Raw genomic sequence first — 144,179 nt, 5'->3', positions numbered from 1 at the left:
TGCTGATTACATGGTCCTGGTCCTCCTCACCAGCCCCCAGGAAGGCTATGGCCTGGGATGCGGATCCACCCGACTTTAACGCCTCGGGGCTGGCTAGCTCAAAGCAAGGAAACTAGAGGAGGATTCTGAGGTGGATGGGTGCCATCTCCGGTTTGGGAGAGACCCAGTGTACTTCAAGCATTCCAAGGGAGGACTCTTTAGAAGAACACCATGCATGGGTTGGTTTTCTTAACAAGAGCCTGGAAGGGCTGAAGTTACTGAGAGAATCCGGTCTTGTGGATATCGCCAAGCAGGCTGAACGATCCAGGTAACCTACAAGTGTTGTACAGCTTAGTTTCCCTACATGTTCTGTAACAACGTCTGTGACAAAGACTTTGTTCCTGAGTAAGCACCTTGTTGGCTGCTAGGCCTTGTGAGAGAGGGACTGTCCAACCTGAGTGCTCATCCAGCTGCGAATGGCTATTCTCTGGATGCAGTCAAAGTAAGCAAGTTCTTTAATGTTTTTGGACATTGAGAGTACCTGAACTGCCTTATCCAACCCTCTGATCCCAAGTTAAAAGACTGTTCAATGGTCTATTGTCAGTCTCAAGTTGCTGAGTCATCTGCCACGGGACATCCCCTAGACGTGCAACAGGGAGGTAACGGTAAGCCCAAAAATAACCAGCAGCTCCTTCGAGGCTTAGGCTGGGTTCACACCACTGCGGGTGAGAGATCCGGATGTGATTCGCACCGCACTGCAGTGCAAATCACATCCGATCTGTCTGTGCGATGCGAGTTCAGCCATACAGATAGTATGGCTGAATTCGCATCGCACCCGCCGCAAACTCGCACAGGACCCTTTTTTTGGTCCGCAGCAGAATCGGATCGCATGGGTGTTCACACCATGCGATCCGATTCCTGTCCGAGTTTGCAGATCGCACTGCGATATGCGGACTGGTCTGGGGGTGTCATTAAGATTTCATTGACACTCCCAGCAGTCCGCATAGGGCAGTGTGAACTGCCGGCGGGAGGCATGCGATGCGGGAAAACGCCGCGGATTCGCGGCGTTCCCGCATCGCTATGGTGTGAACCCAGCCTTAGTGCTACACATATATAAAAAAAATGGGAGGAAGAACTGGGGATTGATATCCCCAAAGAAAAATGGGATAAATCATTTAAAGCAATACATAAACTATCGCTATCTAGTAGACACCAAGAGAGAAATTATAAAATATTATCTAGATGGTATAGATGTCTAGTAGATATGTATAAAATAAGTCCAGAGAACGAAGATATATGTTGGAGATGCCGGGGGCGAGGGGCACAATGTCGCACATTTGGTATTATTGTCCAAGGGTCCATAGTTTCTGGGAAAAAATAAATGCGGTAATGACAGGTATACAATTACAGGCCGACATATTGACGTCGGTCTTATCAATGATTCCAGGATCCGTAAAGAATATAAGTAAGGGTATCCTAAAATACTTTTTAACTGTGGCACGTACCATTATAGCCAGGAAGTGGAAAAGTAGGGTATATCCTAATCTAAAAGAATGGGAGATAGAAATGGGTGAGATGTGTGCCCTGGAGGAGAGGATGGAGATTGAAAAAGGAATAAAAAAACAGATAATGACAACATGGCGGATGTGGACAGAGTTTAGCACCTTACAGGCTGGCTGGAGGGAGTCTCCAGATGAAGAATGCAAAATCGGTATGAAAGAAGGAAGAGAAGGAAAGTTTTGCCCCCCCCCCCACTTTTTTTTTTTAATTAATGAATTGAATGAATGGATGAATGGATGGGTAAGAGGAGGAATGAAAATAATATATGGATTTATTATATAAATAGAGATATGGATCTAGATTCAGATAAACAGACAAATGAGGTATAGGAATTGAAATGATAAGGATAGTAGAAGTTGACCCATATTTAGTAATTGCTAATATGTGACTGTGTAAATGATGTATAAATAATTTGTAAAAAATGTTTTGTTATAAAAAAACAAAGGTGGAACTGAATAGATTTTCAACCTTATAAACTATGTAAGGGTGGATTCATAGGACCCTGCAAGGCAATGTAGCCACCCCAGAGAAATAAGCCTCCGACAGGAATCTTTGGACCGGGTCCAACTTTTGAAGAAAAAGAAGCAAAGAAGCAGCAGACAAGTAAGCTGTTATAATTGCTGTTAAAATTTTAGCGTGTAGCCATGGTGTTAGCACTACTGACAAACAATCGGCCAAATCACCCCACTGCTAGACTTCATGCATCCTTTCCAACGAACAGTCATTTGCGAGCTTTGTTTTTGTTGTTTTATTGGGGGGTTACAACTTGGATAGGGATTGGTATATGGGATGCCCATAGAATTAATCATTGCCATCATATTTACAGGTTTCAATATACTTTGATCATATTTAGAGCTTGAAGATAGAATGTGCACACTTGACTAAGCAGAAATCTTCTCCGGCAGCTCCCTGCAGACTGTTGCTCCTTCTGCATCTCCATGCAGACTATTGCTCCTTCTGCATCTCCATGCAGACTACTGTTACTAAGCCCTTGTACACACGGTTGGAGATTCCGACGGAATGTGTCCTATCGGACCATTTTGTCGGATATTCCTACTGTGTGTGGTCTCCATCGGACTGTTTCCGTCGGAATGTCCGACGGACCAACTTTTCCAACTTGCCGGTAAAATTTTTCGACAAAATGCTCCGATCGGACATACTCCGATCATGTGTAGCCTACTCCGATGGACAAAGTGCCACGCATGCTCAAATCAAATTCCTAGACCAAAGCTATTGGCTACTAGCCTGAACGTAGTCCCGTCGTAACGAAATAACGTCATCACGTTATGTACTAACGGATTTTCCGACAACTTTGTCCGACCGTGTGTATGCAACATCACTTCCGGACCTCTTCCGGAAATAATCCGTCGGAATTACTCCAACAGATTTGGTTGTCGAAATCTCCGACCGCGTGTACAAGGGCTAAGAGTTCTCCATCCATCACCGTGTGAGGGACAGGAACATCATCTTTGACAGTGTAAAAGTAATGGTATTAGTTATCTTCACCACCTGCCCAAATTTGCTTCTCCTTGCACACTTGGTTTCCTCCTGCACAACTTGTAATTACATTAGGGTATACCACATCCTCTTCTAATCGGTATGAAGAACTCAGTCTGAATAAGCCCCTCTACTGGCTCTGGTGACTTGCTTCTACTAGGCCTGAGTCCTGCAGAACCTCTCCCCGGAGGCCTAGTAGGTTGAAATCTATCTAGGAAATGGACTACTGTTCCCAGGCAGTCCAACTTGCAAACCATGTGCCAGCCAGCCACACTGATTTGACACACATCCCAACAGTCTCTTCTCTGATCCAGGACTTTTCTCCATCAACCGTGTGCATCATGAAGACTCTGCTAGTGACCGTGTAGAAGCAGAGTTCCCTTACAGATTCCCTGGCACCTCCAGCCATCCACTGTGGTAACACTCACCCACCTTCCAGCCTTCCAGCACTGAGTTCTTGATGAGGAACTTCACACGTTCTGACAGCTTCTCCTGCCCCTCTGCTTCAGGAGTTCCCTGCCACCAACCACGTGGTGACTAGACATGTGCGCCGTTAATCAATTTGTTTTGTTTCGTTCCGTATTAGCCGTTAATTTGTATTTCATAATTCGTGCCCGAAATTTAATTTGGATTCATATGAAATATGAATTTTTGTTAACTTCTCGTAACAATTACGAACGTTAGTTATGATGAATTAAAAAAGCAAAGCATACATCAATATGGCAGTTGTCGACTCATTATGCTAATTACGAGGGGCTCCCACCATCCCTGTGCTGTGCTGACTTCCTCCTGGGGCTGTACCCCTGCTGTGCCCATTATAAGGGGTTCCCACCATCCCTGTGCTGAGTTCTCGGGTCTGTACACCCGCTGTGCCCATTATGAGGGGTTCCCACAATCCCTGTGCTGTGCTGACTTCCTCCTGGGGCTGTACCCCTACTGTGCTCATTATGAGGGGCTCCCACCATCCCTGTGCCGACTTCCTCCTGGGGCTGTACCCCTGCTGTGCTCATTATGAGAGGTTTTCACCATCCCTGTGCTGAGTTTCCAGGTCTGTACACCCACTGTGCCCATTATGAGGGGTTTCCACCATTCCTGTGCTGAGTTCCTGGATCTGTACACCTGCTGTGTCCATTATGAGGAGTTCCCAATATCCCTGTGCTCATTATGAGGGGCTCCCATCACCCTGTGCTGAGTTCCTGGGTTTTTAACTTCATAATAACAAATAATCGTAATTATTATGACAATAATAAAACGATATTAACGAACATTAATATTTTGTCCAATTCTGAATCTCCCATCGAAGACCAGTACCAGTCTCCCACTCCCATATTAAAAAAGGTAATTTTCCCAACCCTCACTCAGCAGCAGGGGAAAACCCCTGATTGGTCAACAAAACACCAGTCACATTTCCGTTGTGACGGAATTTGGATCTGAAATTCGTCAACGAAATTTCGTATTTCGTATACAATTCGGAAGCATAGAAATTCGTATTTTGGATGCTTTCGAATGTATGAATTTTTTTCGGAAATTCGTACGAATTTTCGACTAGTACGAAATGAACCGCACATGTCTAGTGGTGACAAAGACATTGCCAGTGACCGTGTAGAGGCAATGTTCCCTCACAGTTCTCCCCGGAACTCCTCCTGCAATACCACCCCCCCCAGATGAGGATGTGCTCCTGCGGCTGTCTAGCACTCCATTCCTCACGTCACCCAGTCGACTACTCCTCCCCAGCAGCATATGACCTCAGCATATATAGGAGGCCTGCCCCCTGCCAATGCCAGTTAGGGATTGGTCAGAGCTCCCACATGTGCTGCCTGCCACTCCAGCTCTAGGCCCAACCTCCTTTTGCAGAACATTCTCCCTGGAAGCAGGGAAACACCTCAGAACTAGAGCACAGGTGGGTCATACCCACTGCTACTCTAACCTAAGGTGACCAGATTTTTAAAATGAAATGCAGGGACATTTTTTTTTTACTGGTAATGGTGCCAATCAGCGACTCTCTGCCCATCACCACCGCCGCCCGCCTCACAGCATGTCAAGTCTTACTCTCCAGGCCCCGGCGACTACTGGGTGGGGAGTAGAGGAAGATCACTCCACCAGGGAAGGCCAGGAGATAGACAGGCAGGCGGCTGGCCGGGACTTGAGCCAAGAACATGTGAGTGGAGCTGAATAGGCATGCGCCCGAAACTGAAGAAATATTCCCTCTGCTGTGACCAGCACATCATCATCAGAAAGAGGCACAGATAATGGAAAAAATAAATAAAATAAACACACCATGTATTATAAATATGCCGACATACATTGATTAGCTTACTGTAGCTGTGGTCTCCGACACTCACCTGTTGTGACAATTTGTCCAACTTCAGCAATCTCTCCTTCCTCCTCCTGCTCCTCTGCTTCTGGTGCTGGAATTTCACCTTCTTTGGGAGGTGTGGGGTCCCTGGTGTCCTCAGACGTCCCGAGTCTTCTCTCCCCTATGAGAATGTAAAAAAGGAATACTTAGCACACAGAGGGCAGAAATAGGAATATGAAACATTGCTTGGAAGTGTGGTACAATTGTGTTTTTTGGCCGAGTTCAAAGGTGAGAACATTATTTTGGGCACTTTCTAAAGCAGGAATACTTACCTGCAGTGTGAACAAATGTAGTGAAGAGTAATTTGGGAAAACATCGTTTTGGGAGTGGGCTAACGAACGATGTTTATTACGAACGATTGAACCCATGAACTTGAAAGTGGCCATTTTAAACTGTACAACATTAAATCAAAGCACATGGAGCAGTATGCAAGCAATAATAATAATATGAACACATGACAACTACTTATTTTTTGGAAGAACTCGCTTGATCCTTTTGTACTGATCACGCTCCCTCAGTTTCAGGTCTGACCAGCGTTTTCTCAGTTGATCCTTTGATCGTTGTACCCCAAAATTCTTCTGAAGACTCTTCACAACTTTAGTCATGATCTTGGCCTTTCTGATATTTGGGTTTGGGTAAGGTCCATACTTCCCATAATAGTCGGTCCTCTTCAATATGTCCAGCATCTCCAACATCTCTCCAAAAGACATATTTGAGGCCTTAAATCTTCTCTTCCAGGATCGGGAGGTTTCAGGCTCTGGGCTTTCCTCGCCCTCCTCCTCGTTAGTGGAACTCTGATTGCGCACCTGCATTCTCTCCCCCATGTGCTCTCCCCACTGCGCCGAAAGAGAAGGGGCAGGGAATAGTCTAGAAAGAACGTCAGGGGCGGGCGGAGTTTCACGCATGCGCACCGTAGATAAAACGCAACACGTTTGCGTCGTACGTACGATCTGTGAGCAGAGTGAGGAGCTGACGCACCGATCGTGCAAACGAAGGTACAATTTTTAACTTGGTACATCACTAGCCTATACTGCTTCTATATAGGCCTATGTTGGGACAAGATTAGGAGAGTTTAGCATGGCATTATTATTGTTAGGGTTTGTCTTGTGTTGTGTCTTGCAGACAAGATGGATCCCTTCAAGAACACCAATTTTATGGGGCTATTCATTAATCTGCTCAGGGAGGTGCCCTGCCTGTGGCAGAAGAACAGCCCCTTTTATAATGACCGAAGAAAGAGGAAGGCAGCGCTGGAGAAACTTCTTGCTTTGGTGAGGATCATGGTCCCCACGGCAGACATGACCTATGTGATGTTTAAAATTGGAGATCAGGAGATCCAGATGCCATTTATTACACCAGGATGGTGTACTATGAGAGGCTGCATTTTCTGATAGACCAGGGGGAACCCAGACCACCACTCTCCAGTCCTCCTTCAAGGCTTCCTTCACCCCCAGCTGAGGCTTCCAATGTCCAACCTGGGCCTTCCAGGCAACAACATGTGGAGAGGCAGGTATAGCATTGTTGAACATATTTCTTGTTGTACATTTAATGATGTTAACTAGATGTTATTATTGATTAGTAAGTTGTGATTTAAGAAAGTGGTTTACATATCAATAGACAGTAGTGACCAAAAATGATTGGGACAAGAATGAAAAATGCTGGGCTCAGAATGATAGTCTGTTCTATTTGGTAACATTCAATTTGCAACAGTTATGAGCACAAAATTGTGTGATTGATGACCAAAAAACTAAAACTAATGTCCCATATTCATACAAAGGAAGACCTCAGCCGGGAGGAGGCTGTGGAAAGTGGCAGCCAGGAGGTCGAACATCGCCCTCCTCCTCCTCCTCCTGCCACAACTACAGGACCTGAGCCACAGCCTGGAAGGAAGCCTGGAGGGAAGTGCCCAAGGAAGATCAGAGAGTGATGGACTGGGTTCAGTCTGGTCTGACAGAAGATGCAGCCTCTTGAAGAACCACATCCTGAGGACATAGATGGCATCTGCTCTTCCTGATCTCTAGGACTTCTGGACCAGACTTCTCTCCCTGAGATATGTACTCCTCAGGCCACCAATTTTTTTCAAAGGCTTCGCCAAATTGACCATTTTCTCCAGCATTGCCTTCCTGTTTATTTGTTTGACACCTAAATAAAGTTTTTTTTTTGGTTGAAGAAATACTTGCGTATGTGTTTTACTTCAAAAAGGACAGTTTATTTGTGAGTAGACAGGTACATTTCAAAAATACAAAGTCAAATGAATAACAAGGGGCACCAACACCAAACAACCTCCTGTAGATTAAAAAAGAAAACAATAAATTAAAAAGATAATAATGGTGTTGTGGTAAGTTGACACACAAAACACACCAAAAAAAATGCAAAGATGAGCAAACTGTCAAAAAAGGAGATGCTGATTAAAAAAAACAACCACAAAATAAAAAAAAAGATTGGGTAGATGTGACGATTTAAAATATTGTATTGCTGAAATGAGTAAAAAGAATAAAGAAATACGTTCGGGAGAAGTGTGTGTGACTATGAGCATCAAAACAAGTTGCAGCATTGTAAAGAACAAGAGAATGCGCTGCATGAAATAATTTTTAACATTGCAGCATGACGGATGTGCTATATCGATTACGAGCGGTAGTTTTACCTGAGCGAGCGCTTCCGTGTCCGAATTTGATTGTGAGCATGCGTGGCACCTTGTCCGTCGGCGTAGGCTACACATGATCGGACTATGTCCGATCGGAGCATGTTGTCGGAAAATGTTATTGCCAAGTTGGAAAACTTGGTCCGTCGGATACTCCGACAGAAACAGTCAGATGGAGCCCACACACGGTCTGATTATCGGACAACACGGTCCTATCGGACATTGTCCATCGGAATATCCGACCATGTGTGCAAGGGCTAAAAGCTCGTTCACACAGGAGGTTGAGGGATGGTAGAACCATGCAGTTGAGCTGTCTTTTTACCCCCCCCCCCGCTATCCCCCTTTAGCTGGGGTTGTACACATGGATGTCTGGCAGCAGCATAAACTATACCCCCTGTTGCATTTGGTGGGCATTACTGCCCCCAAATGTGGCCCATTCAGGTGAATGGGGCCATGCTGCAACTGCGTGCATTGTGTGCAGTTGCAGAATAGTGGTGCTGCATTTAAGGAGTTAAAACAGAAGGAGTCACCATATTGCCTTTTTGACCTCTGAAAAGCGATCTAAGCATGGATCACTTATCCGAGAATTGTCCGTGGCGCTAGTGTGAATGAGCCCTAAAATAAAATCAGTCCTGCTAGTTTAGAAAAGCAGTTCTGATTTTACAGGGTAGGGGTCAGGAATGGCTGCAAGTGTTGATCTGTGAAATCTGGCGGGGAAAGGGTGGGGGCAGAAGAGCCTCCCACTGTCAGTACACAAAAGAACAGTGGGGGAGATCGCTGAACCAACATCACTTGTGATGGTACGGTAAAATGTCTTTTTTTTTTTTGTATTCAACCTGTTGGGTTGGGAAAAAAAATAAATTTCAGTGTGTACCCAGTTTAACACACATACAGTATATACACATACATTTATACACACATGCATATATACACTATATTGGCAAAAGTATCGTGACACCTGCCTTTACAATAAATTGTCCCTTTGCTTATGCCGCGTACACACGATCGGAATTCTCGACGGAAAAAGCTCTGATGGTTTTCCCGATGGAATTCAGACGGAATTTGGCTCAAGCTGTCTTGCCTACACACGGTCACATCAAATTCCGATCGTTTATAACGCGGTGACGTACAACATGTATGACGTGACTAGAAAAAGGAAGTTCAATAGTCAGTAGCCAATAGCTTCTGTCTCGTAGTTGAATCTGAGCATGCGTGATTTTTGGCATGTCGGAATTTCATACACACGATCGGAATTACCAATAGAAAGTTTTTCCGTCGGGAAAATTGAGAACATGCTATCAATCTTTGGCTGGCGGAAATTCGGAGCAGCTAAATTTCGATGGAGCATACACACGGTCGCATTTTCCACTGAAAAGCTCTCATTGGTCTTTTTCTGCCCGGAATTCCGACTGTGTGTACGTGGCATTAGAACGTTTTAAGAACCCCCTGATAGTCAATATCTTCTGAACATCATGAATAGTTTGAGGGTGGCATACCAGCATTGATCACTGGGTGGCAGTCTTTCTACATATCTGAATCAGATTAGGGGGCCGATATCGCTAATCGCACAGTTTCTACTGTCAAAGTTTAGACTTACTTTGTGTCACTTGGTTTTACCATGATGAATAATACTGAGAGTTGTGTGTCTCTAGGCCATAGAAAGCATGAGAGTATTTAAAAGTGGTATTAAAGCGCTATAATATATTGCAGCTTACCAATCATTACATGTGGTGGCTGCATCAGTTTTCTTTTCTTTGACTTTTTTCCCCTCTGTTTTCACATGGTGATCTAGGCAGTAACACACCTTCTGTACAACTCTGGAGGAATGAGAGCAGGAGGCACAGCTGACAGCAGCATTGTCAGTCTGGAGGGAGGGGAATGTTAAATGTATTAGCAGATTTCGTACCACTAACAATTAAAACCAAACCCAGCTCATGCTTTATAAACAATTACAGCAGTTTTTTTTTTTCATTTTGGAATAACAGTTTGACATGAATAAATTAAAGCTGATCAATAAAAGTGCGCATGCCGGTGTTAAAAATGTTTTCTCATTCATGTAATCTGATTCATTTTTCTGGAGAGCTTCAGCTTTTGAAAAAAAAAACAGGAAATAAAATGAGTTCTGTTTGCTGATAACCCTTATGTTACTCTATGTCACCAATCCACATGTTTCTACGACTTCTATCCTATCTTAATTTCAGAGTTTTGGAGCCTCCGGTCTGACAAAGTTATCGGAAAATCCGATCGTTCGGAATGAGGTGACGTTCGTTGCATATGACGGGACTACGTAGAGCCTAGTAGCCAATAGCTTTGGTCTCGTAATTTAATCTGAGCATGTGTGGCACTTTTTCCACCGGAATTCTCTACAAAGGATCGGAAAAAGTCTGATCGGATTTTGTTATCGGAAAATTTTAGATCGTGATTTTCGATGGAAAGCATCTGATAGATCGGATTTCCCGACAACATAATCTGATTGGACTTTTTCCGTCGGAACCGTGTGTACAGGGCATTAATGTGTCAGGGCTCTGAGGACTCATTTTTCGTTTAAAATCTGCTCCTCTGCACTAAAATACCTAGGTATTAAAGTGGTTGTACGCCCTGTACAACCACTTTTACCTACAGGTAAGCCCAGGGCTCAAGTCCTGTGGCAACGCATGGGAACGGAGTTCCTGTACCTTTTCCACAACAGGAACTCAGTTCCCGTTAGCAGCCGTGTCCTGCAAGACTTTGAAGTATGCGAGCTGTGTAAGCTCCTCCACGCCGCCCCCCCCCCCCCCCCTGATTTTCTGTCTCCTCATCCACCCCCCTCCCACCCCCAGTCTCCTGCATACTTGCTCTGTGTGTCCCGCAGAATCTCCCCCTCCTCTATCTTCAGTGCCATATGATGAGAGAACCCAGAGGAGGAGCACAGCTATTCTGCTCACAGGACATGCAGGGAGAGAGGTGAGCTGAGGGAGGAACATCAGTTTGGGGTGGTAAGCTGAGCACAATACCTGGCAAAGTTTAATGCCAGGAGGGACGTTTATATGGAAATATGTGAAGGGTTGGAATAGCAGCGAGTGTGTGTTGGTGCCCTACAGAGTTTGCAGCCCCCCAAGCTAACATATATCTCCTAAGCAGGAACACATCACTATCTCCCCAAGCATTCTGTCCGGATAATGTGCAGTTCATTTATGACCTTTCCATTTAACCCTGTGTTATCCAAACTCTGTTCAATGAAAAGTGTAAACTCACCACATAAACACTCTATATACAAAGTTACAAAGTAACATTCCCCAATAAAGATCAGAACATGATGTTCACATTTGCATGGAAGCACAATTGAATGAATGCTGATTATTCAGAGAATTACCGTATTTATGCTTACTGAGCATTGTTTTTTTTTATGTACTAACAGTTAAGCTTCATACACACAATAAGAAAATTGGATGAAAAATACCACTTTTGAAACGCTCGTGCATATGACGGTGGGCGAGTGGATCTTGGGTGGGAGTTCCCACACTTTTTTCCGCAGGACTTGACCCCTGGGTAAGTCTATATTAAGGCTTACCTATAGGTGCTGGAAAAATCTCCTTAGCCTCCACGGTTTAGGAGATATTTACGAAAAAGACAAGTGCCAAAAACTACGGTGCATGCGCGATGCACTCTAGAAAGGGCACATCATGCCGTTTCTAATAGGGGTCATGCCATGACTGGCGGCTCCCGCGCCTATGACGTCACGCAACTCCAGCCAGTCACAGAGCCGGAGTTCGTGGCCCCGGAAGGAAGAGGGGCGAAGATGGACGCTCCCTGCTGGTGGGGACAATGGTGACATTGTGGGCTTCGGTTTCAGGTAAGTGACACATAATGGACTACTATGCGATGCATAGTAGCCCATTATGCTTTTCCTTTGCAGGAAAATAAAGAGGAAGAAAAAACCTATCAGGGTACTTTTGATCCAGTTCATCTATACTCAACAAATGATATCCCTTCTTATTCAACCTGCTCTACAGGATCTTAAAAAAATATGATTCTAATCTATATTCGTGGTTCAGGAGGATATTGAAAATGGACATCATTTTTTATCTCTTTTTCAAACTATCCCTGTTTTTGTCCCTAGATCTTTTTTTTTACCACTCTACAATCTGCTTTTACAAGGTTTATCTGGGGGCATTAGAGACCTAAACTACATAAGAAAATTCTATCATTACCAAAAATGAAAGGAGGAGCGGGTGCATCGGATTTATACTATTACTATCTTCCAGCAGTCCTGACCAGGTTAGTGAACTGGTTTTACCATTCTGATACTAAACAATGGGTATTAATAGAACAGTGATTGAATCAATTTGATCTTCAGGCACTCCCTTGGATAGATTTACCTTTCCGTGATACTCACCGAGACTCACCCTCAGCCCTACCCTTTCTTACGTCTCATCTATTGAATATCTGGGATAAAATGGTAGGACCTATGACACCACTATTCGGTAATCCTCAATTCCCACCAGCAGTGGACTAGACAAGTTTTCTTACATGGAATAAGGAGTCTCACCAAACAGTGAGTCAGATTCTCTATCAGGGAACACTTCCACTCTTACTTAATTTATTCTCTACGCAGCAGCCCTAATTCATCTGCTTGCCGACCAGCCGCCGTCATTATGCTGCAGCAGGTCAGTACGATCCCGCGAACCGTCGTAGCTGTACATCGATACCCTTAAGCGGGATAGCAGGCGCATGCGTCCACTGCATCATGGGAGGTGCCAATGCTCGCCACCGGTGGTCCCGATGACCGCCGGCCATGAGCGATCGCGGGCATGAGAGGCAAAACAGGGACGTGTGTGTGTGTGTGTGTGTGAACCAGGGATCTCAAACTGGTGGCCCTCCAGCTGTTGCAAAATTACAAGTCCCATGAGGCATTGCAAGGCTAACAGTTATAAGCATGACTACCGCAGGCAAAAGCATGATGGGACTTGTAGTTTTGCAACAGCTGGAGGGCCGCAAGTTTGAGACCCCTGGTGTAAACACACAAATCCCTGTTCTGTTCTGTGAGGCGTGACAGATTGTGAGTTCCTAATAGCTAGGAATCACGATCTGTCACTTCCTCCCCCTACAGTTAGAAACACACACAGGGAACACAATTAACCCCGTGATCGCCCCCTGGTGTTAACCCCTTTCCTGCCAGTGATTTTTTTTTTTTTACAGTAATCAGTGCATTTTTATAGCACCGATCGCTGTATAAATGCCAATGGTCCCAAAAATGTGTCAAAAGTGTCCGATTTGTCCGCCATAATGTCACAGTCCCGATAAAAATCACAGATAGCCGCCATTACTAGTAAAAAATAATAACAATAAAAATGCTATAAATCTATCCCCTATTTTGTAGACACTATAACTTTTGCACAAACCAATCAATATACGCTTATTGCGATTTTTATTACCAAAAATATGTAAAAGAATACATATTGGCCTAAACTGAGAAAAAATTTGCTTTTTTTTTTTATAGGTATGTGATCTCAATGTTCAGATTGAAGCCGAAGAGTGGGGGAAGTCATTTACCCTCACACATTGCTTGTCATTGGCAATTAAAGCCCAAGAGACGAGCTACAAGCTCCTCTCTTGTTGGTATCTGTGTATATACCCAGATGCATCCGACATATGTTAGCGGTGTCACTCTGCCAAGGGTTCACTGCTACACATTTGGTGGGAATGCCCTCAAATTCATAACTTTTGGGATAGGATTATGCAGCTGTATTCTACAGTTACAGGAGGGCTAGTTCACAATACGCCTCCAATTACCAAGCTCTCCATTTTACCAGGCCTATATAAAAATATTAAAAAGGGTCTTCTCAGACATTGGTCGACAGCGGACGAGATTGGTCATTCCGTGGAATTGGCGGTCAATACAATCCCCATTGGTGAACGAATGGGTTATAGAAATGGACTACGTTGAGAGGCAGGAGATCCTTTTAGCACACAATCTGGATACATATGAGAAATGCTGTCAGTTATGGGTCCCCTGGAGGACTTTCAGGGAATCAACAGGAAATTAGAAGGATTTAAGGGAAGTAGAGTAGGACTTAAAGGGGTTTTAAAGCTTCGTTTTTTATTTTCTAAATAGGTTCCTTTAAGCTAGTGCATTGTTGGTTCACTTCCCTTTTCCTTCGATTTCCCTTCTAAATGTTTTTTTCTTTGTCTGAATTTCTCACTTCCTGTTTCTCCTCAGAAAACTTATTGAGGAGGAACAGGAAGTGAGAAATTCAGACAAAGAAAAAAAACATTTAGAAGGGAAATCGAAGGAAAAGGTAAGTGAACCAACAATGCACTAGCTTAAAGGAACCTATTGAGAAATTCAGACAAAGAAAACAAAGAAAAAAAACATTTAGAAGGGAAATCGAAGGAAAAGGTAAGTGAACCAACAATGCATCTTAAAGGAACCTACTTAGAAAATAAACAATGAACCTTTACAACCCCTTTAAATGCGAGTAAGGTTTAAATACATGATGTCTATTTGTTGCCTTTTTTTATTTTTTTTTGGTTTGCGTAATGTTTTGTAATATGTTTAATGGTATGATTATGCCATCTATGTAGGAATTTGTGTTTGTTTGTACAATAATTTTCCAGTAAATTTAGATTGAAGTATAAAAAGAACAGATTTACTGGCTGGATCACCAGTTTAAAATAGAAGAAAGAAAGACAAAAAATAAATAAATAAATGAATGCAGACATTACATCTGCAATACAATAAATACAATACAATAAATGTTTGATTTTGGCTCTTAAAGCGGGATTCCACCCTAAAATGGAACCTCCGCTGATCGGATCCCTCCCCCCCTCCGGTGTCACAATTGACACCTTTCAGGGGGGAGGGGGGTGGAGATACCTGTCAAAGACAGGTATTTTCACCCACTTCCGGGCATAGACTCCCGTGGGAGTCTACGCCATTTCCTGCCCTGCCGCGCTGTCTGCTGGGACACACACGGGTCCCAGTGACAGCGCAGAGATTTCCTATTGCGCGGCGCGGCGCGGCTCGCGCATGCGCAGTAGGGAACCGGGAAGTGAAGCCGATTCACTTCACTTCCTGATTCCCTCACCTAGAATGGTGACTGCAGCAGCCGAGAGCCGAGCCATCGATCAGCCTCGGCTGCCGGCATCGCTGGAACCCGGGACAGGTGAGTGTCCATTTATTAAAAGTCAGCAGCTGTAGTATTTATAGCTGCTGGCTTTTAATATTTTTTTTTTTTGGTGGAATCCCTCTTTAATACTGCTTTAAAGAGGAGTTCCAAGATTTTTATGTTTATTAAAAGTAAGCAGCTACAAAAAGTGTAATTGCTGACTTTTAATAAACAGACACTTACCTGTTCCACGGTCCAGCGATGCGGACGAACGGAGCATCGCTCCTCTCCCACTCCTCCATTGCCACTCTGGGCACCCGGCCGTGACAGCTTTCAGCTTCACGGCCAGGCATGCACAGCGCATGCGCAAGTCACGCTGCGCTCCCGGAGTGGACAGGTGATCTCCTGTCACGTGTCCCAGGAGTTCGCCTAGAGGGAGGAGCCACCTAAGGCGAAAGGAGGAGTCACCTTGGCGGTCCCTGGGCGCAAGGAGGACGTAGGATAGTAAGACCCCCTCCTAACAAAGCCCCCACTCCCCCCCAAAAAAAATTACATGCCAAATGTGGCATGTAAGGGGGCGAAGAGTGCATAAAGCAGATGTTCCATTTTTGGGTGGAGTTCTAACCACTTGCCGACCAGTTACCGTCGTTATACAGGCGGGAGCGTGCCCGCAGGTCGGGCGAACTTGATTGTCCACTGGCGATTCACAATCGCCTAGTACAGAGGCAGAACAGGGATCTGCCATTGCAAACAAGCAGATTCCCATTCTGACAGGGGATATGACAGAGATCTACTGTTCCCAGTCATCGGAAACAGTGATCTCTGTCATAACCCTGGCAGCCCATCCCCCCTACATTTAGAACACACCAGGGAACACACTTAACCCATCAATTAACCCCTTCCCTGCCCGTGTCATTTTTACATTGATCAATGCATTTTTATAGCACCGATCAATGTAATGTCACTGGTCCCCAAAAAGTGTACTTTGGGGTCAGATTTGTCCCCCGCAATGTCGCAGTCCCACTAAAAAACGGAGATCGCCGTTATAAAGAATAAAAAAATTAATAAAAGTCCCTAAATCTATCCCATAGTTTGTAGACACTATATAACTTTTGCACAAACCAATCAATATACGCCAATTGTGATTTTTTTTTTACCAAAAATATCTAGAAGACTATATATCGCCTAAACTGATGAATAAATGTGTTTTTTAGATTTTATTGTTGGATGTGTAAGAAGTAAAAAAAATTTTTTTTTTTAAATTGTCGCTCTTTGTTTATAGCGCAAAAAATAAAAACAGCAGAGGTGATCAAATACCACCAAAAGAAAGCTCTATTTGTGGGTAAAAAAGGGATGTAAATTTTGTTTTGGTATAGCGTTGCATGACCGCGCAATTGTCAGTTAAAGCGATGCAGCGCTGTATAACAAAAAATTGGCTGGTCATTAAGGCCTGATTCACACCTATGCATTTTTAGTGCTTTTTGCATTTTGCAGATCTGCACTATAGAACGCGTTTCATAGGAAACCATGTTAGATGGACTGTAGTGCAAATCTGCAAAATGCAAAAAGCACTAAAAATTTATAGGTGTGAATCAGCCCTAAGGGGGCAAATCCTTCTGGAGCTGAAGTTGTTAAAGGATTGACCCCCCACCCCAACCCATATACCAGTTGTAAAAAAAAAATCTCATGAATCTGAAGCACCAACTGCCTATAAGATACTTCAGATGTAAGAAACACTACATTACCAAAAGTATTGGGACACCTGCCTTTACACGCACATGAACTTTAATGGCATCCCAGTCTTAGTCTGTAGGGTTCAAAATTGAGTTGTAAGATACAAAGGAAGAAAGGAGGGGGCGCCTCTGGGTGCAGATTTAAAAAAAAAGCAGTTTATTCACAATTCTTTTTAAAAGCAGAGAGATTTTGCACTCACATTTTCCATAGTTAAACAAGCATATAGGACAAGAAGGGTCATCTGATTCAATCCGTCAGTGTTATTCCGGTTCGCAGGTGTCCTGTTGCCCTCTCCTGGCATTACCACTGGTCAGTTGTTAGAAGAAAGCCGGCTCGGTGGACGCAGGGGATGTAATTCCAAAACGAGGTTTGGCTTGTTGTGACACGCGGGTCGCGGAGTTATGACGTCATGGCGGGCAACGCGTTTCCTGAGCGTTCGGGTCACGGTAGAAGGATGACTGCGCTCTTTCATCAGGCCAATCAGAATGGAGGAGAGAGGCAGGGATTTCAATAAAAGGGAAATAAGAAGGAGGGCGTGGCTGAGCGGAGAGTGGGGCGTGGCTTTTAAAAAAAATCTGCACCCAGAGGCGCCCCCTCCTTTCTTCCCTTGTATCTTTCTAATAATCCAGGAGCCTGGTTTCAGCTCCCTGTGGTGGCAGCCCTGCGTGTGGAATTCCCACTCTTAAAGAACTAAGACATTTCCTTGGGACTTGATTATTGAGATACCAAGATATCTCATATGCACCATCGCTCTATACAGACAGCCTGCCCTTTGGGCACATTATTATGTGATGTTTGCGCCTTAACTTGTCGTGTGTTCAATATTGAGTTGGCCCACCCTTTGTAGCTATAGCAGCTTCAACTGTTCTGGGAAGGTTGTCCACAAGGTTTAGGAGTGTGTCTATGGGAATGTTTGACCATGCTACCAGAGGCTCATTTGTGAGGTCAGGCACTGATGTTGGATGAGAAGGCAAGGATCACAGTCACTGCTCTAATTCATCCCAAAGGTGTTCTATCGGTTGGAGGTCAGGACTTTGTGCTGGTAGGTCAAGTTCCTCCACCCCAAACTTGCTTATCCATGTCTTTATGGACCATTCACGCCTTCACCATCTCATGAGTTTGCACCAAGACACAACTGCGGTCCCTGTTAGGTATGCTGAACTTTGCCATGAGGACTGTCCCTCAAGGGCATTCCTTCATTTCACGCCTCCTGGGATTCCTTTCTCAGGCACAGGACCCCAATCAAGTCCTCAGGCTAGACCAAGCAGCTACTGGGGATCTGGCAATGTGGGATGAGTTCTTCAAAAACTGGAATGGCGTGTCCATGTTCATCCCCGTGGCATCAGCCTCATGACCTCACATAGTGACAAACACAGGAGCCTCCATAGGCTTCGCTGCAATTTTTGGCCCTCATTAGTTTCGCAGATCCATGGCCACTAGAGATCCTCCTGGTCCCCGGGTTTAGCCAGAAGTCCTCCTTATTCAAGCTCTACCCCATTGTTGCAGCAGCTCAGGTCTGGGATTATCCATAGACAACCTGGCTGAAAATATCACCAAAGGCAGGTCGCTATCCCTGGCTATTATGTCCTTCCTCCACATTCAATGTGCACTGTACCTACATTCCTGGTAAGTGCAATCTCGCAGCGGACTCTCTGTTACACATATAGTTACATAGGTGAGGTTAAAAAAAGACACAAGTCCATCAAGTCCAACCTATGTATGTGATTATATGTCAGTATTACATTGTATATCTCTGTATGTTGTGGTCGTTCAGGTGCTTATCTAATAGTTTTTTGAAACTATTGATGCTCCCCGCTGAGACCACCGCCTGTGCCACTCTTACAGTAAAAAACCCTCTACGTAGTTTAACCACTTGCCTACAGGGCACTTACACCCCCTTCCTGCCCAGGCCATTTTTCAGCATTTGGCGCTGTCACACTTTGAATGACAATTGCGCGGTCATGCTACACTGTACCCAAACACATTTTTTATAATTTTCTTCACACAAATAGAGCTTTTTTTTTGGTGGTACATAATCACTGCTGGGTTTTTTATTTTTTACTAAAAATTTTTTTTAAAAAAAGACCAAAAATTTTGAAAAAATAATTTATTTTACTTAGTTTTTGTCAGTAAATTTTGTAACTAAGTAAATTTTCTCCTTCACTGATGTGCACTGATGAGGCGGCACTGATGGGCACTGATAGGCTGAACTGGTGGGCATTGATGAGGTGGCACTTATGGGCACTGATTAGGCGGCACTGATGAGAAGACACTAATATGCCGCACTGATGGGCACTGCTTGGTGGCAGTGTATGTGTTTGTGTGAATTTTTGCTGCATCAAAGTCCCATGGGAGATGCGTATGTTCTCATAGATACAGATACAGATTTTGATTCAGCTTCTGTGATGGTTGTATAGTTTGTATTCAGAAGACAATATATGAAGGGAGCAGGATGTGGTTGAGGTGTGCCAACAGCGCCTACTTTACAGCTCCGTCTTTTCTCTGGGTATGGAAAATACAGAGGTGTGACGGTTCATAGAATCATATTGTGTCTGTCCACAGCATGACCACCGCAGAACTTCCCCTACTGCCTCCTCCGCCCAGTGCCATACCACGGGAAACCATAGTGGACCTTAAGCTGGTGCAACCTTTATCTGCATGTTGTTTTCTTACAATATTTTCACATTTATCATTTTTTCTTTTATTTTTGTAGTTCATATTCAGATTTTTAGGGCTCATTCCCCTGGGCACTGTGGCCGCTACAGCTTGAATGAGTGCCTTGAGACACAGCCGCTCATCCAAATATAACAAGAATGTAAATTAAAGTGCCATACCACTCTGCTAAATGGTCCAGGTGACTTTTTTTTCCCAATAAAAGTCAGGAGGACAATCCAAAGAGACTCCAAACTGCATCCCTACATGGCTGCAAGGAAAACCACGTGTATAAGGCCACCTTTTTCTCCATAAAGGCACCCTATAAAAAATCATGAGGCACCCCAGTCTCCAACTCTATTTATTGGGTTGAAGGACACTGATATCACCCCTGGATGAAGATATCACCCTCTCCTTGGAGCCACATGGGGGCATCACCTCTTCACATCAGAGTCCCTTATTACACCAGAAACCTCCCTTCACATTAGAGTTTCCATCATACCAGAGTCCCTCTATTACATCAGAGTCCTTCGGGAAAATAAGAGTTCCTCCCTTCACATAAGAGTCCCCTCGTTACATCAGAGTTCCTCCCTTCACACACAAGTCCCCTCATTACATCAGTGTTCTTCCCTTCACATAAGCATTCCCCCATTACATCAGAGTTCCTCCCTTCACCTGCGAGTCCCCCCCATTACATCAGAGTTCCTCCCTTCACATGCAAGTCCCCCCCATTACATCAGGGTTCCTCCCTTCACATGCGAGTCCAGCCCCCATTACATCAGAGTTCCTCCCTGCACATGCGAGTCCCCCCCATTACATCAGGGTTCCTCCCTTCACATGCAAGTCCCCCCCCCCCACATTACATCAGAGTCCTCCCTTCACATGCGAGTCCCCCCCATTACATCAGGGTCTTCCCTTCACATGCGAGTCCCTCCCCCCCCCCCATTACATCAGAGTCCTCCCTTCACTTTAGAGTTTCCATCACGCTAGAGTCCCTCTATTACATCAGCGTTACTTAAGAGTTCCCATGGAGGAGTTGCCTCTTCACATTGGCTTCCCCCTTCACATTAAGTCTCCTCCATTCCCATTAGAGTCCTCTATCATGCCAGAGTCCCCCCTTCACATTAGATTTTCCATCACATAAGAGGACCCCCATTACATCAGATTCCCCCCTTGACTTTTGAGTTTCCATCACACTAGAGTCCCTCTATTATATCACAGTTCCCCTTCACTTCAGAGTTCTCCTTTCACATTAGAGTCCACCCATCACACCAGAGTCCCTCATTACAACAAGGTTCCCCCCTTCACATAGAAGTCCCCAAATTACATCAGAGGCCCTCCTTCATAGTTACATAGTTAGTCAGGTTGAAAAAAGACACAAGTCCATCCAGTTTAACCACAAAAAAATTATACAATCCCATATACCCAATTCTATACCCACAGTTGATCCAGAGGAAGGCGAAAAACCCCAGCAGAGCATGATCCAATTTGCTAAAGCAGGGGAAAAAATTTCTTCCTGATCCCCTGAAAGGCAATCGGATTTTCCCCGGTTCAACTTTACCTATAAATGTTAGTACCCAGTTATATTATGTACATTTAGAAAATAATCCAGGCCTTTTTAAAGCAATCTACTGAACTGGCCATAACCACCTCTGCAGGGAGTCTATTCCACATTTTCACAGCTCTTACTGTGAAGAAACCTTTCCGTATTTGGAGATGAAATCTCTTTTCCTCTAGACGTAAAGAGTGCCCCCTTGTCCTCTTTGTTCTCTGTAAAGTGAATAACTCAACACCAAGTTCACTATATGGACTATTTGTACATGGTGATCATATCCCCCTTTAGCACTAACCCCCAAAGGAGCTGCTTTGATTGGGCTTACCGTTACCTTCTTCACCTCGATTTGCGTCTAGGGGTTCCCATTGTAGATGGCCCAGAAGCTTTAGAGACCAACGATAGACCTGCTTAAAGGGATTTTTATTTGCAAAAACTTAGTTAACGAACAGTCTCTTAGTATAGAATCAGAGGGTTAGGAGAAAAGTCCAGGTACTCTTAGTGTCAAAGTCAATAATAAAGAACTTGCTTACTTCGACTTAACCCAGAGAATAGCCATTCACAGCTGGATGTTCACTCGAGTTGCATAGTCCTTTTTTCACAAGGCCTAGCAGCCAACAAGGTGCTTGAATCCGGAATAAGTCTCTGCCACAGACTTTGTTGTAGAACATGTAGGAAACTAGGACTTGTAGAACCAGGATCTTTCAGCCAATTTGGCGATACCGCACAAGATAGGATTCACTCAGGCCCTTCACCCTCACCAGGCTCTTGCTAAGAGGCCAGCCCTTGCGTGGCCTTCTTCCGAAGAGTCCTCCCCTGGATAGCTACGAAGTTGCTGGGCTTCTCCACAACTGGAGACAGCACCGGACCACCTCCGAATCCTTTCCTTTGTTTCCTTGCCTCGAGCTTGCCAGCCCAGAGACATAAAGTCAGGTGGATCTGCACCTGAGGCCATAGCCTTCCTGGGGGCTGGTCAGGAATACCAGGACCATGGAGTCAGAACATACTTCTGGACCGGAACCCCGAACCACGTGACATCCACATCTTAAGTACCCTCTCCCAGAAAACACAGCAAGAGTGACACTCCCACTGGGTGGGCTCCGAGAGAAAGTAACCTTAAAGCACCCAACCAAACTGTGTTTCCATGCCTGCCAGAAGAGACAGCACCCCTGGGCCAGGCCAAACACCCTATAGTCCAGTCAGACTGATGCTGAGGTCAAAATTTGGAATAATTCTACCCAAACCAAACTGCAGTTCAGGTGTAACATTAAATTTCAAAACATATCTTCAGGAGCCGGCGCTCCCCCCCTTAATCTCCTCTTATCAAGAGTGAATAAATTCAGTTCCTCTAATCTTTCCTCATAGCTGAGCTCCTCCGTGCCTCTTATCAGTTTGGTTGCCCTTCTCTGCACTTTCTCCAGTTCCCCAATATCCTTTTTAAGAACTGGTGCCCAAAACTGAACTGCATATTCCAGATGAGGTATCACTAATGATTTGAACAGGGGAAAAATGATATCTCTCTCTCTGGAGTCCATACCTCTCCTAATACAGGAAAGGACTTTGCTCGCCTTGAAAACCGCAGCTTGGCATTGCATGCTATTATTGAACTTATGATCTACCAAAACCCCCAGATCCTTCTCCACTATGGATTCCCTCCATTGTACTCCCCCTAAAATGTATGATGCATGCATATTCTTAGCCCCCAAGTGCATAACTTTACATTTATCAACATTAAACCTCATCTGCCGCATAGTCACCAAATTAGACAGAGCATTGAGGTCGGCTTGTAAATTGGAGACATCCTGTAAGGACGTTATCCCACTGCATAGCTTGGTGTCATCTACAAAGACAGAAATGTTACTTTTGATCCCAGATTCTATATCATTTATAAAGATATTAAAAAGTAAGGGTCCCAGCACTCAACCTTGGGGTACACCCAGGGCCGCTGATAGAAATCATGGGGCCCCGTACAGCCTACCTGACGGGGCCCCCCTACAGCTCCACCCTTGGTCCCTCCTTTAGCCCCACCCCTGGCCCTTCCCCAGATGCCATATTGTGCTGCAGACAGTGGCACCAATGCCATGCTGCCCATCAATGCCATATTGTGCTGCAGACAGTGCCACCCATGCCGCCGATGGCAAAGTGCCATTGGCAGCGTGGGTGGCACTGTCTGCAGCACAATATGGCATTGGCGGCATGGGTGACACTGTCTGCAGCACATTACGGCATTTGCGGCATGGGTGGCACTGTCTACAGCACAATATGGCATTGGCGGCATGGGTGGCACTGTCTGCAGCACAACATGGCATTGGCGGCATGGGTGACACTGTCTGCAGCACATTACGGCATTGGCGGCATGGGTGGCACGGTCTCTGCAGGCAGAACATGTGTTATGGCCCATAATGCATGTGCTGCCTGCAGAGACCGTGCCACCCATGACGCCAATGCCATATTCTGCTGTAACAGTGCCACCCATGCCGCATGCGTTATTGCCCATAATGCATGTGCTACTTGCAGACAGTGCCACCCATGCTGCCAATGGCATAATGTAAAGATGATGCTGCAGTAGTAGTAGATCTTGAATTCACCCCCCCAAGCAAGCACACACCTGTGTTCTGTGTTAACCGGGCCCCAGGAGTCACTTCCTCCTTGATCCTGTTGCTGGTGGTGTCTGGACTGGAGTGCGAGTGTCCACAAACTATTCCAGTCAGATGCCAGATCAAGCTGCTTCTTTTTTTTCTTCCGCCACCGCCGCTCGTCTCTCGGCTTTTTCTCTGGCCGAGTGAAGAACAGAGCAGAAGGGGAGGAATCACTCCGCGCCAGGGAAGGCAATATAGAGGATGCCCTGGCCGGAACTTGAGCCAGCATGAGGAGCGGGCGCGGAGAGGATATTCTTCCATGTCCGAAATAGAGAAAATAGTCCCTCCCCCTGCCTATTGAGCTATCGGCCTAAATTTTTTTTTTAAAAGAACGGCAAGGGGTGGGGGGGGGGGGAGGGAGTGTTCAGTTGGTTTGGTGTAGTTGATAGTGTTCAGTCAAGGTGGCTGGAGGATTTTTTTATTTTTTTTAACATTAATTAGGTCTCTGTTCAGGTTGCCCGGGCCCCCCTGCTGGCCGGGCCCAGTACAACAGGCCAGTTGTACTGGCCTATCAGCGGCCCAGGGTACACCACTGATAACCTTAGACCATTCAGAGTAAGAATCATTAACCACTACTCTGAATTCTGTCTTTTAGCCAGTTTTTATCCATTTACAAACTGATATTTCCAAACCTGTAGACTTTACCTTACACATGAGCCGTGTGTGCGGAACTTTATCGAACGCTTTTGCAAAATCCAAGTATACCACGTCCACCGCCACCCCTCTGTCCAAGGCTTTACTTACCTCCTCATAAAAAGAAATCAGGTTTGTCTGACAACTTCTGTCTTTCATGAATCCATGCTGTCTGTTGCTTAAAATATTTTTTTCCTGCAAGAACTTGTCTATGTGGTCTTTTATTAATCTGTCCAGTATCTTCCCAACTATAGAAGTTAAACTAACAGGTCTATAGTTACTTGGTAAAGACTTTGTTCCCTTTTTAAATATAGACACCACATTGGCCCTGCGACAATCCAGTGGTACTATTCCTGTCATTACCGAGTCCCTAAAAATTAGATACAATGGCCTCAAAAGGACAGATCTCAATTCTTTTAGGATCCATGGGTGGATGCCATCTGGTCCAGGTGCTTTATTCACCTTTATTCTGTCCAAATATTTCTGGACCATATCACTTTTGAGCCATTGTGGATTTGGGGCTGTGTCACTACCACCCCCATTATGGACATGAGCTCCCCCATGATCCTTTGTATACACAGAGCTGAAGAAAGTATTTAATAAATTAGCCTTCTCTTTGTCCCCAGTCACCCACTCCAGATTATTTAGTAAAGGGCCTACATGCTCAGACTTGACCCTTTTTACTATTAATATATATGAAGAATTTTTGGGGGTTTGTCCTACTATCTTTTGCAATCTGTCTTTCTTTTTGCATCCTTGATTTCCTTTTTACATATTCTGTTATATTCTTTGTAAAATTTAAATGACACTAGCGTTCCTTCATTTTTATATTTTTTAAAAGCTCTTTTTTTATAGTTTATAGCTTTTTTAACTTTGGCCATGAGCCATATAGGTTTTATTTTTAGCCTTTTAAACTTATTGCCCATGGCAATATACTTTGCAGTGAGTTCACAAACAGTCTTTTTGAAGCATTCCTATTTCTGTTCTGTGCCCATTGATGCCAATATTCTCTCCCAGTCTAAGTCCTGAAGAGAAGCCCTCATCCTTGGAAAATTTGCTCTCTTGAAATTAAATGTTTTTATATTTCCCATATGTGATTTTTGCTTACAGCTAACATCAAATGAAATCATGTTATGGTCACTGCTACCCAGGTGTTACTTTATCTGAACATTAGTTATATGCTCTGCATGGTTTGAGATTACCAGGTAATCATATTAGAGTCCCCCCAATACACCATAGTCCCTCGTTACATCATAGTTCCCCCCTTCAGATTAGAGACCCTCTTCATACCACAGTTCCCCTACACATCAGAGTATCTCCATTACATTAGAACCCCCACTTTCACATTGGTGTCCTCCCATCACACCAGAGTTCCCCCATTACATTAGAGTCCCTCCCTTCACATAAGAGTCTCTCTTTATGGAACACCTCCCCCCCTCCTCATCTCCATAATGTAGGGGGAGCTGTTCTGTTGGGGGGTGGCTTTGGGGTGGCTTTGGTGATATATCAGGGGTCTTAACAGACCCTCTTGAGACAGAGAAAGGGACTGAGGACACAGATTCCCATGTCCCTTTCTCTGCAACCTCAAATGCACTGGAGATGAATGGAGAGGAGACAGAGGCTCCTCTCCATTCATAAACTAAAGCATTGTACACACAGTTTATGATGATAAGTGACAGTTATGAATGAACAGAGTCAGTGCTTACCCACTCTGTTCATTCAGAAAAGGAAGGAGCCTATAAATTACATATTTACAGGCTCCTCGGAGGGGGACTGAGGAGCACAGATGGAGACCGAGGAGCACGGAGGGGGACTGGAGCACAGAGGGAGACTGGAGCACCGAGGGGGACTGAGGGGCATGGAGGGGGACTGAGGAGCACGGAGGGGGACTGGAGCATGGAGGAGGATCAGAGCATGGAGGGAAATCAGGGCACGGAGGGGAATCAGGGCAAGGAGGGGAATCAGGGCACAGAGGGGGATCAAAGCATGGAAGGTGACTGCAGCGGAGCATAGAGGGGGATCAGAGCACAGAGGGGGATCGGAGCACAGAGGGGGATCAGAGCACGGAGGGGGATCAGAGCATGGAGGGGGATCAGAGCATGGAGGGGGATCAGAGCACGGAGGGCGATCAAAGCATGGAAAGGGACCGGAGCGGAGCACGAAGGGGGACCGGAGCATGGAGGGGGATCAGAGCACAAAGGGAGATCGAAGCACGGAGGGGGATCAGAGCATGAAGGGGGACCAATGCAGAGCATGGAGGGGGACCGAGGAGCACGGAGGGGGACTGGAGCACGTATGGGGACTGGAGCATGGAGGGGGACCTGAGCACAGAGGGGGATTGGAGCCCAGAGGGGGATCTGAGCATGGAGGAGGACCGGAGTGGAGCATGGTGGGGGACCGAGGAGCAAAGAGGGGGATAGGAGCATGGAGGGGGACCGGTGTGGAGCATGGTGGGGGACCGAAGAGCAAAGAGGGGGATAGGAGCATGGAGGGGGACTGCACGGAGGGGGGCCGTGGAGCATGGAGGGGGACTGGAGCACAGAGGGGGACCAGAGCATGGAGGGGGACCAGAGCACAGAGGGGGACCAATGCGGAGCACGGAGGGGGACCGGAGTGGAGCATTGAGGGGAACCGAGGAGTACAGAAGGGGACCGGATTATGGACGGGGATCAGAGCATGGAGGGGGATCAGAGCACGGAGGGGGACCAATGCGGAGCACGGAGGGGGACCGGAGTGGAGGGGCCCGGAGTGGAGCATGGAAGGGGACAGAGGAGCACAGAGGGGGACCAGAGTATGGACGGGGATTGGAGCATGGAGGGGGATCAGAGCACGGAGGGGGACTGGAGGAGGATATAGGGGACAGTCAGGGACGATCGGTGCGTCGCTGGGGGGGGGAGTAAAAAGCACCAATCTCCCTGTGTAGATTTCAATAAAGCAGCCAAAAGCCACAGGTAGGAGAAAGGAGAAGCGGCTGTCAGCTGCTTTATTGAACGCCACACAGAGAGATCAGTGATTAAAACTTCCCCCGCCACAAGTACTCGGGCAAATGCTCGGTATTGGCACCATTACCGACACTAGTATACTAGTGTCGGTATCGGTGAAACCCTAACACAAATAATTTTTATATATTGTTTTTAAGATAATTTACTATATTTTCAAACACTGTACTCAAGTGGATTAAAAGACAAATTACCGAAGTTCGAAGTCATAACCTCAAACCAGTAATTTCACAGCTAATAGATAAATAATAAATTATTATGTTATAACATATAGAATAATATATTATTTAGATTGATGAAAATATCACTTTTTCAGCAGCAGCAGCAGATCCTCATTCTCCCTGTTAAAGAGGAAGTAAACCCTGATGAGTTTACTTCCTCTTTTTTTCCCTGCAAAGGTAAAGCATAATGGACTACTATGCATCGCATAGTAGCCCATTATGTGTCACTTACCTGACACAGGAGCCAGCGAGTTCGCCGCTGTCCCCTGTAGTCCGCCGCATCCATCTTGCTAGTGGCGTCTCGCAGCTCCGCCGCTGTCATTCGGCGAAGCCGGGAAGACGTCACTCCCGCGCATGCGCACGGGAGTCGACAAATGCGGCAGCTCCATTCTTGGAACTGCCGCGTTCAGTGCACCGTAGACAGCGGTGCCCGTTTTCGGGAAAATATCTCCTAAACCATATAGGTTTAGGAGATATTGCTTGGACCTACAGGTAAGCCTTAATCTAGGCTTACCTGTAGGTCAAAGTGGTTTGTAAGGGTTTACAACCACTTTAACTGTGTGAGAAAAACATGGGATTGTGGGTAAACCTGTGTTTTTTCCTTGTAGTTAAGAGGGCTGGCCTGGAATGGAGCATTTGTCTTTTAGACACAATTCTATGACACTGCAGTGAGAGGGCAGCCTACAGCATTTTTTTTTTGGCAGCTTGAGCAAATCATACTTTACCATTGGTCCAAGACTCCAAGCTATCCATTGAGCTCAGTGCCTCCGACAAGAATTGAGAGGCACTGTGAGCTCATCCTCTCAGTCTGCTGCCAACAGAGTGTTCCAGCTTGTATTTAAACTGGCTGCTCTGTATGTAGCTTCTGACAGGCTGTGCAAGGAGCCCCGTATCTCCGGAACCATAGATGACAGGAGCTCCAAATTTTGACCAGTGGTGGTGAAGGACTTTGGCTACATACCCCTCAAATTTAGGATCACCAAGCTATGACTCTCGAAGCTCAATTATTTTGTTATTTTTATTGGTTTTTGTGTTGTTGTTTTTTTGTTTGTTTTTTATGTTCATGCCTTCCCTGACTGCACATCCCTAGTACATATTGTGCCTGAGTAAATAACCTGTTTACTTCCAACGGTGGAACTCACTGGTTAATAAATCACACAAAATAATAATAGTAATATAACAACAACATCCTCCTAGTATAATAGCCTAATCTAGATACATTGTGCTGTAAACAGCAGCATGCAGTGGATATTATGTGGCATCCGCCATCATCATATCAATGCTGCCTTTGTTTCAGGATGAGCCATATGTAAAACCACTAACTACTGAATGTTCTTCACACCTCTAAATGTCACCGTTCCTACCATAAGAATGAGATGGAGACAACAACAAATATCCGTATAAGGGGTTCTCCCTGAAAAACGTTTGACTTTACAGCAATAATATGATCATAATTCTTATGTTTAACCCCTTTGCACCTAAGGGTAAAACAAATCTAAATGCCTACACATAATTTTGCAACTTTTACATGTGCCAGTAAAACTGTACATATCATCTCAACTACTTTGTGCATCTAGGTGGATTATACCGCTTTTTTTTTTTTAGGACAAATTGGGCTTTCCTTTCGTGGTTAATGGTAATAGATATCACCTTAATTTTATTATCTAAGGAAAACTGGCCCAAAATAGTAAAAATAAAATAAAAAAATAGCTGTATACCGTTATGCTAAAATATTTGCATACTCTGGCAGAAATTGTAAAATGTTGGCATTAATATTGAAAATATGACTGATCATGATCACATGAAGCCATTTATTATCACATTACTTTTTTTTGATCCTTTTTAAATCATAATGATAACAGCAATTACCCAAATGGCCCTGATCAAAAGTTTACATACCCTGGAATGTTTGGCCTTGGTACAGACACAGAAGGTGGCACACACAGGTTAAAATGGCAATTAAAGGTCAATTTCCTACATTTGTGGCTTTTTAAAACACAATTAGTATTTGTGTCAGTGCTGGGATAAGGTCATCTGGTGCCCAGGGCAAAAATGGCAAACTGCACCCCCCCTCCCCCCCAGTGGTAAAGAAGGAGTGACTTATAGTGGGACCCAGTGACACTAAAGTTCAGTTCACACCTAGGCGTTCTGGATTGTGGGCAGAATTGCTGTGATTCTGCCCGCAATTCCCAAATTGATACACAAACACGCTTGTGATCCCACAGTACGATTTTGTGGCAATTGTCCCCCAACAAATCGTGACAAAATTGCGTAACGCCTGTTGCCCAAAAGAAGCTCTGGAATGCCTAGGTTCTGAATGTAGCTTTATACACTGATCAGTGCTAATAATATGCACCGACACTGTACTAATGACAATGGCTGAGAAGGGGTTAATATCTAGGGGCATCCAAGAGGTTAATTGTGTGCAACCTAAGCCTAGGTTCACACTGTAGCAATGTGAGAACCAGTGCGATTCCAGCACCGGCTCTCGCATCGCATCTCCCCTGCAGGCAGTTCATGCTGCCCTCTGCGAACCACTGTGGGTGTCCATACAATGTTAATAACACTCCCAGATCGATTTGCAGATTGCAGTGTGAACTGTCGATTCGGACAGGAATCGGATCGCATGGGTGAGAACACAGTGTGACCCTAGGCTGAAACAGGCATTGATGGGTACGTTGCTTTGCTTGTAGCTGCTACCCCATCGCAGTATTTGTACTGCGACGGGTTGGCAAGTGGTTAATTACCAATGGTATTTGTGGTATGCAGCATGAAGGGGTTAAAGTGTATTGTCAGTGCTGTATTAGTTACAAGTGGCAGTTAATTAACCCCTTTGTGTTGACATCAGTGTTAATTAACTGCTGCAGCATGCAGTGCTTAATTAACACTGACACTTGTGACACTAATGCAACCCAAAGGGGTTAAATAACTGCCACTTGTCACTAATGCAGCAGTGATAATACACATTAACTACCCTTAATGCATATTAAAAAAAATACCATTGGTAATATATAAACTGCCCCCCAAAAAAGGAGTTAACAAATCCATCTGCAGATGGCTTACTATTGCTTGGTTCCTCCTCCTCTAGATCATACTCACTTTGGCAGCACTCTATGCTCCTTTACACTCCCACCTCCCAGCCAGCCTCTCAGTGATGTCACGCCGGGACAGGATTGGGAGATGGCAGTCGGGCAGAGATTGCTCCACCTGACAGGGAAGTGGAGGGCTCATCCTTGCTTGTGCCGGGTGCAGAAGCGCATACCACATCATAGCAGCTCTGACTGGCTGGTCAGTATTCTAGCGCAGCCTGTGTGTACAGTCCAGCCACTTCACCTGCGCCCCCCCTTCCTCTAGTAAATTGTCCCGCCCAGGGCATCCGCCCCTTTCCGCCCCTGCCTTGTACCGGCCCTGATTTGTGTATAAATAGTCAATGAGTTTGTTAGCTCTCACATGGATGCACTAAGCAGGCTAGACACTGAGCCATCAGGAGGTAGAAAAGAACAGTCAAAAGACCTGTGTAACAAGGTAATAAAACTGCATATGCCAGTCTGTACTGTTCAATCGTTTAATAAGAAGTGGAAAATTTGGGGATCTCTTGCTACCAAGCCAAGGTTAGGTAGATCAATACCCAAACATTACCCAATCACGTGCAAGAAAAAAAAAATGCATTTTTGCTTGCACATGATTGGATGATGGAAGTCAGCAAAGGCTCTCCATATTTACTAAGCACTGGAGCAACTGCTCTTGCAGAGTGCACCGTCTATTTGCCTTTAGTTAATCAACCCCTCTTTGTGGATTTCACTCCAGGGAGGAAATGTTCATCATTTGTCACCTGGTACACTGACTGTGAAGCTACAAGTCATATAACTGATTAAAATTTCTTCACCCAGCTGGATCAAAGCAAGACAGAAAGGAAAAGATTTACTAAAACTGGTGTATTCAGAATGTGGTGTTCAACTATGCGTTGGCAATAAAGTCTGAAAGCCGATTGGTTTCTGTGCAGAGTTGTATCAGATTTTGCACTCTCCAGTTTTAGTAAATAACCCACAAAGAGTTACAAAAGGGATAGGGGAATGTTACCTACATTGCCTTCTATCCCAAACAGTCATCAAAAAGATACCTATCAAAGATGTGTCCTACTTTTTAATGTAACTTTTGAATGTAACTGTTGCTAAGAAGACTAGATTGGCTCTCTGAGTAGCGATCGCGGGTGGGCGGCGGACATCGCGGCTGCTGGCCACTCGCATTGGCTCCGGCGTCGCCGCCGCGGGCACCATATCACTCTTAAAGTGGCCGATGTACAATGACAGTGATTCACGCCGCGGCGCCAACCTGCCGCCGTATAATGACAGCAGCTGGTCGGCAAGTGGTTAAACAATATCTTGCCATAGTAAGCAACAAATTTGGCATAGCTCCCAACTGTCCCTGATTTGGAGCAATGTCCCTCTGTCCCTCTTTCCCCCTCATTTGTCCCTCATTTTGGTCTGATCTATATAGTTGTATATAAAATGCACTTTTTATCTTTCAAAAAGTGTTTCCCAGTGCTAAACCTTTCATCCGATTTCTAAATTGATGCATTTGTAAATTTTAAAAGCCAATATAAAGGCTACAGTGAGTTTTAAAAAGATTACAGAATTCTACATCCAGATACCAATAAGGTAACAGTAGGCAGAGCATTAATAATTAACCACTTAAGGCCCGCCCCATGCAGATATAGCGCCGTTCAGCCCGAGAGGAAGATGTAGATCTTGTGTTTCTGCTAAGCAGAACCATGGATCTCTGTCTTTCTCCAGTTAAGCCAACCCCCCCCCACACACACACACACACATACACACCTAGAAAGCACTCCCAGGGAACACAGTTAACCGTTTGATCACCCCTGATGTTAACCCCTTGCATGCCAGTGTCATAAATACAGTGAGAGTGCATTTTTTTTTAGCATTGATCACTGTAAGAATGTCACGGGTCCCCAAAAATTGTCACTTCCGACTTGTCCACCGCAATGTTGCAGTCCCACTAAAAATCACTGATTGCCGCCAATCGGTTAGAACAACTCCTTAGGACACACTTAACCCCTTGATCGCCCCCTAGTGTTTAACCCCTTCCCTGCCATTGTCATTTTACACAGTAATCAGTGCATTTTTTTTAGCACCGATCGCTGTATAAATGACAATGGTCCTAAAATGGTGTCAAAAGTGTCTGATATGTCTGCCATAATGTCGTAGTCCTGATAAAAATCGCAGATCGCCGCCATTACTAGTAAAAAAAATAATAATAATAATAAAAATGCCAGAAATCTTTCCCATAGTTTGTAGATGCTATAACTTTTGCACAAACCAATCTATATACGCCTATTGCAATTTTTATTACCAAAAATATGTAGAAGAATATATATTGACCAAAACTGGTGAAAAAGTAACAAATATTGTTTATTTTTCAAAATCGTCACTTTTTTTGTTAATAGCGCAAAAAAAAAAAAAAAAACGCAGAGGTGATCAAATATCACCAAAAGAAAGCTCTATTTGTGGAGGAAAAAAAGGACATCAATTTTGTTTGGGTGCAACATCGCACGACTGCGCAATTGTCAGTTAAATCAACGCAGTGCTGTATCGCAAAAAATGGCCCGGTCAAGAAGGGGGTAAATTCTTCCGGGGCTGAAGTGGTTACATCTTCTGCCCTTGTAGTTTTAACTTTGGATAGTAAAACTATTTTTTTTTCTGACAGTAAATACCTTATGCAACCCTCTTCCTGTTTCTTGGCTGGTCATTAGCCTAGGCTTATGACATCACACACAGCTTTCTCGCTCTCACTCACGAGAGAAGTTTGCCAGGAAGGGAGGGGCGATGGGTCATAAGAGGACCAATGAGAACTGCAGGGCTGGAGGTGTGCCTCTGTGTAAGTTCGGGAAGTGAACAGGCAGCAGCTTAAGCTGCCCACAGTTAAAATGGCTGCAGCCAGACTCAGTGGAGGGAGATTTCTGCAGCATATTTGGCAAGTACAGAATCACAGTATATATAAAATAATATGCAAAGTGGTTGGAGGGAAGCTTCAGAATGGCAAAGATGTTTTCATTTCAAATGATGTGAGCAGACTGCAGTTCCTCTTTAAGCACAATTAAGATTTCTAAATGTTCCTTGTAAATCTACTTTTTTATTTTATTTTTTTAGTTCAGTTCCAATAAATAAACATAAAAACATAAATATAAAAACATAAACATAATATATATATATATATATATATATAAACATAGCATGATTTTTAAAATGTATAATTAATATAGACCCCTGACTTTGAGTAAAGTATAAAAAGCGAAGGAACAATTGGGCTTCAGCTGAATAAATAATAGAGTTGTGACATAAGCGGGATATCTCACATAGAGAACTTGAGTCCATGATGAATATTACTGAGAATGTGTACCTCTCACTTTTTGTCTGTGCATACTGATAAGCAAACTGCAAAAGCCACTAACTGTGAATATTTCCAGACACCTCTAAATGTCACCGTACCCACCACTACCCCGAACATGACACACACACAGCTTGTGAAAGTGTCGCTCCAGAATGATTGTATTTTTAGAAGCGTCCTATATATAGTCTGTATACATTTTAAAACTAGTTTCAGATTTTATTTTAGTATTAGAATTAGTATTCGGTATTAAGTTTGTGGAATTTCCTTTTCTGTTAAGTAGTTTTAGTGGTAATGTAATCATAGCTTTATTAGTCACAGACAGAAATGAAATAAATTGTCCTGCATAAGTTGTACCTGTTTATCTGCAGTCGTCCCTTCTTTCCAGCCGATAAAAGTCCAGAATTTATAAAACTTGACTGAGTGTTCTGAAAATGAGAGCTGAAGTCCCACTCTGCAGAGCTCAGTGAGGAGAGCTCTGAGAGCTGATTCGAGGAAAGAAACACACCCCCCCTCCCTTTTCACACAGGAACAAAGCTGAGGCTGTCAATCACAGGCTGTGTGCTGGAGCTCCCTCCCCTGTCACCTTTTTTTCTCTTGGTGTCAGGAAATCATGTCGGAGGTGACTCATGCAGATAGCAGAGGACTGAAGCAGCAGACAGAAATTACACTTAGTACTCTTAACGGCTTGCCGACCGCCGCAGACAGATGTAAACCAGCAGAATGGCAGAGTCAGGCAAATGGGCGTACCTGTACTTCGCATTAAATTTGCCGCCTATCGGGCGTGCGCGCCACACGCTACGGGAGCGTGCCCGTGGGTCCCGGAAACTTAATGTTTGCCAGTAGCCCGTGATTACAGTGTGGAGAGGTAGAACAGGGAGATTCCTATGTAAACAAGGCATTTCCCCGTTCTGCCTAGTGACATGACAGAGATCTACCGCTCCTTGTCATCGGGAGCAGTGATCGCTGTCATGTCAGTGGAAGCCCATCCCCACATAGTTAGGACACCTCCCTAGGACACACTTTAACCCCTTGATGGCCCTCTAGTGTTTAACCCTTTCCCTGCCAGTGTCATTTACATAGTAATCAGTGTGTTTTTATAGCACTGATTGCTGTATAAATGACAATATTCCCAAAATGGTGTCAAAAGTGTCCGATGTATCCACCTAAATGTCGCAGTCATGATAAAAATCGAAGATCACCGCCATTACTAAAAAAAAAATAAAAAAAAAAATTTTGTAAACACTATAACTTTTGTGTAAACCAATCAATAAACGCTTAATCGTTTTTTATATACTTTTTAGGGGGATATTTATTATAGCAAAAAAGTAAAAAATATTGCTTATTTTTCAAAATTGTCGCTCCTTTGTTTATAGTGCAAAAAACAAAAACCGCAAAGGCGATCAAATACCACCAAAAAAAAGCTCTATTTGTGGGGAAAAAAAGACGCCAATTTTGTTAGGGTACAACGTCACACGACCGCGTAATTGTAAGTTAAATCAACGCAGTGCCAAATCTCAAAAAGTGCTCTGGTCAGGAAGGGGGTAAATCCTTCCGGGCCAGAAGAGGTTAATTGAGAAAAATCCACACTAGAGGGATGTGCTCTGTTCATATTTCATGTCCGAAGTTTACAACCACTTTAATAGCACTCTACTTATTAATTGATCACACTATTCCGACAGTCTAGTTCAGGTGCTAACACACATTGTCAGACACTGTGGGGTTGGTTTACTAAAAGCAAATAGACTGCGCACTTTGCAAGTGCAGTTGTTGCAGAACTTAGTAAATTAGGTAAAGCTTCACTTTGCAAAGAATACCCAATCACATGCAAGGAGAACAAAAAACAGCAATTTTGCTGGCACATGATTGGATGATGGAAGTCAGCAGTGCTGCGCCTCATTTACTAAGCCCTGGAACAACTGCAGAGTGCACAGTAGACATGGGCACTGTCAAAAAATTTGTTTTGTTTCGTTCCGCTTCATTTCGTATGAAAAAAAATCGTATTTCGTAATTCGTGTACGAAATTCAATTCAGATTCGTACGAAATACGAATTTTCGTTAGATTCATAAACTTTTCATTAAAATAACGAAAGTTCGTTATGATGAATTTATTTATGATCTTCCCACCATCCCTGTGCTGAGTTCCTGGGTCTGAGTGTTCACCCGCTGTGTCCATTATGAGAGGTTCCCACCATCATTGTGCTGAGTTCCTGGGTCTGAGTGTACACCCGCTGTGCCCATTATGAGGGGTTCCCACCATCCCTGTGCTGAGTTCCCATGTCTGAGTGTACACCCGCTGTGCCCATTATGAGGGGTTCCCACCATCCCTGTGCTGAGTTCCCATGTCTGAGTGTACACCCGCTGTGCCCATTATGAGGGGTTCCCACCATCCCTGTGCTGAGTTCCCATGTCTGAGTGTACACCCGCTGTGCCCATTATGAGGGGTTCCCACCATCCCTGTGCTGAGTTCCCATGTCTGAGTGTACACCCGCTGTGCCCATTATGAGGGGTTCCCACCATCCCTGTGCTGATTGGTGAACAAAACACCAGTCATGTGGGGGCGTGGCCAGCGCATGAGCTGAATGGAAGCTCTGTGAGAGAGCTCCGTGACACGAACGGGCATATTAGCAACAATTCACAGCGAATATCGGTAAAAAAAGATACGAACAGACGACGGAAGAGTTCCTGAATCCGAAGGTGATGTCAAAAAAGCGGAAAGGCGAACGAAAAATGAAAAAAACTAACGACATTCTCCTCTCAGTCAGCGGGAGGGAGAAAAAAAGATGGCACAGATCCTCACACAGCTGCTGTACCAGCAACAGCCTCCTCAGGGAGAGCGCAATACACTGACAGGCCTGATGCTGCTCTAGAAGAATCACCTCAGAAAACACATCTGGAATCTCCTCATGAGGAAGATTACCTCAGCCCTACATGTCGCAGCCCGGCTAAAACTCGGATCAAACTGGATTTCACAGGCCAGGAGGTAAGCTATAAAATACCTCATATTAGTCAAGATAACACAGTCATAACTCCTATAGCTTCACCTATAGCCGCATTCCCCACTAATAACCAGCCTATTCTGGACACCCAATTAAAAGAAATGCTATTAACTTTACATACTTCGCTTCATATGGATATTTTACAACTCACAAATCAATTCTCCAAAGCAGTGAACTCCTTAGGTGAAAGAGTACACACTATTGAGAACTCTATGGGAGACATGACCAATACTATTAATGATTTAATAGATGCTCATGAAGAAAATAAAGCTGAAAAAGAGTGGCTTAAATTTAAAATCGCAGATTTAGAAGACCGCTCAAGGAAGAACAATCTCAAAATCAGGGGTATCCCTGAAAATATACAGCAGTCTGATCTTAAAAAATATGCCACTGACTTATTCTCCAACTTGCTGCCAGCTATACCAGCCTTAGAGCTCACAATTGATCGTATCCATCAGATTCCGAAACCGTCATTTCTCCCTCCACAGATACCACGTGATGTACTACTTAGAGTACACTTCTACCATGTTAAAGAACAAATCCTATATAAAGTGCGACATCTAGGACAACTTCCACAACCATATAATACAATCCAGATTTACCGTATATACTCGAGTATAGGTCGATCCGAATATAAGCCGAGGACCCTAATTTACCACAAAAAAATGGGAAAACTTATTGACTCGTGTATAAGCTGAGGGTGAGACATCCCTGTGTCCATCCCTGTGTCCCGTCCATCCCTGTGTCCCGTCCATCGCTGTGTCCCGTCCATCGCTGTGTCCCGTCCATCGCTGTGTCTCGTCCATCGCTGTGTCCCGTCCATCGCTGTGTCCCTCACTGTGTCCCGTCCATCGCTGTGTCCCTCACTGTGTCCCGTCCATCCATGTGTCCATCCCTGCCTACCTGTGCCAATCTGCAGCCTCTGTGTGCCATGCCGCACCTCTCCTCCTCGTCTGACAGACGGCGGCCATTCCACTGTTCAAAAGTCACGCCTCCCTGTCTGTGACATCCTCTCATCCTCGTCCGTAGTATGAGACTGAGCTGATGTCCGTGATAGGCGGAACACTGACTGCTGGGAAATTGAGTGTTCCGCCTATCACAGACAGGGAGGCGCGGCTTTTGAATAGTGGAATGGCCGCCGTCTGTTTACCTGATCTCCGTGACTCGAGTATAAGCTGAGGAGGGCACTTTCAGCCTAAAAAAAGGGGCTGAAAATCTCGGTTTATACTCGAGTATATACGGTATGCTGACTTGTCTAAACATACTCTAGATATGAGAAGACAACTTTCCACGATTACAAAAGCTCTGCGTAATCATAAAATTGAATACCGTTGGAAACAACCTAAATCTAAACTACTGATACAGAAGAACGACACCTACCATACAATCACTTCTGTGGAACAAGGCATTAAGTTACTTCACGCATGGGGTATTATCCCCGAACCAACTCCCCCTATCGGAGCTAAGAAGAATCCGGAGAAACTTACGCCACAATGGCATTAGCTTTCATTGACTAGATCCGGTCAAAATACAATCCTATCTATAGGAAACCTATCTATCAGCTTGCCCGCCGTGCCGTGCGATACTAAATCTTTGGAACAGCTGACCTTTGAACTAATTCCCCATTCTAATGTTGCAGTATACATTGAAATGTTTACCACTGCAAGTTAAGTTTAATGTTTGGTTATATTTTTGTTTGTGCTTTTACTTTTATTTTTTTCTTCACAGTATCCTATACACAACTCATAGCATTCAAAGGGACAGGTATGTTGTGAACCTACAAAATTTGAATCAAAACTTTTCAATCACTAAATTTTTGGACATTCATAGTCATTTCAGATTACAGATTGTTCACATGGAAGTAGAATTTAAAGCTATTATCAGGCTAGTATGTACTTACTTTTTCCATCTTATTAATATCCTTTTATGAGTATAAAGTTAATATCTTTAAATACTAATGGTCTTAACTATCCAGTAAAAAGAGCGTCGATGTGGCAAATGGCTAACACCCAGCGATGTCAAATATTGTGTATACAAGAAACCCATTTCAAAACAGGCGCTATTCCCACTTGCACCCATAAGAACTTTCCTCACGTATTTACAGCATCAGGCCAACAGAAAAAAAGAGGAGTACTTATTGCCATACATCATTCAGTTAATTTTCAATTGCATGAATCTATTGTAGATACCAATGGACGATACCTCATATTAATATGTACCATTGATAATACACTTACTACATTGGTAAATGTGTATGCGCCTAATAAAAGGCAATCCCATTTTCTGAATGGCCTGATGAGAAAAATAGGTAAATGCCGAAAAGGTGCCTTAATAATTTGTGGAGACTTCAACACAATACATGAACAAGAACTAGACACTTCTAATCCCAAAAACCAGAACCAACTGTGCACTTAAATTTTTTTTGAATAAAAGCGATCTCTATGATGTATGGAGATGCCATCATCCTGGAGATCGTGAATACACATATCATTCCCTGGTACATAATACCTATACTCGTATTGATTATATTTTTACGGATAAGTGGTTATTGCAGCGGGTGAGGGAGTCTGACATTTCACCCATCACTTGGACTGATCATGCCCCAATTAGTATGACTATTCTACCTAAACACTCTCAAACGACCCATTTTCTATGGAGAACAAATGCATATCTTATCAAAATGCCTACCTATGCTACAGCTATACAAAACCAGATAACTGAATTCTTTAAATATAATGTGGGATCGGTGTCAGACTCCGCCACCCTATGGGGTGCTCATAAAGCATTTAGTAGGGGAATCCTAATGCAACTGAATGCTCAATTCAGGAAAAATAAAACAAAACTCATTGAGAAACTTACTGCTGACATTAAAACATTAGATTCCCAAAACCAATCTCACCCATCACAACAACTGAAAACTAAACTACAAATATTACGACAGGAACTCAGAACGACTTTATTGGATACATTTGAAAAACATACTAGAAAACTTAAAGCTAAATATTACCATACTAGCAACAAAGCAGGAAAAAACATGGCACTTCGGATCAAAGGCAGATATTCCAAAACAAAGATTCCATATCTATACCACCCTATTACTAGAGAGAAATTGCAAGACCCCCAAGACATAGCGAATGCATTTAGCTGTTATTATAGCTCCCTTTACAATCTTAAAGATGGTTCTCAAACTCCCACACCTACCCCAAAGATAATAAGTGATTTCTTAGATACTATTAGTCTCCCATCATTAACTACTGATCAAATCTCTGATCTTAACGTCCCATTTTCAGTGGAAGAAATTGCTAGAACTATAGACTCCCTGCCCAACAATAAATCTCCGGGCCCAGACGGAATGATAGGAGAATACTATAAATTACTTCGAGATATACTGGCTCCCCACTTATGCTCACTTTTTAACGAAGCTGCATCCAAATCAGAATTTCCGGCTGAGATGCTTCAGGCCTTGATCATAACACTGCCGAAACCAGGCAAAGATCCCAATGCTCCCCAAAATTTCAGACCGATTTCATTATTGAACATTGACATCAAAATATACGCCAAAGCAATAGCGAATCGACTGATGAACTACATACCAGACCTCATTCACAAAGATCAGTCTGGCTTTACTAAAGGTCGACAATCTTCAGATGCAACAAGACGTCTGATTGATATTATACACTTCACTGAGAGACATCAAACGCCTTCTCTGCTCCTTTCTTTGGATGCAGAGAAGGCGTTTGATAGGGTCCATTGTGGCTATTTACAGTCAGTGCTTTTAAAATTCGGCTTTCATGGAAATATTTTATCGGCAATTTTTGCACTGTATAAGGGCCCCTCAGCGAGAGTATACACAAATGACATGATGTCTAGGCCCTTTTGCATCTCAAATGGAACACGACAAGGTTGCCCCTTATCTCCTTTAATATTTAATTTAGCCATCGAACCTCTAACAGAACGTATACGATCTGACACAAAACTATTTGGTATAAAAATTGGGCAAATAGATAATAAAATAAGTCTGTTCGCAGATGACATAGTGCTTATAGTGTCTGATCCTATTTCATCTCTCATGAATCTCCAAAATATACTAACGACATTTGGAGCAGCATCATATTATAAAATCAATGAAACTAAGTCCAATATTTTAGACCTAGGATTAGATAACACAACCAGGCAGTTATTGTCTAATAAATACCCCTACCACTGGAAAGACGAGGGGATTTCTTACTTAGGAATCACTCTCACTAACAAAACAAAACAGTTATTTAAAACAAACTTTTTACCATTTAAGAAACATTTTGAAACAGATCTCACAACACTTAGTAAATTCGAATTTACATGGGCTGGTTGCCTGGCAGATTTCAAAATGATGACCTTACCAAAATTATTATATCAACTCAGGTCCCTTCCAATATGTATCCCTAAATACTACTTTAAATCCTTACAAAGCAGTTTGGGAAAATATCTATGGAATTGCAAAAAATCCCGTTGCGCATACCATATACTAATTAAACATAGAATTATAGGTGGTGCGACCGTACCTGATCTACAGGATTATTATGACGCAACTCTTTTGACCCAATTGCAAGAATGGTTCTTGCCTACTCCTAAAACTTTATGGGGGCAAATTGAGAAAGACATCACACGACAGCTTAATATGCAATTCTGGTTACTTAGTAGGAAAATTAAGTCCACAATTACAGCTCAATACCCACCAACGGTGAAAGCGACCCTACACTCTTGGCAGAGAATCATCACATACAAATGGGATAAAACTCCAATAACGGTGTTAAACCCTCCTCTAACAATTATACCAACATTAATTCCTGGCGTACAAATACACGACTGGAATTTGGGTCGGGATATCAAACTTGGTTCCTTCTTCCAACAGGGCTCATTAAAGTCTTTTTCTCAGTTAAGTAATGAATTACAGCTTCCGAATTCTGAGCGATCTACATATATTCAAATAGAAAAGTGTCTGCTACACAATCCACAACTCAGAGCTTCAATCCCGGTTAAAATATGGTCTTTGCTCAATAACCATGCCACATCAAAGAAAGGAGTAGCTACAATATACCCAATTCTAGGGGGAAAAACATACCCAGAAAACTACCTTCCTTCCTTAAATGGGAACAAGATTTGGGGCAAGACTTTTCAATTAAACAATGGATGGCTTCCCTACGAAGCATATATAGGGCCACTGCATGTGTTACACTGTGGGAACTGGCACAAAAAATTGTTCAAAGATAATACCTGACTTCACATATCCTAGCAAAATTCAAGGGGAACTCGTCACCTAATTGCTGGAGAAATTGTACCCAATTGGGGACCCTATTTCATATTACCGTATATACTCGAGTATAGGCCGACCCGAGTATAAGCCGAGGCCCCCAATTTACCCCCAAAAAACTGGGAAACTTATTGACTCGTGTATAAGCCGAGGGTGAGACATCCCTGTGTCCCGTCCATCCCTGTGTCCATTCCTGTGTCCCGTCCGTCCCTGTGTCCCGTCCGTCCCTGTGTCCATCCCTGTGTCCATCCCTGTGTCCCTGTGTCCATCCCTGTGTCCCGTCCGTCCCTGTGTCCCGTCCGTCGCTGTGTCCCGTCCGTCACTGTGTCCCGTCCGTCGCTGTGTCCCTGTGTCCCGTCCGTCGCTGTGTCCCGTCCGTCGCTGTGTCCCTGTGTCCCGTCCGTCGCTGTGCTGTGCTGTCCGTCCATCCCTGCCTACCTGTGCCAATCTGCAGCCTCTCTGTGTGCCACGCTCTCCTCCTGGCAGACGGCGGCCATTCCTCTGTTCAAAAGCCGCGCCTCCCTCTCTGTGATAGGCGGAACACTCAATTTCCCAGCAGTCAGTGTTCCGCCTATCACGGACATCCTCTCATCCTCGTCCATAGTATGAGAATGAGCGGATGTCCGTGATAGGCGGAACACTGACTGCTGGGAAATTGAGTGTTCCGCCTATCACAGAGAGGGAGGCGCGGCTTTTGAATAGTAGAATGGCCGCCGTCTGTCTGCTCGATACGCTGATCGGGCAGGCAGACGGCGATGACTCGAGTATAAGCCGAGGGGGGCACTTTCAGCCTCAAAAAAGAGGCTGAAAATCTCGGCTTATACTCGAGTATATACGGTATGTGGGACTGCCCAAGCTTACATAACTACTGGCAGGCAATCTCCCATTTACTCACTTCCGTAACAGGTATTGTCCTTCAACTTTCACCAGAACTAACCATTCTGAATATGAATATACATACGATTCCCAAACAATATCGTAAAGTAGTAACACATATACTTTTAGCTGCGAGACTATCCATAACTAGAAAATGGAAAACTGACTCTCTTCCTACTATGACAGAAGTTATAGAATTAACCCAACTCCACCACCCCTACGAATTGTTATTTCCTAATGACAAATCCCTATATATTAAGGAACAACAACTATGGGAACCTTGGAGTACATGGTACAAAAATTATACTTCCACAATTTAGATAATGCTGATTCTTTAATCATATAGAAGAAAGAACTCCTGTGCGTTTTAATATTTTTTTTGGGATGGCTTTAAAAATAATTTCATAACAAAGTGACAAATATATCACATGTTTGTTTATCTGAATTGAGCTGCGGAGTAAGAATAGATCTTTATTTTCCTTCATAAAAGATAACTACTGTGTTTGAATTTCCTTTAGGATGTTGGACTAGGTACTCCAAGACACAGATAGATCCCTCTGAGGGGTGTCTTGGGGTCCAGAAGTGGCCATTATCCATATCGCTATTTATAAATCTTACAATAATTATATTACAAACTTTATTATACAAATTCTAAGAGACTTACTCTTGTTTGAGTCCCTTTATGACTATGAATATTAGATACTTAGGAATACTACTTTATTCTTTATTGTGGATTATTTTTTTATATGCTATGTTGTGCTGAGAAAACCCTGTCACTACATTATACTGTGTTATGTTACTTTTATTACTATATATTATTTTTGTTTTGTTTTGTAACCCTTGTTGTAACTAACTCTGCTAAAAATCTCAATAACCGGCCCACCGTAAATGTACTCCTGCTACTGTTCCTGCTTGCATTTGCCTCATGACGGTTACTGTTTTATTGTTTTTACTTGAAATGTTTCAATAAAAATATTTTCAACACTAAAAATATTTTCAACACTAAAAATCTCAATAAAAACATTTGAAAAAAAAAAAAACACCAGTCATGTTTCTGTTAACCTCCTCGCGCCCGCCCTATAGCCGAATGACGGCCGTAGAGCAGGCGCGTTCGTCCGGGCGGTCGTCCCTGGACGGCCTGATGTTTACTTCCGCAATGCGCGCCGCCGCGGGCGCGCATCGCGGAAGTTCTGTGTTCGCCGTGTCTCCCGGGGACAGGCAAACACAGATCGCTGTAAACGGCCAATCACAGCGGCCGTTTACAGCGTGATCGGCGTGTCCAATGGGAGATGATCTCATATGTAAACATATGAGATCATCTCGCAGCGCCGCTCTCCTTCCTCGCACAGACAGTGCGAGAGGGGAGAGATGAACGGCTGCAGCGGCAGCCGTTCTGATTGTGGAAAAAAAATAAATTAAAAAAATGAAATAAAAAGTGCCATCCGCCCCCAGCAGTGCCATCCGCCCCCAGCAGTGCCATCCGCCCCCAGCAGTGCCATCTGCCCCAGTGCCATCCACCCCAGTGCTACCTGCCCCCAGTGCCATCCACCCCAGTGCTACCTGCCCCCAGTGCCATCCACCCCAGTGCTACCTGCCCCTAGTGCCATCCACCCCAGTGCTACCTGCCCCCAGTGCCATCCACCCCAGTGCTACCTGCCCCCAGTGCCATCCACCCCAGTGCTACCTGCCCCTAGTGCCATCCACCCCAGTGCTACCTGCCCCTAGTGCCATCCACCCCAGTGCTACCTGCCCCCAGTGCCATCCACCCCAGTGCTACCTGCCCCCAGTGCCACCTGCCGTCAGTGCCACCTGCCGTCAGTGCCACCTGCCCCCAGTGCCACCTGCCCCCAGTGCCACCTGCCGTCAGTGCCACCTGCCGTCAGTGCCACGTGTCATCAGTGCCACATAGTGCCATCTGTCATCAGTGCCACGTATCAGTGCCATTTGTCATCAGTGCCACCTGTCAGTGTCACGTGCCATCTGTTGTCAGTGTCACGTGTCATCAATGCCACTTATCAGTGCCATCTGTCATCAGTGTCACGCGTCATCGGTGCCATGTATTAGTGCCATCTGTCATCGGTGGCACATATTAGTGCCACGTATTAGTGCCATCTGTCATCGGTGCCACGTTTCAGTGCCACGTGTCATCAGTGCCACGTATTAGTGCCACGTGTCATCAGTGCCACGTATAAGTGCCACGCGTCATCAGTGCCACATATTAGTGCCATCTGTCATCAGTGCCACATATTAGTGCCATCTGTCATCAGTGCCACCTGTCATCATTGCCACGTATCAGTGCCATCTGTCATCAGTGTCACGTGTCATTGTCCTGGTGCTTCAAAAGTGTAATAAATAGTCAACAAGTTAGATGTGTAACTTATGTTCCTAGAACACATGATGGCGCTACCTGCATGTTGGGCCTCTCTATGTGGCCAGGCTGTGAAAAAGTCCCACACATGTGGTATTGTAATACTCAGGAGGAGTAGCAGAATTTTTTGGGGGGTGTCATTTGTGGTATACACATGCCACGTGAGAGAAAAACCCTATTACAATGACAATTTTGTGGAGAAAAAAAAAAAAAATGAAAAATCTTAATTTTGCAAAGAATTGTGGGAAAAAAATGACAACATCAAAAAGCTCACTATACCTCTTACTAAATACCTTGGAATGTCTACTTTCCAAAAAGGGGTCATTTGGGGGGTATTTGTACTTTCCTGGCTTGTTCGGGTCACAAGAAGCGAGATAGGCCACCAGTACATCAGATGTGATCAATTTTGTGCGATTCGCACCACAGCTTGTAGACTCTCTAACTTTCACAAAGACTAAATAATATCCACTAATTTGGGTTATTTTTACCAAAGACATGTAGCAGTATAAATTGTGACCAAAATTTATGAAGAAAAATTAATAATTTGCATAATTCTGTCACAGAAACAAAGAAATATGTGTTTTTTTTCAAAATTTTCGGTCTTTTTTCATTTATAGCGCAAAAAATAAAAACCCCAGAGGTGATCAAATACCACCAAAAGAAAGCTCTATTTGTGGAAAAAAAAGGACAAAAAATTCATTTGGGTACAGTGTTGCATGACTGAGTAATTGTCATTCAAATTGTGAGAGCACCGAAAGCTGAAAATTGGTCTGGGCAGGAAGGGTGTTTAAGTGCCCTGTAAGCAAGTGGTTAATTTGATTCCAAAATTCGTTAACAAAATTTCGTATTTTACATGAAATTCGTAAGCATAGAAATTCCCTTAGGGTTCCCATCATCCCTGTGCTGACTTCCTGGGGTTTTAACTTTTAGGTTTGTTAACTTATCGTAACAATTACAAATTTTCGTTATGTATTTGGATCTGAAATTCGTAAACAAAATTTCATATGGAATTCGTATGCATAAAAATCCGTATTTCGAATGTATGAATTTCCGGAAATTCGTACAAATTTTCTTTTGGTACAAAGCTAATCGCACATGTCTAGTGCACAGTCTATTTGCCTTTAGTAAAGAGTTACTAAAAATGTTGCAGATAGAATCTGGTGCAGCAATGCATAGTAACCAATCAGCAACTAACTTCAGCTTGTTGAATTGACCTCCCTGGCGGTAATCCCGAGTGTTGTTCTGGGTTAATTTTCAGTACCAAATGCAGTAACCCCCGAAGTCACACCCGGGATTGCATCGCAGTATCCTGAGAAAGTTACTTACCTTGTCCCCAGGATCCTGCAACGTCTCCCCGCTGTGTCCTCCACCCGATTTATCACTGTGCCAGGCTCCATTCTCTGCCAGCGTCACGGCGCATGGAGGCGGAGCCCTAGAGCAAATTCAAAAAGTACACTTACAGATTACATTACTGTATCAAATCATTTCACCTCCCTTTTGTCCCCAGTGCTTTGTCCAGTGACCTGCCTGCACTTTTATATTATATATACTGTTCTTTCTGCCTGGAAACTGGAGCTTGTACATAGCGACCAAAACTGTCCCTTTACATCAAAAATGATTTTAGACCAGCTAGAAAACAGCGATAATAAATTAGAATCACTTGTAGAATTGAGCGATAGCAATTTGTGGGGAGATCCGTCATCAAACACTGAAAGTAATGACAGCGACAATTCTGCAACTGAGCAAATTTCAGTGTTTTGATTTGATTAATTATTTATAGTTTTTTATTATATTATAATTTTTGATTTTGTGTTTCAAGCGTTATCATACTCGAGATGTCTAATAGACTCTGGTTTGGACAGATTTCAGTGTGTTATTGCTAAGAATTACAGGCCTACAATATAAAACGCCAAATTTCCATGCAAAATATTGTACCACTTTGAGACGCAAAAATCTGACATATTCATACCGCCAGCCAGGGAGGTTAACCACTTCAATACCGGGCACTTAAACACCTTCCTGCCCAGACCAATTTTGAGCTTTCAGTGCTGTCGCACTTTGAATGACAATTGCGCAGTCATGCTACACTGTACCCAAATGAAATTTTTATCATTTTTTCCCACAAATAGAGCTTTCTTTTGGTGGTATTTGATCACCTCTATGGTTTTTATTTTTTGCGCTACAAATAAAAAAATACCGAAAATTTTGAAAAAAAATATGTTTTTTTTTGTTTCAGTTTCAAAACTTTGTAAATAAGTATGTTTTCTCCTTCACTGATGGGCACTGATGGGGCTACACTGATGGGCACTGATAAGGCAGCACTGATGGGCACCAATAATGTGGCACCAATGAAGTGGCACTGATGAGGTGGCATTGATGGACACTGATATGTGGCACTGATAGGTGGCACTGATGTGCACTGATAGGCGGCACTGATGGGTGGCACTGATGGGCGACACGGATGGGCACTGATAGGTGGCACAAATTGGCACTGATAGCTGGCACGTATTGGCATGGATGGGCGGCACAGATGGGCATGGATAGGCGGCACAGATGGGCATGGATGGGCGGCACAGATGGGCATGGGTGGGCACTGATAGGTGGCACGGATGGGCACTGATAGGCGGCACAGGTGGGCACTCATAGGCGGCATTGCATTATGTTATACTGTACTAATGGATGCCAATCAGTGCCAAACAATAATACATGCCAATCAGTGATGCCCATTGTGGGCACTGATTGGCATCCATTATCGGCACTGATTGGCATCCATTGTGGCACTGACTGGCATCCCTGGTGGTCTAGGGAGGATTACCTTTTGCTGGGCATCCCTGGTGGTCTGGTGGCGTCCCTGGTGGTCCAGTGTGGGCATCCTTGGGGGGGGCTGTGCTGATAATCGATCAGCACAGACCCCCCCCCGTCAGAGGAGCAGCCGATCGGCTCTCCTCTACTGACAGACGCGAGTGAGGAAAAGCCGATCACCGGCTCTTCCTATTTACACTGTGATCAGCCGTGATTGGACACGGCTGATCACGTGGTAAAGAGTCTCCGTCGGAGACTCTTTACCGAGATCGTAGTTGCCGGGTGTCAGACTGACACCCCGCAACAACGATCGCCGCGACGCGTGCCCCCGGGGGCGCGCAGCGTCTCATAATCCTGATCACGTCATATGACGTCCAATCAGGATTATGTAACCACTTTGCCACCGTCAATTGCCTATAGGGCGGGCGCCAAGTGGTTAAAGTGATTGTAAAGTCTCGTTTTTTTTTTTTTAATAATAATGTTATACTTACCTCCTCTGTGCAGTTGGTTTTGCACAGAGCAGCCCCAATCCTCCTCTTCTCGGGTCCCTGGCTGGAGCTTCTGGCTCCTCCCTCCCGTTGAGTGCCCCCACAGCAAGCAGCTTGCTATGGGGCCACCCAAGCCGAGCTGCAGCTCCGTGTATCCATTCAGACGTGGAGCCGCCCCTCTCTCTCCTGATTGGCTCGCTGAGTTTGATTGACAGCAATGGGAGCCAATGTGTTGTGCTGTGTCTCAGCCAATCAGGAGGGATAGTCCAGGAAAGGCTGAGGCACTAGTGGACATCGCTGGACAGATGGGGCTCAGGTAAGTAAAAGGGGCCATGGAGGGCTGCTGCACACAGAAGGTTTTTTTATCTTAATACATAGAATTCATTAAGAAAAAAAAAAAAACTCTGAATTTACAATCACTTTAAACTTTGATGATAAAACCTAGAAGCTGATTGGTTAATATGCACAGCTGCACCAGATTCTGTGTGCTCCAGTTTTAGTAAATTTCCTCTGATTGGTTCAGAGCAGATAAATTCTTAGTTTAGACTGGAGTTCCTCTTTGAACCTCAGCTAAGCTCTTCTCATATTCCCGGCAATGCACATTTTCATAGGACCCCCCACTGATTTACAATCACCCCACGCTTTCCTATCCCAGCTGGAGTCGGAATAGTGGCAATGGTCAAAAGAAATACTTTTCCTTCCATATCGTTATGTTGACTCCTTTGTTTTACATTTACTGGAAATACAACATTTTTCTCTCCGGGTTCTGCCTGCCAAGTAAAGGAGGGTGGAGCTGAAATACAGATTACAGTGAGAGAGCTGCGGATCCCAGCAGAGCAGAATTCCTGCCCAGGTAATCACATTGCTGGACACGTCTTTGTCTTACAGGTGTCACCCTCTGCTGTACTCAAGTCACCGTCCAATCCAGACAGCTATTCTGAGAACTGTCTATTTATCTGTTTTAGCTGTTTTAAGGATCAGTCCATTAAATACTGATATTTCCATCATGGGTAGATGCTGGTTGGCTGAATAACTGCTGATTGTCCAGGAACTGAGACCCAGCAATCAAGATTTCCTAGCTATGATCCCTTCCTTCACTGAGTCTCACTCCTTCTGCTGCATGCGCCATAGCGAAATATCTCCATAAATGCAAAATCTGAAAAGGAAAATGAGACCGGAGATCCTCATCACCGCAGGAGGTAGGTGGAGCTGGGAATCACTATTTGGGGAGGGAAATAGCCAGCTAGTGACAAACTGCCAGCATCTAGTCAAGAATCTGGAGGGTATATCATCTGTTTTATTTCAATAATACATACTAAACATTCATACTAATGGTGTAACGTTATGTAATGAAGGGCAAGTGATTGAGAGAAAGAGGCAGATAGACTCAGTGGGGTGGATTTACTAAAAGTGAATAAGTTCCACTTTGCAAGGGAATTTCCCCTAGAGCTCAAAGTGATTGTAAAGGTAATTATTATTATTTTTTTAAATAACAAACATGTCATACTTACTGTGCAGCTTGTTTTGCCCAGAGTGGCCCCGAACTTGGTCTTCTGGGGTCCCCCCGCGGCTCTCGCGGCTCCTCCCCACATCTGATAACCCCCTAGGAGAAGCGCTTCCCCGAGGGGGTTACCTTGCGGGCACGCTCCCCAGTCCAGCATTTGCATCTATAGACACAGAATGCTGGACTCAACCCTGCCCCCCAGTGCCCACCTCATTGGATTTAATTGACAGCAGCGGGAACCAATGGCTGCGCTGCTATCAATCTATCCAGTCAAGAGCCGAGACACAGAATGCCGGACTCAACCTCACCCCGCGGTAGCCACGTCATTGGATTTGATTGACAGCAGCGGGAGCCAATGGCTGCGCTGCTATCAATCCATCCAATCAAGAGCCAATAAACCCGGGCAGGGAGACAGCGCATCCCCGTGGGTGAAGTTCAAGGGTAAGTAAAACTTGGGGGGGGGGGGGGGGGCAGTCACTGACAGGTGTTTTTTCACCTTAATGCATCCTATAAAAACATGAGGGTTTACAAGCCCTTTAACCACTTAAAGTGGAGGTTCACACAAAAATGTAACCTCTGCTTTTCGTAACCTTCCCCCCCTCCAGTGTCACATTTGACACCTTGACACCTTAGAGAATATAATGGTGGTCGTTGCAATACTTTCTCTCACACCGTATTTGCGCAGCGGTCTTACAAGCACACTTTGTTGTAGAAAATACACTTTTTTTAAATTCAAAAATAAGAGAACAGTAAAGTTAGCTCAATTTTATATTATGAAATATAATGTTACACCGAGTAAATTGATACCCAACATGTCACACTTCAAAATTGCACCCACTCGTGGAATGGCGACAAACTTTTACCCTTAAAAATCTCCATAGGCAACGTTTAAAAAATTCTACAGATTGCATATTTTGAGTTACAGAGGAGGCCAAGGGCTAGAATTATTGCTCTCGCTCTACTGATCGTGGTAATACCTCACGTGTGTGGTTTGAACACTGTTTTTCATATGCAGGAGCTGCTCATGTATGCGTTTTGCTTCTGCACATGAGCTTGGTGGGACGGGACGCGTTTAAAAAAATAAAAAATAAATTCTTATTTATTTTACCTTTTATTTTTTATTTTTACACTATTCTTTAAAAAAAATGTTCTCACTTTTATTCCTATTACAAAGAATGTAAATATCCCTTGTAATCGAAAAAAAAAAAGCATGACAGGACGTCTTAAATATGAGATCTGGGGTCAAAAAGACATCAGATCTCATATTTACACTAAAATGCAATAAAAATAAAAAATGCAATTTTATGTCATTTGAATAAAATGTAAAACAAAAATGTCTCTTTAAGAGCTATGGGCGGAAGTGACGTTTTGGCATCACTTCTGCCCTGCAATGGTATGAAAACGGGTAGGATGTGCACTTTTTCAAGGGAAGTTGCACTTTGCAAGGGAATTTTCCCCCAGAGTTTTGTAAATGAGGGTAAGATCTGCTTACTTCTATCATTCAATCATGTGCAAAAAAAATGTTTTTTTTTTCTTTTTCTTTTTCTTTTTGCATGTGATTGGGTATGCTTTGCAAAGAGAAACCTCATCACATCTAAGCTATGGGGAAAATCCCCTTGCATAGTGAAATGTCCCTTGCAAAGTAAACAGCCTTTTTGCCTTTAGCAAATCAACCAGAGTTTGTAAATAAAAATATACAGATGCTGCGCTACCAATTCATAATATAAGTATGTCACCACATATTATAAAGTGTATCACAACTGATAAATAAATAAGTCTGAAATAAAATAACCACTTAATAAAAATTGTCCAAAACTATTAAAGCATATCAACGTAGTAACAGTTCATCAAAGGTGACTAAGTGCCGGTGTTCTGTCGAGAGGTGTCCCCCATCGAATAGTGCCCGCGCATGCACAGGCCAGAGCCGCACTTCAGCTAATATGCCGATCAGCTGGAGTGATGTGACCAGGGCACCAGCGCACATCATAGGAGGCATCGCTCTCGATGGGAGATACCATTTCATGGCCTCAATTGAAACCTATACAGACATCAGGGGGAGACTGTAGTTCTCACATTCTGCCTCGCTGTTGCGGGGCGGCTTTACAGTGTGCTGATGGTTCGGTTTCGTCTGTGTTGCAGGGCGGATTTGCTGTGTTGAACGGCCGGTTTTACCTGTGCGAAAGGGCGGGTTGCAACACAGACAAAACCAGCTCTTCAACACAGCCAGTAGCCGCCCTCCAGCAGCAACGATGCACAATCCGAGAACTACGGTCCCCCCCGCTGTTTGTATAGGTTTAAATTGTGCCTGTGAAATGGTATGAAATGGTAACCCTCCATCGAGAGATACCTCCTACGATGTGCACATGCGCCCTGGTTACGTCAGCCCACCTGATCGGCAAATCGGCTGCTGTGAGGGGCACTTCTCAGCAGAACACCGGTTCACACTGGTGCCACTTGCAAATGACTTTAACTACTTAAGGACGGAAGGATTTGCCCCCTTAATGACCAGGCCATTTTTTGCACTATGGCACTGCGTCGCTTTAACTGACAATTGTGCGGTCTTGCATCGTTATACCCAAACAAAATCAAATCTATGTCCTTTTTTTCCCACAAATAGAGATTTCTTTTGTTGTTATTTAATCACCTCTGCGGTTTTTATTTATGGCGCTTTAAACAAAAAAAAAAATGACAGTTTTGAAAAAAAAAAGCAATATGTGTTACTTTATTCTATAATAATTATCCCCCAAAAAATATAAAAAAAAATTTCTACATATTTTTGGTAAAAAAAAAAAAAACGCAATAAGCGTATATTGATTGGTTTGTGCAAAAGTTATAGCATCTACAAAATAGGGAATAGATTTATGGCATTTTTATTTTTATTTACTCTTTTACTTGTAATGGCGGCGATCAGCGATTTTTATCTGGACTGCGACATTGCGGTGGACAGAACGGACACTTTTGACACATTTTTAAGACCATTGACATTTATACAGCTATAAAAATGCACTCATTACTGTGTAAATTAAGTTAGCACTAGGGGGAGATCAAGGGGTTAAATGTGTTCCCTGCTAGGTGATTCTAACTGTGTGGGGATGTGATTTACTAGAGGAGGAGTCTGATCACTGCTCCTACTTAGTAGGAGCAGACGATCTGTCTCCTGACAGTTTACACACACACACATCGTGCTGGCGGACATCGCGCCCGCCGGCCGCGAGCATCATGTCCCCCGCCGTGCAGCAAGCGCGCCTGCTATAACTTTTAAAGGAGCCGATGTACAATGGCGACGATCCGTCGGAATGTGCCAACCTGCCGCAGTATAATGACAGCGGCTGGTTGGCAAGTGGTTAATAGAAGTCAATGCGAGCCGCTCTGAAGTAGTACAGGAACCTTTTTCTAAGTCGGAGCGACTTAGTCGGTTCGATTAGAACAGTTCCATTGCACTGAATAGAGCATGGCTCGCTCATGCACAGTGCATGCCTATCTGTGAAGCCACAGCTGGGCACCCACAGTGACAATGCCGGCGCCGCAGAAGGAGGGGGGGGACAAGCGGGGCTTATGATAATGACCCCAAATACACCTCCAAGACGACTAGTGCCTTGCTAAAGAAGCTGAGGATAAAAGTGATGGACTGGCCAAGCATGTCTCCAGACCTAAACCCTATTGAGCATCTGTGGGGCATCCTCAAATGGAAGATGGAGGAGCGCAAAGTCTAATGCCTTGTACACACGGTCAGACAAAGCTGTCGGAAAATCTGATCGTTTGTAACGTGATGATATTCATTCGTTACGACGGGACTATGTTGAGGCTAGTAGCCAATAGCTTTGGTCTCATAATTTGATCTGCGCATGTGTGGCACTTTGTCCGATCGAAATTCTCTACAAATGATCGGAAAATGTCTGATCTGACTTTTTTGTCAGAAAATTTGAGATCCAGCTCTCAAATTTTTTCCGTCGGAATTTCCCACAGAAAAAGTCCGATAGAGCCCACACACGATTGGATTTTACGACAACATATTCCGATCGGACCTTTTCACTTATTCACTGGGTTATTTATTTTTATTTAATGTTTATTTACTATTAATCATTTTTTTTAATTTTATTTCTGTATACAATTTTTTTTGAGCTATATCTGATGCACTTTGTAGTATAATATTTAGTGGTGTAATAGTCACTTGGTTTAGCGCCACGTGTTTCAATTATTTATAATAGGAACAAATACACAGAAAATACCCCACTTTTAAGTACACAATGGGGTTTATTTACTGAGATTAGAAGCTCACTGGTTTATATGCAGAAGTGAGCCTGATTTTGCACTTTCCAGCTTTAGTAAATAAACCCCATTGTGTGCTTAAAAGTGGATTATGCCTGTATATATTTTTGGGGGGATATTTATTATAGCAAAAAAAGAAAAAATATTGCTTTCTTTTCAAAATTGTCGCTCTTTTTTTTGTTTATAGCGCAAAAAAAATAAAACCACAGAGGTGATTAAATACCACCAAAATAAATATCTATTTGTGGAAAAAAAAAAGTCATAGATTTTGTTTGGGTACAATGACGCAAGACCGCACAATTGTCAGTTAAAGCGATGCAATCGAAAAGTTTTTAAGTGGTTAAATGCTATTGGAAGGAATTGTGTCCCATCATTGGTGTCATTAGAAAAATTGTGTCCTCCATCAAAGGTGCCCTTGGTTGGTGTTGTTGGGAGAAATTATACCCCATCACCGTTGCCATTGGGAAGAATTGTGTCCCATTGTTGGTGTCATTGGGATGAATTGTGCCGTTCATTGGTGTCAATGGGGGGAATTATGTGCTATTATTTGTATCGGTGGATTAGATAGTCCCTTAAGGGCTGTATAAAAGCAAGAAAAGAGCCGCATCTGGTCTTTGGGACACAGTTTGGAGACCCCTGCTTTAAAGTAACCAATCCCTAATGCTTTTTTAATGACAAAAGAATGCTTAAACATTCTTTACTGTAGACAGTGGTAGGCATTCAAATAAAGAAAGCTGAAATAGCATTACGCTACAAAGTTTAGTAAAGGATGTTTTATTCCATTATTCCATGATTGCACTGCTGGTCACGGTATGTATGTAGGCAGTATATTTTCTCTTGGAGAAATACTAATGTTTTTAAAGAATTTTTCCTTTCCCTACAATTCATTTTCCCAATCTGTAGCATTTTTAAGTTTCCTGGATAAAGATATACAGGGATTTCTATTGCTCATCTACAGATCATTATATACAATGGTGGCCTGAAGATGTATAGGAAAAATGACATTTGCGCACTCTGAAGGGTCTATGAAGTTTTTTGTTGTACAATAAATATGAAAGGCCCATCCTGTGTAAAACAAAGGCTACAAAAGTAGCCTGTTGTGGAGCCTGCTGGCTGCGATCCATCGATATTATAATATAAATATTTTCCTGTTTTACGCCTCAAACCTTTGAAGATTAAGAACCTTTCAAAGAATTTTTGTGGTAATAAATAGAGCTAGGAAGAAGTGTCAATGCACTTAGGGCCAGTCCACACTGGGAATCGCACAGGAAAGAGCTGCGTGTTCCTGTGCGATTCACATGCACTTCTGTGCGGTGCAGTTCCAGCCTATTTATTTTGAATGAGCTGAAATTGCACCACACCAAAAGTAGTGCATGCACTATTTTGGGATACTCCCTGCAACCAGATCATACGGTATTTCTGTTATCTGGTGCGGGCAAACGCACAGTGTTTGTGATCTGCATTTGGGGTGCCAATAACTTAATATTGATGTAGATCACAACTGCAGTGCATTTTGAACGTGCACAGAATGAATGTGGGTTTCCAGCACTGGAACTGGCCCATCACACCAGAAGCTCATAGGGCATTGCAGAGATAACAACACAGAGCCATCCTAAATGTGTGTGCATATACACTACATATATATACTGTATATATATATATATATATATATATATATATATATATATATATATATATATATATATGTAGTGGTTCCCCCGTGGGGTTGCTGAGCATAGTAGTTCCACTTGTCACCCTGCACAGCCTGGCATTCACTTCCAGTCACTCCTCACTGAACAATGAAAAGTCCATCAGCTTTTTTTTTTTTGCTTTATTGAGGGGTTTAACTTGGATGGGGTAAAGGGGACATGGAATGCCCAGAAAATTGACTTTAAACAAATGAAAAGATATTTGTATTGCTGTATTTGCAGTCTCTAACGCTCCATACTCCTCCAGCAAATGAAAAAACTCACCACCGCCCCCATCTACAGCTGGTTATAGCAGTAAGGGGCATTGGAAGGCTGAATCAGATAACAACAAGGCCTGGAGAATGCCCAGGAAAAACCCAAGCCTACATACCAACCAGCTCGCAGACAACCAAATTAACCTGTCTAACAGTACGTTAAAAACAGGGGTTTAGTCCGCACGCATTTGCAAACGCATGCGTAAGCCACAGAGCCTCGTCAAGGCACCCTGGTATCTGTGGTACTAACACTAAAATATGAGTGTTCCCACAGTGGAGGCACATCCATTCTAATGGATAGATGAGGGCAGGTGGACTGAAGGGGAGCCACCCCTTTCTTAAAGGTACATGCAGCACATCAAACACCCAGCGTGTAGCACAATGGCTGCAAAGGTGTTGGTGCATTGCTGGACCAATACAAATATGATATGAAAAAACTCACCACCGCCCCCCATCTACAGCTGGCTATAGCAGTAAGCGGCATTGGAAGGCTGAATCAGATAACAACAATGTCTGGGGAATGCCCAGGAAAAACCCAGGCTTACTTACAAACCAGCTCGCAGACAACCAAATTAACCTGTCTAACAGTATGTTAAAAACAGGTTTCAGTCCGTATGCATTTGCATAAGTGATGTGCTGGAGCATACTCCTCCAGCACATCACTTATGTCAGGGAAATTTTATGCTTCTTCCTATAACTTATTTGCGCTTAAAAGCACAAATACAGCTCTCTCATATAATGCCGGGAAAACAGGCTTTGTATTTCTCCAAGTAACACTGACAAACGCTGGTATCACCTTGAGCTTAGCAGAATCCTCTCTTGAATGGTTTTACTCCTGTTATTTATACTGTCTCAGTATATATTAAGGTGACCAGATTTTTAAAATGAAATCCGGGGACATATTTTTTTTACTAGTAATGGCAGCAATCAGCGACTCATAGCGGGACTGCGATATTGCGGTGGACAAATCAGACACTAAATGACACTTTTGACACTTTGTGGAAACCAGTAACACTAATACAGTGATCAGTGCTAAAAATATGTACTGTCACTGTACTAATGACACTGGCTGGGAATGGGATAACATCTAGGGCAATCAATGGGTTAAATGTGTGCCTAACAAGTGTTTTATCACTGTGGGGGAGGTGCTTTTACTAAGGGAAGACATAGATCCCTGTACTTGCTTTGCAGGAACACAGGATCAATGTCTTCCACACTGACAGAATGGCGAACTGCCCTGTTTACATAGGCAGACCACTAAGCGAGTCCGCTGGATCTGCTGATTGGCTCTGACACCCAGAAATGCAGGATCACATATATAAGTGATCCTGCGTAGTGCCACCCCCCTGTAGCAGTAAATCTGCTATCAGGCGTTCGGAAACTGGTTAAGATCATCAGCATTATGATAACTCAAAGGCAGCAGGCACTCAGCGTGTCACATAACATGGCTGCTGGGTGCTGATTTTGTTAACTTATGACCAATAAGTGCCCACTGCCTGTGAGTTCTGATACCATCCATTATGCCAGAGAGACCCGGCACAGTGCAATGTAGTCTATTCACAGACACCCCCAAAGCACACCTGTGTTGAAGCCTTGAAGGCACTGGCAGCCCCACGATTGGATCTGCTTCCCATCTATTCCTGCTGCTGGACATCATCAGCTGAGCTCAGCTGCCCCTCTCTGCCCATCGCCGCCTCCGCCAGCCTCACAGCCTCTCAGATCTCACTCACCGGGCATCGGCTACTACTGGGTGGGGAGCAGAGGAAAATGACTCTGCCGGGGAAGGCAAGGAGATAATCAGGCAGGCGGCTGGCCAAGATTTGAGCCAAGGCAGAAGAAAATGTGAGCGGAGCTGAATGGGCATGTGCCAGAAACTGAAGAAATAGTCCATCCGCTCTGATCAGCACATCATCATCAGAAAGGGACACAGATAATGGAAAAAATACACCCCTTAAGCTAGTAGGAGTGGGGGGGAGTGTAGTTCAGAATTAGTTTTTTTTATTCTGCACTGACTGTGTTTGAAAATTGCCCCAGCTCCTGTTGAAGTCGAAAACGGGGACAGACTTGGTCTGGGGACAGTGTCCTCAGTCCGGGGACTGTGCCCTGAAACCGGGGACATCTGGTCACCCTAGTATATATAGACTTATACGCAGGCCAGGGTAAGGGGCGTCTCATCTCAGAGAGGAAGATGTGGTCATCTGCTTGGGCTCTGTTCACTCATTCCATCAGGCAACAGGAGCCCCTCAACATATAGATTGAACAGAAATAAAAACAACATGAGTATATGTACCCCTACTTCCTTCAACCATGATCCAGTGGAAAATAAAAAATCCCCAAAGTTTCCCAAACTCTTAAAAGCATTCCAACCCTCACTAGCTACAGCTCTGGCTTTGCCATGCAGGGATCTAAACCTTATCCATATGTGCCTGAACTTTGTCACTAGTACCCCCCCGATCCAGGTACAACGATCTTTACCTATGAATTCACAGGAACCCCCCTTGGATGCCAACAGATAATCATGGGCCATCTTTTAATAAAAAGGTCTTGATTTGCCGTTATTCCTGTGGGAACTTCCTTGTAGCGTCAACAGTTACATTAAACATTCCATCCACAATGGATGAGAAATTGTTCAGTCGTTTAATAAGCTCAAGTCCCCACCGTGTACAAGCAGGAAACCATGCCCAGACCTGGTCGGGGTTGGTGAACAATTCCCTTCCAGCTGTCCCTGCCATTCTTACATTCTCTCGTGCCATCAGATCCTCACAATCGGCCGTGACATACAGTGGGACAAGTTTCACCAGCACACATGAACCTCTTGCATTAGAGGAATTACCTTATAAGCTGTAGATCCGCATTAATACCAAACTAAAGTTGAAGCACACTTGTCGGCTACCTAGTTGTCCCGATACCAAAGCTGGCAAGAACCAGAGATATTGTTAAAATTATAACTAATTTTACCCTCTAGAAATGTATCGTTAAATTTTATTGACAAGTGTCTGTTTGGTTTTTACTAGTTTTCAAAACTCCTCATACCAATATGAACATCACATCTAGCATGTACCGCTGTCATTGCTGGAGTACTAGAGCTCGGTGGAGACTCGGAGTAGACCCAACCATGTGTCCTGTTTGCTTTCTTAGCTAGTTGGAAAATGCACTTTAAAAATATAAATAAACAAAGATATTCCTCATCCTTTGGCGTAGTTGAGCAGCTTCTTGCAGTGGCTGGCGTTTACTCGTCCCTCAAGCTTCCTTACAATGACCTAGTCACTTGGTTGGAAAGAATGTAAACCGGTTATTGTGTCAGGGTCCTGGAAGGACTCATGAACCCTGTGGTGGACCTTTTGAAGCTTATGTTACAGTGACTGTACCTACCCCATCAGCTGAGAATGTCGACAGTTGCTGAGAAAAGTACAACCCCATTTTTGGTTGACCTCCAAACAAACCTAACTCAATGACCGTGGTCACTGCGTGGCTTACCATCTGGAGTGTAATACCTGCAACCCTTGACAAAAAGATTCTTAGCATTTGGGATGGGAGCCTCCTTCTCCGGACTGCTGCTTGCTGATCCAAATTCCATCAAAGAAAAACAGTTGTCCCACTAGATCAAAAACTTGACTAGAATTAGAGTGGTTAGTATTATTGGTTTAAAAATTACCATTCTCACCACTATCATTCCCCCTTTTTCTTCCTCATTACAGACTGGCAGAAGACACGCAGGGTTTAGAGTGGTGCAGAAAAAAACAATAAAACAGTGAAATAGCCTATGATACTTTTACCTTCTCAGGCGTGTGTATTTATGCATGTGTACAGCTATCTACCCACACCTGCTTTCTATGTGCATGCACATTCAGAAACTGCTTGGACCTGAAAAGATACTTATAAACAAAAGTTATTACTCTGTCCTTCATATTTAACCTGCAAAGAATGGCAAACAATACAACATTTGTGTACATTGGTAAATTGTCACTGACATTCCTCAAAACCAACGATAACTTAACCCTCTGTCACCCTTACTTTCACGTTCCTACTAAAATACAACAGCCACAACCAGGGACGGACTGACCATTGGGCCACTCGGGCGCTGCCCGAGGGCCCCGAGCCACAAGGGGGCCCCATCAGGGTTGCCAGCCTCAGTAAAACCAGGGACAGTATGTAAAAATCTGTGTTTTTTTTTTTTTTTTACATCTGTCTCTGAAATGTCCCTTACCGACATCCTTTTGGTCTAAAAATCCTGAGATTATAGCTGCCCCACCTCTCCAATACCTTCTCAGCCAATAGAAACATGTCTGTGTATACTGTGTGTACATGTATGTGTATACTGTGTGTGTGTATATACTGTGTGGCCCCATAATCTTGGATTGCCTGGGGGCTCCATAATCTCCTATTGCCCGGGGGCCCCATGAGTTGTCAGTCCACCCCTGGCCACAACACACAAGAGGGCTGTTGCAGTAGGTTCAGACATATTCTTGTTACTACATACAAACAATGAGAAGACTAAAGCATGGGACAAACATTTAGATACAAATGTGGGGGGAGATATTTCATAGTTCCCAAAACAAAAATGTAATGTAAAAACAAAACAACCAGATAGAATGCTGCCGTCACTCTTTTAGCGATAGAAAAAAAATACAATGGGAAAAAACGCAAGAGTATCTCGAAATCTTGCATGGACCAGCCACAAAAAGTTTAAAAACAGGCATGAGACTTTTAATCACACAAGCGTGTACTACACATCCATCAACTCACTCATCATTACAGATTTCTGAAATCAAAGCTGAACTACTTCCAAGGTCTTTTTACTCTGTGTCTTTCTTTGTGTTTCATGGATATGTGTTATTATGCAACAATTTTTTTTTAATACTGTTTTACTAAAATTTGTGTTTAAATATGTGTTGTGCTGCAGGAGTGATGACCTGTCTACAAGTTCTGCTGCAGTTTTGTGTCCTTCCTATAATAGGTACGTGTTTTACTTTTAATCGTTTTACTTTTCTATCAACTCACTGCCAGCGGAGATGTCATAAATTACAAATACATGATAAGAACACCCCTGTGACCCCTAAATGGGGGGTATTCTCTCCATTACAGACAATAATAGGCAGTGCCACTTTCTTATTGTTTTGCTTTGCTTGAGGAAAATGAAAGAAAGAAATAAAAGGGCAGCAGCTACAAATACTGGGCACTTACCTGTTCAAGGACCCAGCGCCGTTTTCACCCAGGCCGGTTCTTTACCGGTCTTCGGGTTCCTGGTGCTGTCATATTTACTAAAGGAAGCTGGCTGTGACTCCTTGCGGCTTTACACAGCTGGCTTCTCACCGTGCATGTGTGAGCCACGTTTCACTTTACAAATGGTCCTGCAGCCTTCTGGGACCTGTGACATGCCCCAGAAGGCTATGGGCAAAGAGAGCGAAGGCTAAATTCTGCTCGGATCACCTGAGCAATGCAATTGGAAGTGGGAATGGGTAATGGTCAATTGTCCAAAAGTCGTAGAGGGGGGGGAGGGGGGGGAGGAAAAAAGCAGAACTTCCCCTTTTGTGTGAAGTTCCGCTTTAAGGTCCCTTTCAACAGCCTAGCTTCTGATTTCAGCAGTGACTGGCCCATGGTTAGCAGGCAATTGGGTGGCAATATGCTGCCTCCTGCACACATGTTTTAACAGGAATTTAACACTAAAATTGCACTTGTGGCACGGCCCCATTCACCTCTATGTGGCTCGCCGTGAAGCACAGCTTTGGGGCCATGGCACTGTGTATGGGATTATCCAGCGGTCATGGACTGGTTTTGACAAACCATAGAAAAAAAAGGGGGAAACAAACTGCGCTAAGGTGAAAGATTGTGAAGTGTGTAAAATAATTGTGAATTTCTTAAATGAAAAGTATCAAAGGTGTTCAGCTGCGGCTTCACTGTATCACATACAAGCAAAATAGATAAACGAAAAAACATAAGCCGCGCTTAAACAAAGAAAAATGTGATCAGCTACTTGTACAGTAGTATTAAGATATACACTATATAGGGTACAGTGATATTAGGATATACACCATATAGGGTACAACAACCCTTTAAAAATATGTGCGTAATATAGAACACATATGTATTATTGTTCTAGATTCAAAACTTCGCTGCTGTGATTCGCTATATAAAATAAGAATGCATGACATAACTTATAAATACGAAAAATATATAAAACATCAACACCCAGTGTATAAACAATAAGTCCGTGTATAGAACGCCAAAATGATTGACGTAAGGCTGTAAATATAAGACCTCTAAAAATAAAACATAATGTTCATGTAATCCAAACTGAGAAAAATCGTGTTCAATCCACCACCAGCATGTGTTGAGATTTGCTGCTTACCAGACGAATATGACCCCCCACTACAGAGGGTCACACAGAGCTCTATGAAATTGTGCACCACTTCCAGCCACGGGGGAGGGGATTCCACGATGTCCTCCTGACCTTGCTGCTTCAGAAGCTCTTGGGAAGAAAAGCTCGCTCCCGTGTACTTGGCTCAAGGTCCAAAAGAAGGACTCAAAGGCAGGGGCATCAAAATCATAAAGGGAGATAAAACTCAAAATAGTATAAAACCCTTTTATTTTGGGATAAAAAATATAAAAATACACTTACAGATGTGTAAAAGAAAATACGCCTTAAGTCCGTGGCGCCGGCCGGACGCACACGGACAGACCCGTTCTCCTGGAACCCGTCACAAACACGAGGTGATAAATAGCGTACCGCCTGCTTTTGCCAACTGACAGTTCTGTGCCATGTGAAAGAGGCCTTATTGTGTAAGGAAAGTGACCATAAACTATACACTGAACAATTCAAGAAAAAATAGAAAAGACACTCCTAGAGCCACATCCGTATAAAATTTGGTATAAAAGAAAAAGTTGGGCATATGATAGCCACAAAGGTCGGACTTTAAAGGTAACATAGACAGTGAAAAATATAGAAAAATATATTTTATTTATAACAATATATGGTACAAAAAAGGGTAAAGAGTTAAAAACATATACATAATACATGGCAAAGATAAGTATGCATAGTGTATATAATAGTGAGTCCCTGTGCGTCAATACATTTCGCTGTCTAGCTTCGTCAGGACACATTCAGGGATTGTTGGAGAAAAGCAGGTCTCACTATCTACAATTAAAACATATAGGTAAAACATCATATAACAATCACATATGTTAAAAATAGATTATCATCATATCTGAGCGACATATGCGGCATACAGAAATACCTTGGAGAGGAATCCATGACAGATAGCGTCACCCATAGAGCTTCAAAAAATTCTTATCTATAGTATTCCCAATACCTGAGTGTTCATACAAGAACACCAACTAGAACAGTATACAATGATGATAGTCATTCAAAAAAAAAAAAACGAAAAAACAATACGAATGTTTGAAGGAAGATAGTAGGAAATACTCATTGGGCCGGAAGTCTTCTGTGGTAAGTATATTTCAAGGTTACCACATGGAAAAGCCAAGGTTACCACATGTGGTAATAAATAGAGCTAGGAAGAAGTGTCAATGCACTTAGGGCCAGTCCACACTGGGAATCGCACAGGAAAGAGCTGCGTGTTCCTGTGCGATTCACATGCACTTCTGTGCGGTGCAGTTCCAGCCTATTTATTTTGAATGAGCTGAAATTGCACCACACCAAAAGTAGTGCATGCACTATTTTGGGATACTCTCTGCAACCAGATCATACGGTATTTCTGTTATCTGGTGCGGGCAAACGCACAGTGTTTGTGATCTGCATTTGGGGTGCCAATAACTTAATATTGATGTAGATCACAACTGCAGTGCATTTTGAACGTGCACAGAATGAATGTGGGTTTCCAGCACTGGAACTGGCCCATCACACCAGAAGCTCATAGGGCATTGCAGAGATAACAACACAGAGCCATCCTAAATGTGTGTGCATATACACTACATATATATACTGTATATATATATATATATATATATATATATATATATATATATATATGTAGTGGTTCCCCCGTGGGGTTGCTGAGCATAGTAGTTCCACTTGTCACCCTGCACAGCCTGGCATTCACTTCCAGTCACTCCTCACTGAACAATGAAAAGTCCATCAGCTTTTTTTTTTTTGCTTTATTGAGGGGTTTAACTTGGATGGGGTAAAGGGGACATGGAATGCCCAGAAAATTGACTTTAAACAAATGAAAAGATATTTGTATTCCTGTATTTGCAGTCTCTAACGCTCCATACTCCTCCAGCAAATGAAAAAACTCACCACCGCCCCCATCTACAGCTGGTTATAGCAGTAAGGGGCATTGGAAGGCTGAATCAGATAACAACAAGGCCTGGAGAATGCCCAGGAAAAACCCAAGCCTACATACCAACCAGCTCGCAGACAACCAAATTAACCTGTCTAACAGTACGTTAAAAACAGGGGTTTAGTCCGCACGCATTTGCAAACGCATGCGTAAGCCACAGAGCCTCGTCAAGGCACCCTGGTATCTGTGGTACTAACACTAAAATATGAGTGTTCCCACAGTGGAGGCACATCCATTCTAATGGATAGATGAGGGCAGGTGGACTGAAGGGGAGCCACCCCTCCTTAAAGGTACATGCAGCACATCAAACACCCAGCGTGTAGCACAATGGCTGCAAAGGTGTTGGTGCATTGCTGGACCAATACAAATATGATATGAAAAAACTCACCACCGCCCCCCATCTACAGCTGGCTATAGCAGTAAGCGGCATTGGAAGGCTGAATCAGATAACAACAATGTCTGGGGAATGCCCAGGAAAAACCCAGGCTTACTTACAAACCAGCTCGCAGACAACCAAATTAACCTGTCTAACAGTATGTTAAAAACAGGTTTCAGTCCGTATGCATTTGCATAAGTGATGTGCTGGAGCATACTCCTCCAGCACATCACTTATGTCAGGGAAATTTTATGCTTCTTCCTATAACTTATTTGCGCTTAAAAGCACAAATACAGCTCTCTCATATAATGCCGGGAAAACAGGCTTTGTATTTCTCCAAGTAACACTGACAAACGCTGGTATCACCTTGAGCTTAGCAGAATCCTCTCTTGAATGGTTTTACTCCTGTTATTTATACTGTCTCAGTATATATTAAGGTGACCAGATTTTTAAAATGAAATCCGGGGACATATTTTTTTTACTAGTAATGGCAGCAATCAGCGACTCATAGCGGGACTGCGATATTGCGGTGGACAAATCAGACACTAAATGACACTTTTGACACTTTGTGGAAACCAGTAACACTAATACAGTGATCAGTGCTAAAAATATGTACTGTCACTGTACTAATGACACTGGCTGGGAATGGGATAACATCTAGGGCAATCAATGGGTTAAATGTGTGCCTAACAAGTGTTTTATCACTGTGGGGGAGGTGCTTTTACTAAGGGAAGACATAGATCCCTGTACTTGCTTTGCAGGAACACAGGATCAATGTCTTCCACACTGACAGAATGGCGAACTGCCCTGTTTACATAGGCAGACCACTAAGCGAGTCCGCTGGATCTGCTGATTGGCTCTGACACCCAGAAATGCAGGATCACATATATAAGTGATCCTGCGTAGTGCCACCCCCCTGTAGCAGTAAATCTGCTATCAGGCGTTCGGAAACTGGTTAAGATCATCAGCATTATGATAACTCAAAGGCAGCAGGCACTCAGCGTGTCACATAACATGGCTGCTGGGTGCTGATTTTGTTAACTTATGACCAATAAGTGCCCACTGCCTGTGAGTTCTGATACCATCCATTATGCCAGAGAGACCCGGCACAGTGCAATGTAGTCTATTCACAGACACCCCCAAAGCACACCTGTGTTGAAGCCTTGAAGGCACTGGCAGCCCCACGATTGGATCTGCTTCCCATCTATTCCTGCTGCTGGACATCATCAGCTGAGCTCAGCTGCCCCTCTCTGCCCATCGCCGCCTCCGCCGGCCTCACAGCCTCTCAGATCTCACTCACCGGGCATCGGCTACTACTGGGTGGGGAGCAGAGGAAAATGACTCTGCCGGGGAAGGCAAGGAGATAATCAGGCAGGCGGCTGGCCAAGATTTGAGCCAAGGCAGAAGAAAATGTGAGCGGAGCTGAATGGGCATGTGCCAGAAACTGAAGAAATAGTCCATCCGCTCTGATCAGCACATCATCATCAGAAAGGGACACAGATAATGGAAAAAATACACCCCTTAAGCTAGTAGGAGTGGGGGGGAGTGTAGTTCAGAATTAGTTTTTTTTATTCTGCACTGACTGTGTTTGAAAATTGCCCCAGCTCCTGTTGAAGTCGAAAACGGGGACAGACTTGGTCTGGGGACAGTGTCCTCAGTCCGGGGACTGTGCCCTGAAACCGGGGACATCTGGTCACCCTAGTATATATAGACTTATACGCAGGCCAGGGTAAGGGGCGTCTCATCTCAGAGAGGAAGATGTGGTCATCTGCTTGGGCTCTGTTCACTCATTCCATCAGGCAACAGGAGCCCCTCAACATATAGATTGAACAGAAATAAAAACAACATGAGTATATGTACCCCTACTTCCTTCAACCATGATCCAGTGGAAAATAAAAAATCCCCAAAGTTTCCCAAACTCTTAAAAGCATTCCAACCCTCACTAGCTACAGCTCTGGCTTTGCCATGCAGGGATCTAAACCTTATCCATATGTGCCTGAACTTTGTCACTAGTACCCCCCCGATCCAGGTACAACGATCTTTACCTATGAATTCACAGGAACCCCCCTTGGATGCCAACAGATAATCATGGGCCATCTTTTAATAAAAAGGTCTTGATTTGCCGTTATTCCTGTGGGAACTTCCTTGTAGCGTCAACAGTTACATTAAACATTCCATCCACAATGGATGAGAAATTGTTCAGTCGTTTAATAAGCTCAAGTCCCCACCGTGTACAAGCAGGAAACCATGCCCAGACCTGGTCGGGGTTGGTGAACAATTCCCTTCCAGCTGTCCCTGCCATTCTTACATTCTCTCGTGCCATCAGATCCTCACAATCGGCCGTGACATACAGTGGGACAAGTTTCACCAGCACACATGAACCTCTTGCATTAGAGGAATTACCTTATAAGCTGTAGATCCGCATTAATACCAAACTAAAGTTGAAGCACACTTGTCGGCTACCTAGTTGTCCCGATACCAAAGCTGGCAAGAACCAGAGATATTGTTAAAATTATAACTAATTTTACCCTCTAGAAATGTATCGTTAAATTTTATTGACAAGTGTCTGTTTGGTTTTTACTAGTTTTCAAAACTCCTCATACCAATATGAACATCACATCTAGCATGTACCGCTGTCATTGCTGGAGTACTAGAGCTCGGTGGAGACTCGGAGTAGACCCAACCATGTGTCCTGTTTGCTTTCTTAGCTAGTTGGAAAATGCACTTTAAAAATATAAATAAACAAAGATATTCCTCATCCTTTGGCGTAGTTGAGCAGCTTCTTGCAGTGGCTGGCGTTTACTCGTCCCTCAAGCTTCCTTACAATGACCTAGTCACTTGGTTGGAAAGAATGTAAACCGGTTATTGTGTCAGGGTCCTGGAAGGACTCATGAACCCTGTGGTGGACCTTTTGAAGCTTATGTTACAGTGACTGTACCTACCCCATCAGCTGAGAATGTCGACAGTTGCTGAGAAAAGTACAACCCCATTTTTGGTTGACCTCCAAACAAACCTAACTCAATGACCGTGGTCACTGCGTGGCTTACCATCTGGAGTGTAATACCTGCAACCCTTGACAAAAAGATTCTTAGCATTTGGGATGGGAGCCTCCTTCTCCGGACTGCTGCTTGCTGATCCAAATTCCATCAAAGAAAAACAGTTGTCCCACTAGATCAAAAACTTGACTAGAATTAGAGTGGTTAGTATTATTGGTTTAAAAATTACCATTCTCACCACTATCATTCCCCCTTTTTCTTCCTCATTACAGACTGGCAGAAGACACGCAGGGTTTAGAGTGGTGCAGAAAAAAACAATAAAACAGTGAAATAGCCTATGATACTTTTACCTTCTCAGGCGTGTGTATTTATGCATGTGTACAGCTATCTACCCACACCTGCTTTCTATGTGCATGCACATTCAGAAACTGCTTGGACCTGAAAAGATACTTATAAACAAAAGTTATTACTCTGTCCTTCATATTTAACCTGCAAAGAATGGCAAACAATACAACATTTGTGTACATTGGTAAATTGTCACTGACATTCCTCAAAACCAACGATAACTTAACCCTCTGTCACCCTTACTTTCACGTTCCTACTAAAATACAACAGCCACAACCAGGGACGGACTGACCATTGGGCCACTCGGGCGCTGCCCGAGGGCCCCGAGCCACAAGGGGGCCCCATCAGGGTTGCCAGCCTCAGTAAAACCAGGGACAGTATGTAAAAATCTGTGTTTTTTTTTTTTTTTTACATCTGTCTCTGAAATGTCCCTTACCGACATCCTTTTGGTCTAAAAATCCTGAGATTATAGCTGCCCCACCTCTCCAATACCTTCTCAGCCAATAGAAACATGTCTGTGTATACTGTGTGTACATGTATGTGTATACTGTGTGTGTGTATATACTGTGTGGCCCCATAATCTTGGATTGCCTGGGGGCTCCATAATCTCCTATTGCCCGGGGGCCCCATGAGTTGTCAGTCCACCCCTGGCCACAACACACAAGAGGGCTGTTGCAGTAGGTTCAGACATATTCTTGTTACTACATACAAACAATGAGAAGACTAAAGCATGGGACAAACATTTAGATACAAATGTGGGGGGAGATATTTCATAGTTCCCAAAACAAAAATGTAATGTAAAAACAAAACAACCAGATAGAATGCTGCCGTCACTCTTTTAGCGATAGAAAAAAAATACAATGGGAAAAAACGCAAGAGTATCTCGAAATCTTGCATGGACCAGCCACAAAAAGTTTAAAAACAGGCATGAGACTTTTAATCACACAAGCGTGTACTACACATCCATCAACTCACTCATCATTACAGATTTCTGAAATCAAAGCTGAACTACTTCCAAGGTCTTTTTACTCTGTGTCTTTCTTTGTGTTTCATGGATATGTGTTATTATGCAACAATTTTTTTTTAATACTGTTTTACTAAAATTTGTGTTTAAATATGTGTTGTGCTGCAGGAGTGATGACCTGTCTACAAGTTCTGCTGCAGTTTTGTGTCCTTCCTATAATAGGTACGTGTTTTACTTTTAATCGTTTTACTTTTCTATCAACTCACTGCCAGCGGAGATGTCATAAATTACAAATACATGATAAGAACACCCCTGTGACCCCTAAATGGGGGGTATTCTCTCCATTACAGACAATAATAGGCAGTGCCACTTTCTTATTGTTTTGCTTTGCTTGAGGAAAATGAAAGAAAGAAATAAAAGGGCAGCAGCTACAAATACTGGGCACTTACCTGTTCAAGGACCCAGCGCCGTTTTCACCCAGGCCGGTTCTTTACCGGTCTTCGGGTTCCTGGTGCTGTCATATTTACTAAAGGAAGCTGGCTGTGACTCCTTGCGGCTTTACACAGCTGGCTTCTCACCGTGCATGTGTGAGCCACGTTTCACTTTACAAATGGTCCTGCAGCCTTCTGGGACCTGTGACATGCCCCAGAAGGCTATGGGCAAAGAGAGCGAAGGCTAAATTCTGCTCGGATCACCTGAGCAATGCAATTGGAAGTGGGAATGGGTAATGGTCAATTGTCCAAAAGTCGTAGAGGGGGGGGAGGGGGGGGAGGAAAAAAGCAGAACTTCCCCTTTTGTGTGAAGTTCCGCTTTAAGGTCCCTTTCAACAGCCTAGCTTCTGATTTCAGCAGTGACTGGCCCATGGTTAGCAGGCAATTGGGTGGCAATATGCTGCCTCCTGCACACATGTTTTAACAGGAATTTAACACTAAAATTGCACTTGTGGCACGGCCCCATTCACCTCTATGTGGCTCGCCGTGAAGCACAGCTTTGGGGCCATGGCACTGTGTATGGGATTATCCAGCGGTCATGGACTGGTTTTGACAAACCATAGAAAAAAAAGGGGGAAACAAACTGCGCTAAGGTGAAAGATTGTGAAGTGTGTAAAATAATTGTGAATTTCTTAAATGAAAAGTATCAAAGGTGTTCAGCTGCGGCTTCACTGTATCACATACAAGCAAAATAGATAAACGAAAAAACATAAGCCGCGCTTAAACAAAGAAAAATGTGATCAGCTACTTGTACAGTAGTATTAAGATATACACTATATAGGGTACAGTGATATTAGGATATACACCATATAGGGTACAACAACCCTTTAAAAATATGTGCGTAATATAGAACACATATGTATTATTGTTCTAGATTCAAAACTTCGCTGCTGTGATTCGCTATATAAAATAAGAATGCATGACATAACTTATAAATACGAAAAATATATAAAACATCAACACCCAGTGTATAAACAATAAGTCCGTGTATAGAACGCCAAAATGATTGACGTAAGGCTGTAAATATAAGACCTCTAAAAATAAAACATAATGTTCATGTAATCCAAACTGAGAAAAATCGTGTTCAATCCACCACCAGCATGTGTTGAGATTTGCTGCTTACCAGACGAATATGACCCCCCACTACAGAGGGTCACACAGAGCTCTATGAAATTGTGCACCACTTCCAGCCACGGGGGAGGGGATTCCACGATGTCCTCCTGACCTTGCTGCTTCAGAAGCTCTTGGGAAGAAAAGCTCGCTCCCGTGTACTTGGCTCAAGGTCCAAAAGAAGGACTCAAAGGCAGGGGCATCAAAATCATAAAGGGAGATAAAACTCAAAATAGTATAAAACCCTTTTATTTTGGGATAAAAAATATAAAAATACACTTACAGATGTGTAAAAGAAAATACGCCTTAAGTCCGTGGCGCCGGCCGGACGCACACGGACAGACCCGTTCTCCTGGAACCCGTCACAAACACGAGGTGATAAATAGCGTACCGCCTGCTTTTGCCAACTGACAGTTCTGTGCCATGTGAAAGAGGCCTTATTGTGTAAGGAAAGTGACCATAAACTATACACTGAACAATTCAAGAAAAAATAGAAAAGACACTCCTAGAGCCACATCCGTATAAAATTTGGTATAAAAGAAAAAGTTGGGCATATGATAGCCACAAAGGTCAGACTTTAAAGGTAACATAGACAGTGAAAAATATAGAAAAATATATTTTATTTATAACAATATATGGTACAAAAAAGGGTAAAGAGTTAAAAACATATACATAATACATGGCAAAGATAAGTATGCATAGTGTATATAATAGTGAGTCCCTGTGCGTCAATACATTTCGCTGTCTAGCTTCGTCAGGACACATTCAGGGATTGTTGGAGAAAAGCAGGTCTCACTATCTACAATTAAAACATATAGGTAAAACATCATATAACAATCACATATGTTAAAAATAGATTATCATCATATCTGAGCGACATATGCGGCATACAGAAATACCTTGGAGAGGAATCCATGACAGATAGCGTCACCCATAGAGCTTCAAAAAATTCTTATCTATAGTATTCCCAATACCTGAGTGTTCATACAAGAACACCAACTAGAACAGTATACAATGATGATAGTCATTCAAAAAAAAAAAAACGAAAAAACAATACGAATGTTTGAAGGAAGATAGTAGGAAATACTCATTGGGCCGGAAGTCTTCTGTGGTAAGTATATTTCAAGGTTACCACATGGAAAAGCCTCAGCCAGATAGGAGAGAAGGAATGGGGGGGGGGGGGGGCACTGTGGACTGTATAGGCACACTAGTATGGACATTTGTTGGTTACCAGTTATATGCATATAAACCCTCAAACAGGGAGCCCAAGCTGCAGTCAAAACAAAATAGGTGCTCGGTTGCATCAAGTTCAACAGTTCCTCAAAGTCACCTGAAAAACAGAAAAAAAAGGAAATAGGAAAAAAAGACCCCAGCGCTTTTGTTGTATAGGTAGATTTTAAAATAACTTGCACTTACTATAGCCAAAATTTCCATTCCGAAAAACCACCTTATAGACCCGTGCGCTCACCGCACCAGGGCAGATTGGAAGGAGCTATTTATAGCCCTTCAAGTGCGTACAAGGGGCGACCACATTCAAACACTTGTGGCGCAAGTCTCCCGCCGAGCGACAGTGCCATCAAATGACGTCACTAGGTGACGCAACGATAAACATGCCTGGCATACAGTGCTGACGGAACGAGCGGCAATGACGAAGCCGTCCATAGGGGGCATTGGACGAAAAAGGCATGGTCATACAAGCAGAGTCTCGAACACGCATGCCCCACACAGAAGACCAGAGACAGCATGGAGGGGGGAGGAACAAAGAATAACGCACAAGATGAGACCCAACAAACAGGCCGTTCCCAACATCGATTTCACACAGACTCGGATCGCATGGGCGCACAGGGGGTATACTTGAGTCACACAAACACCCACAGCCCCAGCAGCTATATCTATAAGGGTTGTCATCCATCTAGAACAGGGATATGCAATTAGTGGACCTCCAGCTGTTGCAAACTACAAGTCCCATCATGCCTCTGCCTCTGGGTGTCATGCTTGTGACTGTCAGAGTCTTGCTATGCCTCATGGGACTTGTAATTCTGCAACAGCTGGAGGTCCGCTAATTGCATATCCCTGATCTAGAACAAAGAAGTAGATTAAAATAAAAAGCTGGGAAGAATCTTTTTGTATTGTTAAGCAAGGACTGTATTGCAGATCTATAGAAGACAATCCATTAGGAGAAAGAAATAACATATTGCTAAAGTGCCATCATAAATATATAATCAAAGAATACATATATCACTGTCTAAGAATTATATATTATATCATAGAGCTTAGTAAGTAACTGTATAGTACATACTGTATGTAGTAGAAAAAAAAGAACACAAAAAGAAAAAATCTAATAATAAAAAGAACATTACCCATATAATAAGAGTTAGTATTTCAACATTTGCACTATGAAGGACAACAAGAGAAAGAAAAGTTAAACACTGGTCACACAGATCCCTAAGAGGGAATTAATATATGAAAAAGAAATATACAGGAAAATATATATGTATCTCTCCATGGACCATCTATAGAAAAGGTCTGAAGCTCAACATGTCATTTAGACCCGGGAATGATGTAGCCTTTAGATTATATATCCATTGGGTTTCTTTTTGTAGAACCCTTTGATCAAAATTGCCACCTCGTGAGTCTTTATATACCCTATCCAGGGAGGCAAATCTGAACATATCGGGATTATATCTGTTTAAAAGCCACATGATAGCCGATGGCCGTGTTGAGCAGACCAGATGTACCATACTACATGTGGTCTTTCATCCTCTTCCATAGTGGTCTAATGGTCTTGCCAATGTAGAATGCTCCACATTGGCATAAGATGATATATATGTTTCCTTTAGTTTGACAGGTTATATGAAGAATTGTATGAGTTCATCCATTAGGGAGCAAGGCAGAAGCACCTTTAATAAGCAGGTGACAGTAGTCACATGCTCCACATTGGTAAAGTCCTGGTCTGTCACATATATTGACTGCACCAGATGGTCTCTAATCGATCCTGATTATCTAAAGGCGATCTCTGGGTTGGTCCCTAGATATTCGATTAGTATTGGGTCAGCTGAAAGTAAGTGTCAGTGTTTCTGCATAATTTCACATATTTGTTTATGTGTCAGGGCTGGGCTCAGCCCTTCCTTCTCAGAGCTGGCCGCTCAGCTGTCAGCTAATTGCCAGCTCTTATCTCTCCACAGTTACTCAGCTGTTGATTTCTTGCTCATCACTCCTGCCTACTTAAGCTGTCCAGTCCAGAGGATCACTGCCTTCGCCTTGGTCAACATCACAGAGACATTCTCCTGTGTTCCTCTTTAAAGACTTGCTTTGCTGACATCCCTTCTGGCTCCAGATCTAGCTTGCTGTTCTACTACATTGATCCCTGACTTCTAGCTTGGCTGACTATCCATTCTAGTTACTAAATTTTGACTATGTTTTGACTATGTTTGTTCTTTTTAGGTTTATTATTAAACAAGTGTGATTTAACTATACTTCTGTCTAGGTCTAATTTCATGGTTTCTGTCATTATGTTGGTCTGAATAAGTAGTTATGAATCTGACCATATTGGAGTCTTTTTTGGGGTTCTGAGAATAGAAGTGCATCTCTTGACTTACCCTGTGCTTTTTTTAAAGCTTTTTTTAGGCAAGACCTGCTATACCCCCTAGCCAATAATCTTCCATAAACAAGGCCGGCCTCATGCCTGAAGGCCGCCTCACTTGAGCAGTTTCTCCTGTAAATATTGGCTAAAGGGCATACTTCGCACCAATGAATGCGGGTGGGCACTGGACGCATGCAGGATCGTATTCCCTGCTGTGGGCTTGCGGTATAGAGATGTACTGATTGTGCCATCTGGCTCAATGTTCACTGTGATGTCAAGGTATGAGATACTACTCTCATTGGACTCCATTGTGAATTTAAGGTTATAATTGTTTGTGTCCAACATTGACATAAAACGATGCAGGGCTTCATTTGATCCTGCCCATAACATAAATACGTTGTCAATATATCTAAACCAACATAATACATTGGAAAGAAGATCAAAATACTCATCATTGGAAAAGAGCTCCCATTTTTTTGAATGATTATCATCATTGTATACTGTTCTAGTTGGCGTTCTTGTACGAACACTCAAGTATTTGGAATACTATAGATGAGAATTTTTTGAAGCTCTATGGGTGACACTATCTTTCATGGATTCCTCTGCAACATATTTCTGTATGTCATATATGTTGCTAAAATATCATGATCATCTATTTTTAAGATGTGTGATTGTTATATGAAGTTTTTTTCTATATATTTTCATTGTAGATAGTGAGACCTGCTTTTCTCCAACAATCCCTAAATGTGTCCTGACAAAGCTAGACAGCGAAACGTGTTGACGCACAGGGACTCACTATTATATACACTATGCATGCTTATCTTTGCTGTGTATTATGTATATGTTTTTAATGCTTTACCCTTTTTTTTTGCTCTATATACCATATATTGTTATAAATAAAGTATATTTTGCTATATTTTTCACTGTCTATGTTGCCTTTAAAGTCTGACCTTTTTGGCTATCATATGCCCAACTTTTTCTTTTTATACTGAATAATTCACATAATATATCATATCCTACATCAGCATCTTGAGGTATTTGGCCACCTTAAAGGTCCCCATTAATTAAAGAGACCCTGTCGCCAACTTAAAAAAAATTGTAGGTAATGCCTCATTCATATAGGCCCAGAGGCCCGTAGTCTATGAATTGACTGTGTGTTTATGCAGCTTGAGTGCCAGGTGCTTCATGCAGGCAAGCCATGCAACCATAGGTGTGCGCAGCCTATTGCATTAGGGTGTGTACCCAAAAAGCTCAAAAACACATGCCTTTCTCCGCAACCTCAGCTGCACGGAGCAGTGGATGAATGAGAAGGGCTCTGTGCTGAGTGGCTTCCTGTTCATTCACACACTGAAGCATAGTAAACACAGTTTTCTATGCTTCAGTTATGAATGGCCACAGAGAGCAAGTGTGTTCATTTAGAAAAGTAAGGGACCGGTATATCACATATTTATTAGCCCCTTCCCCTGCTCTCTATCCTGAAACATCACCGCAGAAGCTGGAGGGAGAGGAGAGAAGGGAAGAACTGTGAGGCAGGGGGCCAAGACGGGATTGCCCGGGCAGTAGGCACCTCACACCTCCATGCAGTCCTCTTGGGTAATCTTATGATTGCCCTTCTGGGTGGAGGGCTTTTGAGCTCTTCCTGGAGACTGGCAGATGTTAAATGGTGGTGATAGATATTTCTGATGAAGATAATTTACAGATATTCAAAACACATTGGTTTTCCCTTTCCATACAAAAATTGTTACTGAACCTGTTTCGAATGTACAGTCGTATATGGTAATGGGCATCACCGCTGAACATATAATTTGTATAAACACTGTCATTGATGTTTTTATAGGATGCTATGAGCCTCGTGGAGGTTTATTTTAAATTGTGAACAATAAAATATGATTCATTTTCTCGATCATAACCTAAGAAGACCTCCCAACTTTTTGGATAAGAACAAGAGTCATCTCTTAGAACAAAGAATGTAGACAAAGGGGACACATTCTGCCACACCTCCACTTACAGGGACCATTACGATTTAATACCCCAAAAACATGATTGGTTAAACCTACAAGTGTTTTTTTTTTTTTTTACTGGATTTTCAAAATAACAAATTACATAATTTAGAGAAACCTTTCTCAGACAGGTTTCTGTAGAATCCTAGAAGTTCTTTTGAGGCTTCAAGGGGTTCCTTGAGCAATGATAAATTGATCTCCCAATTACATTGACCACTAATGCAAGGAAGCAGTTTTTCACCAACCACCAATGTAAGGGGTAACTTCTACAATGACCACCAATGTAGGAGGACACCACGATTTTTTGATTGTTACTAAAAAATATTTTGTTAAATAGCATTAGCGGGTGCTAAAAAATAAAACATTATCTTCCCTTGATGTCAAATATGCTAGGTATTCTTTAATTTAAAGATTATTCAACTTACTGAGCATGCTAATGTACACTGTTCTATAGGATTAATCGTTTTTAGCAGGGCTTCTCTGAGACCAGAAAATGATTTAAAGGGTTCCTCCAATGTAAAAAGTTTGATAAAAATCTTATTTAGAGGTTAGATAAGAGATTTTTCATATTATAACATTTTTGGCAGTTGAATAGCGCATTTTATAAACAGTGATAAGGAATGCGGGGTTCCAAAAGAGGAAAAATTTGGGAACCACGACACTTTCGAATCTTTTACACTGTTTTGTTAAATCTGGGCTGCTGCAGAAGGCTGGGCATCCCACAAGGGCACTCACTCATAGATAATCTTATAGAGCCCAGAATCTCCAAAAAAAGGCTTGTCTTGTCTGTTCTATGGACATTTATGAGACTGGTCCATGCAGTGAATGCAATGGGGTTGATTTACTAAAACTGCAGAGTGCAAAATCTGATGCAGCTGTGCATAGCACCCAATCAGCTTCTAACTTCAGCTTGTTCAATTAGGCTTTGACAATGAGCCCTGGTTCACATTGACGGGATTTGGCATGCGATTTGACATGTCAAATCGCATGCCAAATCGGTGGCAATGGCAGCGTCCGAATCGGTGCGATGCCACATGTGCACCGATTCCCAAAAGTAGTTTCTGTACTATTTTTGGGGTGCAATTTCCATTGACATCTGTGCAGAGACCCACACAGATGTCTCTGAAATCGCCCCCGAAATCAGGACTGACAAGCGGGAATGAAACCATGCGTGTTCAGCTGAACAATTTCATTCCCACAGTCAGTGTGAACCTAGGCTTAAACATGGAAGCTAATTGGTTTTTATGCAGAGCTGCACCAGATTTTACACTATCCAGTTTTAGTAAATTGACCCCAAAATCCTAAACTGAAGTGAATCACAACTCTTCCTTCTAACATCAAAAATCATATTTATTGGTTTATTAATATAATTTTCTTTGTGCTTTGTCTGCAGCCTCAACTGTGCAGCCTCCGAGGAACCTTAAATTCTCTTCTAACAACTTTCAGCATATCCTGACTTGGGAAGACCCCAACTATGAATTGGCCGTCTACTACAAAGTGGAATACTCTAAAGACTAGTAGGTTTTTAGACTCTTCCATGGCTGTTCCAAAACCTTACTGTCATGCCCAAATCAATGCCCGCTCTTACAATCAAAGCTCCAAAACTTCTCCTTCAACTCACCCTACACACTTCTATTGTCCCATCACTATAATAGGCTTCCTCAGTGGCCAAAAATTGTACAGGAGGCAGGAAGGGTCAGAAAATCTTATTCATCACTATTAAGAAATATCAGAGCTTTGCCCATCAGAGCAGAATGGTTATTAAGGCTGTATGTATATGCGGGCACCTCTAGATGCCTGCCATCTATTTCTATAGACAGTTTTCTTTGATAGCAAAATCCCTTTAACCACTTAAGGACCAAACCTCTTTTTGAGATTTGTTGTTTACAAGTTAAAAACATTTTTATTTGCTAGAAAATTACTTAGAACCCCCAAACATTACACTTTTTTTTTAACACCCTAATGGCAGTCATTGCAATACTTTCTGTCACACCGTATTTGCGCAGCGGTCTTACAAGCGCACTTTTTTTGGAAAAAATACACTTTTTTGAATTAAAAAAATAAGACAACAGTAAAGTTTGCCCAATTTTTTTTTTATATTGTGAAAGATAATGTTACGCGGAGTAAACTGATACCCAACATGATTGGAAATTCTGACAACAGAATGTTGTCTGCGGAAAATTTATATGCCTGCCATCTAATATTTGTCAGCGGACAATCCGACAACAATTGTCCGATGGAGCGTACAAATGGTCGGATTTTAGGCCAACAGTCTGTCATCACACAATTCCCAGCAGAAAATCCAATTGTGTGTACAAGGCTTAAGTCTGTTCATTATTCAGCAAGGAACACCGATTTGTCAGAAAGCCTTTACTTTACTTTCAGAATCAACATTTCCTATGGGACACTATAATACAAAATACTCCCACAAATACAGGCCATTGATTGCAACCAAGATTTGGTCATTTGCACACATAAAAATATATTTTTTCCTAATAAATTCATTCAAGACCATGTTGCAAAAATGAATACACCCCAATTAAAGTCTTAAGCCCAATACACAATATTTGATTTTCTGCAGATTTTTGTCTTCAGATTTACCAAAACCATATAATATGAGGTCAAACCTTAAGGCCGCGTACACACGGGCGGATTGTCTGCCCAACTTAGTCCGCTGAACCGTGTTTCAGCGGAGAATCCGCTCGTGTGTGGGCTTCAGCGGACTTTTTCAGCGGACAGTCTGGCGGACTAAGTCTTTCGGAATTTCCGTAATTTTGTCCGTCCAAACTTGGTTTTGTCCGTCCAAACTTGGTTTCAGCGGACAGTCCGCTCGTGTGTAGGCAAGTTGGACGGACTAAGTATGGCGAATGCTCAGAAAGGATTTACACGGCCGAAGGTTGCATTGCAGTGTATTGGACGTCGTTTTTCTAGTCCTGTCGTACGTGCTGTACACGTCATCGCGCAAGCTTTCAGCGGACTGTCTGTTCATCGTCTGTGGTCAAGTCCGTTCATTCAAAATTTGGACGGACTGTCTGTCGGATTGTCTGACAAACTTAGTTGGGCAGACAATCCGCCCGTGTGTACGCAGCCTAAGAGTTTCAATTTGTATGCAATCAGGCAGGCCCTTGCACTACATGGTTTTGATACAAAAATGTAAGAAAGATGTAACTGCAACCACCTCACAAAGACCTCAAGGCCATCCATGGATGTTAACACCTCAACGGGAGAATCTTCTGATGAGAAGGGTTGAAGAAAATCACCATGCAAGTTCACTGCAGTTAGCTTAAGAAGCTAACTTAAAGAGGAAGTCAACCCTGATGAGTTTACTTCCTCTTTCATTCCCTGCAAAGGTAAAGCATAATGGACTACTATGCATCGCATAGTAGCCCATTATGTGTCACTTACCTGACACAGGAGCCAGCAAAGTCACCGCTGTCCCCTGTAGTCTATTGCATTCATCTTCTCGGTGGGTCTCGCTGCTCCACCGCTGTCATTCGGCGAAGGCGCGATGACGTCACTCCCGCGCATGCGCACGGGGGCCGCCGCGCGCGGCATATCGCCGTTGATGGCAGCGCGCTCAGTGCGCCTGCGTGCCGCTGTCTACGGCGCATGCGCCGTAGACAGCGGTGCCTGTCTTTCGGCAAATATATCCTAAACCGTGTAGGTTTAGGAGATATTTCTTGGACCTACAGGTAAGCCTTAATCTAGGCTTACCTGTAGGTCAAAGTGTGTTGTAAGGGTTTACAACCACTTTAAGAAGTAGAAAGCCAAACTGGGGTGACTGTTACAAAGGAAGCCTCTCCTAAAGCCCATGCACAAAAAAAACTGCCTAGAATTTGCCAGAGCCCATGCTGAAAAAGAAGAAGACCACTGAGACTCTATTCTGGAGTGATTGGACCAAGATAAATGTTTTTGGAACTGATGGCTTTAAAAAACTGTATCACATCGCAAAAGTGAGGAGTGCAAAGAAAATGTGTGGTGCCTACAGTGAAACATGGTGGTGGCAGTGTCCTTATGTTGGGCTGCATGAGTGCTGCTGTTGTCAGGAAACTGCATTTCATTGATGGTACCATGAATTCACAGATGTACTGCTCTATATTGAAAGAAAAGATGCTACCATCACTTCGTGTCCTTGGACGTCGTGCACTTTTCCAACATGACAATGATGCAAAACACACATCTAAGGCCACAGTTGCATTTCTGAAGAAGAACAGGGAGAAAGGAATTCAGTGGTCAAGTATGTCTCCTTATCTGAACCCATTGGAACATGTATGGGGAATTATGAAGAAAAAAGTTGAGCATCATTCTCCATTTAGCATCTAAGAGCTAAAGGACTTCATTCTCGAAGAATGGAAAAAGATAAATGTTGTAATATATCGCCAACTTGTTCATTCCATGATTAGAAGACATATACAGTATGTATGTAATATGTACATAATAATAATAATAATAATAATATGTAAGTTATACTAGTAACCTTACTTTTATGTAATGAGCTAAACACATACTCATTGAGATTTTGATTAAAATCTTACTTTACATTTCTGCAGAGCACTGTATATAAAGTTTTATATATATATATTTAATCGATTAATCAACTAATTTCGATTAATTATAACGCACATACAGATCCAACTACTTTTAAAGAGGAAGTAAACCTCTTCAAACCACTTTGACCTACAGGTAAGCCTAGATTAAGGCTTACCTGTAGGTCCAAGCAATATCTCCTAAACCTATATGCCCGAAAATGGACAGCGGCGCGCAGGCGCACTAAATGCGGCAAATCCAAGAATGGATTTGCCTAATTTGTCGACTCCCGTGCGCATGCGCGGGAGTGACGTCATCGCGGCTTCTCTGAATGGCAGAGGCGGAGCTGCGAGACGCGACTCCCGTGCGCATGCGCGGGAGTGACGTCATCGCGGCTTCGCCGCTGTCATTGGTCGGAGCTGCGAGACGCCACCAGCAAGATGGATGCGGCGGACTACAGGGATCAGCGGCGACTTCGCTGGCTCCTGTGTCAGGTAAGTGACACATAATGAGCTACTATGCGATGCATAGTAGTCCATTATGCTTTACCTTTGCAGGGAAAAAAAGAGGAAGTAAACCCATCAGGGTTTACTTCCTCTTTAACTGCTCTCCTTGCATTGTAACTCTGCATTATTCAGTGGTAAATGTGGTATACACTATATACAATCACCCGACACTAGTTAGTTTCCACAATCCATGACTTAACTTCACAGTTCACACAAATACTTTTAAATTCAAACTGTAGCACTGATGTAAGTAATTTTATTTTCCACAGTAGCGTGACAATCCCTCCCCCTCCAGTTTAACTAATCACTCTCACCTTATGGCATGGACCCCTGTGCAAACAGGTGGTCATGCAAGCGGGTATCAAAAGGGTTAACACGGACCATAATCTTCTCTCACATCTCCTTAGATCTCAGCAAGGACACCAGGTCATGGGTAAAAAGAAAAGATCTAAGTTCTCACCGCTTAAGTATAAGATTTAGTTTTTGTGCTCAAACACAAACTACTCACATAAAGATGATAAAAACACAGCATGTAAAGCCGACAATCGTGTTAGTTCCGTAGGGCAGCAGCGGGTGACGTCATGCGTAGCTCCTCCCCATACGTGTTACGTTCAATCAAAAATACCAAGGGTGTGAATACATTTTGCAAGGCACTGTGTATGTATAAATATATATATATATATATATATATATATATATATATATATATATTTATATTACAGTATAATTATAGCCTTTTTATCCTTTTTTTTGTTTCGCTGTAACAGCCGAGAATTGGTTCCCACCAGAGATTGCACAAATATCACCATTCCTCGCTGTGACCTGACAAAAGATTTCACAGACATCTTTGGAAATTATGCGGCACAAATCCAGATCTTCACTCATAATGAATCATCAGTTCCAGTTTTCTCCCCATCGCTGAACCCCATATCAGACAGTAAGTATAAAACCGTGATCTGCACACTGGCTGGGATATTCTTACCTACTGTTACAACTGGAGGCATCGATGGACTTCATATACACTGTGGGAAGTGCATAAACTAAAAAGCACCAGTAAAGCAGTAGAAAACCTTTGTGCAGGGATGACATGTCTACATGGGATTGATTTTAAGTTATACGATCTACAGAGGTGTTTCCATGCCCTAAGTAAGCCATAGCCTCCAAATGATCTATTTTACATGGCAGCATAGAAAAGAATGAAAAGTTTTAAAGGAGGGGTTCAAAAGCAAGACTGAAGTGTATAGAAAATAAACATTGGAGATAAATGATGGCGTATAAAAGAGGTACTAAAAAAAAAGTGGGTCAACTAAAGCTTATTGAATACATGGAAGACATGGAAACACTTCTGCATATCTATATATTAATAATGAAAAATATAATACTTTAACAACTTTGAACGAGGGTGTGACCAAGATGTACTGCTTGTACAGTGCAGGGACTGGACTTAGCTGTACTGTTTGGCAGAAGTCCCTGGGTCACAAGCCTGTTTGAGAAGGAAACATTTTTGGAACTGGGGCATAACTGAAAATGATAGGGCCCTATGAAAAAATGTTGATAGGGCTCCAAACAGTGGCATGGCCATTATAAAGCACTCCTAATATCATCTCCATAATACTAATGGACCAGGTAGGCTGCCTGGGAGGGACTGTAATTGAATACTTACAATGCGGCCAGGAAATCTATAGGAACCACTTCACAGTCCCCAGGGCAGGAAGGGATGTCTAATCACTTATCTTTTGCCGATAAGTAATAACCAATATGTTGCCCAAAATTGGTTATTATATACAATTAACTGACAATTTATTATAGCGGTTGATGGGACTGTGGACAATGTTTGTATTGTACTTAGGGCATGTCTTTTGTGGAGTATTTTTCTATGGCTATAGGTTGGGGTCATCATGTGGTGTGCCAGGGGAAATGTTGCCTTTTAGTCTTATCGGTTTTAACATAGTAGTTTTGATTAGCACCACTTACTCCACATCTTCCCATTTATGCCACGTACACACGACCGGACTTTTCGACGGACTAGGTCAGACGGTCTTCCCGACGGACTTTCGGCAGAGTTCCAATGGACCTTCCGTATGAAAGGATTTGGCCACACACAATCACACCAAAGTCTGACGGATTTGACCATGATGACGTATGACCGGACTAGAATAAGGAAGTTCATAGCCAGTAGCCGCCCTTAGGATAGAAAGTGGGTCTGGCGGAGTTCCGGTGAAAAAATTTGAAACATGTTCTATTTCTAAAGTCCATCAGATTTTTGGACAGCAAAGGTCAGACGGAGCCCACACACGATCTAATTGTCTGACGGATTCGTTCCGTCGGACATTTCCTGTTGAAAAGTCCGGTCGTGTGTACGCACCATTAGAGATCTTTTTTTGTTGTTATTTTATGATATTGGGATGTTTTTTCTTTTTTGTCTTTCCTTTTTATTTTTGTTTTTATATACGAACTGCTAGGTTATGTGCATATGGAATGTTATACTTAATTTTTTATCAATATAGGACACTATTTCTCTATTAAAGGGAAAACAGAGAAAGGGGCCAAAACGGGTTGGGAAATACCAACCCCGGGACTTTTACCGGTATCAGATCAATAAAGTCTGCAATTAAATATCCATTGCTAAAATTAATTTTTCTTTATTACAACATACATCAGTGATACACAGAACTTCATTATACAGCCATAAAATGTGATGAGGCAAAATAGAATGTGGAACAACCACGTGATTACCCCAATTTTATACATAAAAACAAAAAATGCTGAGCTGCGGTTTTTCAACATGTTTCGCTCAAAATTCAAGATTCCTCAGGAACAGGCGCAGCTGCTAATCAAAACTGAAACAATAAAAGAAAAAGCAGCATATATTAAGTTCATAAACATTATTTCAAAAGTCAAAGTACAAAAATCATAATTTCTAAAAAAGAGATACAAAAAATCTAAAGAAATCATCAATCAAAATAGCATGTATTCCAAAGTGTAGATGATACAGTATATCATTGGTTATAAATATATTAGATTAGTAATAATCAACATATTAAATCAAAATAAACATAAGAGTATTGTATTAATTCTCTCACCAATTGAGCAGGAATTTCCCAGGATTAGTAGTGATGGTAATTAGTAAAATTTAAGAAGAGTATGCAATTAATGCACAAATGGCCAACAAAGGCGATGCGACACCAAGGAGTTGGTCTGCAGAGAAAACATTAAATTTTATCTTTGAAATTTATATATTGGTGTTCAATAAAATAATGAAGCAATCAGAGATAGCCAATTAATAAAGCGTACCTACTATAAAAAGTGTATGATAGAAAGGGATGTATGAATAAATATGAATAATACCTGAGTAATTGAATCAATACATATACAAGCTGATTCGTAATTAGCCAATGCAGGAATAAACGTAGGTATTTTCAGAAAGTCAAAACGAATTGGGCCAGAGACTGATTCAAAAGCATTTACAATAAACAAACGAAATGAAATAGATCAGCCACATATAGAATATGGCCAAAGCAAAAATCCTGTTCAGTAAGTAGTTCCAAAAGAGACATCAATCTCTGATAATAATGAAGGTATAATGTCAGTCGGTGAGACCATCATACCTGTCACTTGGTTTGGATAAGAAAAAGTCCACTGGGATCAATTTTGGTAGTTCCTCTCCCATCAATTGCCAATAGGCAACTGACAGGGAGATGGGATTATATGTTTTCTCCAGCTCAGCGGCATCTGACGTCACCGCCGAGCTGCGGGCGAATTAGAGGAAGGGAAAGGGATCACTGTATGTCTAATGAAGCGCAAGTACCATACTGCGCTTGCGCGAACACTGCTAGTCACGTCGATGGCACCATCGCGGCCATATTAGATTGTCTACCTGCCCACACTAGAGCGTAGGCGCCGTTCTGTGCATGCGCGGGCAATACTAGTCACGCAGCGGCAGCGGCGCGGCCATCTTTACTTATCTACACGCCCATACTTCGCGTAATTATATGAGGGAGTGCCCACAGAATGGCCAAACAAGTATCAGGTGACGCTGAAGGTGTCCTCAACACAGGCGTGGCTATCTTGGGAATTAACAATGGCTATGTATAGAAAAATAGACCAAAAAGATAAAGATACAAAAATTAGTTATGAAAAAAGAAAAAAAAAGGGGAATGATGAGCATGTGAAGAAAAACGAATTTCCCAAAACAGTTGGGGGCACGCTGGTGAAAATGCCTGATTGATTAGCAGGATAAGACCAGTAGTGTCCCCCTGGTGCCTGTACAGACCATTTTATTAAAGGGGAAGCGTCATGTTAATTCTTGTGTAAGGCCAAAAGTGAATGAATTAATAAAAAATACATCATATATTATAAATTTAAGTTAATACAGAAAGGAGAATTCTGGCGACCAAGGTGAGAGAGGAAGCAAAAAAAAAAAAGATTTTTTAAGGGGATAGGAAACAAGGGAAAAATTTTCCCACACTGACCCGGATATACAGTGGTGTGAAAAAGTGTTTGCCTCCTTATTTCCTGTTCCTTTGCATGTTTGTCACACTTAAGTGTTTCGGAACATCAAACCAATTTAAACAATAGTCAAGGACAACACAAGTAAACACAAAATGCAATTTGTAAATGAAGGTGTTTATTATTAAAGGTGAAAATAAATCCAAACCATCATGGCCCTGTGTGAAAAAGTGATTGCCCCCCTTGTTAAAACATACTATAACTGTGGTTGTCCACACCTGAGTTCAATTTCTCTAGCCACACCCAGGCCTGATTATTGCCACACCTGTTCACAATCAAGGCATCACTTAAATAGGAGCTGCTTGACACAGTAAGGTCCACCAGAAGATCCTTAAAAGCTACACATCATGCCGAGACCCAAAGAAATTCAGGAACAATTGAGAAAGAAAGTAATTGAGATCTATCAGTCTGGAAAGGGTTATAAAGCCATTTCCAAAGCTTTGGGAATCCAGCGAACCACAGTGAGAGCCATTATCCACAAATGGCGAAGACATGGAACAGTGGTGAACCTTCCCAGGAGTGGCCGGCCGCCCAAAATTACCCCAAGAGCGCAGCGACGACTCATCCAAGAGGTCACAAAAGGCCCCACAACAACGTCCAAGGAACTGCAGGCCTCACTTGCCTCAGTTAAGGTCAGCGTTCATGCCTCCACCATCAGGAAAAGACTGGGCAAAAATGGCCTGCATGGCAGAGTTCCAAGGAGAAAACCACTGCTGAGCAAAAAGAACATCAAAGCTCGTCTCAATTTCTCCACAACACATCTTGATGATCCCCAAGACTTTTGGGACAACATTCTGTGGACCGATGAGACAAAAGTGGAACTCTTTGGAAGGTGTGTGTCCAAGTATATCTGGCGTAGAAGGAACACTGCATTTCATAAAAAGAACATTATACCAACAGTAAAATATGGTGGTGGTAGTGTGATGGTCTGGGGCTGTTTTGATGCTTCAGGACCTGGAAGACTTGCCGTGATAAAAGGAACTATGAATTCTGCTGTCTACCAAGAGATCCTGAAGGAGAATGTCCGACCATCTGTTCGTGTACTCAAGCTGAAACGAACTTGGGTTCTGCAGCAGGACAATGATCCTAAACACACCAGCAAGTCCACCACCGAATGGCTGAAGAAAAACAAAATGAAGACTTTGGAGTGGCCTAGCCAAAGTCCTGACCTGAATCCTATTGAGATGTTGTGGTATGACCTTAAAAAGGCCGTTCATGCTCGAAAACCCTCTAATGTAACTGAATTAGGACAATTCTGCAAAGATGAGTGGGCCAAAATTCCTCCAGGACGCTGTAAAAGCCTCATTGCACGTTATCGCAAACGCTTGGTTGCAGTTGTTGCTGCTAAGGGTGGCCCAACCAGTTATTAGGTTTAGGGGGCAATCACTTTTTCACACAGGGCCATGATGGTTTGGATTTTTTTTCACCTTTAATAATAAACACCTTCATTTACAAATTGCATTTTGTGTTTACTTGTGTTGTCCTTGACTATTGTTTAAATTGGTTTGATGTTCCGAAACACTTAAGTGTGACAAACATGCAAAGGAACAGGAAATGAGGAAGGGGGCAAACACTTTTTCACACCACTGTATATAGTAAACAATATTTTACAAAATGGTTTGAAGCTAAAGGCTTCATTCAGGCCTGGCGACTCAGTTGCTTTGAGATCAAAAATCCAGCAAGCTTCTCGCTGTAGTAAAACTTGGTTATAGTCGCCCCCTCTTTCCCCTGGTTCTTTGTGTTCCAATGCGAAAAAGTGCATTTGGCTTTCATCAAAACTAAGAAAGAGTCCAAAATGACGACTGATAGGGGTCTCCATCTTTTTAGCCCGCACCAGGTATACATGGTCCCTGATGCGGTGAAAAAATGGACTTTTAGTTTTTCCCACATAGTAGGCATTACATTGACAAATCATGATGTAAACGATTCCCACCGACTGGCATGTTACCGAAAACTTTGGTTTGTAAATACGTTTATTTGGTAGCAAGATTGAGTCAGAGGAAAAAATATGTCTGCAAAAGTTGCATTTATGACATGGTCTTGAACCTCGCTGTTGTTTAGTAATTAAGTGGGTTTGAGAGGTATAATGACTTTTGACCAGAGTATCTTTAAGAGAACGCGATCTCCTGAAGGTAACTCTGGATAGTCTTTCACATGTTTAGATACCTTTGGGTCCCCTTTGAGGAGATACCAATATTTGTTCATAATATTGCGCACTTGAGAGTGTTGCCCACAGAAACGTGTTATTAATCTAACACCTTCATTTGTTTGCGAGGGTCTCTGACTATGTATAAGGGCAGACCTGTTCTGTTTTTTTGCCCTTAAATAAGATTTTTTTTAAACATTTATTGCTATATCCACGATGCCGCAGACGTATTTGTAATTTTTTTGCTTCGGACTCAAAGTCAATATCATTACTGCAGTTTCTCCTTAAGCGGAGATATTGCCCATAAGGGATACTGGCAATTAGAGGTACAGGATGCGAGCTGGAAGCATGCAATACCGTGTTTGCTGCTAGAGGTTTTCTGAATAAAGTTGATCCAATTTCACCCTCTGAGTTGACAAAAATTTGAATATCGAAAAAGATTAAACAAGTGTGGCTTTTTTCCATGGTAAATTTCAGATTGTATGTATTTACCTTCAATAAATCAATGAAAGTAATTAGTTCATCCTCAGTCCCAGTCCAGATGAAGAAGATGTCATCTATGTATCTTCTCCATACTGGGATGAGGTCGAAACATGGAGAAAGATCCTCCTGACTTGCCACACACAATCACACTAAAGTCTGATGGATTTGACCATGATGACGTATGACCGGACTAGAATAAGGAAGTTCATAGCCAGTAGCCAATAGCTGCCCTTAGGATAGGAAGTGGATCTGGTGGAGTTCCGGTGAAAAAATTTGAAACATGTTCTATTTCTAAAGTCCATCAGATTTTTGGACAGCAAAGGTCAGATTGAGCCCACACACGATCTAATTGTCTGACATATTCGTTCTGTCGGACATTTGCTGTCGAAAAGTCCAGTCGTGTGTACGCGCCATTAGAGATCTTTTTTTGTTGTTATTTTATGATATGGGGATGTGTTTTTTCTTTTTTGTCTTTCCTTTTTATTTTTGTTTTAAATATGAATTGCTAGGTTATGTGCATATGGAATGTTATATTTAATTTTTTATCAATATAGGACACTATTTCTCTATTAAAGGGGTTGTAAAGGTTTGTGTTTTTTTCACCTTAATGCATCCTCTTTTCTGAGGGGTTAGCTTGACCTCTTGCTAAATCATGAATGAACTGTGATTAACAAATTTTATTGGAAACCTGAGTTAAGTTTTAGTTGCCACACTCAGGCCTGAATACTGCCAGACCTGTTGACTCAAGAAATCACTTAAATAGAAGCTGTCTGGGAGGGAAAAAATAGAAGCTGACTGACAAAGTGAAGCACACTAAAAGATCTCAAAAGGCAACACATCATGCCACAATCTAAAGAAATTCAAGAACAGATGAGAAACAAAGTACAGTGGAACCGAGCATTTCGAAAGACGAGCAACTTTTTAAAAAAAATCCTGACTCGGCTTGCGAGTGTTGTCTCGCAAAACTAACAGGATTCAAGCCAATGGGGTGTGCAGTACCGCATTTGGCCAGAGGTGCGAGGGCATCGGTGACACTAGGAATGGTTGGGAGCAGTTTGGAAATGCTCGTAAATACTTCTTTACCAAGTGTTTCCGAGCCTTTCTGAGGGTTTCTGAGTTCAGCTGAACTGTCCCTGAGTATTTTAAAGGCTCTCCGGCGCCCCCTCCCACCTCTGGCCACATGCGGTATTGCATGCAATATAAGTCAATGCAGAACAAATTATCTTTGTTTCCATTGACTTCTATGGGGAAACTCGCTTTGATATGCGAGTGCTTTGAATTATAAGCATTCTCCTGGAATGGATTATACTCGTAATCCAAGGTTCCACTGTAATTGACATGTATCAGTCTGAAAAGGGTTACAAAGCAATTTCTAAGGCTTTACTATTCCAGTAAACCAAGCTGAGAGCCATTATCCACAAATGGAGAAAACTTAAAACAGTGGTGAACCTTCCCAGGAGTGGCCAGCCACCAAAATTACTCCAAGAGCACAACAACGACTCATCCAGGAGGTCATAAAAGAACCCAGAACAACATCTAAAGAACTGCAGGCTTTACTTGCCTCAATTAAGGTCAGTGCTCATCAGGCCCAGACTGGGACAAAAAATAGGCCCAGGCATTTTTGACCAAGCCGGCCAATTTTTCAAGGGACGAGGGGGGTGGGGTACAGGCATTCGCAGGGGCAGTTGGTGATGGGATATGAAGTCAATCCTCCACACTGTAATGTAAAGGGGACACTGTGATATAAAGGGGACTGTACTGTAAAGGGACACTATAATGATTACAGTGCCGCTTTACAGTGCAATCCACTTTATATCAGTGTCCCCTTTACAGTGCCCCTAGCAATCACAGCCCCCATCACAGGGCCCCTTGCAATCATGCCCCCCTTTTCTCTCATCACAGTGCCCCCTTTTACTCTATGCTCACTGTGCAGATCTCCAGCTCCTCCTAGCCCCCTGCTCCCTTACATCAAAATTCACACAGCCCCCTTACATCAGAGTCTACAGAGCCCCCTTACATGAGAGTCTACAGAACCTCCCTTACATCAGAGTACGCACAGCCCCCCATGCATCAGAGTCCACGGAGTCCCCCTTACATTAGAGTCCACACAGTCCCCCTGAGCCCTTGTACACACGGTTGGATAATCTGTCGGATTGCGTTTTATTGGACCGTATTGTCGGATAATCCGACTTTGTGTGGTATGCATCGGACTGATTCCGTCCAAATCTCCGTCCGACCCAATTTTCCAACATGTTGGAAATATTTCCCGACCAACTGGGCCGGACGGACCTAATCCGATCATGTGTAGAGCATTTTCATCGGACCAAGTGCCACGCATGCTCAGATCAAATTCCTACATCAAAGCTATTGGCTACTAGCCTGAATGTAGTCCCATCGTAATAAAATTACGTCATCACGTTCTGAAAGATCGGATTTTTCGCCAACTTGGACCGACCGTGTGTATGCAATAGTTTCGGACAAGATCCGACGGACAAAATCCGACGGATTTGGTTGTGGAAATCTCGACCGTGTGTACAGGGGCTTAGAGTCCGCACTATTTCCATTTATGCTGTAAGGGAGGAGCTCTGTGGACCTTGATGTAAAGGGGAACCCTGATTTAAGGGGGGCTCTGGTGTAAGGGGGAATGCTGGGGACTCTGGTATAAAGGGGAACTCTGATGTAAGGTGGTCTCTGCTTACCAAAGTCCACAGAGCACCCCTTAACCCTTTCTGCACTGGAACCTCCTGGCCCTTTAAGGGGTTTCTGATGCCAGGAGGCGGAGGTTTTTTTTTTTTTTTTTGGGAAAACCAACTTTATTAAAAACATGCGGTCACAAACATAGTCAGCATTCAGTAAAACAATCTCATAGAACAGGGTGGTAGCATAGCAGTACAGGCCTATCAGATGTTACAGGTTCCTCAGGGTACACAACTAACACAGCATACCGTGTTTCATCCGTATACAATACATTTGTCGTACCATACCCCCCACCCCCCCCCCTCCCCCTGCACAAAGTTAGTTTCCTCGGCTCCCCCATATTTATTACTCTGTGTCTCACTACCGATTCAGTCTGCCATTGCTATAGTGAGTCCCTACGTTCATCCTAGAGTACACACTAGTTCACATGCAGGTTTCCCCATCGCCCAGCCATCTGTCCCATATTTTGGAAAACTTTTGCAAACATCCCCTGTGTTGATATAGCAATTTTTTAAACGGCAGCATGGAATTGACATCCCTTTTCCAGTCGCCAATAGTGGGAGGGGAACTCCTCATCCACATACGGGCCACCGCCTTTCTCGCTACAAACAGGGTTTCGTGTATAAATGTTGCCTGGTACTTGTCGATATCTACGTCTGGCAGTAGCCCCAAGATACACAGTCTTGGGTCCAGTGCCACCGGAGAACCCATGACATCGTGTAAAAATTGAACAACCTGTAGCCAGTACGGTTGCAGACGATCACACTCCCAGATTTGATGATAGAACGTACCGGGACTGTGACCACAGGCCGGACAACTGGGAGAGTGGTCCGGTCTGAATTTAGCAAGTCTTTGTGGCGTAAGGTATGATCTGTGAATAATGTACAGTTGCGTCAGTCTATCTGAAAGCTTGTGGGCCATCTTCGGGACACTCTCCAGGATTTCATCCCAATCAGTGTCGGTAATGACCCCCATGTCTGGTTCCCAGTTTGTTTTGGCTTTTTGGATTACTGCTACTGTCTTGGGGAGGTGAAGTGTGGAGTAGAGATTGGAAATCAATTTTTTGGAGTCAGTATCTAAGAGTATGCTGAGGAGCGGGGGGCGAGGAAGGGACAGCTCCGTATCACGGAACTGTGCCTTCAACGCATGTCGCAATTGGAGGTAACCGAATTGTAGGCGCCGTGGTAGTGCAAATTCCTCCTGAAGAGATCGAAATGACTTCGGTCCCGACTCTGTCATCACCTGATATAAATGTACCACCCCGTACGATGCCCAGAGTCCTGCATCAGGGAGCTTTTGCAGCTCCACCAAATGGATGTTAGCCCAGAGTGGTGTATGTGAATGGATGTGCCCTATATTCAGTTTCCGTAAGGCCGCTTCCCATGTTTTTCGATGATGGTCCAGCATGCCATCATTATATCTACATGGCCGCCTTTGTCCCTGTCCGCCTCTGAAGATGACCTGCAATGGGGTCAGCGTAGGATCACCCGGATCGCCTCCCACCAGGGCTCGATATCTAGAGGCCTCCGCCGTGTTAAAATAGTGCAGATGGGATAACTGTGCTGCAAGGTAATATTCTTGTAAGTCCGGAAGCGAGGCTCCCCCCATGTCCACGGGATTTTTAAGCGTTTGCCAGGCCAACTTATGCCTGCTATGACCCCATACAAAAGTATTGAGAATGCTCTCCAGTTTTTTAAACAATCTAATGGGGAGACGCAGCGGGGCGTGCCAGACCATGTATAGAATTTTGGGCAATAGTATCATTTTCACTAGGTTAATCCTGCCCATGACCCCCAAAGGTAATTTGGCCCAGGCCTGTGTCTTGAGTTTGAGTAGCAAAAATAGGGGTTCTATATTAAGTGTGTAGTAGTCCCCCAGGTCTCTTGTGACCTGCACCCCCAGGTATCTAATCTCCCTCACCCTTTGCAGGGGGAGTTCTGGGATGGTCTGTGGTGGTGGAAACTGGTCAATAGGGAGAACCTGAGACTTATCCCAATTTATGCGTAGCCCCGAGCAATTACCCAAACGCTCTATGATGTTCAGTGCTGCCCGAAGAGATGGACCCTGATCAGCCAAGTACAAGAGCGTGTCATCCGCATATAGACCTATTTTGTCCAGCATATTGCCAACCCGTAGGCCCTCTACATCCGGAGATGCCCTAATAGCCAAGGCCAGAGGTTCTGCCGCCAGGGCATACAGGAGAGGGGACAGGGGACATCCCTGCCTAGTTCCCCTCTCCAATGGGAACTGTTCCGACATCCACCCGTTGACAAAAATCCTAGCCTTAGGTGACTGGTATAGGATACGTATCCATTTCTGGAAGTTGGGTCCGAATCCAAAGCTACCAAGGCATTCCCATAGATATGGCCATTCTACTGAGTCGAACGCTTTCGCGGTATCTAACGCTACGACGACCCGTGTGCCCGCGTTGTCATGGCGCGCTTGTAGGTTCATGAACAGCCGCCGTATGTTCATAGCCGTATTCTTCCCCGGCATAAATCCGGTCTGGTCGGGGTGGACCAGAGCCAGTATGACTTGATTTAGCCTAGTGGCCAAGATCTTTGCCAAGATCTTGACATCCACTTGCAACAGGGATATAGGTCTGTATGAGTCAGGGTACCTTGGATCCTTCCCTGGCTTGGGGAGTACTATAATTTGCGCTTCCTGCATGGACGGGGGGAGGATCCCCTCGCTAAATATGTTATGGTACAATTTGGTCAGAGAGGGGGTAAGAACTTCGGAAAAGGTGGAGTAAAATTCTAGGGGCAGACCATCTAGACCCGGGGCCTTAGACTTAGCCAGTTGAGAAACTGCCTCCGCTACCTCCTCACTAGAAATAGGGGCTTCTAGCATCCTAACTTGGTCAGCATTAAGCCTCGGGAAATGTATTGTGTGTAATTCCGTTTGTATGTCCTGCCTCGTGTATGTAAGGTGGGAGCGATATAACTCCTGGTAGAAAGTCCTGAACATAGCAGCCACCAAGGCGGGGTCCGTAACCTCCGCACCCTGCGGAGTCCGTAGGGACACCACCACTGGGGGCCTTTCATTCAGGTTCGAGAGGTATGCCAGGAGCCTTCCGGCCCTCTCCCCGTGTTCAAATACCTTCTGTCTGCTGAAAAATATGTGTTGTTTAGCCTTCTCCATGTGGAGCTGAGACACAAGTCTAGACTGTAAGTTAACCTGTCGTAGCCTATCCGCACTGGGGTCAGCAGTGTACGCTTGTTCCATCTCTTGTAATTTGGTCACGGATAACTGCACAGCTAGGCCCGAGGAGCGTTTTAAGCGATCAATTTTTCTGGACAGTAACTCCCGAGCAAGGTCCTTAAACCCATCCCATTTCGTCGGGTCAGTGTAAGCAACTCCAGTCTCGCCCAGTACATGGCTAAGCTCTCCCGCAATGGCCTCTATATCCAGTAGGCTAGATAACCAGAAAGGATTAAGCCGCCACACCCGCCTAGGCGCCGATCCCGGGAGTACAATAGTCACCCAGCATGGGGAGTGATCCGAGAGGGCCCGCGGTGCCATCCCCGAACCCCCCACCCTGGGCAGTAAAATATTCGACAGCAAAATAAGGTCTATCCGGGACAGCGTACCATGACTTGTGGAATGGCAAGTGTATGCTCTAGTAGTTGGGTGTTGGTGACGCCAAGCATCCGAAAGTGCAAATTCCGACATCAGTTTGCCAAAACGGGTCAAGGTACGTCCGTCAGATTGCTGTGTCCCCGCCCCCGACCTGTCCATCCCCAGATGCATGGTCATGTTAAAATCCCCCATCCACACCGCCGGTACCGAGGGGTTCTGAGCCATGTACGCCAAGCCCTTGGTAATCACCTCAAACGTAAACGGGGGAGGAACGTAACATGCCAAAAGGAGAAACGGGCTGCCCCCCAGGAGGGCGTGCAGAAACACAAACCTGCCCTGTTGATCTGTCTCCAGCGCTATCAGCTCAAAAGGGGCCTTTTTAGCCACCAATACCGAGACCCCCCGGGATTGGCTCGTGTGAGTGCTATAAAACACCCATCCCACCCAGGGCCGTCTTAATGCCGCCTGAAGGTGGCCAGTTATATGTGTCTCCACTAGAACTATTACATCGGCCCTCTGTGTCTTGAGGAAGTTCAGAACAGCAGTCCTTTTAATTTTATTACACATCCCCCTAACATTCCAGGTCATAAACTTCAACGTTGCCATAGCTCTGTCCAGCGTATAAACGAGGGGCAGGTGCGGCTCCGGTGCGGCCAGCCCGAGAGTGTCGCCAAACGCTTGCCTCTCTCCGGCCGTACACACCCCACCCCACCCCACCCCTGCCCCCGGTCCCCCATACCGCAGCCTGTATGCAATTAATAGGTATTTCCCTTCCAAATAAACATCAAACAATTCAACCCAACTCCCCCCACCCAGCTTTACACCGCCCCAACATGGTGAAAGCATAGCAACCCAAACCAACGTCTCAACGCTAAACATCCAGTGCATGGACGCAACTGGAGGCACATTATATTGAACAGTGTTATACATAGTGCAGCTAGTTGAGAACAGTCCACAGGGGGCAACTCTTCACGCTGTCAACCAGCGAAGCTCCAACGTGTAGCAGGGACCAGTTAATCTGGGAACCCCCCCATGTGCAAGCTCCCCCGCCTAGCAAAACATCAGTTGTGTCGGTGACGTGAGTCCAACCATTTCACCCGCCCCGGTATGACCCCTTCCCCCATAATTGTCCACAATACAGTAACATAGGAACTGAGTATATTGCAAGCCCCCAGTAAAGACAGTATATAACAAGTCAGGTCTTTTACACTCCTCCAGCCAACCAAAAAAAAAACTCCCAGGAACAGTGGCACAATATGTCCGAGTGTAGGGAAAGGATAGCCGTGGGGGGTCATCCGCCCCATATCCCCCCTGTTTCCTCGAGATAGTTTAGGCAAGTATTAGCGACATGGGGCTCAGGTTGTGCGATTTCCCCCCAAAGTTACCACAGGGTAAGTCTGGCTCCATATTTGTAAAGGGGTTGTTGTTCTGCAAACTGCAGTGGAGAAGGAGCAGTACTGTATAGGGCATAGTCAAACCGGGTGCAAGGATACTCACAGAACCTCCGATGCCGCAGACACTAGACCGGCCTGCCTCGTTGGTCTAACCAGGCCGTCACGGCCGCTGGGTCGTCAAAAAATTGGGCACGGCCATCCTCCTCAACCCGCAACCTTGCCGGAAACAACATGGCATATTTGAGATGCTGCGTGCGAAGACGTCGCTTAACTTCTTGAAAGAGGGATCTTTTCCTTTGTACTTCCCCGGAGAAATCTGGGAACACCGCCACTCTGGAGTTCTCCACTTGGATGTTGCCTTTTTCCCTGGAGAGCCTCAAAATCTTGTCGCGGTCACGAAAATTCAGAAACTTCGCAATGAACGTGCGGGGTGGCGCTCCAGGAGGCGCAGGCTTCGTAGGAATACGATGCGCTCGTTCCACTGCAAACATTACCGAAAACTCTGCTCGTCCGTACGTGTTGATAAGAAGGGATTCCAGGTATTCGGACGGATTCGTTCCCTCCAACTTCTCAGGGAGACTGATGAACCGAAGATTACACCTCCTCAATCGGTTCTCCATATCGTCCTGGTGGGAATGTAGCTGGTGGATTTGTCTTTGCATTTCCTCCGCAGCATGTCTCAGCGGGTGCAGAACATCCTCGGCCGCCCCTATCCTCGTTTCCGCCTCGGTGACCCTGTCCCGGAGCTTGGACATATCCTGCCTCAGTAGGGAGATGTCAGTTTTAACGTCGTCGATTTTGGCCGTCAGTGTCCCCTGGAGACCCGCTATGGCATCCAGCACTTTGGTGGTGTCGGAGGCCTGGCGCTCTGCATCTGCACACGTGCTCGCGCCATCTTCGGCCTGCCGGTCCAGCGGACAAGCTGGCGGAATTGCGCCAGCTTGTCCGCGGCTCCCTGGTTCCTTTTGGAGGGCGACATCTGTCCTCGGTGCTCTGCCAGGATGTGAGCAGTCAGACTGCAACTTTTGGCTGGAATTATAAGCTCAGGGTGAAAGCAGGATGAACGGCGGACGGGAGCTCACTCACAACACGTCTTACTCCATTGCTTGCCAGGCCACGCCCCAGGAGGCGGAGGTTTATGATGTGTGACTGCTGTGATTGGCTGTCATGTTGATCACATGATTGGAACTCCCATTGGCAAGCAGCGATTGGGAGCTTTCCATTATACGTGGGTAGTTGTGCCAGGAGAGAGTAGGGCATGCACTCTCAGCACAGCTGTGTTTGCAGTGTGGCATGCAAAAATGCGGCCGCTCTGCGCCAAGGCCCACCGGCTGAGAGGCTGCATATTTGTGTACTTGCGGTATGAAGGGGTTAAATTAGTTTATACACTGGGAGGCGGGAGAGAGGGTGAGCGTTCTCACCCCAGGATGGAAGATGGCTCAGGCAAAGGCTGTCAACAGCTTTCCTCTTCTGGCTTTAAACTACCCACTCATACATCCCAGGGGGTGTGGATGAAGCAAACACAGGAGGGTAGGGGCAGGGGGAGGAGGAGCAGATGAGCTCTCTCTCCTCTCCCATCCACGTGGAAGGAGGGGGAGCAACTGTCAGTGCTAGCTGTGGTGGTAGTGTGATGGACTGGGTCTGCTTTGCAGCTTCAGGACCTGAACAACTTGCCATAATTGATGGAACTATATATTCTGCACTCCACCAGAAAATCTTAAAGGAAAATGTCCAGCCATCAGTTTGTGACCTCAAGCTCAAGCGCACTTATGCAGCAGGACAATGATCCAAAACACACCAGCAAGTCCACCTCTGAATGGCTCAAAAAACACAAAATTAGGTATTTGGAGTGTCCTAGTCAAAGTCTGGGCTTAAATCTGATTGAGATGCTGTGGCATGATGTTAAACAGGCTGTTCATGCTCGAAAAATCCAATCCAATATGGCTGATTTAAAATAATTCTGCAAAGAACAGTTGGCCAAAATTCCTCCCCCGCGATGTGAAAGACTCATTGCCAAATATCGCAAACGCTTGGTTTCAGTTGCTGCCCAAGGGTGGCACAACCAGTTATTGGGTTTAGGGGCCAATTACTTTTTCACATAGGGCCAGGCAGGTTTGGACAGCCTTTTCACGTTATAAATATCATCATTTAAAAACTGTATTTTGCTTTTATTTCGGTTATCTTTGTGTAATAAAAAAAATGCTTGATGATCTGAATCATTGAAGTGTAACAAATATGCAAAAAAAAAAAAAAAAAAAGAAATCTGGAATGGGGGCAAATACTTTTTCACAGTATTGAATATTAACAAATAGTATTTATCTCCTTTTTAGCTTGGCTGGGCCCCCCCATTGTGGATGTTATTTCAGATAATAATGGATTACAAGTTTCTATCCGCCCTCCGGTCTCTCATCTATGGAGTGAAAAGGAGCAGCGCAATGTTACCATGCTGAGTGACAATGTCTATCCTTTGCTGCTGTATACAATTCAGTTGGTGAAGGACTCAGCACAGGTAAGCTATCTGGGCATTTTTATGTAAAACATGAGTTAAAAGGTTTTAGAATCTTACCACCTCCTTCAAAAACAAGAGGGGGGAAATCTGACTTACTTAGATCCCTTTGGATTGAATTCAGGTACCCACCCATATACATAAACTTTCTGTCCCAGATAATCAAAAAGCTCCTAACCTTTGTGTCAGAACCCAGGTCTGAACTTATGACCTCTGCTATGTCTGGCGATGTCAATTCTTGCTGAGCCACCTGAGATGCTGGACAGCTCCCTGTCTGACCCATTGGATAATCCTGCATTGTTTCTGCTAAACATGGAACTCCTTGCTCCTCCCATAAACTTCTTATTTAAAGTGGATGGAAACCTGAAAAAAAATGTTTTAATGAAGACTTCTACCTGGTACAGTAGAGGATGTCAATTCATCTGTGCCCAGTCTTGCCACAAAGAGTTAATCCAGCTCTTGTGTTTTTTTAGTAAGATAAAATATAAGTTTGTGTCGCCACATCCCCCGCTGCTGTGACTGACATCTGATTTCTTTATCTCATGCACTAGCATGAGAGAGTGAGAGAGTGTTACGATTTCAGCTTCACATCCCTCCTCCTTTCTTCTCCAGCTCTCCCAGGATTGGATGCTCCCCACCTCAACATGATTGCAATTGCACATGCTGAAGTCATGTGGTACCTTTCCTGAGTTTTGACCGGATGTTACTTATAACTCAGGAATAGTAGAGTGTAGAGGTGGGCAGGGAGTCTTCTGACATCACGACTCCACCCACGAGCTTCCAGAGTTTTGCAGGGCCCCTACTACTGAAGGGGTAACATTTGCAAGGTAGGAATACATGCAGGAGGCTTGCATGTATATATACCTTAATACTCTGCCATTAGTTTATACTGGGTGAGTGTTGGGTTTATATCCACTTTAAACCATTTCCCAGATTATTTTGCTCTCTCCAGCCAATATCTCACTCTTGTCACTCCTGCTGCCATCTGTATCTTCACTACCACTTATTACTCACTTTGGCCTCTTCCTCAACACACAGAGCACATTGATGCCTTCAGGTGGTGCGCATAGCCGTGCGCATGCGCGCACGACGTATTGTATCGTGCATATGCGTGCGCCAGGCCGTGGAACTGTGTGCGTGCGGACCCGCTAATTCGTGCACCCGTAGGCGCAAACCCGCCACATCGCGCACCGGCGTGCGCCGTTCTTCCCTGCATGCGCACTGGGAAGCGCCGACGTTGAAGTCTGGTGATTCTCTGACAATATATCTGCTACTGGACCCCGGCTTGCTCACTTTTTGGTGGGATGATCCTGAAGACCATGACCTGGTACTGACAGGCAGCAAAACCCATCTCCACCATCAGGAGCTCTGGTGAACACCGGTTAGTACTTGGACTCCGCACCTCAGGTGAACCTGTATCATATGCTAGGGTGACCTACTGCTGCACTTATCCAGCTGGTCAGTGGGAGCTATAGCTACTGGCCTTCACGCCTGAACCTTGACTGACACGTTGGGAATCCAGCCTCATTCCTACCAATTTAATGCTTAACCCCACACTTTAGCCCAACTGCAAAAATCAGTGATGCTTATAACCTTTAACAATGGAAGTACCTTTAATTGAGTGCCATTCCCTACCTATACCACCCCTAAATCCAGGAATTGCATTGAACTTTGGGATGGTACAATGGCTGCTGATGCAAATCACAAGACGAAAGCAGCTGTCCTTATTTTTTCTGGCGAATGTTACAATATGTATAAAGCATCCTACCTTTTTTGGCTTTAATTTTTCCAGTTATAACCACTTAACATGGATAATAATAACAGGGTGGAGCCACTATGAAGGGAACATTTATCACAAGTGAGTGGTAGGGCAGCATGAATTATAATTTTGGACTTGACTATGAAGAGTAGCTGTTGATGTTAATTTGTAGCACCATCAGCATCATGGTAGCTTTCATTGTAGGCCAGCATAAAACTGTGACCCTGTACTTCACTGGGTCACCAGCCCCAGTAGTCCACAGGATATGTTCCTCTTTGACTGGTAGTTCAAGAAGTTAATTTCAAGTATGCATATCTGTCCGAATCACTTTTTTAAAAGAACATTGAGCAACACAGTCATGACATCACCAAATCTCACTTCAAACTCTCCTAAAACTAGCAGGCAGATGCAGCAGTGCCTTTGATCTCATACTGCAGACGTAGCAAAGTTGAGGCCTAATGGTGACCTCCAGAGTTGGGAACAGCTGACCTCCTTCTGTGTAGAGTGGGTTAGAAGGAATGATGGGTGTACTGCAAGATGAAATGGTGGGTGCCAGACACTTTATGAATGCAAAGAGATTTATTGTCTCTGGAACAGAACTGTGGGAGAGAGGGTTAGATGCAATGATAATTGACAGACTCCAAGACTTCTATAGGTAGACAGCTACCTACGGGTGAAGGCCTCCAGCCAGACACCACTTTTGCATAGGTAGGACCACTGTCTCCTATGGCAACAATCTTGTAGCAGTTACCAACGGTAGTTATATTCATCTATAGGCAACACAAACAGCTCTCTGCTTACTCCACAGTCACTTACTGTGGGTCTTCACTCAACAAACTCCCAGTCTTTCACTAGACTTCAGATCCAATAGCCACTGGGTCCCCTGAGCTCTTCCATTTTTTAGCACTCAGTATCTTCCTCAAGCGTCACCCCAGCTTCCCTGCTGAAGTCTCTGGCTTGGCACTCACAGAAACTCTTCAAGCGTCACCTCTGCTGTCCTGCTGGGTCCCTGGCTTGGCACTCTCTGAAGTTTTCGAACTTCTTCACTGCCCCCGGCTGGTGAGAAGACTGCTCTGGTACTGGCTTCAGCTTACTCACAGTGGTCTCCAGTAATGAGGTGGATGGTCCCTTAGTGGCGACAACTTCTCCTTCTACCTCCGACCACAGCTGGTTCCTCGTCCAGCTGAACTGCTACTTCTGGTTGGACTACAAGCCAGCAGTCCCAACCCTAAGCTTCTCCCCCGCTCCTGGAAAGGCCCTCGGGCAGTCTAGCAGCCAAATGTCCCAAACCCAGGGCAGCACAACACACTTCCACCCAGAGAGCCATCCAGGTGGCACAGAACCCAAGTCACCTGACTCCACCCAAATAGGCTCTCCCAGCAGGCCAAGGCACCAAAAAAAAAATCCCTGCCCATTGGCTGAGACACCTGAGACATATCTAATGTCACTAGCATAGTGCCACCCAGTGACAGAAGAGAGAGGGTGCAACAAGTCCAGACCTAGAGAGGAATCAATTGATCTCCTAACAATTGGCCAAGGAAACTAAATTTGATTGCAACCCTGCCTAAACATCAGGGTGCTACATCAATATACAGCTATGAGGCTGTAGGCGCTGCTATTTTTCAGGAGGAATTCAAGACACAAGATGGGTGCTCAACCTGTAGCCCTCCAGCTTTTGTGGAACTACCAGTCCCATGAGGCATTGCAAGGCTGACAGTTATAAGCATGACTCCCAAAGGCAGAGCCATGATGGGACTTTGAGCACCCAAAATTCTCCCTATAGAAAATCTTCACTATATGAGTTTAAGTAGATCTAGAGGAAAAACTTTTTTTATTATTTTGGAGTAAGGGAGGGTTAGGACTTCCTGTCCCATAGCCAAGCCAGGAAATTAGATAAAATCCCTGCAAATTAACCCTTTGAGGACTACCGTCATCAATATAAAAATAATTATATATTTTTTCCCTTTAAGAATGTATTTGAACAATAAATACTATTTCCACACTTGTGCCATTTTTGGGGGAGGAATTATGACAACCATTTGTTGATAAGAACTAATAATTTGACTCAAACCAAAAAAATGTATTTTAAGTTCTTAATCAGAAGATACAAGCAATTAAAAACATGGGACAAATACGTCCCTTGGTCCTCAATGGGTTAAGGGAATCTTTTAAACCAGTATGACCCCTGATTAACCCAACACATATTGCTGATGTCAGTATGAGAAAGGCAAAAGAATTTGTTTGCTAATTTTCTTGATTTATGTGAAAGCTAAGATAATGTAAAAGTTATTTTTGAAGTAAATTTTGTTCTTTGAACAGACTCAAGTAAAGGAAACTGAGGCTGGTGACGAAATTTATACTGAACTGATAAAAGACAGTGTGGGATGCAGCAATTACTGTGTGTCTGTAAATGCATCTAATGAACTTAATGAACATTCAGTAGAATCTCCAATGAAATGTATCCTCACTAAACCTCCACATGTAAGATGTAAGTAAAAATTATATTTTTTTCAGTTTTCACACCAAAAATAGAAGTGAAAATCCCATTTTCCTGTTTGCTGATGAGTGGGTGATGTTGATGATGGATGATGTACGGAAAGGATTCTTCACAGTAACAGCTGTGAAAATGTGGAATAAAGCTCCCTCAAAGACTAGTTCTGGCAAGCTTAGTAGATTATTTTTAAAAAGTCTGTATGCATTCCTAAATGCCAAAATATAACTGGACACTAATGCCGCGTACACACGATCGCACATTCCGACAACAACATGGGATTTTTTCCGACGGATGTTGGCTCAAATTTGTCTTGCATATACACGGCCACACAATGTTGTCGGAAATTCCGAACGTCAAGAACGCGGTGATGTACGACGACCTGAGAAAATTCAAGTTCAATAGCCAGTGCGGCTCTTCTGCTTGATTTCGAGCATGTGTAGAACTTTGTGCGTCGGAATTGTGTACACACGATTGGAATTTCTGACAACGGATTTTGTTGTCGGAAAATTTGAGATCCAGATCTCAAATTTTCTGTGTCGGAAATTCCGATGGAAAATGTCCAATGGAGCCTACACAGTCGAAAATTTCCGACAAAAGGCTCCCATCGAACATTGTCCGTGTGTATGTGGCATAACATTTTTAGATAATAAGGGGTAGCTGACCCAGGGAATATCCATCTGCTTCCTGAGGGATCAGGAAGGATATTTTCCTCCTTCTGGAGCAAATTGGATTATGCTTTATTGTTTTGTTTTTTTCTTTCCTCTGGATCAACTAAGGATCTATGAGGTTTTCAATTTTTTTTTATTTTATCTTTATATTGGTTGAACTGGATGGACTTGTGTCTTTTTTTCAGCCTCACTAACTAAAGCCCCTTACACACGTCCTGAACATTGGGCGGTATTGGCTGGTTCAATAGAAACCAGCCAATGTTCTGGCCATGTGTATGGCAGTCGGTCAGACAGAAACCAGCTGACCGCCCGGCTACTGTTGAAGGGTCATGCCCGAATAAAGGTCTGCAGATTGGCCATTGGCTGAGAGCGCTGACCAATGTCAGAACACAATAGCTCAGTGGAGGATCTCCTCCCGAGCTCTCCAGTTTTTTTTCATTCAAGCCTGCTGGGTTGAACGAAAAAAAGACTGATAGTCAAACTGTTGGTGCTATATAAAGTGGGGACGGAAAGTATTCAGACCCCCTTAAATTTTTCACTCTTTGTTATATTGCAGCCATTTGCTAAAATCATTTAAGTTCATTTTTTCCTCGTCAATGTACACGCAGCGCTCCATATTGACAGAAAAACACAGAATTGTTGACATTTTTGCAGATTTATTAAAAAAAGAAAAACTGAAATATCACATAGTCCTAAGTATTCAGACTCTTTGCTCAGTATTTAGTAGAAGCACCCTTTTGATCTAATAGAGCCATGAGTCTTTTTGGGAAAGATGCAGTAAGTTATTCACACCTGGATTTGGGGATCTCCTTCCATTCCTCCTTGCAGATCCTCTCCAGTTCTGTCAGGTTGGATGGTAAACATTGGTGGACGGCCATTTTTAGGTCTCTTCACAGATGCTCAATTGGGTTTAAGTCAGGGCTCTGGCTGGGCCATTCAAGAACAGTCACGGCTTTGTTGTAAAGCCACTCCTTTGTTATTTTAGCTGTGTGCTTAGGGTCATTGTCTTGTTGGGAGGTAAACCTTTGACTCAGTCTGAGGCCCTCAGCACTCTGGAGAAGGTTTTTGTCCAGGATATCCCTGTACTTGGCCGAAATTCATCTTTCCCTTGATTGCAACCATTCGTCCTGTCCCTGCAGCTTAAAAACACCCCCACAGCATGATGCTGCCACCACCATGCTTCACTGTTGGGACTGTATTGGACAGGGGATGAGCAGTGCCTGGTTTTCTCCACACATAGCACTTAGAATTAAGGGCACGAAGTTTTATCTTGGGCTCATAAGACCAAAGAATCTTATTTCTCACCATCTTGGAGTCCTTCAGGTGTTTTTTAGCAAACACAATGTGGGCTTTTATGTGTCTTGCACTGAGGACAGGCTTCCGTCTGGCCACTCTGCCATAAAGCCCCGACTGGTGGAGGGCTGCAGTGATAGTTGACTTTCTACAACTTTCTCCCATCTCCCAACTGCATCTCTGGAGCTCAGCCACAGTGATCTTTGGGTTCTTCTTTACCTCTCTCACCAAGGCTCTTCTCCCCCAGATAGCTCAGTTTGGCCGGACAGCCAGCTCTAGGAAGGGTTCGTCCCAAACGTCTTCCATTTAAGGATTATGGAGGCCACTGTGCTCTTAGGAACCTTAAGTACAGCAGAAATTTTTTGTAACCTTGGCCAGATCTGTGCCTTGCCACAATTCTGTCTCTGAGTTTTTCAGGCAGTTCCTTTGACATCATGATTCTCATTTGCTCTGACATGCACTGTGAGCTGTAAGGTCTTATATAGACAGGTGTGTGGCTTTCCTAATCAAGTCCAATCAGTATAATCAAACACAGCTGGACTCAAATGAAGGTGTAGAACCATCTCAAGGATGATCAGAAGAAATGGACAGCACACCTGAGTTAAATATATGAATGTCACAGCAAAGGGTCTGAATACTTAGTACCATGTGATATTTCAGTTTTTTTTTTTTTTTATAAATCTGCAAAAAATGTCAACAATTCTGTGTTTTTCTGTCAATATGGGGCGCTGTGTGTACATTACTGAGGAAAAAAATGAACTTAAATGATTTTAGCAAATGGCTGCAATATAACAAAGAATGAAAAATTCAAGGGGGGTCTGAATACTTTCCGTCCCCACTGTAAATCCTGTATAATAATAATAATATTCCTTTACCGGTATATGAGCACTTCAGATTGTGTAAACTATACATTACCCAAATATCTATATTGTTGTTTTTCTACTCTTTGTGAAAAACTTTAATAAAAACATTGAAACAGAAAAAAACTGACAGTGTGTACTACGGCTTGGCCAACATCCCAGACCCAGCCTATGATTGCACAATGAAGTACAAAAACAGTACAATGAGCAGATCATGCTTGTTATCTTTCCTCTTGTAAGTATGTTTGCAAAGTTAGATTGCTAAAAATACCAAACAATAGGGCCTGTTTGGCTGACCATCCCTCTCACAGTCTATGCTCTGTTGTTAACCACTTGAGTACCAGCCTGTAATACCCCGTCATTACCAGGCCATTTTTCAGTTTTCAATGCTGTGATACCTTGACTGACAACTACACCATTATGCAATGCTGTACCCAAATAAATGTTAGCAATTTTTTTTTTATATTTTTGGTGGTATTAACTGTTTTTTGGTCTTCTTTTTACCATAAAAAAGAAAAAAGACAAAAAAAAAAATTGTTTTTTTTTAATCTCTTAGCATTTTTGTAAAATAAAAAATGGCAGGACAGTACAACAATCCATAAAATTACCCTTTTTTGAAAAGCCAACACTCCAAGGTGATCTCATTTATTTGCCACAACTTTTTAGAAGAAACATGCTGGTTAAACACAAAGCCTCGTCCACACGATCTGTTTTTTCAGCAGGGAATTGTGTGATGACAGACTGTTAGTACACTCCATCAGACAATTGTTGTCCAACATTCCGCAACAAATGTTGGATGGCAGGCTAGTAAACTTTTGGCGGACAATGGTCAGTACACAAATCCGTCACACAAAAGTCCAAAGTACAAACACACATGCTCAACCAAACACGACATTAACAGAAGGTGCCCAAAGGGTGGTGCTCAAGAGCTGAAATTCCTCATAATACATCACTACGTTTGTGTTTGTTGGCCAACAATTGTGTACCGTCTGTATGCAAGACAAGTTCCTGGCACATGCCCCTTCAGACAAAAGCCTGACGCTTTGCTGGCCAACAATCTGATCGTGTGTACGAGGCTTAATGGGGTTGTAAAGGTTCATGTTTTTTCACCTTAATGCATCCTATGTTGAATCCAAAAAACATCTTGTGATCACTGGTCCCCCAGCCTCCCGTTTTACTTACCTGAGAAAGTCCCACGTTGCGAATGCTCTTCCTTTGCTCGGTCTTCTCAGCTCTTCATTGGATAGATTGATAGCAGCACAGCCATTGGCTGCTGTCAATCAACTCCAATGACACAAGGGCCGGGGGGCAGGGCCGAGTCCTGTAGCCGGCGACTATGGATGTCTAATACAGAACTGGGGAGCGCACCGGCCAGGGTAACCCTCTTAGGAGAGCGCTTCCCAGAGGGGGTTATCAGAAGCGTGGAGGAGCCGAGGCAGCCGCCGAGGGACCCCAGAAAATGATGATCGGGGCCACTCTGTGGAAAACGAGCTGCACAGTTGAGGTAGGTATGACATGTTTGTTATTTAAAAAAAAAATATTCAAACCTTTAGTGTCACTTTAAGTCCGTAGGGTTCAATATTGAGTTTGCCCACCCTTTGCAGCTATAGCAGCTTCAAATCTTCTGGGAAGGCTGTCCACAAGGTTTAGGGGTGTGTCTATGGTAATGTTTGACCATTCTTCCAGAAGTGCATTTGTGAGGTCAGGCACTGATGTGGGATGAGAAGGCCTGGCTCGCAGTCTCCCCTCTAATTCATCCCAAAGATGCGCTATCGGGTTGAGGTGCAGGCCAGCCGAGTTCCTCCACCCCAACCTCGCTCATCCATGTCTTTATGGACTTTGCTTTGTGTACTGGTGTGCAGTCATGTTGAAACAGGAAGGGGCCATCTCCAAACTCCCAACAAGTTGGGAGCATTAAATTGTCCAAAATGTCTTGGTATGCTGACACCTTAAGAGTTCCCTTCAGTGGAACTAAGGGCCCAAGCCCTGAAAAACAACCCCACATCATAATCCCCCCTCCACCAAATGATTTGGACCAGTGCACAAAGCAAGGTTCCTAAAGACATGGATGAGTGAGTTTGGGGTGCAGGAACATGACTGGCCTGCACAGAGTCCTGACCTCAACCCAATAGAACACTTTTGGGATGAATTAGAGCATTAAAGTTCATATGCTTGAAAGGACAGTTCCAATACTTTTGGTAATATAGTGTATCATAAAACTCCTTGTTGACTTGCAACATCCTTATGAACCTCACGAGTGTACCATACCAGCAGCACACCGGTTATACCATACTTCTCATTGCAGGTGATGGAAGAGTCTACTGGATTGTAGTGATATTTGTGGTCGTTGTAGTGGTTGTTGGGTTGGTGCTGTTTACAAACATTCTTCACCAGGCAGGAGGTGTCTGCAGGAAACACATCCTCACCCCAGACGTTTTGGTAAGAGAACCGATCAGTTTTCACTTTTCATCTCCTGTATGTTTCACCCCTGATCTGGGCAGAGAAGACTGAGGCTCCACTCAAACACTAGTATGACTTCTTTGTGTCCAAAGTCGCATGACAAGTCGCAGCCCATTGTTTTTAATTACACCCATTCCAATCTATGCAACTTAAAGTCACAGTGATTTCGAAAAAGTTCCTGCACTGCTTTGATGCAATCTTCTTGCAGCTTAAATGCCAGAGAGAGAGAAATTGCGACAAAGTCGCACTCGAAATTGTGTGACTTTGCAGTCACACTAGTGTGAACGGAACCTGGTGGAGTGTGTGGGAGGATGGACGTAGGATGGAGAGATAATCAAGTAGATGGTGGAGGGATGTACAGGAATATCAATGGATGTATAAAGAATGGATATTTAGATGTTTGGATGGATGGATGATGCATGTGGAGTGAATGGATGGATGTATCGATCGATGTTTGCTTAGTGGATGGATTCATAGACTGACATTGGATGGTTGGATATATATATATATAAAATGAATGGACATGTAGTAAATGGATGGTTGTATCAATCAATGTATTCTTAGTGGATGGATATGGAGTGAATGGATGGATAAGGAGTAGACCTGTGCACTGACCAAAAATTAGTTCATTTTCTTTCCATTCTTTTTTTTTTTGCATTTTTCGGAGATTCGGAATTCAAAAATTCTGAATTTTGAATTTACGAATTTTCGGAATTCGGAAATTCAGACATTTGAAAATCCGGAAATCTGTAAAAATAAAGAAAACCAGTAAAAATTTTAATAACTAATAATAACTATTAAATTATAGGTATTGGAATTTCCTTTCAAATTTGGCTGTATATGAATGTAACGAATACAAATTTATCTGAAGTTACAAATTATCCGAAATAACGTAATCTAAACAAATAGAATGGAACAAATTAATAATAAATAATAATAATAAAAATGTTTTATTATTATTATTGTTATTTATTATTATTATATCGTTACATTCCATTCGTTTAGATACGGCATTCGTTTTTTCAGATAATTCGTAACTTTGGATAAATTTGTACTCATTACATTCACTAACAGCCAAATTTGAAAGGAGATTCCAATACCTATAATTTAATATTTATTATTAGTTATTATTTAAGATTTTTGTGTTTTAGAATTTTAAGATTTTCATTCTTATTAATGTTCAGATTTTTATTTTTGGATTTTGAAATTTCCAAATTTTGGGATTTTCGAATTTCCAAATTTTTGCATTTTTAAATTTCCTCATCTCTAATTTTTGAATTTTCAAATTTCTTAAATTTGGAATTTCCGAAAATTCTAAATTTGGAAAATAATGAATTTGTCAAAATTCATTAAAAAACTAATTCGGAACTAAACAAATTGCACATGTCTAATAAGGAGTGAATGGATGGATGCTGTATGGATATGGAATGAATGTATAAGGAGTGAATGGATGGATGTATCAAGGTGGATAAATTGATGGTGTGACAGTAGATGAATGGGGAGTGAATGGCTGGATGAAGAATGGATGGATAGATGAATGGAGAATGGATGGTGACTATATAGAGAAATAGGGCTATATGGATAGATAGGAAGTGGCTGAATGGATCAATAAACAGATAGAACAGTTTCAAAAACCAGAACGCTTCCCATGGAATGTGAGGGTTAGGGTGAAGCAGGAGATCACTTAAAGCGTATCTCCAGGCAGACACAGATGCTATAAATATACAAGCAGTTTTACCTACCCAAGCAGTGGCGGCCTGTCCATAAGGGGTGCTGTCCATAACTTTTCCGCCCACCTCCCCTTCCACTAATTCCAGAAGTGCATCTCAAGGCGTCCAATCGGCGGCGCTATGAGGAGTGAGCTTGGCGTTGCCCTGGCAACCAGGAAGTGTGGCGGAGTGACCAAAAGTGGCTGTCAGGCAGCGGGTGGAAATACCTTGGGTGCCCAAGTGGTCCGGGCCCCTTGGGATGACCAGGCCCCTTACATGAGTGTGGGCTGTACCCCCCTGATCATAATATTCCTATTGTCTTCCTGATTCTCCTCTCAGCCAATCAGGAAGCGGGTCCTGAGAACCGATTGGCCAGGGAGTCTTAGGAATCCCAGCCAATTGGGTCTCAGGACCTACTTTCTGTTCAGCTGGGAGGAGATGCAACGGCCTCGGAGCGAGGAGTAGCTGGAGCAAGATGCAGCATCCCTACCAAGGATCCAGTATATAAAGAAAGCAGTGCAACTCACCTCATCCTTGTGCTGTATCTCCCTCTTCCAGTGTAAGTTCTGCTGCACAGTGGATTGCAAGTGGGTGATATCAAACCAAATTCAGTAATTTACACTACTTACATTTAAAAAAAATTATGTATCGATGAATCAGGAGCTGCATTAATTTTTCTTTTATATCTGCCCAGATTTCCGCTTTAATAAACATGTGCACACTATGGATGTAGTATACAGTGGAACCTTGGTTAACGAGTAACGTGGTTAACAATCATTTTGAAAGATGAAAAAGGCGAAAAAAATCTGTCTCTGTTTGTGAGTGTTGTCTAGCAAAACAAGCAGTACAGCACCGCATTTTGCCAGAGGTACGGGGGCGCCAGTGACACTCGGAACGGTTCGGAGCCGTTCGGAATTACTCAGAAATACTCGGAAATACTCAGTTCCCGAGTGTTTCCGAGCCTTTTCAAGTTCAGCCGAGCTGTCTTCGAGTGTTTCCAAGGCTCTCCAGAGCCCCTCCCCCCCTCCTCTGGCCACATGCGGTATTCCATGCACTTGAAGTAAATGCAGAACAAAATTTTATTCGTTTCCATTGACTTCTATGGGGAAACTTACTTTGATATGCGAGTGCTTTGGATTGCAAGCATTCTCCTGGAACGGATTATGCTCGTAATCCGAAGATTTCACTGTAATGGATAAACATTGTATACTCGGTTACATATTTTCACTTTGGATTGGATAGGTAGTAACTTGTCTGATCTGTATTATTTTCCTGACCTTTTCCTTTTTTATACCTAAAGGAATGCTTTCCATGGGTTAAAAGGTTTCTGGATGACAACAATGAGTTAAGTCCCCTTGTCTATATTCCTTTGGAGGTATTAAGGGCAGAAAACAAACAAGAACAAATGACGGAGCAAGGGACGGACACAAATATTTCTATACTCACCAAAAACGGGATTACAGTTTGATAAAACATTATTTAGACTTTTAATCCTCGGAATAAGAGCTGCTGGAAGGGCAGGCATTGAGTTTGCACTGGGGCCTGGAGCATGGAAAGGGCCCATTTCCATCAAATTAAAGAGGAACTCCAGCCTAATGGAAAGCATTGTGTTAATTCATAACAAATAGTTGCTAAAATATCTCAATATGTGATGCCGATTTCCTTTGTAAGGGAACCTAAGAACTTGAAGACAGACATTTTCTACTGTATATTGGGGGAGGAGTTTGTCTGCTTTACGTGACATACTGTGAAAGAATGACCATGAAGAAGGCTTGAAGAGAATCTACAATGGTTTAAATGAAGTCAAATTAATTTTAAGTTTATATGTTTTTGAACTGATGTTTTGTAATATTTATATAATACATTTTTAATAAATGGTGTACTCATAACACTGGAGTGATAGAGCATTATGGGTCTCCTAAAAAAAAGTATAGCAGAAGCTGTTTCCTTTCAGTCTGTCTGTCTCTAATTGAAAATCATTACAGAGCTGTGCATGGCATTTAAGCAGGCTGTGTGTGTCATTTCTCCAACCCCTTCAACTCTGTGTGCAGGTAATTTGGCAGCTTGTTTTTGCAATAAATTTAAAATAGATTAGTAGATAGCAGTGGCGGGTAATCCTCAATATTGTGGGGGCAGCACTACACCTCCCCCTGGCACGCTATCGATTGGGGATGCGGCAATCCATGGCCTTACCTTAAGCTTTGGTGCTGCAGTCCAGGTGTGGGGAGGAGACCGATGGCGAGCTGAATCCGGGGTAGGGCTCCAGGAAGAGGCTGTTGCTGACCATTGCTTCTCCTCCCGGCTGAACAGAAAGCAGGTCCTGAGACCCGATTGGCTGGGAATCCTAAAACTCCCTGGCTAATTTCAGGACCCACTTTCTGATTGGCCAGGAGGAGAAGCAGGAAGACATTAGCAAATATTATTTTGCTTATTATTATTATACAGGATGTATATAGTGAAAACTGTTTGCACAGGGCTTTACAACATGGGGGCAGACAGTACAGTTACATTGCAATTCAATACAGGAGGAATCAGAGGGCCCTGCACGCTACAGCTTACAATCTAGAATGTCACATAACTGGGTGGGCTCAGGGCACAGCCTCCAGCTCTAATCATATGCTTAAAAAAACAAACAAACAACAACACACATTGAAATCCATGAGTCCGGCCCCTACATTGAGATTAGGGGCCGGGTGCATGGATGAGGGGGGTAGCACCCCTGCGCCCCTAATGAGTGAGCCGCCACTGGTAGATAGACTAAAAAGGATAGAAAACCCTAACTGGATGATAGGTTACTAAAGCAAATAATATTTAATAAACAATTTCTATTTTTTTTCTTTCCATTAAATTCAATTTTCAATTTGTTTTATCCTTTTTTCAATTTCATCTCAGTGCTGCTGATCTCCTCCAGTATCATCGATACATTTCCTGTTTACATTCACTAACTCCAGAGTCAGCTGTACATCATTGTTCAGGATCAGCTTTCTGATGAGGACAATGGTGGACCATGCCTGTGCAGGGTGTGTTGGCATTTCAGTAATCTACACCAGGGGAGGATATGACAGGGTGACAACACAGCAGCACAGTTGAGATGCGGGTGTCACGCCATCAGAAATGTCTTTAGTGGAAGTTGCAGCCAATTACAAACTGCTGGCTAATGACAGTTAAAGTAGAACTGTAGGCAAAACTTTTTTTTCCATTTTGGATACAGTAAGCAAGAGTTATAACCCGTCAGATTTTTTTTTTTTCGCCATCTGTGTCCCATTTTGGAGATTTCGCTTCACTTCCTGTCCCATAGCCAAAACAGGAAGTGAGCAAAAATACCTGCAAATCAAGGGAATCCCTTGGTGCCCCCCCAGGTCACCAGGACTAGTGTCCTCATTGGAAGATTTACCCTCTATTACTTTTCTGGGACAACCCAAAATGTGGGATTTTCTTTTACTTTCACTTTCAATGATAATGTTAAGACCCCTGCAATAGAGATCATCAGGGGGGTTGAATTGAGATCATGATTTTTTAACAATTAACCACTTAACGACCGCCGCATGCCATTGTACGTCATCACAATGGCATGTACAGGCACAAGCACGTACATGTACGTGCTTGCCTTCCAGCGAGTGGGGGGTTCAATCGGACCCCCTCCCGCTGGATGCGGTGGTCCGTTTCACTTCAGGAGCAATCCGGGATGAGGGGATGGCCGTTGGTTTCTGGCCATCCCCTCTCGATCGCTCCTGGCGAATGAGAAGCTTCCTCCCACTGTGTATTGTATACACAGGCAGGGAGGAAGTGATGTCATTCTCCTCGGGGCAGTCTTTTTGACCGGACTACGAGGAGAAGACTAAAAGTAAGTGTGCACCAACACTACACTGACATGTAGGCACACATAGGTACACAACCCCCCCCCGATGGCCCCCCTCCCCCTCCCAGTCACAGTGTCACTGATTGCAGTGATCATTTATTTACTGATCACTGCATTCAGTGTCAGTTGTAAAAGTAAAAAGTGTCAGGGCAGTTAGTGTTAGGTCCAGGGTAGCCCCCTACCACCCCCCAATAAAGGTTTAACCCCCTGATTGCCCCTAGAGTTAACCCTTTCACCCCCTTTTGCCAGTGTCACTAAGCGATCGTTTTTCTGATCGTTGCATTAGTGTCGCTAGGTAGCTAGTTTTTTTTTAGGTTCACCGCCAGGTTTTTATAGCGCTAGGTACCCCGATATTCTACCCAATAATGGTTTTAACCCCCTGATTGCCCCTAGTTAACCCTTTCACCCCCTTTTGCCAGTGTCACTAAAGCGATCGTTTTTCTGATCGCTGCATTAGTGTCACTGGTGCCGCTAAGTAGCTAGTTATTTTTTGTAGGTTCACCGCCAGGTTTTTATAGCGCTAGGTACCCCGATATACTACCCAATAATGCTTTTAACCCCCTGATTGCCCCTAATTAACCCTTTCACCCCCTTTTGCCAGTGTCACTAAGCGATCATTTTTCTGATCGCTGCATTAGTGTCGCTAGTGTCGCTAGGTAGCTAGTTATTTTTTTAGGTTCACCGCCAGGTTTTTATAGCGCTAGGTACCCCGATATACTACCCAATAATGGTTTTAACCCCCTGATTGCCCCTAGTTAACCCTTTCACCCCCTTTTGCCAGTGTCACTAAGCAAACATTTTTCTGATCGCTGCATTAGTGTCGCTAGGTAGCTAGTTATTTTTTTAGGTTCACCGCCAGGTTTTTATAGCGCTAGGTACCCCCATATACTACCCAATAATGGTTTTAACCCCCTGATTGCCCCTAGTTAACCCTTTCACCAGCGATCACCGTAGTGTCACTGGTGACGCTGGTTAGCCAGTTAGTTATTTAGGTTCCCCATCAGGTTTTTATATAGCGCCAGGGACCCCCATATACTACCTAATAAAAATTTGAACCCCCTGATTGCCCCTAGTTAACCCTTTCACCAGTGATCACCGTATAAGTGTTACGGGTGACTCTGGTTAATTAGTTTGCTTTTTATAGCATCAGGGCACCCGCCATTTATTACCCAATAAAGGTTTAACCCCCTGATCACCCGGCGGGTGATATCAATTAGGTTTTAGGGTCAGGGTCTGCGTCGCCCCAGGCAGCGCTAGGTTAGTGCCAGTACCGCTAACACCCACGCACAAAGCATACACCTCCCGTAGTGGTATAGAATCTGAACAGATCAATATCTGATCTGATCAGATCTATACTAGCGTCCCCAGCAGTTTAGGGTTTCAAAAAAACGCATTGTTAGCGGGATCAGCCCAGATACCTGCTAGCACCTGCGTTTTGCCCCTCCGCCCAGCCCACCCAAGTGCAGTATCGATCGATCACTGTCACTTACAAAACACTAAACACATAACTGCAGCGATTGCAGAGTCAGGCCTGATCCCTGCGATCGCTAACAGTTTTTTTTGGTAGCGTTTTATATTTAAATCCGGAAGGCAGTGCTTGGTTTTCGGGGTCCCGTACGTGGCTAGGCTCCCAAAAAGTCCCCCACATGTGGTATCCCCGTACTCGGGAGAAGCAGCAGAATTTATTTTGGGGTGTAATTTGACTTATGCCCATAGCATGTGTGAGCAATATATCATTTAGTGACAACTTTGTGCAAAAAAAAAAAAAAATTGTAATATTCCTGCAACTTGTGGCAAAATATAAAATATTTCATGGACTCAACATGCCTCTCAGTAAATAGCTTGGGGTGTCTACTTTCCAAAATGGGGTCATTTGGGGGGGGGGGGTTTGTGCTATTTTGGCATTTTATGGCCTTCGAAACTGTGATAGGTAGTGAGTGAAATCAAAAATTTGCACCCTTAGAAACCCTGAAGGCAGTGATTGGTTTTCGGGATGCCGTACGCAGCTAGACTCCCAAAAAGTCCCACATATGTGGTATCCTCGTACTCAGGAGAAGCAGCAGAATATATTTTGGGGTGCAATTCCACATATAACTATGGCATGTGTGAGCAATATATCATTTAGTGACAACTTTTTGTAAACTTTTTTTATTTTTATTTTTTGTGTCATTATTCAATCACTTGGGACAAAAAAAAAAAAAACTCAACATACCTCTCAGCAATTTCCTTGGGGTGTCTACCTTCCAAAATGGGGTCATTTGGGGGGGTTTGTGTTATTCTGGCATTTTTTGGCCTTCAAAACTGTGATAGGTAGTGAGGAGTGAAATCAAAAATTTGCACCCTTAGAAATCCTGAAGGCAGTGATTGGATTTCGGGGTGTCGTACGCGGCTAGACTCCCAAAAAGTCCCACATATGTGGTATCCCCGTACTCAGGAGAAGCAGCAGAATATATTTTGGGGTGCAATTCCACATATAACTATGGCATGTGTGAGCAATATATCATTTAGTGACAACTTTTTGTAAACTTTTTTTTTTTTTGTGTCATTATTCAATCACTTTGGACAAAAAAAAAAAAATATTCCATGGGCTCAACATGCCCCTCGGCAATTTCCTTGGGATGTCTACTTTCCAAAATGGGGTCATTTGGGGGGGGGGGGGGGTTTGTACTGCCCTGCCATTTTAGCACCTCAAGAAATGAGATAGGCAGTCATAATTTTAAAGCTGTGTAAATTCCAGAAAATGTACTCTAGTTTGTAGACGGTATAACTTTTGCGCAAACCAATAAATATACGCTTATTGACATTTTTTTTACTAAAGACATGTGGCTGAATAAATTTTGCCCTAAATGTATGACTAAAATTGAGTTTATTCGATTTTTCTTATAACAAAAAGTAGAAAATATCTTTTTTTCTCAAAATTTTCGGTCTTTTTCCATTTATATCGCAAAAATAAAAATCACAGAGGCAATCAAATACCATCAAAAGAAAGCTCTATTTGTGGGAAGAAAAGGACGCAGTTAAAGCAGTGCAGTGCGAAATTGTAAAAAGACCTCTGGTCCTTAGGCTGAAAATTGGTCTGGGGCTAAAGTGGTTAATTGTGCAGCTCTAGCTCACAATAGGAGTGTTTCAGCAACAGAGGCAGTAATGTCAATCCAGAAAGCAGTGGATGTTGCAAAAAATGAAAAAAATAAAAACCTACAAGGCAATGGCATAATGTGCTAGTGCGCATTACATTAAGACTCACCTGGAACAAAGCCCTCCAGAACTGTAATGTCACCGCTGAGAGGGCTGACATTTTCCCCCTGTCTTTATTCCAGATTTGTGCGCTCCGGGTATGTGATTGGCCAGAGCTGCAATGACGTCACTCCTGCGCTTGCATGCGGAAGCCCTTGGTTCCGGCACGAAGCTCTGAAGGTATGGCAGACCTTCAGAGCACATACACCAGTGATGTCACTGGCTGCATGCACGGTGAATATCTCCCAAATGGTGCACATTTAGGAGATATTCATTTTACCTACAGGATATCCTTATTGAAGGCTTACCTGTATGTAAAAATGGCCAAGCCGGGTATACAAACGCTTTAAACTACAGGCATATGAATCAGCAATGGCAATGCTGATAGCGACACCCTTTGCAACATTTGTTCTAGCCACCCTCCCTTAATTAGGAGTGTCTCTAAATTTAGTTAGGCATGGCTGCAGTCAGCCATTTGTAGTCTGTGCCTTGTTCAGGGCACCGTTAGTCTGGTTGTCAGTTCTCACTTCTGTCAGCAGGTGACGCTGTCACCTCTGGTATTAGTGTGAGATTACACAGTAAGTGTGGATTATGAATATTCATACATTTTCCCAGCACACCACTAGGAGTTTCCTGTGCCAGTGGTGCAAATATTTTGAGCTGGCTGATGCAATCTCTCTTCCCCCCAGGCTCTGGGCTGGAGAGGGTGCATGTGATGGAGTCACTTCTTTAGACCTACTCTGCCTGAAGGGACCTGGATGTGCTTAGGCCTGGTGCTGAGACCTGTTCCTTCGTGGATATGGTTTGAGCCCCAGAGGCAGGGCCGGATTAACATAGGGGCTATTGGAGCTGCAGCTCCAGGCCCCTTTCTCAAGATAGGCCCATTTGCCCCAAAAAAAAAAAAAATCACAAAAAAAAAATCGATTTTGAGGATTGTAGCTCGGCGATCAGGAGTCAGAGACCCCACATTTGGGGGGTAGGTAGCTAAAGACCCACTCCAGCACTGGTTAAAAAATGGGGCAGCTATCATCTATGGTTCCGGAGATACAGGGCTGCTTGCACAGCCTGTCAGAAGCTACATACAGAGCGGCCAGTTTAAATACAAACTGAAACACTCTGCAGCAGACTGAGAGGATGAACTCTCAGTGCTTATAATAATTATTTGTATATTACTTATGATAATTAACCCCTTGCCACCCAGGCCCATTCTGAGACTTCTCTCCTACATTTAAAAATCATCATTTTTTTTATGCTAGAAAATTACTCAGAACCCTCAAGCATTATATATTGTTTTAGCAGACACCCTATGGAATAAAATGGTGGTCTTTGCAATTTTTTATGTTACACGATATTAACCAGTGCCTACCCAGTTACTGACTAGTATCTCTCCCCAGCCTGTCCCCACACACCCTCTCACCTGCTGACTTGTAAATGGGGCAATCACTCCCGCAGTGTTATTGTGTTCTGCCAGTGAATACAATGATTAGTGTTGCTAACTATAGCTGACAGCACTGATTGTTTTGGGAAAAACTTGACAGGCTGGTTGTACTCAAGTCGGTTAATAGGTTGACTTGTGTAAAACCAGCTAGCCCATACATAGATCGACTATGGCTGGTCTCTGCTTAATTAGTGTAATTTCAATCCATGTATGGCCCGCTTAACCACTACGCAGTCCCTAAACATCCTTCCACAAACCTTTACATTTTTCCTTCCCAGATGACTTCATCCTCCTCTCCTATACATAGTGCCCACTGTCATACTCTCCGAACTTCTCTCCTATACATAGTGCCCACTGTCATACTCTCCACACTTCTCTCCTGTACATAGTGCCCACTGTCATACCCTCCGCACTCCTGTACATATTGCTCACTGTCATACCCTCCACACTCTTCTCTTATACATAGTGCCCAATGTCATACCCTCTACACTCCTCTGCTGTGCATACTGCCCACTGTCATACCCTTCACTCTCCTCTCCTGTACATAGTGCCTTCTGCCATACCCTCTGCACTCCTCTCATGTACATAGTGCCCACTGTTAGACCCTCCACATTCCTCTCCCTCACCTGCACATGCTTCCCACTTTTATACCATCCATACTCCTCCCCTATGCCTCTTAACCCACAAAAACTGTTCTTTAAAATTATACTGAATATCCTCAATGTTACCAGCTCTAGAATGGGCACACATTTGTTAGTTCAACTAAAGGAAATCTCACAGTTCTCATATTTGTTCTGCCCCATTATTAGTAATTTAATTTTGTAATTACTATTGTGATGTATAGAGGAACACGGGGATGTTAGCTACTCTAAATATAGCACTTGTAAAAAAAAAAAAGCGTCCCTGAAAATATTTTTGAAATGTTGACTATGCACTAGGCACTGCCCAAGGGCCACAGGGTCAGTAGGGAGCCCCATTAGAGGCTCCTGTGATATTAAAGCGGTAGTAAACTTTTCTAAAATTACTACTTTTTAGAGGCCCTGGGGTAGGTTATGCCATAATGTACAAGTATGCACAGCATATTAGCACATTAGGGTACACTTAAATTGTCAGACTGAGCCCTCCAGTACTGTGCTGTGATCAATCCGGCGGGGCCCGGGCACTTCCATCTTCACCCGGTCTTCCTTCTGGGTTCTGTGCCTTGGTCACTTGCCTTGGCCAGGCTGCGTTGATGTCATTCCCACACATCCTCATGTGCATCTTCTTTCTCTCATCCCCCCTTTCTATCTCATCCTCCCTCCCTTACCCCTCACATGTCTTTCATCCCCTTTCTCTCTCGCTCTCATCCTCCCTCTCTCTCTTTTATTTAATTTGTTATAACAAAAAATAGTTAGCATTTTTATTTATTGTTTCTAAAAGGGCCCACCAAAATCCTCAGCACCAGGCCCATGATGTTCTTAACCACTTGACCACTGGGCACTTAAACACCCTTAATAACCAGACCAATTTTCAGCTTTCGGTGCTCTCACATTTTGAATGACAATTACTCAGTCATGCAACACTGGACCTATATGAAATTTTTGTCCTTTTTTTAACACAAATGGAGCTTTCTTTTGGTGGTATTTAATCACCGCTGGGTTTTTTATTTTTTGTGCTATAAAAGAAAAAATACAGAAAATTCTGTAAAAAAATGAATTTTTCTTCATTTCTGTTATAAAATTTAGCAGATTAGTAATTTTTTCTTCATAAATTTTGGCCAAAATTTATACCACTACATATCTTTGGTAAAAATAAGTACAAATTGGTGGATATTATTTGGTCTTTGTGAAAGTTATAGAGTCCACAAGCTATGGTGCCAATATCTGAAAATTGATCACACCTGAAGTACTGACGGCCTATTTCAATTCTTGAGAACCTAACATGCCAGAAAAGTACAAATACCCCCCAAATGACCCCTTTTTGGAAAGAAGACATTCCAAGGTATTTAGTAAGAGGCATGATGAGTTTTTTTGAAGTTGTCATTTTTTCCCACAATTCTTTGCAAAATCAAGATTTTTTTTACTTTTTTTTTTTTTTTTCACAAAATTGTCATATTATCAGTTTATTTCTCACACAGCATATGCATACCACAAATTACACCCCAAAACACATTCTGCTATTACTCCCGTGTACGGCGATACCACATGTGTGAGACTTTTACACAGTGTGGCCACATACAGAGGCCCAACATGCATGGAGCGCCATCAGGCGTTCTGGAGCACCCAGGACAATTCTGACATTTCTCTCCTACATGTAAAAATCATCATTTATTTGCTAGAAAATTACATCGAATCCCAAAACATTATATATGTTTTTTTAGCAAACACCCTGGAGAATACAATGGTGGTCGTTGCAACTTTTCGAATGCTTTTTTTTGGAAAAAAAACTGTTTTGTGCTTAAAAAAAAAAAACACAGTAAAGTTAGCCCAATTTTTGCATAATGTGAAAGATGAAGTTACACCGAGTAAATCGATACCTAACATGTCACTCTTCAAAATTGCACAGGCTCGTGGAATGGCGCCAAACGTCGCTACTTAAAAATCCCCATAGGCGACGATTACATTTTTTTTTTACTGGTTATATGTTTTGAGTTACAGAGGAGGTCTAGGGCTAGAATTATTGCTCTCGCTCCAACGTACGCAGCGATACCTCACATGTGTGGTTTGAACACCGTTTTCATATGTGGGCGGGACTTACGTATGCGTTCGCTTCTGCATGCGAGCACATGGGGACAGGGGCGCTTTAAAAAAAAAAAAATTTATTGTTCATTTTACTTTATTTATTTTAGTTTGACATTTTTTTCCCCAAAAATAAATTTTTTGATCACTTTTATTCCTATTACAAGGAATGTAAACATCCCTTGTAATAGGAATATGGCATGACAGGTCCTCTTTACAGTGAGATGTGGGGTCAATAAGACCCCGCATCTCACCTCTAAGCTGGGAAGCCTGAAAAAAAAAAAAAAAGATTCTGGATTTGATAGTATTGGCGAGTCGGTAGAAGCACCGGAGGGCGGCGGGAGGGGGGGGGGGTGTCTATGGCTGGGTATTGCAGGGTATCACCGACTATGGCTGGGTATGGCTGGGTATATCAGAGTATGGCTGGGTATCGCAGAGTATGGCGTTGCAGAGTATGGCGTTGCAGAGTATGGCGTTGCAGAGTATGGCAGGATATTGGAGGGTGTTGCAGAGCACTGCAGAGTGTTGCACGGTATTGGCGGGTGTTGCAGAGCATTGCAGAGTGTTGCAGGGTATTGGTGGGTGTTGCAGAGCATTGCAGAGTGTTGCAGAGCATTGCAGAGTGTTGCAGGGTATTGGCGGGTGTTGCAGAGCGTTGCAGAGTGTTGCAGGGTATTGGCGGGTGTTGCAGAGCATTGCAGAGTGTTGCAGAGCGTTGCAGGGTATTGCAGAGCGTTGCAGGGTATTGCAGAGCGTTGCAGACTATTGCAGAGCGTTGCAGGGTATTGCAGAGCGTTGCAGACTATTGCAGAGCGTTGCAGGGTATTGCAGAGCGTTGCAGACTATTGCAGAGCGTTGCAGACTATTGCAGAGCGTTGCAGACTATGGCAGACTATGGCAGACTATTGCAGACTATGGCAGACTAATGGCAGGGTATTGCAGAGTTTTTGCAGGGAATTGAGGGGTTAATTTTCGGTGAGCAGCGATGTGGGCACTGCAGATGCAGCCCACATCGCTGCTGACACCGATCTCCTCCCCCTCCGCTGTTCCGATCGGTACAGAGAGGGGGAGGGAGGAACCGGCGTCATAACATGACGCCGGTTTGTTTACAAGTGATCACTCCGTCATTTGACGGAGCGATCACGTGGTAAACGGCCGCGACGAGCGGCCGTTTACCGTGATCCGTAATCCTGTGGACCCGGCGGTCACGGATGCTCTCGAGTGCGCGCCCCAGGGGGCGCGCGAGAGCGGAATTCTGGGAGGACGTCATATGACGGCCTCCCACAGTTAAGAAACCGCCCTAAAGCCGTCATTCGGCTATAGGGCGGTTATTAAGTGGTTAATCTGGCCCTGTTGGGATCCACCCAGATCCCTGGACCAACTGCTGACTTAGCCTCTCAAGCGGCGCTGCTGAGAGCCTGACCTAGCCCCTCCCTCCCCAGCCCAACACTCCAGTAAGCGCTGAATGGGAGAGCAGAGAGCTGCTGACTGACAGTCATGGACGGGGAAAACTGAGAAATTAGTGGTGTTTGATCAATCATTTCTCAGTGCAGAGCTGGCAGGGGACAGATGCAGCATTGGATTGATGCTGCATCCACCTAGGTGAGTATATAGGTTGTTTTTTTACAGACCCCCATACTTCTCTTTTCTGTTTCAATCTTTTCATTACAATTTCAAAAAGTAATAGAACTTTGTAAGTAAAACCAAGTCAAGTACAAAAATAGAATTGTTAGTATAATCTTTGTACGAACAGTGAGGACCATAACATATGTGGAGCAACTACTTTCGAAGCGATTAACCATGAAGAGTCTCAGGTATCATAACATATGAAACTGTATTTTTAGAAGGCTAGACTAAGAATGGGACTTATTGTCCGTCAATATTATCCAGTTGCCGACCGCCGCACGACGATGTACGTCGACAGCATGGCACGGGCAGGCATATGGGCGTACCTGTACGTCCCTGCCTTCCCGCGGGTCGGGGGCCCGATCGGGCCCCCGCCCGGTGCCTGCGGCGGTCGGTTTTCGTCCGGGAGCGATCCGGGACGAGGGGGCGGCCATTCATTCATGGCCACCCCCTCGCGATCGCTCCCGACGAATAGAAATCCCCCGTGACATCACTTCCTCTCCTGTAATGTAAACACAGGAGAGGAAGTGATGTATTCTCTCCTCCGTGTCGGTATTTTTCGTTCCGACACGGAGGAGAGCGGATCGGTGAGTTGCACCAACACTCTACACACACAGTAGAACATGCCAGGCACACTCACACCCCCCCTTTACCCCCCGATCACCCCCCCCCAATTACCCCTGCCCCCCAGTCACAGTGACACCAATGTCATTTTTTTTTTTTTTTATTTTTTTTTTTTTTTGCATTGGTGTCATTTGTGACTGTAATAACTGTTAGGGCAGTTAGGGTTAGCCCCCTTTAGTTCTAATGTACCCCCCTAACCCCCCCAATAAAGGTTTAACCCCGTGATCACCCCCCGTCGCCAGTGTCACTAAGGCTGGGTTCACATTGCAGCGGTTTATGAGAACGAATGTGATTCGCACCGCACTGCAGTGCAAATCACATCCGATCTCTGTGCGATTCGAGTTCAGCCATTCGCCGCACCCGCCGCACCCGCCGCACCCACCGCAAATTCGCACGGGACCCTTTTTTTGGCCCGCAGCAGAATCGGATCGCATGGGTGTTCACACCATGCGATCCAAATTTGCAGATCGCACTGCGATATGCAAACTGATCTGGGGGTGTCAGTAACATTTCACTGACACTCCCAGCAGTTCGCATAGGGCAGTGTGAACTGCCGCCGGGAGGCATGCGATGCGGGAACCCGCCGCGGATTCGTGGCGTTTCCGCATCGCTCCAGTGTGAACCCAGCCTAATAAGCGATCATTTTTCTGATCGCCGTATTAGTGTCACAGGTGACGCTAGTTAGGCAGGTAGGTATTTAGGTTCGCCGCAGCTTTTTATAGCGCCAGGGACCCCCATATACTACCGCATAAAGCCCCCTGATTGCCCCCTAGTTAACCCTTTCACCAGTGATCACCATATAACTGTTACAGGTGACGCTGGTTGGTTAGTTATTTTTTTATAGTTTCAGGGCACCCGCCATTTATTACCTAATAAAGGTTTAACCCCCTGATCACCCGGCGGGTGTCATTTGTGACTAATAACTGTTAGGGCAGTTAGGGTTAGCCCCCTTTAGTTCTAAGGTACCCCCTAACCCCCCCAATAAAGGTTTAACCCCGTGATCACCCCCCGTCGCCAGTGTCACTAAGGCTGGGTTCACATTGCAGCGGTTTATGAGAACGGATGTGATTCGCACCGCACTGCAGTGCAAATCACATCCGATCTCTGTGCGATTCGAGTTCAGCTATACAGATAGTATGGCTGAATTCGTGTCGCACCCGCCGCAAACTCGCACGGGACCCTTTTTTTGGTCCGCAGCAGAATCGGATCGCATGGGTGTTCACACCATGCGATCCAAGTTTGCAGATCGCACTGTGATATGCGAACTGATCTGGGGGTGTCATTAACATTTCACTGACACTCCCAGCAGTTCGCATAGGGCAGTGTGAACTGCCGCCGGGAGGCATGCGATGCGGGAACCCGCCGCGCATTCGTGGCGTTCCCGCATCGCTCCAGTGTGAACCCAGCCTAATAAGCGATCGTTTTTCTGATCGCTGTATTAGTGTCACAGGTGACGCTAGTTAGGCAGGTAGGTATTTAGGTTCGCCGCAGCTTTTTATAGCGCCAGGGACCCCCATATACTACCGCATAAAGCCCCCTGATTGCCCCCTAGTTAACCCTTTCACCAGTGATCACCATATAACTGTTACAGGTGACGCTGGTTGGTTAGTTATTTTTTTATAGTTTCAGGGCACCCGCCATTTATTACCTAGTCTCACTAGTGTACCCCTAAATTTAGGGGTGTCTACTTTCCAAAATGGGGTCATTTGGGGGGGGTTTGTGCCATCTTGGCATTTTATGGCCTTCAAAACTGTAACGCCCTTAGAAAGCCTGAAGGCGGTGCTTGGTTTTCGGGGCCCCGTACGCGGCTAGGCTCCCAAAAAGTCCCACATATGTGGTATCCCCGTACTCAGGAGAAGCAGCAGAATTTATTTTGGGGTGTTATTTCACATATGCCCATGGCATGCGTGAGCAATATATCATTTAGTGACAACTTTGTGAAAAAAACAAAAAAAAAAAAAGTTTGTAATTTGTAATTTTCCCGCAACTTGTGGCAAAATATAAAATATTCCATGGACTCAACATGCCTCTCAGCAAATAGCTTGGGGTGTCTACTTTCTAAAATGGGGTCATTTGTGGGGGTTTTGTGCCATCTTGGCATTTTATGGCCTTCAAAACTGTAATAGGTAGTGAGAAGTGAACTCAAAAATTTACGCCCTTAGAAAGCCTGAAGGCGGTGCTTGGTTTTCGGGGCCCCGTACGCGGCTAGGCTCCCAAAAAGTCCCACATATGTGGTATCCCCGTACTCAGGAGAAGCAGCAGAATTTATTTTGGGGTGTCATTTCACATATGCCCATGGCATGCATGAGCAATATATCATTTAGTGACAACTTTGTGAAAAAAAAAAAAAAAAAAAAAAGTTTGTAATTTTCCCGCAACTTGTGGCAAAATATAAAATATTCCATGAACTCAACATGCCTCTGTTAGGTGTGACCTCAACAAGTCACCTATTTGTCAGGTTATGTTACCGTTTCCCAATTGTTAGTTAGAGTTCTTATCTAAGCAAAGAGACACGGAGGTACTCAGTATTTCTGCTCAGAAGTCCGTGCTTAACTCTGACCCTGAGGCTCTTTATTACATCTCTTTTATAGACAGAAAAGGGCAAGCATCAGCAATGTAAAAAAAACAACAATTTGCAAAGAAAAGGCAATTCTCCAGGTGTTATCAGCTGATAAGACAATCTTCTGGGCGTAGACTGCTTTTTAGGGCTGATGTGGCCTCTTCTTATGCGTACGTGACTAAAGATTATGAGTCCTTATTTTACTGAGAAGGATAAAGACAGACAAGTATTTAGTAAAACATACTGTCAACCATTTTGTTTCCACATACCTTGATCCTTACACTTCCCCCTTTGACATCACCCCTCCCTCTTGCCCTGGGTCCACCTGAACAAGTTCTAGTCGGCCTATATCCAGAGTACTCTCCCTGACCGCGAGTTGTCAGAGGGGTATACACCCATCCCCCTGGACAGTACCAACATCTAAAATTCAGGAAGAGTGGCTTTTCTGACAGATGGGTGATGTCAAGGATCCAAATCCACCTATCTTCACAAAAGTTCCATCTTTTCCGCATCATTTACCTTGGCTTTCTTGCAAAAGCACATGAGCAGTTTAAAGCATGCATAAAAGAAAAATACGAATAAGAGCACCACTATAATCGTCATTGCTGCCTTCTTAACCCAAGAGAATAACCCTGAGAAACTAAAAGTTCCACCAAACGGATCCCAGTCGCGACCAATATTTCGGGCCTTCTCTTGTAAATTCTTTACTTCCGTACGGTGTTGTGCAATGATGTCATAATAGTCAGGTACCTCAATGCTGGTGTTATGTATCCAAGTACAGCACTCATAGTCCTCAGTATGTCCTGTCAGTGCTGCACTCATACTTTCAATTGCTAATTCATGTAATTCTAATTGTTGTCTGATGGCTCTGGTCTCCAGATTTAACTTAGTAATGTCATCAGAGTTTTTCTCCAAAACATCATTAATAATTCCTGTATAGTTATTTAGTCGTTTCATTAAGTCTATACCCCATCCTGTCCAGGACGGGAACCAAGCCCATGCCATGTCCTTCTTCAGGAATATTTCTCTTTTACTACGATACCTGAGGGGATACCTAGGGTGCATGCTAGCTTCTAATAGGTGATCACCTCGTTCATCACCTACTACTCCCATTACTGGTACTAAACTTGCGAGGTAGCACCATCCCTGAGCTCTTCTAGGTATCCAAGTATAACATTTATCCTCACAACAGATATATATACTATTTCCCAGTGCTACTGATCTACTACCGATATTATTTCTATAAAGGGAGGTGTATCCATAAAGAGATAGGTTACTCACTAACCACCTGGTGTTGTTGTCTGAAATATTACCGAGGAACTCAGCTAACGATTGGTGTGTGTGGGTTATACTAGGGTAGAAGACCGTGTTTTTCCCAGGAGTAGCTTTTGGTATGAAAATGGACAAGTTAAATTTGCTGTCTTGGCATTCTCCATTTCCTCCCGTTGTTTTCCCTAGGTTGAAACACCAATCAGGGGAAAAGGCGAGGCCATTTGACTTAAACATTACTGTCTCGCTGGTATTTGTTCTAATTATGTTAATGCTACTGTTAGCAAGATCAGTATAGTTTATAGGAACTGCCATCAGTGGTATACTTGCTGTGCTGGGGTGTAATTTGCTACAAATCCAACATTTCTCATATCCTGACTTCTGGGCATAAGCATATTTAAACTTCAGTAATAACATTTTTTTAGAAAATCCTTCATCCTTGTGTATTTTATTCTGTGAGGTAACCAAACTATTAGCCAGGATTACTGAAACAAAAAGAATAAAAAGATACATGTTGTCATTTGCCAACTGGCTCCTTTTTACAGTGAGAAGCGTGGATCCAGGTAGGTTTCCCTTCCAATTTCACTGAGGTTGCTGTAATCAATAGCACCTGGAAAGGACCTTCAAACCTTGGTTCCAGTGTCTTCCTGGTATGTTTCTTTACATACACATAGTCTCCCGGTTGTAAGTCGTGAGTACCTGTGACAGAATTAGGGTCTGGAAGAGAAGAATACACACTCTTGTGGATTTTAGTCAGACGCTGTTGCAACTGTATTACATACGTAGTTAACCTATCACATTGCAATTGCATACTTTGAGGAAAATATAAACCTAATCTAGGTGCACTTCCAAACAGTATTTCATATGGGGATAACCCGGTTTTTCCTGTTGGGGTGTACCTAATAGAGAACAAAGCTAAGGGTAGGCACTCAGGCCATGGTTTGTTCAACTCCTGCATGGCCTTTTGTATTTTCAGCTTGATTGTACCATTTACTCTTTCTACTGATCCTGAACTCTGTGGGTGGTAAGGAGTATGAAAACTTTGTTGAACCCCTAACATTGCCATCACATTTTGCATTATTTCTCCCGTGAAATGTGTCCCCCTATCTGATTCTATTGTTTCTGGGAGACCAAACCTAGGTATCAGCTCAGTAATCAGTTTCTTGGCGGTGGCTTTTGCCGTAGCTGATTTTACAGGATAACTTTCGGGCCAGCCTGAAAATAGGCAGATGCACACGAGAACAAATTCAAAGGGGCCGCTCTTAGGCATTTGTATGTAGTCAATCTGCAGTCTCTGAAAGGGATATTGGGCCCGGACCTGATGTTTACGTGGGGTTTTCACTCTCTGTCCTGGGTTATTAATCAGACAGATTTGGCATGCAGCACAGTAGTTCCTTGCAGTACTACTGAATCCAGGGGCTAGCCATCCTTGGCTTACAATCCTATACATAGAATTGGAGCTGACATGAGTGGGTAAGTGGACAGCCGCTGCCATTGCGGGGTATAGAGAAGCGGGTAGACATATTTTGTCTCCTTCTCTCCATACATTGTCAAGGCCTGGTGCAGCTCCCTCCTTAACCCAACGGTCCTTCTCAATAGCCCCTGCTTGTTCCTGTAGTTCGATTAGCTGCTGCCATGTGGTTTCGGGCATACTCACCTGTACCGTGGCTAAGGTCTCAGGGCTTACTTCCCCTAGAGCTGCCTTCTTTGCAGTTAAATCTGCAAATGCGTTTCCTTTTGCCTCAGTTGTTTTTGCGCTCGTGTGTGCCGCTATCTTCATGATGGCTACTCTTTTAACCTTTTTAAGATTGTTCAGGACTCTTTTGATTCCTTCACCATGTTTAACAGGTGTGCCTGCTGCTGTAAGGTAACCTCTAGCTTTCCATATGTGGCCATAATCATGTGCAACTCCGTAGGCGTATGCGGAATCAGTGTAAACGTTCCCTTCTTGTCCCTCCAAGTGTTCTAAGGCTTTCTCTAGAGCGGTTAGTTCCGCTTCTTGTGCCGACATGTGTGCTGGTAGTGACTTTGCCTCAATTACCTGTGTGTCCGTTACCACAGCATAACCTGTGTGATATTTACCTTTGTCATCGGCAAATCTACTACCATCTATGTACAGTGTGTGTTCTGCATTTGCAATGGGTATGTCTGTGACATGTGGGAACCCCGTGGTTTCTTGTTCCATAAGTTGAAAACAATTGTGTTCATCAGATGTTATGTCCTGAAACGAAAGTGTGTCAGAATCCTGAGTATCTTGTGCTGTGTCTACACCATTATCATCATTACTCCCCCCTGTCAAATCTGTCTGTAATGGTAAAAGCTGTGCTAAGTTAAAAGAAGTGCATCGCTGAAAGGTAACATTGGGGGGTAGGAGCAAGGTGCATTGTAGACGCAGCTGCCTTGCCATTGATATGTGTTTTGGCTGGACCTGTGACAAGATGGCGTGTATGTCATGTGTGGTATGTACCACTACAGGATTGTCTAAGACAATTTCTGAGGATTTGTCAATGATAATTGACACTGCTGCAACTGCTCGTACACAGGACGGTGATCCTCTAGAGACAGGATCGAGAGCCGCCGGGAAGTATGCTACCGGCCTTTGTTTGATGTGTTGTTGTGTCAACACCCCTGTTGCGTGTCCCGTGATTTCAGCAATGTACAAATGAAATGTTTTGGTATAATCAGGGATCCCGATCGCAGGTGCCGAAATTAGTAACCTTTTTAAGGTGCTAAAAGATTCATGACCTGCTTCTGTGAGTACATAGGGTACTATTTTCAAGCAATCATATAATGGCTGCATCAGAGAACTGGCATGTGGTATCCATTGTCTACAATATGACACCATTCCCAGAAACATACGAAGTTGCTTAAAGTTGCGTGGGACATTCATTTGTCTTATGGCCTGGACTCGGTCTTCAGTGAGGTGTCGAGTACCCTGGGATATACAGTGGCCCAAAAAGACAACCTTTTTCTGGCATACCTGTAACTTAGTTCTATTCACTTTGCACCCTTTTTCAGCCAGGAATTGTAACAATGATAGAGTGGCTTTTAAACAAGTATCGTTATCCGGACAACATAACAATAGGTCATCTACATATTGCAACAATACACAAGTGTCAGGTGGTTGCCATTCCCCCCTATTTTTACTTTTTAAGGTTTAGTCAGTGGGGCATCGGACAAAAGACCGTCATAACCACTTATGGGTATGGTGTCACGGGACGTCATGTGTGGAGGGACTACTGAATCAGACAACAGACTGCGTGACGCTCCTGTGTCAACCAAACAAGGAATATGTTTACCTTCCACCTTCATCAACATGTGGAGCATTTTGTTCTCTGATTCAGCTAGGACCGGGGCAAGTCATGCCGTCGGATCGTCCCTATCATTGGTACGCCTCTGTCTGTAGTCCCTCGTGTCTCTGTCCGTGTTTCCTTCCTGTTCGTCTTTTATCCTTTTCCTACAGTCTCTTTTTATATGTCCCACCTTGTTGCAGTAATAACAGGTAAGAGGTTTACGGGAGGAATTCCCTCCTTCATTGACCCGGGCAACAGTGTTAACTCCCGGTGTCCTTCTGGGTTTAGTTTCTGCTAAATCAGCCTCTATGCCTTGTGCTTTCTGCAACAATGTTCCTCTGTCCCGTATGGCTTTCCATTCGGGAGTACATGCCTTCAGTTTGTCACCTATTTGGGGTACTAGTCCTTCCATAAACTGTCGATTGAAAGCCCTAATGGTGACGGGTAAGGCTAAATCTAGACCTTCGTCAGCCATCATGCTTTCCATGTTGAGGTAAAATTCTGTAACAGTCTGACCTGGGGCCTGTTTTATGGGCACTGTCGAACCCCTTTCCTGCTGTTTCCCTTGGCAAAATTCTCGTAACTGATTAATAAACAGGGGTCTAGAGTCTATATGACGGGGGTGTATTCCTGGTGGATCTGCCGCTGGATCCCCTTGTGGTCTATGTGGAGCAATTTCATTCATAAATTGATTAAACATCGTTAGTGTCATTTTATGTCTACACAAATCTTCCCCATCTTGCCAAGTTGCTTCATGTGTGTCTAGTAATTGTGTCACGAATCTACAGAATGCGGCAGGTTTTGCTACGGGATCAGGAGCATTCTGTATTAATGCCATAAGAGTGTCAGCCGACCAAGGTGTCCATGTCCTCAGAACGACTTGTCGGGTCACTGTAGGTGGCTGTCCTGCTTGACCCGCATTTGGATTATTTACTTGTATTACCCTAGTCCGACTATGGACTGGAGCTACGGGCTCTGGTCTTTGAGCGCCGCAATGCACACATTCCTGTGCCCAGTCTGGGTTCTGGGTACCGCATACTCGGCATACCCACCCTCTTCCTCTTAAGGAAGGATAAAGTTTTGGTCTTTCATTACCTGGTGTGGTGGTGTTATAAGGAGGTGGAGTATCTCCCGTATTTACCCTACTGCCGGGAGCAGAAGGAAGACTTTTGTGTCGGACCTTCATATCCCATCCACCCTTTTCCTGACAATACTCCCATCCCTCCTCTTTGGCCCTGTTGGATACCTTAATTAGACATTGTATTTGTGATACCCATCCGTTTTTCAATATCTCTCCCTGTCTGTCTTTCTTTATTTCTTCCCAACCTTCTACACTTAATCCATTTTCTCCATCCATCCCCAATTTCTTGAGAATCCTATTTGTGCCTTGTGCCTTATCCTTCCCATACAACATTGTAATTATGTCTTTAACACTATAACATTTCTGAGATTCCTCCTGGGGTTTACCCTGTGTCTGGCCCATTTTGACAGTCTTGCCTAGGTGGCGTTTGGATCACTTATTAAGTGTCTCGTTGCCTTCTCCTCCTAGGGTGCCAAAATATTAAAACTTTGTCCGGGGTATTTACTTTGAAACCGAACTACTTTATACCCCAACCAGACAATGAATGCGACTACTAATACAGCAGACACGACAATCACAATCATCACTTATAGGTGGCCAAACACATATGACTAGATCTCCGGGACTTTGTGGAGACCTTATTCCCTTCCCATTACCATGGAATCTCTCAGCATTCGTTTCTTATTCCTGCTTTATCGAGGCAGTCAGGACTTATACTTTCAACCCGTTTTTAGGCTCATGAATCAAAAAGCGTATATCAAACTTAAGTGTCGGACCCCCAAAGTACTCTTACGAGTTAAGGGCGCATTCCGTTACCCATTGGGATGATATATGTTTCAATTCACACCATACAAACAGGGCTTATTTCATTCACAACAGACAGATGACAAGTAGACAGACAAGAAACAACGGTAACATAAGCCAAAATATTAAGTTCAAGACCCGCTTACTACAGAGGTTGGTGTTTACCTGAAGAACAATTCAGACAGATCAGGTGGGCACAAATCTAAGAAGCACAGAGTTTATAAGAAAATAAAGCTTTTCTTACCTGCGCAGGATTTGTCTGTGGTTCTTGATGTGCCCGACCTCTTTGTTCCGTCCTTATGTTCGTTCGCCTCTTGTAGTTTCTTTCTGCGGGTCCCTATTCGGGCGCCAGAATGTTAGGTGTGACCTCAACAAGTCACCTATTTGTCAGGTTATGTTACCGTTTCCCAATTGTTAGTTAGAGTTCTTATCTAAGCAAAGAGACACGGAGGTACTCAGTATTTCTGCTCAGAAGTCCGTGCTTAACTCTGACCCTGAGGCTCTTTATTACATCTCTTTTATAGACAGAAAAGGGCAAGCATCAGCAATGTAAAAAAAACAACAATTTGCAAAGAAAAGGCAATTCTCCAGGTGTTATCAGCTGATAAGACAATCTTCTGGGCGTAGACTGCTTTTTAGGGCTGATGTGGCCTCTTCTTATGCGTACGTGACTAAAGATGATGAGTCCTTATTTTACTGAGAAGGATAAAGACAGACAAGTATTTAGTAAAACATACTGTCAACCATTTTGTTTCCACATACCTTGATCCTTACACCTCTCAGCAAATAGCTTGGGGTGTCTACTTTCTAAAATGGGGTCATTTGTGGGGGTTTTGTGCCATCTTGGCATTTTATGGCCTTCAAAACTGTAATAGGTAGTGAGAAGTGAACTCAAAAATTTACGCCCTTAGAAAGCCTGAAGGCGGTGCTTGGTTTTCGGGGCCCCGTACGCGGCTAGGCTCCCAAAAAGTCCCACACATGTGGTATCCCCGTACTCAGGAGAAGCAGCAGAATTTATTTTGGGGTGTCATTTCACATATGCCCATAGCATGTGTGAGCAATATATCATTTAGTGACAACTTTGTGTAAAAAAAAAAAAATATATATTTTTTTGTCATTATTCAATCGCTTGAGGCAAAAAAATAAAATATTCAATGGGCTCAACATGCCTCTTATAAATTTCCTTAGGGGGTCTACTTTCCAAAATGGGGTCATTTGGGGGGGTTTTGTACTGCCCTGCCAATTTAGCACCTCAAGAAATGAGATAGGCAGTCGTAAACTAAAAGCTGCGTAAATTCCAGAAAACGTACCTTAGTTTGTAGATGTGACAACTTTTGCGCAAACCAATAAATATACAATTATTGACTTTTTTTTTACCAAAGACATGTGGCTAAATACATTTTGGCCTAAATGTATGACTAAAATTGAGTTTATTGGATTTTTCTAATAACAAAAAGTAGAAAATATCATTTTTTTTCAAAATTTGCGGTCTTTTTACGTTTATATCGCAAAAAATTAAAATCGCAGAGGCAATCAAATACCATCAAAAGAAAGCTCTATTTGTGGGAAGAAAAGGACGCAAATTTTGTTTGGGTACAACATTGCATGACCGCGCAATTACCAGTTAAAGCAGCGCAGTGCCAAAGTGTAAAAAGACCTCTGGTCATTTACAAGCAAAATGGTCCGGTCTGAAAGTGGTTATAGGCCCAGCAAAAGGGTCAAGCAGGACTACCCCTGCCCATCCCTCCAACTGGGCCAATGAAAACCATAATAATATAAGATTGAACTTTAACTAATATAGTAAACACTATGGCACAAGCCTTTGACTTATTTAACTATCAGGACAACATCAACAATAGGCAGAGTATCTAATATATCAGCTACATATCCTGTAAAGTAGTTTTTCACATAAAGAACTTAAACAAAGCCTTAGATCAGTGGTAGGCAACCCCCGGCACTGGTGCTGCAAGCGGCACACAAAGCCTCTATGCCGGTGTTCTGGCAGATAGTGTCCTGCCATCATATAGTGTCCGCCCCGTACTGCACATGCGCAGTACGGAGCAGAAGAAGCTTCGGAAAATCCCCGAAGATGAACGGCGCCTGCGCCGTGAGTGGAAGTGGTAGCCCCACCATCCAAGCGGACATGGGGTTGTGAAAATTAGAGGGCCCCCGCGGGCTCGCTTCGCTCGCAATGCTTCGGGCTCGGCCTCGCTGCGCTTGGCTCTTTTATATTCCAACTCTATGTCCACTTGGATGGTGGGGATAGAACCTGGACTCACGGCGCAGGCGCCGTTCATCTTCGGGTATTTTCGGAATCTGTGTGTGCTGTGTACTACCGCATGCGCAGTACACGGTGGACACTATCCGATGGGGGACAGTATATGATAGGACACCGGCACTCGGCTACCTCCCCATCAGCAGAGCAGCGCAGGGAAGTGTCAGTGAGACACAAATGCATTCCAATTTCAGATTTCCCCACACCGCACCTGCACTGAGGGGGAGGCGCTGCACCCCAACACATTGTAATAGATGGGAAACATTGTTTGGTTCTCTAACTTTGCTGTAGCTGCGATCTTCAGCTTTTGTGATGGGGAAGAGATTGGGTGCAGTTCTGCTAGGGGGGGCATTCCCTGTTTCCAGGAGGAGGAGAACTATCATTGGCCACTGCCAAAGTCAATCACAGTCCTGCTAGTCCCGTCCACCATCTGGAGGAAGATGACTCGTTTGGTTGCCACTACCAATCTCAGAAAGAAGAAATTTCACTGTGAGTACAGAGGGGAGACAGATGTGCAGGACGTACATTGGTGGGGCAGATGGGAAAGCAGGTTACAGTGGTGGGGCAGATGAGAAAGGGAGTACATTGGTGGGGCAGATGAGAAAAGGGGTACATTGGTGGGTAAATGAGCAGGGTGGTACAGTGGTGAGGCAGATGTACAGGGGGTTACAGTGGTGGGGCAGATTTACAGAGGGGTACAATTGTGAAACAGATTTTCAGGGGGACAGTGATCTGAGGTGTGAAGGTGCATGATATTGGGGCTGATCTGAGGCGTAAGAGTGCAGGATGTTCATTTCTCACTACTAAAGTCGTTTACAGCATTTACTTTATAAAAAATCCTTTTTATGATTGAAAGTGTGAAGTTGACATATTTTTGTTATAAAATTGGCACGCTCAATTTCTTTGAAAGCACTGTGCTCAAATGGTTGCCTACCCCTGCCTTAGATCAAGGATATTTACTGAAGTAAATAACTGATGTAAATGCCCATAGGACACAAAAATTGAAAATTCCTATCAAAATACTTACCATAATTTTCCTTTCCTGATGGACTCCATGGCAGCAACGTGTGGGTTAAGTCCCGCCTCCACTACCCTATAGGACACTACTCCCATAAATCTTTGCTCCCTGCCCATGGCCGTGTTCGGTAACTAGCCTACTCCAGCCATTTTGGGAGGGAACTCCTGTTGCCATGGAGTCCATCAGGAAAGATAAATTACGGTAAGTATTTTGATAGGAATTTTCCATTTTCCTGACAGACTCCATGGCAGCAACGTGTGGGAAATAACTCGCCAAACACACTCGGGTGGGCAAAAATGCTGAACAAAAATTTATTTAACACTGTCAACCGACAGCACCTTTAAACCAAAATCAACGGAAGATAAACTGGCAGGTTCAACACAATAATGAGCCATAAATGTATGAATGGATGACCAAGCGGCAGCTTTGCAGATAACCTCAGGAGCCACATGACGAGAAGCTGCCCAAGAAGTAGAGAGACTTCTTGTGGAATGTGCTGTAACCGCCTCAGGAGGAGCCAAGTCCTTCTCTTTATAAGCCCATTGGATCGCCTGAACCACCCACGTGAAGATGGATCCAACCGAAGCCCTAAGGCCTTTGCTTTTACAGTGGAAAAGAACAAAAAGATAATCCGATTGCCGGAAAGAAGCTGTTGCCTCCAAGTATCGTTTCAGAATAACTCCCATGTCGAGAGGATGAAGATCCTGACTCCCATCAGAATTAAAGGTAGGAAGAGTAATATCCTGATTTTCGTGGAAGACTGAGGTAACCTTTGGATTTGACCCCAGCATTGGGACTAGGACCACTCTGTCGGGGAAGAACTTGATGAAAGGTTCCTTTTACCCTAGAGTTTGTATCTCAGAAACTCTCTTTGCCGAAGATATGGCTACCAAAAAATATGTCATTAGGGACAATTCTTTGATTGAAAGTGGTCTGTCCAGTTGTGAGAAGAAGTAAAGAACCAGCGGTAAATCCCACTTGGGGAATCTAGGTTTCCTCTGTGGTCTAAGTCTAATTGCTCCTTTAAAGAATTGTTGAACCAAAGGATGTTTAGTCCAAGAAACTCCGGAAAAGGCAGAGATTGCTGAGACTTGTACACAAAGAGCACTGACAGATAGGGAAATGTCTAATCCGGACTGTAAGAAACCCAAAACATCCTGAAACGTCAGATTACCGTCAGAGCAAGACCTGGAGGACATGTGTCTTGTGAATCTAGACCAAATCCTCTCATACACCTGGTTGGTACTTTTCCTCCTTGCACTCATGAGAGTAGGAATAATCTCCTTGGGGCAACCCAGAGCCTCTAACCTTCCCCTCTCGAAAAACCAGACCCTAAGACATAGATGGGCCAGACAGGAATGTAGCTTCGAGCCCTGGGATAGAAGATCAGGTCTGAGAGGTAAGGGAATCGGGTCTCTGACACTGAGGAGCATTAGTAATGGAAACCATGGTCTGTTGGGCCAATAAGGTATCACAGCTATCACTTCTACTGCTTCTGATCTGAGTCTCCGCAGGAACTGTAGAATAATAGGAGTTGGAGGAAAGGCGTAAGCTCTGTTGAACCACCATCGATCCGTCAGTGCATTCACTCCGTAAGCCTGAGGATCCCGAAACCTGGAATAATACCTTGCCAGTTTCTTGTTGCAAGGGGAGGCAAACAGGTCGACCTCTGGGGAGAACCACAACGTTAGAATCTAACTGAAAACTTCCTCGTGAAGAGACCATTCGTTGTTGTCCAGACTGACTCGAGACAGGAAGTCCGCCTGAACGTTCTCCGTCCCTGGAACATAAGTTGCTGTAATGTTGACCAGGTTCTTCTGAGCCCAAGACATAATTGGCTCTACCTCCTGAAGTAGGGACAGACTCCGAGTACCTCCTTGTCTCCTTATATATGCCACTGCCGTCGTGTTGTCTAATCTGAGTAGAACCAAGGTTCCTGAGATCAGATGATGAAAAGCTAGGAGCGCCCGGAAGGCTGCCCTTAATTCTAGAATGTTCGACACCATCCTCCTGGAAGGGAAGTCCCAGGTGCCTTGCGCTACTTCTGTCAAATAGTGGGCGCCCCAGCCCCTGTTGCTGGCATCCGAGGTTATTGCTATCCATGAGATGGGGAGAATGGAATGACAATTGAATAGATTCTCCTTCCGAAGCCACCAGGGCAGAGAGTTTCTCATTGAGGATGTGATCCGGATAAGCTGAGTTTTGTGGCCTAACCATTGGTGAAGAAACCCTTTTTGGAAAGGTCTCATCTTCCACTGGGCCCACTTCACCATGGGAATTGTGGCCACCATAGTACCGATAATCCTCAGACACTGAAGAGCCTGGAGATGGGAGGCTGAGAGGGCCGGACGAATTCTGTCCCGAATTACCGATACCTTCTCTTTGGGTAATGAGATGGTACCCTTTACTGTGTCGAAGAGTGCTCCCAGGAATACAAGAGACTGAGAAGGGTTTAACTGACTCTTCTCTAGATTCAGGATCCAACCGAATTCTTGAAGAGTGGAGATAACCTGATCCTTGTGTAATAACAGACGGTCTCTGTCCTGGGCTAGCAGCAGAAGATCGTCCAAATAGTGGTGAAGACAAATTCCTCTGGTTCTCAATAGAGCCACTACGGCTAACAACACCTTTGAGAAAACTCGGGGGGACGTTGAAAGCCCTAACGGGAGACATACGAACTGAAGATGAAGTTTCCCCACCGAAAAACGCAGAAACTGTTGAAATTCTTCTGCCACAGGAACATGAAAATAAGCGTCCTTTAGATCTATTGAAATCATCCAATCGCCTGACTGGACTGACTGTTGTATTGTTGACAAGGTTTCCATCTTGAACCTTTACCTTTTGATAAAACGATTCAGATGTGTAAGGTTTATGACTGGCCTCCAAGATCCGTTTTTCTTTTGGACCATAAAAAGAGGAGAATAAATTCCTCTCCCTCGTTGATCGTCTGGCACGGGAACGACAGCGCCTTGAGCCAATAAAGATCTCACGTAGCCCAACAGGATCTGCCTTTTTTCTTCTGAGGCCGGAAGGGAGGTGGGAACATACTTTAGTCTTGGGGACCTGCTGAAGGTCCAAGAATGGCCTGAAGAGACCGTTCTAACGGTCCAGAAGTCCTGAATTGAGGCCGCCCAGACATGCCGAAAACGTAGAAGACGAGCCCCCACCTGGCCTATCTGAGCGGGCCCAATCTCAAAAAGATTTAGCTGGTTCCCTCTCTCCTGTCGTACTGCTCTTGGCGGATTTCTTAAAGGAAGACTGCCTTGACTTCCATGACCTGGAATATTCCCGACCAGGTCTATAGCTACGGGCCTCCCTGGCCTGCTCTTGATATTGCTTTTTAGGAAAAAATCTTCTCTGGCTTTTTAAACGTCTATCCTGAGGAAGAAACCCTGACTTCCCGCCAGTGGCCCGGGTTATGGCATTATCCAATTTATTACCAAAAAGGGAAGAACCCTCAAAAGGGATACGGCACCACACCTGTTTTGACGCTGGATCAGCCAGCCAGGGACGGAGCCAAAGAGCCCGTTTGGCGGTGACCGCTGAAAGCATAACCCAAGATACTAAGCGGATGATGTCAATCGAAGCCTCCCCCAGAAAAGCCGATGCAAGCCATAACTCCTGGATAGGAGAGTTTTTTGCGACTTCATCCGAAATGTTCCTGAGGGTATCATCCACACCGTCCGTCCAAACTTCCATGGCCTTGGACATTGCTGCTAAAGCCAACACTGGCTTACATGCCATACCAGCAGTGAGGTAGACTCTCTTTAAATCCGAATCAATCCGCCTATCTAAGGCATCCTTGAATGAAACTGTATCTTCCAGTGGAAGAGTCACATGTTTTACTAGTCTCATCACCGCTGCATCCACTAGTGGAGCTAAGACTTTTGAAAGCATACTATTCTTTTTCTCAACTTTACTCCATTCATCCGTGATGACCTCACCAAGTTCAGACAGGAATGTAAAATTGAGACGCTCCCTTTTAAGTTGCTTAAAATACTTCCTTTGTTTGGAAGGATTAGTCACCTCATCTTCCCAGTTCAAAGCCTCTCTGATAGCCTTCACCAAGGGGGAGAGTAAGGCAAAGTCAAACCCCACACAGGGACTATCTTCCTCAGATTCACTGTCTGATGCAGCAGCTGAAGGGTGGCTTGTTAGAGAGGACTCCCAAATCTCTTGAACATGCGACTCCCTCACTGGTGACTGAGGTGACTCTGACTGAGGCACAGGAGCCTGACTGGCCCCGATCCTTCTGAGGGATTCTTTCACCACCTTTTCCACAAGGGATCTTAGTTGCTGGTCCGTACCCCCTCTCTCATTAGAGGCTTTGGAAAAGCAGAGGTCACACAGGGATTTCCCAGTAGGAGCTTGCGACCTGCATCCCCAGCAGGTACTGATAATTGAACGGCTGGAATGAGCCTTGGAGGAGCGAGATTTATCCTCGATACGGCGCCCAGATCTTGAGGGTGAGTCGTGATGTTTAGATTTAGAATATGAATGCCGGTGGTAAAACTTAGAAGAATCGTTTCCTCTGTGCGTTGAGCTGCGTTGCTGTTCTGATCTAGATGGGCTAAGACAGAGATAGAAGAGACATACAGATAAGGAAAGATAACAGACTGACTAATACCAGACCACCCCCCACTTCCACCCCAGACAGTACCTATTATGAGAGGGCTGGCCACATACAGGCGGAGGAGAGTCCATATCTCTAGAGGATTCCATAATTGCTGCAAAGATATACAAGTAAGGCTGAGAGCAGCAGATACACATACACGCCTACCCCCCTCTTCCCAGAAGGCCACCTACCTCTACAGAAGAAATCCTGGACAAGGGGAAGTCACGTAATAGCCTGCAAGCATTCCCAGAGCCTGCAGGCTATTTCCCATGTTTAAATAGGGCGCCTTAGTGACCTCATCACCGTGTCGTGCGCGGCGCTACTGCGCATGCGCGAATAGCATAATTTTGCCGCTATCACGCATTCACAAAGCAAGCCTCGCTCCTGTGCCGCACAGAACGAACGTACGAACGAAAAACCAGGAAGTAAACGGCGGCTGGAACGCAGGATAACCCAGCCACCATGCCTGTAACTACAAACATAGACACAGAAGAAACGAACGGAAGGGAAGGTATTAAGCAAGGAACAAACACAAACTGCTGCCAGGAAAAAGAGGAACAATCTTACCGCTCCCACACGATCGTCTCCAGGCCGAAGGTAAGGAAAGCACACCGGACTTCTCAGGGCAAAATAGGTCACCTGCTATTTAACTGGGCTATCCGACCAAATGCGCAGCCTGCCTGCCAATGGCTAGGTTCCTGAGTTCCTCCAGCGCTTATATCCAATGCCCACTCCATACCCCGCTAGTAGCTAGGGCTTAGCGGAGTCATGCGACAAATTCATCCACAGTCGCTATTCGGCCAAACCAACAATGGAACCGTGTGGGAGCAATCTTCAGGTAGAAAGACCGTAATGGGTCCTACGGAGGAGGACAAAAAAAAACACGGCCATGGGCAGGGAGCAAAGATTTATGGGAGTAGTGTCCTATAGGGTAGTGGAGGCGGGACTTAACCCACACGTTGCTGCCATGGAGTCTGTCAGGAAACATGTTTTCATGTAGCATGATCCAAGTCAGCTTTTGCTTCATTAGAGCCAAATCAATTACTGGGCTTTTCCATTCTATTTTGGCTGCCAAAAACATAGTATATTAAAGTCTGTGTGTATCTAGGAATCTTTGGGTTTTGGGTTGGTTTTTCCATGGGTTCATTGAGCAGGATCTTTAGTAATGTTAACCAAGGTGAGCGAGTAAATTTGGGAATCAACTTGTATCCAAAATTTCCAGACCTTGGCGCAGGTCCACCATATGTGGAGAGCAGAGCCCACCTGGCCACAGCCTCTGAAGTAGGAGGGTGACAAATCAGGGTACACTTTAGAGAGACGTTCTGGTACAAAGTACCATCTTCCAAACACCTTGTACCCTGCTTCAATCAGGGCTACATTCATGATGCCCTTATGTACTCGTGTAGTCCATATTTGACAACCATACTAGTCTTCGCTTCTGCTTTTGGCTTCAGAAGTTTTTTCTGCAGCCAATAATCTCTCTAGCATGTTATCCTATGTGTCTATGCACAGATAGGCTGTTATCAACTGTTTTTGGCTGGGGCGTTTTCTGTCTGGAAAAAAAAAACAGAACTAGTGGGTTCTGAGAAGAGTTTTTCAGCTGTAAAACAGCTCTAACTCTGAAAAAAGCTGAAAGCAACTTAAAAACGCCAAAAAACGCAAAAGACTTGACTATTCTGCGTTTATCAGCATTTTTGAGACATAAGCTTTTATGGGAGTGTAGTTTTGCTAAAAAAAAGCTAAAAACCGCTAAAAAAAGCTAATGCAGAAACGCTGCAAAACTCACTCTACAGCTACAGCTAATGTTGCCGGCTTTTTCTTTTTTTTTTTTAACGTCTAGTGTGCATGAGGCCTTAACCGCTTGCCAACCAGCTGTCGTAATTTTACTGCGGCAGATCGGCACGATGCCGCAAGACAGCGTAGCTATACGCTGGCTCGTGGGATCGGGATAGCAGGCGTCTGCACCTGCTGCACAATGCGGGGGGGATGCTGATGCAACAAAAAAAGAGCTACAATTTTGAAACTTTATTATGTACTTTTTGCTGTAATAAATATCCCCATTTTTTGTAAAAAAAAAAAAAAAGCAATTTTTTTCTCAGTTTAGGCCGATATGTATTCTTCTACATATTTTTGGTAAAAAAAAAATCGCAATAGGCGTATATTGATTAGTTTGCGTAAAAGTTATAGTGTCTAGAAAATAGGGGATAGATTTATAGCATTTTTATTATTATTATATTTTTTTTACTAGTAATGGTGGCGATCTGCGATTTTTATCATGACTGCAACATTACGGCGGACACATCGGACATTTTTGACACATTTTTGGGACCATTGGCATTTATACAGCGATCAGTGCTATAAAAATGCACTGATTATTGTAAAAATGTCAATGGCAGTGAAGGGGTTAACACTAGGGGGTGATCAAGAGGTTAACTATGTTTCCTGGGAGGTGATTATAACTGAAGGGGACTGACTAGAGGAAGGGACGGATCGTGGTTCCTAGTTCACAGGAACACACAATCTGTCATTTCATTCAGAACAAAACACAGATTTGTGTGTTAACACGCACACTTCTGTGTTCTGTTCCTCGCGCTCATGATCGCTCGTGGCCGGCGATCATTGCGACCATCGGCCACAAGCATCAGCACCCCCACTGTGAGCGTGCCTACTATGCCGACCCCATGAGCCGACGTACAGCTACGACAGTTCGTGGGATCGTACCGACCTGCCGCAGTATAATGGCGGCGGCTGGTCGGCAAGCGGTTAAAGCAACCTGTCAAGTTTTTTTTTTCTTTATTCAATTTTCCTCTGTTTAACCCCTTATTAATCCTTCATTTACTTTAATCAGCCTTAATTAACTCTTTATTCTCCTTCTCCGTTTAATTATTATTTTCCTCCTGCTTTTTTTTTTTTCACTTCTATTTTATTAACTTTTTTTGTTTTTGTTTAATTTGTTTGTTAATATTTTTAGACCTTTAACATATTTACACATGTCACAAAAAAGAAAAGTGCAAGATGAAAAAAAAATGTATTTCATTTGTAAATAACTTTTCAATGCTTTGTACCATTGCTGACAGCTGAAATGTAAACAGAACAGTTGCCGGTAGGTATCAGTAACTGGTATCAGTGAGTACGTAAAAAAAAAAGTATCAGTACTCGTACTCGCTGTAAAAAAAAAATTGTATCAGTGCATCCCTAATATACAGTGCATGAAAAAACTCCAGGTTGTCAGTTTGTAAGGGTAAAGGAAGACCATGGGTTACTGCACATTGTCCTTTCAGTCGGCCCAAAAAAGTGAGTACGCCCCTCAAATTTTTGTAAATATTTTATTCTATCTATTCATGTGACAACACTGAAGAAATTACACTTTACTACAATATAAAGTAGTGAGTGTACAGCTTGTATAACAGTGTTAATTTGCTGTCCCCTCAAAATAACTCAACACACAGCCATTAATGTCTAAACCCTTGGCAACAAAAGTGAGTACACCCCTAAG

At 43.7% G+C, this 144,179-nt stretch overlaps 1 protein-coding gene across 1 annotated transcript; it reads left to right on the top strand.

Annotated features, from left to right (window-relative positions):
- The first annotated feature begins 49,523 nt into the window (after nucleotides 1-49,523).
- On the top strand, nucleotides 49,524-112,274 carry LOC143981838 (interferon alpha/beta receptor 2-like). The gene is made up of 9 exons (XM_077479968.1): nucleotides 49,524-49,629; nucleotides 49,791-49,975; nucleotides 69,662-69,715; nucleotides 78,071-78,194; nucleotides 82,478-82,647; nucleotides 98,852-99,030; nucleotides 103,106-103,274; nucleotides 108,407-108,540; nucleotides 111,571-112,274. Exons 2-9 carry the CDS (start codon nucleotides 49,924-49,926, stop codon nucleotides 111,736-111,738), a joined length of 1,050 nt encoding a protein of 349 aa, XP_077336094.1. The 5' UTR covers nucleotides 49,524-49,629; nucleotides 49,791-49,923; the 3' UTR covers nucleotides 111,739-112,274.
- The last annotated feature ends 31,905 nt before the right edge of the window (nucleotides 112,275-144,179 follow it).

The sequence above is a fragment of the Lithobates pipiens genome, unplaced genomic scaffold (assembly GCF_037356315.1).
Source record: "Lithobates pipiens isolate NorthernLeopardFrog02 unplaced genomic scaffold, aLitPip1_a1.2 Scaffold_16, whole genome shotgun sequence".
Lineage (NCBI taxonomy): Eukaryota > Metazoa > Chordata > Amphibia > Anura > Ranidae > Lithobates > Lithobates pipiens.
Note: the sequence above shows the minus strand (reverse complement) of the source record. Positions and strands in the feature narration are given on the sequence as shown.

Bases quoted from the DNA above. Each gene is read 5' to 3' on its own strand.
- LOC143981838 (XM_077479968.1), top strand. From the start codon at position 49,924: ATGCAAAATCTGAAAAGGAAAATGAGACCGGAGATCCTCATCACCGCA. The intron at 69,716-78,070 runs GTACGTGTTTTA...CTTTGTCTGCAG, and splicing joins TTGTGTCCTTCCTATAATAG to CCTCAACTGTGCAGCCTCCG. The intron at 78,195-82,477 runs GTAGGTTTTTAG...TCGCTGTAACAG, and splicing joins GTGGAATACTCTAAAGACTA to CCGAGAATTGGTTCCCACCA.